Raw genomic sequence first — 109,607 nt, 5'->3', positions numbered from 1 at the left:
AATAGAGTGACAATCAACTTCTATGTGCTTGGTGCTCGCGAACACTGGGTTAGCTGTAATTTGGATAGCACTAGTATTATCTGCATGAAGCGGAGGTAGGTTTCATTTGAGGAAACCCAAGCTCACCCAGCAACCCTCGAAGCCAAACAATCTCAGAACATGCAGAGGACATAGCACGATATTCTGACTCAGTGGAGGATTTCGACACCCGATCTTGTTTCTTGCTTTTCCAAGAGACAAGAGAGTTGCCAATGAACATGCACCATCCCGTAATTGAACGTCGAGTATCAGAACAACCAGCCCAGTCAGCATCACTATATGCAACCAAGTGAATAGGAGAATTCATAGGGAAGAAAAGACCTCTGGTAGAAGTGCCTTGCAAATAGCGAATAATGCGACGAACAGCAGCCAAGTGAAGGTGCCGAGGGGCCTGCATAAATTGACTAACTTGTTGGACAGCAAAAGAGATGTCAGGCCGAGTAATAGTTAGATAATTCAAGCTCCCCACTAAACGTCTATATAAGGAGGGATCAGTAAGAAAATCACCCTCATCACGACGATATTTAACATTCACTTCTAAAGGAGTATCAACAGATCGACCATCTCGAAGACCTGCCAATGTAATTATCTCCTGAATGTATTTATGCTGATTTAAGAAAATACCGGTTGTTGTAGAGTTCACTTCAAGGCCTAAAAAATAACGTAAAGGACCCAGGTCCTTCATATGAAAAGAGCTTTGAAGGTGCCGTTGAAGTTGAGAAATCAAATCAGAATCAGTCCCTGTAATAATAATATCATCAACATATACTAGGAGCAAAACAATTCCCTTAGCAGTCTTGCAAAGAAACAAAGATGAATCATATTGACTCTGGACAAAAGAGAAGTGAATAAGAGTGGATCGAAACTTATCAAACCAAGCACGGGGAGCCTGTTTTAAACCATAGAGTGATTTTTTTAGTTTACAAACATCAGAAGAGGGTGTAGAAAATAATCCTGGTGGTGGAGTCATATAAATTGCTTCTTTAAGATCCCCATGTAAAAAGGCATTCTTAACATCCATCTGTCGTAATGACCAGCCTTTAGAAGCAGCAATAGCTAGAACAAGTCGGACTGTTGTCATTTTCGCTACTGGTGCAAATGTCTCATCATAATTAACTCCATACTCTTGTCGATTTCCGAGTGCCACCAACCTTGCTTTGTATCGATCAAGTGAGCCATCAGATCTCAGTTTAATAGCATATACCCATTTACACCCAATGGGTTTGATACCAGTAGGACAGGGAACAATATCCCAAGTATGGTTCTCTTGAAGAGCTTGAAGTTCCTCTTGCATAGCTTTCTCCCAACATACATGTTTAGTGGCTTGAGAATAAGAGGTAGGAACCATAATATCAGCTAAACTAGCAGAAAAACCATACCAATCAGGAGGACGACTGATACGATTAGATCTTCGAGGAGCCACTGAAGTAGGTACTGGATCAGGGTCAGGAAGGTTTTGCGATGAAGGGGTTTGTCGTCGCTGATAGACAAAATCAGGTTTAAAACGCTCAATGGAGGGAGATATATCATCAAAGCTAGGAAGAAGAACGCCATTTGAAGGGAGATCTTGCTGCCGAAAATAGTACTCATGATCAAAGAAAACCACATTTCTAGAAACCCGCAGTCGATTAGTGGCAGCATCATAACACAAAAATCCTTTATGAGTAGTGCTATATCCCATAAATGCACACCTTACTGATTGAGCTGTAAGCTTGTGGCGTTCATGTGGAGGTAAGTGAACAAAACAAACACATCCAAAAGTGTGAAGCATATGATAATCAGGTTGAATACCAAAAAGACGAAAGTAAGGAGAATTAAAATCCAATTGTTGAGATGGTAACCGATTAATCAGATAAACTGCAGTCGACAGAGCTTCCACCCAAAATCTAGGCGGAACTGATGTCTCTAGAAGTAAAGTGCGAACCATATCTAGCAAGTGACGGTTCTTCCGTTCAGCCACCCCATTCTGTTGAGGGGTATAAGGGCATGATCGTTGAGATATAATGCCTTTCTGTTGTAGGAAAGCTTGGAAATCATGTGACATATACTCACCACCATTATCAGATCGTAAAACCTTAATGGAGGTGGAAAATTGAGTCTCAATATAAGCCACAAAAGTTCTAAAAACAGCTAACACTTCAGCTTTGGTACGCAAAAAATATATCCATGTGAAACGACTATAGTCATCAATGAATGTCACGAAATATTTATACTGCGCATGTGAAATGATAGGAGTAACACCCCAAACATCACTATGTATAATCTCAAAACATGTATTAGCCCGAGTACCATAAGTAGGAAAAGGTAATATTTTACTCTTTCCTAGTTTACAAACAGAACAATCAAAAGAGAAATTATTAGAAGAACACTGATTTTTGTTGCCAAGAAAACCATGCTTCATCAAATGAGACAATATAACATTATTTGGATGGCCCAATCGTTTATGCCAAACGTCAGCCTTATTTTCAGTAACAATAGAAGCCAAAGACAAAGTTCTAGGAATACTAAATTGCAATGGAAATAATCTGCCCACTTTAGGCCCCCTCGCGATCACCTTCCCTGACCTCTGATCCTGCACAAGACAACCACGGCGAGAGAAATTTACATCACAGTTATTATCCACCAACTGCCCAACAGAAATTAAATTAGTAGACAATCCAGGAGAGACAAATACATGACGAAAAGAAGGTCCAATATCACCAATGGCTGTAATCGGAAGATTACTACCATTAGCAATCTGAATATTTTGTCTACCAGTATACTTCTGAAGATTATGCAGCCAATCAGGTGATCCAGTCATATGATTTGATGCCCCAGAATCAACAAACCAAGGGGAAGAAACAATCTTACCCTGACCATGAAGTCCAAGAGTAGAAAATGCTGTGATGATCATCTGTTGAACCATTTCTGGAGTAGCAAAAGATTGATTTGTGTCAGCAATTATGGATGTAGAACTGATAGTGGTAGGATCTGAGATAGCAGCCTGAAAAGCTTGGCCTCGTCGATTTTCTGGGCGTGTAGGACATTGCTTGATAATGTGTCCATTCTGTTTACAATAATTGCAAAATTTCTTACCACAATTGCGAGCAATATGCCCGAACTCTTTGCAACTATAGCACTGCATTTGTCCCTTTCCTCGGTTCTTCACTTGACCCGCATAAGCAACATTAACAATCTCAGATATCTCCTTGGACGAACCTAGAACAGCTTGTGTAGCCATTCTTTGTTCTTCACGCAACAATTCTCCAAGACATATATCCAACGAAGGGACAGGATTTCGATTCAGTAATCCGGCCCGGGCAACTTCAAATTCTGGTCTCAGTTTCATCAGAAATTGATCGCGTCTACTTTCTTCATGAATTGCTTGAAGGCTGGCTAAAGCCTCTTTAGGTACCTTTGAATAGATAAGACCAGAATATTCGCTCCACAGATTAATAAATCCAGAATAATACTGCTCAATAGGGAGATTACCTTGACTAAAGTTACCAATCTCAAGTTCTAGTTGAAATCGTCTTGCAGTGTTATCTTGATGATATATGCGTTGCAGATAATCCCACATCTCCTTAGCCGTACTAAAGGAACGTAAATTGTTCACCATATGAGGTTCAATAGAACCTAAAATCCAAGAGATGATTTGAGCATCCTTTGCCTCCCATTGACTAAGTTCTATACCTTCTTTAGGAGCAGGAGCACGCCCGTCAATGTGATTCCAAAGTTCCTTTCCCTTCAGAAACATTCTGAACTGAAATTCCCAAGCTGCATAATTCTTTCCTGTGAATTTGAGCGCCAAAGTCTCTGTAGACATTCTTCCAAGAAAATTCTCAGCAGACATTCTTCCAAAATAAAATCGCAAAGCCAAAGTTGTTGATCAAAAAAAATTAATCAACCCAAAAAATGACAGCAAACCAGAAAACTTCGTTAACACAGAAGCAAAAGAAACTGACAAAGATTCGAAGATTCAGTTATGAATTTTAGAACCTGAGCTCTGATACCATGACAAGATTTGATAAAATGGCTTCGTGCCCCTTTCTTTGACAATCTTCATTAAATAAGAATTACAGTACAACCTATTTTAGATAATAAATTATTTACAGCAATTACATTAATTACCGCTAATCTACTTTAAGTAAGAATATATATAGTCATTACTCCTAATCTATTTTAGTTAAGAATATATACAGCTAATAGGTAAGAATAAATGCTGCTGATATTATGCCATAATCTTAGCCATTGATTGTCATTGATAATACGACAAACGATCATCATTGATACATTATGTATGGCAGGGATGAACTCAAAATCGTAGTATATTTTTCCATTCAATATGAAATACATTGTAAATATATATAAAGGATGAACGATCCGACAGTTAGACATGTGCTGAGAGGGTATTCAGGAGTGTGCACTGATATATGTCTGCCCACCTATCAGGCATCTATTTGGACAACATTGTCGTGGTAGTAGGGTGCTTTTTGCATTTGACCTTGTCAATTGATACATTAAATGGAGGGCTCTCTTTTTTTACATTTTGGATACATGATATATCACTTTTACTTATTTATCCAAAAAGTACATTTTGGTCCTTTTTGAGAAAAGGGGTCCTGGAGCCAATGTTTCATTATAAGTAATAAATTTTATTTTATTAATTCAATACAAACCGTCACACAATTCTTTTAGAGTGTGGAGCTAAAGCTTTACATTGCACGTAGTCACGTAACTCTTTCAGAGGGCAGAGCTAAAGCTCTACACTACAAGTAGTCACAAAACAAAGCTCTATCTTATAAGTAGTTCATTCAATGTTATTATATTTTAATTTGTTTATATCTCAATTTTTCAGTGATCATAAAGTGATTCATATTCTTTTAAAGCACTTTCCTAGCATTTTTTTTGTAAGAATGGTACAAAATTATAAAGAAGCAAGATCATAAAAGGGCAAGCAATTCAAAAGATAGGTAACAAAGGCAAGAGTGTAGAATGGTTTTTAAAAATAATTTAAATATTTCCCCTTTAAAATAACACATTCGATTAGTTTCATAATTATAATTTTTCAATTTTAATCATGCACAAGGAAAATGGTAAATAGATTCAAACATGAAAAACCCACCTCAATTGAAGAAATCCACATCTCAACCATGGTTTATAATTTTGAGCCGTATCGGAGTTTCGGTCTATGATCGAAACGATACAGTTTTGGTACTGTATTGTGCCGTGCTGATATGGTTTTGGTATTTTTAAAAATATAAAATCTATTTATTAAAAATAAAATATTTAGAAAATAAAAAATATAAAAAATAATTTTAAAAAAAGAAAAAATAAGGATAAGTAAATAAAAAAACATTATATATTTGAAGAATTATAATAAATAAAATATATAATTATTGAGATAATTTTATTAAGTTTAATTAAGTCTATTAAACTTATCCTCTTCCCTCTTCTCTCTTCTCTGGCGATCTCCCACGTGTCGCGCGACATCCACCGCGGTCGGGCTCGCGTGACGCCAACCATGACCTCCCTCGTGTTGGGTAGGCGGAACACAATCTCCCTTGCGTCGGGCTCGCATGACGTCGATCGTGACCACCCTTGCTTTGCACAGGCTGATCGCGACTTCCCTCACGTCTCGCAGGTGGATCACAACCTCCCCTGCATCACGTAGGCGGATTGCAATCTACCCCATGGCGGGTAGGCGGATCGTGACCACCCCCACCCTCCCCTCTCCCCTTGTGCGACGCCTTCGCGATGGCCGCGGAGCGCTTGTGCCAAGTGTGCCTGTGCCGGTTGGAGGGCCAAATGAAAGTTTTGCCCAGTATGACACTATGTTTTTATCCATGCCCACAACAATCACGCCAAAGCACCTTCATGCTCTCTCAACAATTAGATCCACAAGTTATAAATCAATATAAGCTTGAATTCAACTCTACAGTGTTAAAAAAAAAGGCAAGGACCATGATAAAGGGCTTACCTTATAACCGCGCATCTAGAGAAGGTAATCACAAGAAAGGGAGGGAGGGGAGTCAACACAAAGAAAACATCTTATAATAAACCCTAATCCTAAACTCCTTATATATATAAATACTTTGAAAATCCTAAACCATGTGAACCAAAATTATAATTGAACCAAACCCATATCTTCTAATTGGGCTTTGGAAACCCTAAACCATATAAACTAACCAAACCCAAATTATCTAACTTGGTTCAACCCTAACTTATCCAAACCAGCCCAAATCAATTAATTTGGTTCAACTCCAACTTATCTAATTTAATTTGAATTCAAGTCCGGCTTGATTACAAACAAGATTTAATCACTTCATAATGTTTTTTTTTGAGATACAACACATATGGGTAATAGGTCTATGACATAACACCTTTAACTAGACTATTAGTTCTAGTACAATGTATAACACTCCCACTCTCCCTCAAGTTGGAGGATATATTAAGTTGTCATTTATTTTGTTACACAGAATAGAAAAGAAAATAAAACTCAGACACTTAAGACAGAGGTCTTTGGAAGAGGGAATAAGATATCTTTTTAAGCTACAGTTTTTGGAGAGGGATGAAAGTGTTGTAGATGTTTGAGGTATTTGTATTAGGATGGTTATTAATGTAGCAGGCTTAGCTCCGTAATAGTATTTTAAAATTATGGTTATATGCAGAATCCAATAAATACCCATTACCTATGTAATGGATATCCCATTAACATGAACAATATAATATTGTTCCACTTTTCCTCCTTTTTAAATGGTATTAAAGCTCCCTTTCTAAGATTAAGATTTTCCAAGTGGTAACCTCCCCTCATCTCCCATTCTCTCTCCTTTCTTTGTCTGGTTCCCAGTGTCCACTGTCTGCACTCTTAGTAGGGAAGTCTTAGTTGCACCATCAGAAACTGCTACCTCATGATTGTCGCATGCCTACCACATCCACTTGTGCTCTTGAGTAGCCATCTAATGAGTGGTGAATAGTGCTTCCACATTTGCTACAGGCACCGTCCTACAAAAGCTTGATTTTTTGATCACCAGCATTGTGAAGGCTATCCCGTGTGTCACCTTCCATGGAATATGTTCTACATGGAGATGACTGATAGATGAGTGGAGCACTACTATCTCACTACATTGAATGAGGTGCCAATGTTGCCTGCTCCACTGCCTAATGATATAAATTCCATTTTCTCTTTATAGGCTGACCATTTCTTCTGTTCTTTGCATCCTCTTGCAAGCCACGCTACTCGGTTTTCCTTTGCATGCAACTTGTTGTTCTCTATTGTGAGTTCTCAATCCATGAGACCACTCATGAGTTTTCTTCCATGGGCCTCCCTTGTCTCAGCCTCTAGAGCACCACAAGAATTTTGGAGGCACTAACAAAGAGTTCTCTAAGGGAAGGGTGAGCAGAAAAGGAGGTGAGAATGGTGGGAGAGGGGAGACTAATCATGCCACATTAAATCAATGGTCTCATCTTAGGGATTATATGAGAATAAAATGCTAGCTAGAGTTTTAACTGCTTCAGTATCCTGGATGAAGGGTATAATTATATTATCTTATTTAAAGAAAATGATGAGACTCATATATATAGTAAATACTACCTAGACTGATTGCTGATGGATTAAATTATTAACTCTAATATGAAAAATAGCCAATATGGGGACTAAATTATAAACTCTAATGCCCATATATAGCTATTAACTGTTAAATTTACAAAATCAGTTAGAGAGCCAAGTTCCACTACAAAGCTTCTCTTTCCAATTTTATTTTCAACTGTAAGGTTTGAACATTACTGGATTATGCTCTTCACTCCCATTGAATGTCATCCCTTCTTTGACACTTTCCTGTTACTAGATTAATATAACTCAGTTGTCATGAGTTGTTCATGTTTGACATTGCTATTGATTAGAAGCCTAGTTCCTATATATATATATATTACTTTGATTGGTCATATATTAACAATTGTTGCTATTCTTCACAATTTGTTAATGCAGTACTCAAAATTTGTCAAACCAGCTTTTGATGACTTCATACTCCCAACAAAGAAATATACTGACATCATCATTCCCCGTGGAGGAGACAATCATGTTGCGATTGACTTGATTGTGCAACATATCCATACAAAACTTGGTCAGCATAATCTCTGTAAAATATATCCAAATCTTTCTGTGATCCAGTCAACTTTCCAGGTAATGATTATGAAAACTACTGTTTCTTTTAGGCAGTTGATCATTAAACTGAAACTCACTTTCTAGGATTTCAACATGTCTAATTTTCAAATGTAGCTCTTCTGTAAACAGCTAGCCACAAACATTTTGCAGATCCGTGGAATGCATACACTCATACGAGATGCGAAAACAACAACACATGACTTCATATTTTATTCAGATCGACTGATTCGCTTGGTAATTAAACTATTTTCCAACGGTAGTGATGTTCTTAGTGATAACTTAATTTTCTTTGCATATTTTGTCGTTATGATAGGTTGTTGAGCATGGTCTAGGTCATCTTCCATTTAAAGAAAAGCAAGTTATAACACCAACAGGTGCTGCTTTCTTCCACTGTCCTGTGTTAGTAAAGCAAATCTGCTAGTTTGAATCTCAATGTTCTCATTAATTCATGTAGAATACCAGAGTTTTTAATAATATATTGTATGGACACTTTTTGACCTTGTTGCCTCAGTTTTTGTCATACAAGTATATTCAGAAACTTGTACTGAAAAAACAGCACCCTAAAATGCAAGTTCAATTTATCTCTTCACTCATTTGTTGTATTCTTAAGCGAATGAGATCTTCATGCCTAGCTTTGTTGCCAAATCACTCAGTCTTATTGTAAGTCAACCAATCAACGAAAAAATTGCAGAAGTTATTTGATGTTTCTTTCAAGCAATCAACTCTATATATTGCAAATCAAAACACATAGTGAGGTGGTTAAATAGGAAAGAGCAACAAGAGAACACTATCCAAAATTGGTCATTGGATATATACTTAGAATGTTTGTGTTAATCCCCATAACATAATAATATATATAAATAGAAACTTCCCAGATAATCAACCTAATCTTCCTTTGGTACATGCTTTTAGAGCACAAATCTTAATAAACAATCTTTCCTCCATTTGGAATCCTTTTTATTGCTGCATGAACAAGGGCAATGTGCATGAGAGCTTGATTATTACAATCTAACTTCAATGGCTTAGTAGGTGTACCTTACCACTTAGTCATCAATCATTTAAGCTGGATTAGCTTACATATCACATTAGTAGGACCCCGAGATCTCATATTGACGGGAGCTTCGTACACCGGACTGCCCTTTTAGCTTGCATATCACATTAGTCATATCTTTTTTTTTTGTGTCTCGACGCTAAACTTAGTCACTATTGTTTTCTTCTTGCTCTTCCAAGATATCAAATTGTTCCTTAAAGGACACAATAATTTGATATGAATTGCTTATGGGAGAACATGCCTAGACAATATCTATATATCCTATAATTTGAAGATGGCCATAGTCATAATATAACTCTTTTTTGGAGCATTCTTTATGCATTGCATAATTAAAACTATCTTCTAATGATCATGACATTGATTCTAAGGATTTTGACTGATCACACTTATAGAAAATGAGATATGTGATCTGGTGATAGTAAGATTGTTTAATTTTTAAATCATTCTCATATATTTTTTTAGATTATAGATAATAACTTGTTTAAAAGGGGAGCCTTGGCGCAACGGTAAGGTTGCTGCCGTGTGGCCTAAAGGTCACGGGTTCAAATCCTGGAAACAGCCTCTTGCCAAAGGCAGGGTAAGGCTGCGTACATTGGATTCCCTCCCTGGACCCCGCAAGGCGGGAGCCTCGTGCACCGGGCTGCCCTTTAGATAATAACTTGTTTGTCTTAGAATTAATTTGAGATTTGGATCCATGAATATTAACATACTTAGCCTTATACTTTTAGGATTCTTGCTTCCTAAGCATATGAAACACATATTTTTGTTGATATGAATCATGGTTTAAAATTTTGACCCATGTCGGAATTACAATCTTGGACTGGAACAATACGATTTTGATACCGTATCATGCCGTGCCAATACAATTTTAGTACTTTTTAAAAATTTTTAAATATAAGTATATATTAATTTTATTAATATTTGATTATTAAATATGCTTACTATTGATGTTATATTTTGACGTGTTTGAGTTCATATTTCCATAATGTCTATTAAATTTTTATAAAAATTATCTTAAAAAATAAATAATTCTCCAAATTAAAAACTACATCTAAAATTATAAAATTATTTGAAAGGCTCAAAGATAATTATAAAATTATTTGAAGGTTTTAAATTATTTTTTGAATGTATTTTTAAAAATTTATTTGAAATATTTAAGAATTATATTTTGAATTTTTTAAGATTATTTTAAATTCACATTCAATTTTCAATATATATTAAAAATTTTAAATTATTTTATAAAATTTTAAAATTATTTAAAAAATTTAAAATAATTCTTAATATTTTATAACTATTATTAATAATATATTATGTTTATAACTATTATATATAATTAATAACAATTAATAGTTTATTTATAATAAAAAATACCTATTTAAAAAATAAACTTAAAAAAAAAATCATGGCAATAGTCGCAAATGTTGCGACCCCGCGAGGGCCACGACACCCTCTGTGTCCTCATGGACCGCCGCAGGTTCTTGACGCCCTCCGCAACCTCGCGACTTCACCGTGAGGTCGCGATGGCTTCATTGTCACGTATCGTTCTCGTGTTAGAATGGTAAATGCAGTCTATTTTGGGCAATATGGGTCGGCATTTCAAACCATGATATGAATGTCTCTACTTGATCGTTATGCCTAGGAAATACTTTAGATTACCCACCCTTTATTGCAGAAGTGTTATAAAGGTATGCTATCAAGTTTATGCTTCCTAATAAAACATTTATAATCTTGTGCACTTTTGATCATTCTAAATTGAGAAAGTTGAATTTATAATCCTAGGAGATTGTTTACTTTACAAAAAAAATGTGCTGGGGATTGCTTTCAGAAGGTTGCTCTTTGTATAGTTAATTTGTAAGCTTACAATGATAAAGACATTCTTGACATTCAGTTGATAAAATGACCATTGGAGAGTTGCTACAAAGGTGAGGAAAAGTTAAGTTGAAGCAATCCTAGGCCTAGTAACACTATTTAAGCCTTGATCCATGATTTCTTTAAGGGATATCTCCTTGATAAACACCCACTTACAACCTATTTGAGATTTAACCCAAAACATCTTGGCCTTTTGTTGTAGGCTTGCTGTAGCTGAGGCTATAGTGCTAATTTCTTTGTAAGGGAAGATGATAAAACATATAGTATCTCTACTACAAATAAAGTAGACTCAAAAAAGTTCACACCTACAATGCTAGACATTATGACTCAATAAAGGTTCTCTACTCTTCTCAGTCAAATTGCTTTTTTGTATATTCTCTTACACCATGGCTTTTTGGATGCACTTCCTTTATTCACCTACTATCTTCTGGTCATTGTAAACTATTTTCATGGTTCATCAAGTGTATTTTTCTTAGTTGTTATGGTCTCTAAAAACATTACCATTATTCCTCTCATGAGATATATGGTGTCTTTTTTACTACACATTTTTCCCCTTCTAAACCATTTAGGAAGCTCTTCCTGTTGCTACTCTATTGCTAACCACATTGGTGGACCTTCCCCCACCCTCTACTACTCTAACCCACCACTTAAGGCACCTTCTCGAGTATATAATCAACGATGCATCATGTAGATTTCAGCACTTCCCCAAGACTCTTGATTGCTAATTTCTATTCACTGTCCTGGATCTCCTATCTGTTTTGGACATTTTTTATTGCTTTCATGAATATACTTGGAAGTGTTTTTAATTTCATTTTGTCATTTTATCTTTGTCGCCTAAATACTCTACCTCTACCTTTATGTCTTCTTTATTCTCACCCAAATACTCTCTACCTTTGTCTCTTCTTTATCAGTTGCTAAAAATACTTCAAAGTCACTCTCAGAACTAGGGTGATGGAAAGTTATGATTGATGAGATAGATGCTCTATATTCTAATGACACTCGATAACTAATTTCTTTTCTTTTAGAAAAGTCCATCATGGGTTGCAAATAAATTTTCTTAGTTATGTGTTCACTAATTACTACTATGATCGACTTAAAGCTTACATGGTGGTCAATGGTTATACTTAAATTTATGGTATTAACTATATCTTCTATCTAGGGGCAAGTTTCTTTTAGTCCACCTTTTTCTTTCTCTCTAGTTGCAATTTTTTAGTGCCTCTTTTATCATCTTGACATTAAAAATATCTTCCTTCATAATACTCTTTTGGAGGAATTCTATATGAAGCACCCCTTGAAATTTGTTGCTTAAATGATGATTGGTTTGGTGCGTAAAGTGAAGAAGTTTTTGTACGAATTAAAATAATATCCAAGAGCTCATTTTGATAAATTCATCTACTCTTCTATAGTGCTGCGGAATAGGAGAATTATAGTTCACTTAGTGTTCTGCCTCAATAGTTTCAGAATAAGGACTTGGTTAACCTCAAATACTTTATTGGTATAAAAGTTTCGTACTGGAAGAGTGTCTTTTTATCCCTTAGTATAAGTAGGTACATACTGGATACCTCAAGCAGGCTCATATGCTAGTGATTAAGCTTATACATACTTCCATAGATCCTACTATAACAGGTGAGCCCACAAACTAATCCAAAGAAATATTCAAGGCTAGTAGAAAAACTGAATTATGCCATAGTCATGTGACATCTCGTTTGTTTAATGTGATCAACCATTTTTTAGAGAATTTGTGTCATGACTATTGGATAACAATTATGAGTATCCTATGTTTGCTGATGGTGCTTCAGGAAAGATATCTTCCGTTATGATGGAGGTCATCTCCAGATCGGTGGGATACTATGATTGAGCTGTTCCCCTATATATAATCTGCATTTAGCTATTGCGTTCTCTTAGGAGGTAACCTTATTTCTCATAAGGGTAGGAAGAAACTAGTGGTGGCAAAGTCAAGTGCAGAGGTAGAATATAGGGCTATGACTCTAATTTACATGTAAGCTCATTTGCCCTAAGAATTTGATGGCTCAGATAGAATGCATGCTTATAGAACCATTGAATCTTTATTGTGACAAACTGTAATACATAGACTTGAATCCCATTTTTTTTTATGACAGGATAAATATATAGAGATCAGTTGCCACTTCATCAGAGAGAGTTGAATTTCATGAGATTATCACCTTTTCAGTTAGCTCTAATAATCATTTAGTTGATTTACTGACCAAATAATAGATTTATGTTAAGCTAAAATTTTATAATATATTTGAAGCAACTTAAGGGAGAGTTGAGGGAGAGTGTTATATATTAATTAGGACCATGCATAAATATATAAGATCTAGGGGTCATTTGTAATATTCTACTTCCATAATTAAATCTCTATATGCATATGAAGAGGGAGACTCTGTAGGCTTCTACTAGAATTAATTTCCTCTTGTAAATTAAGAAAAGCCACGTCATTTTATCAAGGCATCAATTAAGAAAAAAGTGCAAAAGCATTTTTGAGGATCCTTCAAGGAATGAGGATCAAACATATTTCCGTAATTGACATGATTCACAAGATTTGAAGAATATTCAAACAATGGATTATCTTTTGAACTTGAATGACCTAAGTGACTATATATTTGAGTGGAGATGATTTGACCATACTATAGGCGCATAGTTTGCTGGCAAAATCTTCAAACTCACGCCCTACGTAATCACCTTTCATCCCTGAATCCTATATCCTGAATGGAAATAACATTGCTAGAAAATGTTATTGGTTATAAAAAATGTTAGTGAACAATTTAATAATTGGTGAGATGATTACATTAATAAATTGAAAGGAAGGTTCAGTATGTAAAACATGGAGAAAAATGTAACAAAAACCTACTCGATGCCTTTTACTACTAGGAGACATCTATTGACAAGTATGATATTGGCAACATATGATATTGATTCAATGTTAGGAAAGGAAGTGATGCTACTTGAATCTAAGATCCAAGAAGATGATTCAGAGGTATGTGTCTAGCAGTAGAATCATCACCATAAGTCACAAAAGCAAGGTTTAAAATATCGAGCCATGCCGGAGTTTCGGTTCCGGATCGGAATGATACAGTTTCGGTATCGTATCGTACCGTGCCGGTATAGTTTCAGTATTTTTAAAATATAAAATATATTAATTAAAATAAAAAATTTAATCTAAATATTTAAAAACAAAAAATAAATTTTTTTTGATAATTTTATAGATTTTAATAAAGCCTATTTAAATTATCCCGAATTATAACTTTGAACTATAGCTAGGAATTGATTATTAAAATCTAATTAAAACTTCAGTTAAAAAAAAAAAATCATCACGCGCGGCTTGCGCGGAGTGTCGCGCGGCCCTAGTGGCATCGCCGACCCCGGGTGGCACCTTCGGCGGTGTCGCCGGTCGCAGGCGGAGCCTCCGGCGGTGTTGCCAGCCCCGGGCGGAGCCTCCGGCGGCGTCGTCAGCCCCGGGCGGAGCCTCCGGCGGCGTCACCGAGGCCTCGCGACACCTCAGGAGGCGTTCCCCGGCCGAAACTCTTGTGTCGGCGCTGTGCTGATGCCGGTTCCGCGGTGGAACGAAATTTTTCATGTGTATCAGGCGATACAGTACGAGATTTCAATCTTGCACAAATGTAATAAGTTTATAGGAGGCATTTGTTGGAACCTTGAAGTTGATGAAAGTAGGAGTACTTAATAGACAATAAAGGTGGAGCTAGAACTGGATTTCTTACTGGCAAGTGGTCCATCTTGTGAAGGTGGTTTATATTAAGTCATATGAGCAATATTTTGGTGAGGGGCAATGAAAATCCATCTAACTCATTGACATATGTAAAAGTTTTCCACAATAGGGGTACTTGGGTGTTCCTTGTCCCTCTCCACAATCTCCATGTTCTCTGTAACGACCGCCTTTCTTACCCCAAGGCAATTCGTTACTTACTACTTGCTAAAATCTACTATTAATTTAAATTTTCTTGCTATGTGATAGTTGAGTAAACACATGCTCTCAAATAAGTAACATAAGGTCTAACCATAATAGCAACAATGGCCTAAACAATCATTACAATCGAAAAGCATGGAGAAGGGAGTGAAAATTCTGGTTACACTGGTCTCAGTCGACTGAAACACTGTTCCAGTCGACTGGCACACTGGTCCCAGTCGACTGGAACTATAGCCCAGTCGACTGCTACCCGACCCATGGCTTTTGTTCGAATCCAGTCGACTGACTAGTCAAGTCAGTCGACTGTAACTCGACGGGACGCCTTCTGTTCGCTCTCAGTCGACTGACCAATCGACTGGTCGAGCTCCCAGTCGACTGAAATATGTCTCAGTCGACTGGGGTTTCTGAAATCTGAATTTTCAGATTTCAGAAACGTGCCAAGTCTGTTCTACTTCATATCAAAATCACAATAAACCTATAGTTAAGTCTTACGACAGGTATTAAATAATTCTAGATTATTAAACATATGTTTGCATGACAATTAGGCATTCTTTAGCAACTTCTAAGCATGGATCTAGAAACCTGGACATTGTATCAACGTGGCACTAAAACTAAGCAATGCTATCAACTGGTTTCATCATAAACAGCATGTTAACATCCGAAATGGTTTCCTAACTTTAAACTTTGCATTTCACTCCTAATTAGCATGCACTTGTAATGTATCAACTATCAAGTAAAGCATAGAACTACTAGACAGGCTATGACTATCATAATTTATGTTGTTAACATTCTAAAAGTGCGGAAATAAGCAACATACAGAAAACTAATTTTTTTAGCATTCTTAATGATGCAAGTTCCCAAGGCTCTTTATTCTAAGATCCACCACATCACACACTTCGCATCGTCTCTGCCGCCTCCGCTACTCGAATTTTTCTTTTCCCTTATCTGCAGTACAAGGAAAATGAAACTATAAGCATAAAGCTTAGCAAGTACCATCCTACTCACAAAACGATACATATTTTAAAATCATGCTTTTGAAATTATGAAAAGAAACATCTTCATGCATGTCATTTATTCCTACTGAAACATATAAGCTAGATAAATATCATGGCATACTCATCATAACAAGCACATGAACTAAAATCATAAATTGAACTAAGCTGAATCTTAAAAATCACTTCAAGTTAGTAATGAGTTTTTGAAAACTTATACATATAGTAAGTAAAAATAGTAATCATCCTTTTGTGGGTCCGGCATTGTGCTACTTATGCGTGCATCCCTAAATAGATCCGAGGTAGCTAATCCCGAATCCATTAGTGTACTACTAGGCGATCTCGGGCCTAGGGGGGATCTCGGAGCCCACCCATGGACGAACTCGGGTCCAAGCACATGCCATAAAAAGTAAAATACTTTCTTTAATACTTCTTTTCTTTAACCTTGCATATACTAGGCGATCTCGGGCCTAGGGGCGATCTCGGAGCCCACTCATAGACGAACTCGAGTCCATAATTACTGAGGCAAGGTAAACTATTTTCATAAACATGTTATACATGCTAAAACTTATACTTGAGCTTCTTGATATTTTCTCAAGCACTTTACGTGTCTATAATTCTCTTTTTGCTTTAAGGACACACCCTAGGCACCTAACATGTGTCTAAATCCCAAACTAGAGGGGGAAGCACATCCAAGCCCATCTAGAGGTGCCCTTAAATTCTGTAAGAGAAACTAATCTCCACATACATACATAAATTTCTGAATAACTAAAACTATGGATTTATGCATACGAACGAAGCTACTTATACTGCAGGTGAGAGGCACTTACCTCCTGCGCTAATTTCCTTACAATTCTTCCGTTAGAGTCTCGGAGAAGAAGATCTTCTCGGCAATCTCCCTATGTCTACGCGTTCTTCTCGCGGAGAGGAGCATCCTTGTAGAAGTTCTCCGGAAGCCTTCTTTGTGATCCTAGGGGACGGAATCCTCGTTCTTCGGGTTTGGGGCACCGAGAGGGAGGAGAAAAGAGGGGCGACGACGTTCTGGGCGAGAGGTGAGGAAAGGGTTTTCGAAATAATCAAAATTCTCTCTTAAGTCTCCTATTTATATTAAGTGATTCCTAGACCTAACTTGCCGATAAATAAAATTCGGTTCCTATTTTTTTTGAACATCCCTACTGGGTCCCCATGGTCATTGGAAATATTTTAAGAGTTGCAGATTCCTATAGGTCGTGGGTTTAAATCTCACCTCAGACATTATACTCCCTATTTATTTTTACTACTTCCGCTAATCCAAAAATTCCAGAAAAATATTCTAAAATTCCAGAAAATCCATAGAATATTTTTAAAATTATTTTTGAGAATTTTCGGGCGTTACATTCTCATTGATGAACTTCTCCACCTCCATGAAACCCTTTGACTATTGTTGAACCATAAGAGCAGAGTGATCCAATTTAGAGAGTACAGGTAAAAGCGTGTAACAAATTCATGTAATTTTCAGAATGAAGGTGATGAATGCTCCTCAAAGATTTAAATCTTCACTAATTCAAGTTGAGGGCACACACTTTGAAGAAATATGATGGTGAATAGCTTGTCAATGCAATAACACATAACTCGAATGTTTGATGAGACCTAAAGCAAGTCTTTTAATTCTGTAGCAAATGTCTGAAATTCTTCAATGGAAGTAGTTCTTTGTGTTAAATAGGTGCAACTACATATATCCAATCACTTCATAAACATTAGAGATATGACTGGTGTAGAGATCTTCTGCTTGCAACCATGTATTGCAGCATGAGAAGGAACGTTGAATGATGTTCATAAGATTAGGATCAATAGCATATCAAACGAGGGCAAAAAATTGAGCATCAACCCTTTCTTGAAGTGGCTCCATCTCATTTATTCTAAATATGGTTGGAAATCTCGTACCATCCTAGGTGATATGGTTGAAATATTGTTTCGATAAATTCCTAAAATTTAATACTACTCAACATATGAATCTATCATTTGTTGTTGTGTTAATCATGTGAATGAATATCAATAAGTAGCATATTATGCTGACATTCAACAACCTTGACATGCTACAACACGTTTAAAGTTGAATTGAACTAATATTTGTTTTTTTTAATCTTATGTCTGTATGACACATTGCCAAAATTATAGCATTTTAAACAAGATGTGAAGTCCGAAGTTAGGCATGTAGCTATCTTTTCTTCTTCTTCTTTTTCTTTATCTCCTTCCTCCTTGTACTTCCAATTCGCCACCAACGCCATATGCCGAAATGTTAGCATGGTATCAAAACATCATATTTGAGTCAAATATTGAAAAGCTGACGTAGCTTGAATTTTGAACCATATTCTAAGTGTTCTAGTTTCCCTTGGAGAGGCTCTATCTCACTTATGCTTAAGTATTCTAGTTGCCCTTGATTTATAACCATTCTTAAATTTATAGCTGTTCAAGTTCTTCCCATTCAATTTTTTGTGGTGATAATCATGAAATTTGAAAGAGTTGGAGCTTTTGTAAGATTGTTAAGATATTAGGCCAATGAAGTTGTTGAAGAATGTGGCATCTGAATTGAAGGCAACTCTTCACTACTAAGCAAAGAAGACTTGATGTTGTGAGACTTCCTTGATAAAAAAAAAACAATTGTGTTGGAATCTGTCGAAAGAACCAAAAATGGAATTTGGTGGTTGATGAAATGAGGACTTAGGATCTAAAGGAAGGATAGAATCAGTTGAAGAAAGCTCTTTCTTCAAATATAGATCTATAGGACATGTATGTTCAAGACCTGAATCAAAGGAGTAAGAGTACAAGTGTTTGGCAAACTAATAGATGAGCATGAGATGTAGTGTGAGCACCTGTTACATCTTACATAAGGTTGATTTGCCAAACTGAAGACTTCCCTGGTTAATGTGATCTCGAACAATGTGAGAGCCGGAAATTTACCTCCGTTGAGAAGCAACGTTTGATCATGAGAATCTAGCATAACCCACTAGATAAACAACTTGAAGATGGAGGCAACATAAGGAAAATGAGCATAAAATGTGCAAAATAGACATAAAGGACAACATGAATATAGGTATAAAATTAAGGCTTAACAATAACAAAAGTGTACCAATAATACATCATGATCATCAATGTCAATGATTAAGAGAAACTAGGTAAACTTGCAACAATCATCTGTCATGAATACCATACATCACCATACATCAATTGCAACATAATTTGTTTTAAAATCACACTGCACAAAATGCCCAGTGCAACAACCCAACTCCAAGAGTTCCATATCTGCTAAAGCAATTACACCACTCAGTGTAATGCCCACTAGCTATTAATCACAAATTGACGTACGTTGTTTGATCTATCCGTAAGTTCGAATTCTTACACTCATTCTGCCATTGAGAGTGGTGCCTTTATACCTCCAATAGGTGCATGAGTATATAAGGTAGCTCGATTGTGTTGTAACTCATACTTGTTGTCATGCCAACAAATAGTCAAGGTCATAAAAATCACTATAACTATTAACATGGTCTACAAATTATCCCATTGGCCATAGGTTTGATTCACAATAGCATTATCATCTACTAAAAGCATCATCTCTAATAGCCATCACCTACCAAAATGCATTATATAGTAATGATTCATCATTTGCAAGATCTACTGTTGTTGGTTATGTTCTATAATCACTATGCCCTAAATTCCTAACCTACAATAATGATGCTAACTATATGCCCTATACACACTAAAAAAAAAAAAAAAGAATTCCCATTTTTTTCTTTGCTTTGCCATTTCTTTAATTTCTTTCTTTTGCTATAAATTGCATGATGCATTTCTACAGCTTTGCAATCTGCAGGGTCTGTTTATACAGGTGTAGAGTTCTGTAAAAGATTATGTGGCATTTCCATCATCAGAAGGTATTGCTTCTCTTTCTAAAATAAATTGTATGAGAAATGAACAAAATGACAAACTTCTGAAGAATTTGTGATGAAGATATCAAATTTTGTCTTATTGAAAAAATTAGAAAAAGATTGCCTAAACAAACATGATTTGTTTTTATTTATACATACAGATTCTTCTATTTTCTTTGTGTTAATAGAACTAGGAACAATCTTTAGCTCCTTACTCTATAAGGAAAATTCAGTGAACCAAACTGGTGAAGATTTTATGATGAAGATATCAAATTGTCATTTTCTGAACAAGTAATTGAAAAAAGATTGCCTATGCCAAACTTGATTTTTTAAAATCACATACTGATTCTTCTACTATTTTGTATGTTCATAGTTCTAGGCAGAAATTGTCACACTCCAAGAGGGTCTCCATGACCAAAGACATGACATGAAGCTCATGACGATGATGAACGAAAACATCCATACAACTAAAATATATAGCTTGCAAGATTTAAACAAATAAATACTACCATAATTATGAAACCACAAAACAAAAAGTCATGATGCAAACTTTAACTGCAAATCACATATGAAAGTTTTTTCATGTACTCCAAAACACAAGTTAAATGAAACCATAACTCCCACAAAGTATAAGCATCAAGTTCTATGACACAGCGAAAAAAGATGAAAGAACTGCAAGCAAAATCCCAAATGTCACAAAAGCAAAGTCTGCCCATAATAGTCCTAGTGAATCTAACTCCAACTAACCAAGGGACTAGGTACCCTTTGCTCGTTGTCCTAGAATAGCAAGAGAACGGGGTCAGCAGGAAGATTAAGTAGTGCAAGCATAAATGAATGCGTAAGGCAACATAATACAATAAAATAATAAACTCCACATGAAAATATTGTATTGTTTTGCATTAGTATTGCTTTGCAATAAATCATCCAACTGATATTTGCTAAAATAGTGCATCCAATTGACCATAGTTTGGATCCACTAATGAGTGTTACTCCTTGCACTCTGCTATACTGCGATAAGGTGTATTGCGATAAGGAGTAGCATCACATGCACTCTCTACATGGATGTGACAACCAAAAGTATCTTAAAGTCAATGAATGGTTGAGAAGAGAAATCAATATACATAACTACTAATGCTCCACATTATCTATTAAGCCAAAAATCTTAACTGTTATACAAGTCATAATCTGCCATGTAACACTTGCAAGCAATACATTTACAACAAGTGATTTAACACCCAATGTAACCTGCTAGTGTTATGCTATATTATGTGTTATGTTCATTGAATCCTTATATAGGGTAAAGGATCTACCTAATTTTGTTGTCTTCAGTGAACATTAAAACCAATTATAATATAAAACTAATGGTGTATAATAAAATAATCAAACTATCATGTGTACATATGACCATCACAACGAAAATATAACATGTAAAACATTAAGTCAACCAACACATATATTAGCATAAACATTCCACATTTATATCAACTAATATGATGTATGTACAAGGAATTCACTAAACGTCAACTAGGTAATTCGAGCAAAACAAGCAAAGAGTTAGCAAGATAATATTGAACATTTCTTATAAGAATCAACACATTGAATTCGCCCTAACCTCACGTATCTTATAACCAACTCAATCCACCCTCACAGTTTAACACCCATGCTACAACCTTCACACTAGAAAAATCTCACAACCTCATACAACACCTAGCCTCGATCTCAACTCTTCACTCTTGGTACCCACTACTTATCACTCTATTCTCAACTCTCCACTCTCAACATCTGCTACATATCACAAGTTGTCTTCTTTTTAGCCTGAGTAACATCCTCTCAAAAACCACCATCAGTACACTATCATACCTCTTATCCAAACTTATACATCAAGTATCTTTCTAGTTGATAATCTACACATGAAATTTTATGATAGCTTGCTTGTCCAATCCACCACTATTATTTCAAGAATATGTTATGAACTGAAACTCACTTAATATCTTAAACAACCACCTCCTACAGTTTCACATGATTCAAAGGAGAGGGAAGGAGTATCTACATTGTGATTCATCAATAAAACACTAAATACATCTCCGCAGAGGAAGAACTTCTTGCTGCTACAAATGGTCCACAAGAAAATGTAATACTAAGAGAAAGAATCCCCAAATTTTCAGAAGTATCTCTAATTATACAAAATGGCAGAAAGTCCCCAAAATCAACACACTAAACTTTGCTTGATCACCGCACAAGGAAATGCAAGACTGCTGTTTATGCTTCAAGAGGAGAGGACTAAGGGGCTGCTGTCATTTGATTACTGCACAAAGAGGAAAAAGGGGCTGCTTCTGTTCACTCTCTGAGTGAAGGGGGAAGCTAAAGTGCTCAAAGGAGGGGTAAAAGCAAACGGGTTCAGATGTTGCTGCATGCAAGGTAGTTGGAGTAGTTGGAGCGGCTGGCTGCAAGTGATGCGGCTACGGTGATGGCGAACATCAGAGGCACGGGTGTGTACAGCTGCAACTATGATGACGATGGCATGATTGCAATTTTGACTGCTGAACTAGAGACACAACTGCATGGTGGCTGATGACACAGGCAGTAACTAGGTGAAGGACAGCATTAGGGTGAGTCACTCTAGCCAGCCGCTGTGACTGAAGGGGACAACTAGGCTTATCTAGTTTAAACAACTTGAACTAAATCAGTTAAATTCCGGTTCAGCCAAAATTCAATCAAATCGAGCCCGAATTGAGTTTGATTTGGGCCCAAAGCATATCCAGAATAAAATCCACCTAGTAAAACCATCAAATGATCAATCTAACACCTTCCTAAATTGGATCAAATCTCTCAAAATCAGCATGAATACTAGTTGGTTAATGCATCTACCAGATAACTCTGTAATCTCCTATTAGGCATAATAAAATTTCGATACATAATAACAGTCTTCAACTCCCTTACTTAATAAGGAATATTCAGTGAATCCCTGACACTTTCATTTTGCTTAATATTCTAGAATTTGTTATCTTGGAAACCCTTTTCTCCATGTTCGTTGCATCTTTGTGACTTGTCTAAAAGTTAAGTTGATTGGATTTTGTAATAGTGGTGAAAGCATGGAGAATGCTCTGCGGGCATGTTGTAAAAGCATCAAGATTGGGAAGATCCTTATACATAGGGAAGGTGATAATGGCCAACAGGTTTGAAAAATACTTATCATGAATATGTTCAAATATGCTCTGACTATTGCTCTAACAATGTGTCATTCTCCCATTTAGTTTATCATAATCTCCCGATGGACATTGCTGATAGAAATGTATTACTTTTGGATCCTATACTAGGCACAGGTTGGTTTGACAAAAGCAAACATTTGCTTTTAGTGAATTGCAGCAGAATGTTTATTTTATGCCCCCAACTGGGAAATTTCTTGGTAAACATTGTCAATGACTTCCTGACCATTATAGTAGCTAGACACCAGTTATATCCAAAAGACTGTTAATTGAAGGCATCTGTGTTTCATCTTCTGATTAATCTTTCACTCTGATAGCTAAACTGTGTCGTTTCTTTTTCTATGAGCTGTATTGTCATCCCAAAATTTCCAGTTGTTTATGTTTATCATGTTTATTGAATTATATATGTAGTGACCTAGAAGTATCTACTTACTTTCTCTTCAGAAGGATGTTTTAATGACATATTCTTTACCATTACAGGCAACTCAGCTGTTCAAGCTATTTCCTTGCTCTTGCAAAAAGGGGTACAAGAAAGCAATATAATATTTCTCAATCTCATTTCAGCAAGTTGAATTCTTTTGTAAATGAATCACTCAAACAGAATTTGGTTGCACTGTGATCTATGATCTGAGCAAACTACCGTTTATTTACACTGACTAAACGATATTTCCTGCCTCAGCTAAATGTGTGTTACAACTTAATATCTTACCTTCTCTTTATGTGATTAGGCTCCTCAAGGAGTGCATGTTGTTTGCAAAAGATTCCCGAGAATCAAGATAGTAACATCTGAGATAGAGTTTGGTTTGAATGAAGAATTTCGCGTCATCCCTGGAATGGGCGAATTTGGAGATAGATATTTTGGAACAGATGATAATGAGGTGATCTCTTGATAAGAGGCTCCCTCTAAATTCTGTAAGTTTCCTGATACAGATGGGTAGATATGTACAAGTAGCATAAGTTATGTACTCCTAAGCTTACTCCCAGTATATAAAGATCTATTCTCTTGCCTGCAAATTATATCTTAGATGTCTACAATCATCTTCCGTTTAGTATAATATGTTTTCTAAGGAGGCTTTCTACTAGTAAATCTGTCGTTACTCTGATACTTGAACTTAGATGCAAACCATTGTGTGTTTGGATTTGAAATGATAACTTTTGCAACATTATCATCTTACTAGTCATACTGTAACATTTGTGCAAATTCATTATGATCTATAAATTAGTTTTTTCTTTTTAAAAAAGTTGTATATAATTCTCTGATCATCATCGCAGATATTTGCAATATTTTCACCGAGCGAATGCCAAGGAGACCGTCAAAGATGCCACATGATATCATCCATGATTTTTTGTTTTATTCTTTTTGGTAAATTTCTGTTCTTCTACTTGCATTTTTGCAGAGTCCCATTGATGCACTGTATTTTTTGAGAAAATGTGACATGGGTTCATAATTTCGGTTTTGAATTTCTATTTTCTGTTATCCATTCCATATCTTTATTGTGTTCAGTATTGTGTGCTATCTGATCTGAGTACAGCAATTTGTTACCAGAAGAGACTGGAGTTAAACTCCATGTGTAGGAATTCATACATGAAAGATATCCAAAATGAGTTGCGGAAGAAGAATTGTCAATACTATCACTGGTCTATGGGGAAATCCTCTTGTTCATGGGTAAGTGACGATGATTGAAGAAGGAATAGGAAGGAGAGGAATAGCCATGTCTGGTATTGTCACTCCTCAACTACCACGTAGTTATTACTATCACTCTTTATCTTGGTTGATCCATTATAGGTGAACTTGATCTTTTTTTTAACCGTTCATTTCCATGTAATGGGATCCATTCATTTTTCGGCTCCCGGAGCATAATTGAGTAAATGACGACGGAGTAGACTTGTTGAAGTGGACAAGGGTCGAATCTCAGCGAAACCGAGACAATGTCTTCCTCTGTCGTGGCTAACTACATCTTCTTGATTTATTTCCTCATAGATAGTCATGGAGTAGTCCGTGTGGGACCGTTGGATGGTGGATTTCACTTTCATGCGGAAGTGAAAAGGGATCCATTCATTTTTCAATCACTGCATAATTCATATAAATCGATCAATTAACTAATGGATTTTGAGAGGACATTATCTATATATTTGTTAGAAGTATTTAAGTTCTTTAGAGTATGTTTAGTATCTCCTGAAATATCATTCATTGAATTATTTGTATTTGATTTAAAAATATGATTGGTACACCAATGAAGACAATATATTTAGCGAGTATGATAGCCACACCATTTGGATTTTTATATATTTTATTTTATTTATTTATTATAAAATGTCCTAATAAATTGAATTTTACTTGATCATTTGATAATTTTTTAGCATTAAATAAAAGTTAAAATAAATAAATAACGGTCATAAGTGTTAGGACTCTTATCCTCGGTGTTGATTTTGATGATATTGATAAAAGATTTAAGTTAGGTTTGTGGTTATTTAATGTGTATGTTAAGTTATGCATGATCTATCAAGTATATCGGATGACTTGACAAGGTCAAGAATTATGAAGAGTTGTTGGTTTAAGATCTCTATAATCGGAGAAAGATGGTACATCCGAAGAACTATGAGATGAGGAGCATCAAATCATGGTAAGTTAGGAAGGAGATCTAAGTAAGCAACGGTTTGAAGGATAGTTATGGAGGAGTCAGACTCAGAGCATCTAAAGGACACAACTTTGATAGAAGATATTAAGATTTGAAAATACTCAAAAAAAATTGAGTGGAGTGATTTGTATATAGGGGACAAAGGATATACAAGTGATTTAGGCGAACTCGACCTTTGAATTGGTCAAAATCAAGACATTAGTTGACTAATGGATAAAATTTAATCGATTGGTGATTCAAATATTGACATACTTTGAGTTTAGATTTGTTTGAGGTATTGGGGGATCAATGCACAACTAATAATTGCCTAACAAAAAAAGTTAATGCTCCTAGAGGCAGTAGATGAGGACACTGAAAACTGTTTAGGAATGGTCAATCTCACACCCTTAGTAATGAATTTGTCACTATGAAGGACGAAGGGGTGAGACGGACATTTGAGAGGCAACATTTTCAAACTAGAACCTCTCTGATATTGAGGTCTTTAGGAAACTTAAAAGTCGTGACTCCCTGAATAATGGAGGCGAGCTTCTAGTCCTCTTCGTATTCTCTAGTCACAGTTCTCTTTGGAGACATCCCGACATCCCATAAAATCATATTCTAAAGTAGGTCAAGGGTAAGAATTAACCCTCTCTAATTGGACAACTTACCTTATCCAGAGAAGCTAAGAGCATCTCCAACCGATACCCCTTTACACCAATTTAGTGTAAAAAGGACACCAATTATTTTTCAATCGATACCTTTAATTTTGTACTAAAATGGTGCAAATAAACAGTGCAACACCAAGATGGTGCTGCAGCACTGCACTGTTCATAAATGGTGCAAGTACCCATTTGAAGTCCTTTGAATAAATTAATTTAATTTATAAATTTTATATATTATAAATTTATATTAGTTATTAACTTAAATAAGTAATATTTAAAATATTTGTTATATTACTAAGATTATAAATATTTTAAAATTTATAATATTGATAATTTCATCACAAACACACAATTAAACATTTGAAATTTTAAAATGCATGTATCATAAAATATTAATTTTAATAATAATTATGATCATAATAAAAATATTTAACAAATTAAAATGTATGTTAAAATTAATATGTATATTGAATAATAAATTATAAGATGAAAAAATAAAATATTCCTTTTAGTGTAGGAAATGGTGTGTATTGGTTGGAGTTGAAAAAAAAAATTGATGTTGAATGACATCAAATTGATGTTGACAATGCACCAAAATAGATTTTATGGTTGGAGATGATCTAAAACACCATCGCAGTGAAAATCCAATCACTTGGCAGAAAGAGCGAAAATATGAAAAAGTATTTTATAATGAAAACTATTGAAAAAGTATTTTAAATGAAAACTCCTTTACGGGTGGGAGTTAGGCAACCCTCTCCACTCAATATGAAAAGAATCACAAGTAGAGTGTATTACATTGTTTGATAAGCCATTTATGAGAACTGCTTCAGCAATGGAAAAGCAGGCCTTTAGTATCTCTACTCAAGAATTATTTTCGACAACTACCTGAAAGAATTTGTAGAATTTTAGATTTACATGTGAACAAGATAGAAGCAGATATAGAGAAACAAGAATGTTTCCTCTTTTTTTTTTTTTTTTTACCCTTGTTTGCCGCTTCATGTCGCCCCTTTAGATTGTTGGGTGGCATGCTTTATTGCATCATGTTGTATAGTAGCTCTAATAATTTCTCCACCAATACACATTGTTATTTGATCAAGTGTAATACACATTGCTATTTGATTGATGGTAAAGCAAGATTTTTGATAATATCCTTATTTAAGTAAACAAAAGATAAATTAATAAAATTTAATTAAAAAATTAATATATTAATAAATTTTACTTATCTATTTTTTATATTTAGCTTCATCTATGGTCTTACTTTTAATCATTGACAAATTGAATTGAGTCAAATAAAAAATTTATTGAATATATATATATATATATATATATAATCTATTAAAGAATCGTTCTATTTGAGAAGACTGAAGATCATACCTTACCTATCTCGAATGAAGCAAAAGTGGTAGGACAACTAAAAACATTGACTTGAGTAGGTATGATCTCCGTGAAGGAAAAAACTATACATCTAATTCAAGATACGATGAATGATCAAAAAAATTATAAAAGAATTAGATGTTAAAATACCTGGAGCGGAAGATGTCGAGGAGTTAATCTTGTTTTCCTGTAAGAAAAATCCAAAAGCAATAGAGAAAACTGCAGAGAAACTTCTCCTATCGCCCAATTCCAAAATGTCCGTGTGTGTCTCAATGGGGCGACAACCACATTTTAAGGTTAGGAGAAGGGGCCTCTGCTATGATTTAATGGGCCAAGCCTACCCATTATAGCTAAGCCCAATAACAATATGTTAATTATGCTAGTCCATATAAAATATATCCAACATTCTCCCACTTGGACAGCATAATTAATACATCAGATTAATCAACAATGTGTGACCATAATAAGATGTCAAAATAAGTCAACACATAACACGAAAAGGTCCAAAATGGAACTATAAGCATCTTAATAATACAGAAAATCACATTCGAAGGAATAATGATATCATGCATTATAAGATACTTATATCCTGTGACCCAACAACAAAATGGAATATGGATAAATGGGAAAGCCCAACAAAATGACATGCCAAAATTTGAACAAAATGCTATTTCCCAGTAAAATGACCCAAACATCTGCCCAAGATGTCATGTAATAACAACAAAATTGAGACAAACATCAATGCCCAAGATGTCATATAATAACAACAAAATTGAGACTGGATCCGAAATGTCTCCACAATATACAATATTGCCCAAGATGTTATATAATAACAACAAAATTGAGACTGGGTCCGAAATGTCTCCATAATATACAATATTGCCCAAGATGTCATATAATAACAACAAAATTGAGACTGGGTCTGAAATGTCTCCAATATATAACAAGATGTCATATAATATATATACAACAGTAGTTATTATTTGAACAATATCAACAGTAGTTATTATTTGAGCAATATCTCAATATTGTTCAATGTCTCAAATATTATAAATGTGAGGTCATAACAAAACATAAGCATAAACTCCCACTAACCCAAAATATCAAAAGGCCTTATTACACCCATACGGATTACATGATCAACAAAAGATTTAACAGTTATGCCTTTGGTTAGGGGATCAGTAATATTAAGCTCTGTAGGGATATGCTCGACACGAGTTTTAAACTCTTGAACCTTCTCTCTCACAAACATAAACTTTGTCTCAAAGTGTTTTGTCCGCTTTGAGCTCTTATTATTGAGAGAAAAACTCACCACGGCAGAGTTATCACAATATATAGTGAGAGGCCTAGAGATACTCTCCACAAAATCAAATTCAGCAATAAAGTTTTTCAACCATATTGTTTGACATGTGGCCTCATAACAAGCTATGTACTCTGCTTCCATGGTTGATGTAGTTGTAAGAGTTTGTTTAACACTTTTCCAAGAGATAGCTCCTCCAACTAACATGAATATATATCTTGATGTGGACTTATGATCATCTGGGCAACCTCCATAATCAGAATCAGATTAACCTGTTACCTCAAGATGATTTGATCTCCTATATGTGATCATATAATTTTTTGGTACGTTTCAGATACCTCAAAACACGTTTTACAGCCTGCCAATGTGCCACACCAGGTTTACTCAAGTATCTCCCGAGTACACCCACAACAAAAGCAATATCAGGACGTGTACAAACTTGAGCATACATAAGGCTGCCAACAGACTTTATTATAATGAGTCCATTTTTCATGTTTTGTTATAACAGCAGCGGAAAATTCAGTTGTGGGAACATGATCAGACTCATTCTCGATAAGGGCAGCATCAACATTAGAAATGACAAGGAATAACTTAACAGAGTCAACCTAGTCCTCATAATTGGTTCCATTCAGCTTTGGTAAAGAGTTCATACTCATAGGCAAAGCTGGAGTTTAAACATTAATGGGAGATTATTGTCGAGCATATCCAACAAAAGAAATAGAGCTTATGACCACAATAAAGTTATCTTATGCAAATGTAATCCCGCCGAAGGGTCCCGAATTACAATGCATAAATTAATTCTCACATCACATAAAATAATTATATTTTAAAGCTAATATCGAAAGGATACTGAAAACTTTAAAATATAATTACCAATCATTAGAACTATATTAATAAAGACAAACCGATAGGGTAAGTGCATTATTAAAATAATTCCTAATGCCACATTAATAATAATTTTTCAACAATAATATTTTATCATAATCCGTCTCGCGAAGGCAAGCTCACAATTATGAAAAAATATCAACAATAATATTTTATAAAGCAAGTGGTCTCGAGAGAGGCAATGGAGAAAGCAGGAGTGGTATATATATATATATATATATATATATATATATATATATATATATATATATATATATATATATATATATATATACCTTCTTTTTCCAATTTCCTACAGTTCGCGTCTCCTCCTTTAATTCTGGTCGTCTTCATCTCAAAAGCAGATTTAGGGAAGCAAGAAAGGAGCGGATTCCTGTGGCTTATAGTCACAAACTTATGTAGCCTCTGAGTCCCCACAAATCAGAAGAGTGAATAGCCAGCCAAACTGTGGGCTTGGTTCCATCCCTATCAGAACGGACAAACTTGCGCAAAAACTAACTACGAGGCAGAGGTGGGCTACCTCCCCTCCTGTACTTAGTCCTGTTCTCTAAAACCCATGACATCCCAACAATATTAAATTACTCAAGCTGACAAAAGAAAAAGAATGGAGGAGATAATGGATTAAGGGGATCGATGCATTATTTTTACTCAGCCAACCTCCTTGAGTTAGCCGCCGGCGAGGACGCCGACTTTGTCGCCTCCAAGAACAGAACGTATGAAGCGCGCTGCTTCTTTCCATTGCTGAGTTTGTTGATGCATCTCTCATTAAGAACATTAACCTTTCCGTAAAGTTTGCTGCCTTGCTCAACTGATACAATCTATAAACCTCAAAGATTATTGGCAACGTAGGCCAACAAGAAGAATTGCGGTCAGCGAGTCATATCTCAAATGCATATTGTGCAGCACATCCCAATAGAAACGGAGTAACTTTTTTTTTTTTTTTCACGCAGATTTTTTTTTATTATTTTAAAAAAAAACACTGTGCATGTTTTTTTTTAAAAAAAATAAAAGTACTCATTTTAAAAAAAACACCGAGCACGTTTTTTTTTTTTTATTCGTTTCTTCCTCACACGAAGCCCAAATCCACACTTTTCAAAACCCACGACGCCGACTTCGACGCCGCACTTCACAACCCCACGACGCCAACTTCCCTCTTCTTCCGCCCAAATCGCCCATCGGCTTCGTCGGCGCCAGCCTCGCCGGCGTTTCTGTCCAAAATACCATGCCCTTAACCCATCTGCCGCCGGCATCAGCCTTCGCCGGCCTCGCCGACGCCAGAGCCTGCACCAGCCTCACCGACAACACGGAACTTTCGAACACGACGGTGGCTCGCTGGCGGCAGCAGCGCACAGTGTTGTTCTTGCGCTGGAGCGGAAGATTTAGGGATCCAAATTTAGGGATTTGTAACAGCGTAACAGAACTTATGTTATGAGAAATTTAGGGATGTTAGCAGCGTCAACATTAAAAAAGGGTGGTGGAGCGTCAACAGAACCTATGTTGTCTTCGTTTGGTAAACAAGGATTTGCAAGGAAGTATCATTTGCAAGAAAAAAAAAAAATAGGGCAGAGTATTAAACAGGGCATTCAGCCATTTGCAACAGAACCTTCGTTCTTCAAACATAATTTGCAAGGAAAAAACAAAAAATGCAAAACAAGAGTATTCGGCCAAGAATCAAAATCAGGGCAGAGTTATTAAAACTTGGCTCTGATACCATTTGAAGGAAAAAACTATACATCTAATTCAAGATACGATGAATGATCAAAAAAATTATAAAAGAATTAGATGTTAAAATACCTGGAGCGGAAGATGTCGAGGAGTTAATCTTGTTTTCCTGTAAGAAAAATCCAAAAGCAATAGAGAAAACTGCAGAGAAACTTCTCCTATCGCCCAATTCCAAAATGTCCGTGTGTGTCTCAATGGGGCAACAACCACATTTTAAGGTTAGGAGAAGGGGCCTCTGCTATGATTTAATGGGTCAAGCCTACCCATTATAGCTAAGCCCAATAACAATATATTAATTATGCTAGTACATATAAAAAAATTTATTGAATATATATATATATATATATATATAATCTATTAAAGAATCGTTCTATTTGAGAAGACTGAAGATCATACCTTACCTATCTCGAATGAAGCAAAAGTGGTAGGACAACTAAAAACATTGACTTGAGTAGGTATGATCTCCGATCTTCTAAAATAGAACGGTTCTTTAATAGATTATATATATACATATATAATAAATACTTTATTTGACTCGATGTACCTTACCAATGGATTAAAGGCAAGATTACGTATAAAAAAATAGATAAGTAAATCCATTAAGATATCAATTAAATTTTACTAATTTATTTTTTGCTTCCTTAAATAGAGATATTATCAAGTACCTCATTTTACCACAAATCAAATACTGATATGTGTTGGTGGAAGAAATTTTCAGAGCTACTATACAGGATTATACAAGAAAGCATGCCACCCAACAATTTGAAAAGACCTCAGCATTAGCTACATTCTTTGATTTTGGTGGATCATCAGCTAAACCTAAGGAACAAAACATTTAGTATCTCACAAGCATGAAAAGAGAAAGGTAAGACACTCAAGACGGAGTAAGAAAAAGCATTTTGTGCTAAAAACATTTCTAAACATGAAATGATTGTTTTGAAAGCATTTGAAAATTCCTCTTTATTGGTTTAGACCAGACATGCAATTTTATGTAGGAAATGCCTTGTTAAAAAGAAAGTGGTGACATGTGACTGGCGAGTTATGAAATGGAATTTGTAGTGAATGCAAACACTTGAAAATGCATTAGGTGTAGAAAATCGCCTACATACAAAGTATAGATTGTACTGTTCTATTTTAGAAGATCATAACACACCAAAACTACAACAATAAATAAATTGCTGCAAGAAAATATGCAATTTGATGTTATATTCAATGCATAAAACTGCCCAGGCCTAAGGAGCCCAGATGGAGGACATTGTAAAATTGTTTCAACTCAGTGAGAAATAAGAAATCCATGTATAGACGCCCAAATTGTTGGATGATGATATTATTCAAGCCTTTCATTACCCGTCTAATACCAGTTCTGACAACTGATCAAACCAACGTATTACTAGAGGTGTCAATTCGGATGGATCGGATGGGTTCAAGTCGAATTGAAACAAAAATAATCCTAAATTCGAACCCATATAATCCGAAATTTTTTTATATATATTTTTCAATAAATTTTCACTTTTGTCTCAATATTTTATCATTGACATATTAATATTATATAAAATATCTTGATTTTTAAAATAAAATTTGATTTAACCCCTAAAAAAAATCTTCAAAACCCTAAATCCTAATCAACCTGAATAAATCCAAATCCGACCCGAATTCGAATCAAATTTAAACCAATCCAAAATCTCCAATCTGAATTCGATCCAAATCTGAAAAATCACAACCCTAACTTGATTTTTTTTTCAGATTGGATCGGATTGACGTTGACGGATTGACGGAACAGATCAATTTTTGACATCCTTATAGATTACCAACCTCACAATCAGCGCTCCATTTCATAGATATTTCAAGCCAAGAACACGAGGAAGCATTTGCAGTCCCAATAGTGTATGGAGTCTACAACTAGAATCCAGAATCAGCAAGTAACTTCCTGGACTTATTTTCCTCTTGGTTTTTTTTTTTTGTTATGTATCAGCTAAAATCACACTAGGACCAAACACATGCCTCAAACTCCACCCTGATGTTTTAGAACATTTTAACTCTTAATGGCTTGGACACTTTCAATACGAGGGGAAATTCAAGATCTGATCAAAAAGAAACCTAGCGAACAAACTCCAAACGATCGCGGCCATGCGAACAACATGCTAATCCCAAAAACTACTCATCCATTGTTTCCAGAAGGAACAAGATAGAATGCACACATTCCTCCTCAAACGAGATTGAAACGACCAGCCAATTTGGAAAAACTAATTAGATTCTACGAATGAATCGAAAATGCCAATAACCTCAAAACCTAACAGAAAAAGGAAAACGAAAATGTTGATCCAAAACAAACGAGGATCGCCAATAAAGACTTGAATAGATCATCGGAGATCTTAGAGCGAGAATAACTGAGATCGAATGAAGAGAAGAGGAGGAGAAGCAGCTGCAATAGCGAGGATCACTTGGATTAGGGATCGGGAAAGAGAAAACGTACCAGCGATGGCGTATGTAGAGTGATCGCGACGAAGGAGGAGGAGGAGGAGGAGCCGCTGCAATCGATCGCCAATGTCTCCGCTCATCTGTCCGTTTCGCCCACCGCCTTAAGCTTAAGCTGGCTTGCGATGGCAACCCTGCTTCCCAACTTTTCAAAATATATATTAAGTTTCAATTTTCTGCCGCAGAGAACGAACGTACGGCAGCATCCACCATCATGCTTTTTAGACCTTTCTATGCCCACAGTTCGCCCACGCCTCCCGATCATTTCCAGATTTTCATGCTTTTTAGACCTTTCAATGCCCACAGTCCGCCCACGCCTCCCGATCATTTCCAGATTTTTTTAAAAAAAAATAAAATGAGCAATTGAATATATATATATATATATGAAAAAAAAACTTGACACATTAAATTATTTATTTAATTAAAGAAAATCAAGCAAAGAGCAGACGAGGAAATCCAGAATGACATCTTAAAACAGTTACAGATGAAGCACCATTTTTTTTTTAGGACTCAAGAGTAGTCTTGCTTCCAGAGATTCACGTTGTTCATATTTAGAGAGAGAATTGAAACTCACTAATCAATGCGATGATATATGAAACTGTTCGAGTGTTACCGTGACGTAGGTTTTTAAAAATTAGTATCGTAATTTAAATACTAACATCATAGTTTAAACATCAGTATTATTAATTGTGATATTGATTTTTAAATATCAATACCATAATTTAAACACCTAATTTTTAAAAAATAGTCAAAAAGGACATATTTTGACTCGGTAGTATTGCAAAAATTTATACGAGTTGAAATACGTTCAATCGAAACTCTCTTGATTTATCAATGAATTTTAATCAAAAATTATTAATGGATCTAGAGGATTTGAATTTTTAAAAAATTAGCATGTAATAGAAGAGGATAATGCAACAAAGGTATTTATGGTGTTCATGTTTGATTTTGACATCTCTATGATAAGTAATGTGTATGTGTTAATTATCTTAAAGTTAAAAATTTTGAAACTTTTTTATCACTATAGTTAGTGATTTCAAGTTGATATCTCTGAAAACATAGACTTCGGGACATTTTAGAAACGCATAACATTTGGAATGAGTCTGATTGGAGTTCTCTAGTACAGTAAAGGTATTTATAGTGTCTATGATTGGTTTTGACATCCCTACGATAAGTTATGAGTAAAAAATAATAATAAAAAGATAAAATTTCTTTTGAAACCTTTTCAAAGACCTTAAACGATATTTGTTGGACTCGAAATTGGCTTGTTACGGGGTTCCACCGAAGTAACAAATGTAGATCTTTGAATGAGCTTTGATTTGATGTATAAAACGTCTAGTTCTGATATCCAAGTCAAAAGTTTAATATTCGAAAATAGACATTTACACAAAGATGTTAGAACCAAATATACCTAATTAAAAATAAATCACATCTTCCATCTCATGATAAAATTTCATCTATTGGTTTATTAGGTGAACCTGAGTAAAAAATAAATCCTTATTTACTGTTTTAAAGATCTCTCAGTAATGCTCATAATGATTTAAATTTTTTAGAATACTGTGATATTGATTTTCGAAGACCAGCACCATAGTAGTGTGCATCTTTGAAAACCAACATCATAGTATGTGAGAAGAACCAATACTGTGCTACTAATTTTTGAAGTCCAACACTACTATGGTAATGGCCTTTAGAAACCAACACCATAGTATGTATGTGTTAGGTGTCATGTGATCATAACTTCGCCTACTTATCTTAGGACTAAGATTGGATATCATATATACCTTCTACGTACTAACCTCTCCTATCTCATTGCATGTTTTTAGAAATTTAATTCTCTTAGAATGAGTTTCGATCAAAATCTATTGATGGACTTAGAGAGTCTTGATCAGACTCATTCTAACTCACGTAGATTTTTATAGTGCTCGAGAGTCCAAATGTATCCTTTGTTATCATCGTAAAGAATTCCCAACATTGCTTAAAAAGTTAAGAAAGTTTTAGACTTTGTGCCAATTAGCACGGACTTGTAATTTTGTGTAGAAAATTTAGGACTATGATTTCTCACCATATCTACCTTCTACACACTTCACATTTCTATCTCATTACAAAATTTTAAAAATCTAAGTTGTTTAGGTCCATCATTAATGGGTTTCGGTTAAAATCCATTGATCGACCTCAAGAGTTCCGATAAGACTCATTCAAACTCTTATAAGTTTATAGATGAACCTAAGTTCAAATAAGTCTTTGTTTACTATTTTAAAGTCCTCCTAACAATATTCAAAATAATTTAAAATTTTCAGAACACTATAATACTAATTTCTAAAGACTAGCACTATAGTAATATTGATTTCGAAAACTAGCATCACAATGTGTGAGAAGAACTAATACTGTGGTGCTAATTATTCAAAAATCAACACTATATTGTTGTTGATATTTAAGCTGTGATGCTAGTTTTAAAAAATCAATATCAAAATAATTTTTTATTAATAAAATTAGCTCTCATTATTAGTTTTATTTTATTTATTTTATTCTTTTATAATTAGATATTAAAAAATAAAAAATATTTTAAAGATTTTATTAATTTTTTTATATTTTTAAAATTTTTATTAAAAATTTAAAATAAAAAATAATTAAAATTTTAATTTAAGAAGAAAGAAAAGAGAGAAATTGATGCAATTGATGCAACACTACTATTTGAGTACCAACTCCACATAAAAATGAAAAAATTAATTATTTGTGGATGGGTAAAATCATCTTTTGAGAGTTTTAAAATTTTGATGCATTTTTTGAGAATTTTGAAATTGAGTGTGTTCTTTGAAAATTTACTATTAATTTGGATTAGGTTCACCGAGTTAGCCCGCCCCGCTAAGTAATTTAGACGGATTGGATTGAAATTTTATCAACTCATTTTAAAATGGCTTCAGATGGATTTACCCACCTAGGCCCGCGACCCGCGTTTTTGAGAATTTCAAAAGTTTATTTATTTATTTTAAATTTTAAAATTAAAATAGAAAACTTAATGAATTAGTGGGTTTGATCCATTGAAATTACAATTTAAGTTTAAAAATTATAATTCAAATATAAAAATTTCAACTTAATCAATTTAAATTATAATTCAAACTTAAAATTTTTAATATTTTTTTATTTTTTAATCCTGGGTTTATGATTTTCTATCTAAATATTTCCATGTGTTCCACCTTGAGTTGGATTGGAGATTTCCTAATCTGCCAAGTTGGTGGCGCTACGCCTTACCATATGATAGGCCCGCCATGGATTGACCCACCCAAACTTAATTGTTTCATAGAGTTATTTTGATCCGTTTGACAACTCTAGTTCCACCTTAAAGTCGTCATTTTATCAAAATTGCACCATCTTAAAGTTGTTTTGACTAAAACTATTCCATCTTGAAGCTACTTCAACCAATGTTGCTATAAACTTGGAATTACTTTTGTCAATATTGCTCCATCCAAACTTGTTTCCATCTTAGAGTTATTTTGATCAAAGTTGCTCAATTTAAATGTGTCGTGATGTCAATGAGAAATTGATTTGTTTAGTCGGTAAGCTAGTTAAAATCCTGGTTTTGATTTTGAGCTAATCTGTTTTCTTTCTTGCTATTCATACATGAGACAACAATATACCCTCACGATATGCAGTGGTAAATTACTCCAAATAGAACATAAATTTTAAAAATCAATTTCTAAATGTGCATAAATTGTGCTCAAGTAAGCATTGTATATCTTCGTAATTAGTCAAGTGTGCTGTTTTCTTTTCTCCTCGAGCCACCTAATCAAGTGAAGCACATCAACTTTACTATTGCACTAAGACTCCCGTACTACATTCAATATCAATACGATATACACCTCAAGTGGTGAGCTTGCGATAACATCATTTTAAAAGATCAATGTCTCATGTCCAATCTAAAAGCTCCCATTAGCATTTGTGAAGACAGGAAAGAAAACTTTATCTACTATGCAGTCTCAGTCTTCTGATTAGAACCAGTCTTAACGTTACTAAATGAAAAGTGATATTCATGTTAAATAACTAATCTATACTTTGAGTAGATCCAAACACAAAGTAACAACTAACAAGATTTAAGGATCATACATAACACAGAATCTACCCAAAAAAAACAGTAAGCATCTTTTTGGATGTTCTCCAGTATCAGAAAAAATGCATGAAACATAGATATGCTCCTCTCCAGGGTGGAGATGGTGATAGGTACCACAAAGCCCTCTACAAAAGGGCAACAATACTTAACAAAACTCTTACAACGCAAGTTCACACATCCCAAACAAATGGAGGCAACTCATCAGCGCAGAGGTCTGGAAGGAAAACTTCCTATGTCTTTCTACAGATCAACAAAGCCTCCTTTCCAATTTAGCAGCAAAAGGAAGATCACTTCCTCACCAACTACCTCAATGAGTTTTGTCGTAAAGAATGAAGAGTTACATAAGCTTACAATCAAGCTAACAAAAGCTTCAGTCAAAGAGAGGAGATACTTCTGGTGAAGATAGCATATAGATAAGAAAGCTACAGACTATATATATTTCCACTGTTCAGGAGGGTTTCAAGCAAGCAGATAATGCATGAAAGACAAGTTGGTCCATACTTATTTCTGTATCAGCTTGGCGTCTTCGTTTCTTCTTATGACTGTACCCCTTGTGTAAAAATCTACTACTATATCAGAAGCACATATTTATGGATCATATGTATCTATTTCTTTAGGTGGTATCTTTTATTACTCTTCTAGGAAGGAATTAAAATCGACAGAGAAACGAAGTTCATTTCAATAGACAAGAAGATGTCAAAGAGAGCTGAGTATGTTCCAATATCAACTTATAAAAGTAAGATACTAATGAATAATCGATATTTTGAGAATGCAGCAGAGAAAGAAACTGACAATGTGTTGCGAACAAACAATAACATTGGGGCTCCAACATCTACTCTTAAGCAGAGATATGACAGGAGATAAGAGTTTCCCATCATTGTACTCCTAGAGATAACGACATTAGAAAAGAAACTGATTTCAAGGGAAGACAGATGTTAAAATTGGTACATAATAACCTTATCTTAAATCATGCATTTAGGACAAATTAAAAACAATGAAATAAAGAAGGTAGCAATGTTTCAGCATGAGGCAAAAAGGAGAGAGCAAAATAAAGAATAACAATGATAAGTGATTCAAACATCTCTTTATTTTATACTAACACTTTTTAACCATATCTAACATTTAGAAAGGAAAATTCAGTGCTGTTTTTTTTGTGTGTGTGTAGAATGTGGGCCCTGAATCAGAAGCAATGGTGAACAATTTCTAGTTAAGGATAATCATTCTTACACTGTATGATGTCCCCAAGCTTTGAGGTGTTCTTCACTGCATAATCTCTGTAGAAAGCAATTTGTAATCATAGATCACCTTTTCAGTCACGGTTCAGAAGCAGATTACAATTGCCAAACAACCTTTGCTAAAAATTAGCACCGTTGACTGGTGGAGATCAGATGCATCCAACAACACACCAATGACCTGTGGAGTTGGTTGTCATTGGCACCTGAGGGACAATAGCAAGAAGGGATAGGAAGTGGCCAAGAAGAGCAGCTCAATTCCTTGTCTTAGCACACTGTGCTGACTAGAAGAGTCATTGTTGGTGGGACAATGCACCAAGGGGAAGACACTTCAAAGTAACTTTGGAATGTGATTGGAGTATTGCAAGGAAGGTTGTTCATAGGAGGTGTTTACTATGGTGACAGCGTAGGGACAATGAGCCGGTGCTAATTTCTCAATTCTTACCCAATACAATGACACAAATCTTAAGAGTGAGAGATACCAACCAAATTATACTCATGAAAACGATGAGCTTAATTTCCAGAGAATTAGAATAAAATGTCCAAGTACTCATTTTTGCACTTATAATTCCATAAATATCATGCAAACTTTTACTCAATCAAACTATCCCTAACAAGAGAAGACCTGGATCATTTTTTTGAAAATAATAATTTGTACATCTATGTGTGTTACAACAGATGTGCTTTTTTTAATTGTAGAATAGACCCTAATGCATTTCTTGATTAATAAAAGATATTAAAAATTATTTTAATAGATATAAAATACTCTCTACTAATTGAGTACCATTTGTCAAATTCACCCTTATTGGATCCATTAAAAATTATTGGGAATATGTACACACCATTAATAATCAAGACAAGCATGACATTATATGAAAAGCTACATTCCACCAAACATTAAAAGATTTTCTAAAAATATGTAAACACAATGTAATCTCCCCTTAACTAAACAAAATTCAACAATTGCACCTCAAGACCTTAGTTAAATTACAATTCATGAATTTTAACTAAAATAAAAGAGTTGTACTCAAATAAGTCTCATAATATCTCAACGTTAGACAAGTCCTCAAATGACATTTTAAAAGAATTCCCTAATAACAGTATAGATAAATCCCTAGAAGATGCAATCTTGGAAAACCTCTCTAACAACATTTTAGAAGAGCTTGCTAATGACACGTAGATGAATCCCTTGATGTTGCACCTTAGAACAACTCTCTAATAACATATTAGAAGAATTTACACTTTTTCCTATTGACTTAACCCCCTTTAGAAAGTAATCAACTTGATCAAGATAGAAGTTGTTTATGTTATCCAAAGAAGTAAGAAACTAATCAAAATACATAATGAACTAGTGATACAAGATTCCTACTTAAAAATCCATTCCTTCTAGAGTCAATTATAACTACTTGACAATTTTGTAGCTGAAAGAGGAGGCAGGTAGACCAAGGAAGGATGAATGACAAACAAATGAAATAAAAGGGGATAGAGAGTTACCTTTCCACTGCAACTCCCTATTCACTCACTATTCTAATTCAATAATGCTCATCAAAACCTTCAAACAAGATAAAAAGTCAAACATTCTGTCCAATATAAGATTAGTTTTGAAGAGCAAGTATAAAAATATCGGTAAGTCACAAAAGATACCCTGTACAGTACAAATTATAACAAATTTATTCCAGTCTTTGAATTACAATGTCAAAGTAATATCAACTTGTTTGATTCGATATATATCTATCATAACCAAAACCTATTTGAGTTTATAACAAATCAACCATCATTTTCTCTGACAAACTATGGATAGATGGATGAAATGGCTTCCTACATAACACAACTAAAATGCCATCTCATCATTGTACTTTTTATCATCTAGTAGTACACTGGTTAATTTTATATTTATCATTAGGGTTTAATTTGCTTTGAACATGTTAAATTTTGTGATGACAGGCCAATTGTTCGATTTGAAATGAATATTTGGGGGGCTAAGTGATTTATTTAACAGCAACTGGATAGGAAAAGAATTGTATAGATTTGTTCACTAAGGGTTTTTTTTTGGTAATTTATCCTTGAAAATATTTAACACCGCATATCTAGTTGATTGTATGGACTATATATATATATATATATAAACAGACCAAAACTGAGAGATTCTGTACACATACAAGTCCATTGAATATGCAAGCTGAACTTAGCAAGCTTCTGATAACAGTGTAGCATAATCAACAAAATAATTGTCAAAGGAAAAAAGGAACTTGAATGAAATATTACAATGGAGTAAGCGACACGTGCAATATGAAATTAAAGCTCACCACTGTACAGAATCCACTAAGGCAAGCTAAGCTTTCTCCTAAAATTACTTGATGGCACAGGTAGCCCTTCAAAGAAATCCTCCAAGCACCTCTCCAAATCCTCCACTGTGTATTTGACGTACCTTCCTGAATTCCATCCACCTTGTAAAAATTGCCCATACCTCCCAAGAAATGCACGGTAAGCTGGAAGGACTTGTTCCGATATTGAGATTCTCAATTCCTGTCGTAGCTGAGGATCTGAAACTTTCCATACTGATTGAATCTTATATACTTCTTCAAAAGCCAGATTAAAACTCCTAAATTTTTCTCTGAGAACTGTCTTGGAGAACCCATGGGAGCTCCCATACAACCCTTCTTCCTTCAAACAAGATAAGACTTTAGTCCAAGAAGCTCTTAAGTATTGTGTAGAGTATCGTCGGATCTGCCCCCTCCGCCTACGAACCCAATTATCACCTAAAAGGGACATCAGATCAGATTCCTTAACCTTATTAACAATGTAAAGCACATTGTTCATCAGAAACACATTTTGCATTCCAGCATCCTCATAAAGTTTGGATTTCTCCTCCAGATTTGCTTCCAGGTAAGATATAAGCAAGAGCACTCGGTGAGCCAATGGAGTCATGCTCTCACCCCCTTCTGAGCTATCTTGTCCATTGAAGCTACCATCCTCAAGAAGTTGATTGAGCAAGGTGCTATATTCTGCAAGCAATCTGACGTAATTCATAACATACCTGTTGAGTGGATGGATCTCGCCGCCTGGTAATGCTTTCTTTGAAGTTTCTCCCTGAATCATATTGCCAAACTCTGCCAGGGTGTTCTTAATTGTTTCCCCTAATCGACTAAGAACGCTTTGAATCTCCTCACAGATATAATCCTTAGAATCACCCAAGAAAAGGGCCTGGATATCCGGAAACACTCCAGCTAGAGCCTCAAACATGTCGAGTGTACGGAAAAGCCTCTCTGTGGACCTCTGCCCTTCAGCTATTGCATCCCCAAATTTGAGCAACTGCATGACACAGAACTTTGCAAGCTCATCAAAGCACTCTTCCCTCAGGTCATCTGAGGCAGCAATGATCTGCTGGCACAGCTGCCTCTCAGCTGACATGAACCCAACTGATAGTTTCACGGCTTGGATCCACATCTTCATCTTGTGATCGAGAGCCGTCCACTCCATGCTCCGCACCTCTTTGTTGCTGACCGCGCCAGCTCCAAGAAGGGAAAGGCAATCGCCCAGGATATTACAGCGGACGCTGGTATAAACCCGACAGAGGTCATTCCGGTACCCAGCCTTGATCATCCGGTCCGCGATATCTTTAAGGTCGGAGATGGCTTCAGGGCAGATCAAGTTGGAGATCTGCTCGTCCGAGAGGCACATCGTGTTGACCTGGGTCGCCAAGGGCTGATCCGGCAGAGGAGACTCTCCTACGTCCTCTGGAGCAGCGTTAGCGGGAGCGGATCTGAAGGAAATGGAAAGCCTTTTGATGGACTCCTGGAGGTTCTCTGAGTCGAGGACATCCGCGTTCTGGATCATCAGGTTACGGAACTCGTCGCCCAGGCGAGCAATTGCGATCTGGAGAGTTTCCTCGGCGCCATCCAAAGAATTACCCTCCGCGAGGGCGATGACCTCGTCAACGGCGGCGAGGTAATCTGCGGCGGTTTCAGGTGAGTCCCAGAGAAGGGAGTCCGGCCTCGAGGGGTCCCAATGGAGAATGACCCTCTCAGCGGCCTTAAGTCGGGCCTCCGTCTCGGAAGGCTCAGCGCAGGACGAGGGCGGCTCCACCTCGTCGACGGGCGAGCCAGATGCGTCCTCCTCGTCCCCGGAGGGGAAGGACGAGAAGAGGCTAGGCACGGTGGAGAGACGGTGGTCGAAGGCAGAGAGGATGCGCATCATGTCGTCAGCAGCCTCGGAGGTGGTGGCGAGGCTCCTGACGATGTGGCGCGCCGCGGCGATGACATTGTCCGATCCGTCGGCCTTCGGCGTCGACGCCATCGAGGCTCGCCGGAACTGCGGCGGCGGACGGAGGATTAGGTCAGGGCGGTGAAGGAATAATGCGGCGGCGGTGCCGATGCGTCCACGGCGATGGATCGAACCTTCGCTGCGCTGCGCTGCTCTACCGTTTGGTCTTCCTCTTCCCCAATTTTCCCTTCTTCTATCGCCTACTATTATTATTAAAATAATATTTTATTAATTGTTCTAATTATTTCCTCGATGCTTCCATTGAATTTCAGTGTTTGGAGTACACAAATTTCTTTCCACAAATTAACAATTTAGTCCAAAAATATACAACAATTATTACAAATTGCCTCAAGTAAACTTGTCGAATGTTTATGGACTTAACTCTTAAATTGGTAACCATTTGTCATTCACGTAGTTCATAGTTTTTCTTCTTAGACAAAGATTAAAAAAATTAAAAGGTAAATTATTAAAATGATGAAAGAGACATTTCTAAGAAAATTTTCCTTTTTTTAAATTTACCCTTCATCTACCCACCCAAGTAAAGACCTATGTCAGTGTAACCTACAAGGGATATCCTTTCATCTCCCTAGTCATTTTCTCTTTTGGCTTCATCTCCAAATAGACGTTGTTTCATCTCTCAATTGTTGATAAACTTCTTCTCTTTCTTCTCATATCTATACTATTTATTGTTCTTCTCTAAGTATTTTTTATTTTAGTTTCTTCTTTTTTCATGTATTTATATTTTTATTGTCTGTCATTCAAATATAACTAGTTTTGGATCCACCTAAACTTTTAGAAATCTCCAAATAAGTGATAGTTTTGGACTCTTCTATACTCACTCTTCTCTTTCTCTTTCTCTTTCTCTTTCTTCCTTTTTTTTAATTCTTTGACCTAAATAATAAATATATTATTCAAATATTAAAATATTGGTACAAGTAGCACCACATCAAATTTATATTTTTATGTATGGTAAATTTAAAATTCTTCTCTTTCTCTTTCTCTTTCTCTTTCTTCCTTTTTTTTTAATTCTTTGACCTAAATAATAAATATATTATTCAAATATTAAAATATTGGTACAAGTAGCACCACATCAAATTTATATTTTTATGTATGATAAATTTAAAATTAGATTATTCGTGGATTTGATGTATGTGTTAAGTGTACAAGCGCAAGTAATTTGACATAGGAAAGAAGTTTTGATAGGTCAAGTGATCAAATATCAAGCTATATAAAGGTCCTAGATGACCAGACACTAGACAGCGAAAGACCCGATAAGTACCAAATTGTAGAAAAATCTTGTTCCGGCTCGATGCCGACGACAGTCAAGTCACCAGTCAATAAAATGTCACGTCAACCTTAGGTTACTCGTCGATGAAAAGGACCCGAAGATGCAAGCATTGAATGCACGGATTAGCAAGGCGCCAGGGATTCCCAGCGTGGCCACTCCGACGCTCAAGTCAGAAATATAGAAAAGTGAAGTAGAAATATGTATAGAGAATTCAAGCTGGTTAGTTGTCATACCTGCGGGGTTTATATAGAGGTAGCGGGAGCGGTATCCTCGGATCTCATTATTTGTGATTGGCTGTGAAAGCATGATTAGCGGACCGATATCTGACAAGTTCCTAACATCCAACGGCTTAGCAACACTATTTATCCTCTTTTGACGGGTAGGATTGTACGGGATCAAGTAGGGGCACTTGGTCCCTATCCTGCTCCTTGTAGATAAGTTGCGAAGCCTGATGAAAAAGTCAGCGTGATGGCTCATTGATATCTATCCATCTACCTGAGGTCGGTAATGACTGATTTGTAGGAGTGACCGGGATGTGCAGGTATGCCGTGAACTTATAGGGGTTGATGAGCTGAATTAGGTATGTGTCCGAGCTTTCCTATGTGCGTCCGATCTGATTGAAGTGTATGAATGAGATTATTGTATGATATTAAGGCCAAACAACCCTGGATGTGCATCTGAGCCTATCGGTGTGGCCCTATGGCTTAACTATGAGGCTGGGACCATGCCATGAGGTAAGCTTGTGAGGTCGGGGCCTAATCATGAGGTCGACATCTGATGCCTGTGCTTTGTTAAACTTGTTGTAAGAGTAGGGTCCACCTACTATTGTTCTAAGTATCACTACCCGTGTTGATCCCCTAACGAGGTCAGCAGATGATGTCCGTATTTTGCTGAGCACGGTGAAAGATCGAGGTTCATGGGCCAAAGCTAAGCAGAGATCGGTTTGGGTATCAAAGTACGCGCTGACCTCATAATGAAGTAGGTATATGAAGTCCGTTTGTTACTAAGATAATTGTAGGAGATTGGGTTATATAGACCGAGGCTAGTGAGAGGTCAGCTTAGGCGTCCTATCCGGTACCAACCTCATAATGGGGTCGGCTGATAATGCTTGTATCCTATTAAGATTATGATAGGAATCGTAGTCTATAGACCGAAGCTACGAAGAGTTTATCCTAAGTATCAAGGCCTGTGCTGACCTCGTAATGAGGTCGGTTGTCTATTAGGAGCGAGAGTGTTGGACCCAAGAGGTCGGGATGTATCGGACGAAGGTTAGTAAGACATCGATACTTGTGCTAAAGTACCTTCTCACCTTCTGAAGAGGTTGACCCCTTCTTAAAGTCGTGTATTGCGACCTTTAAGCAAGAGATCGGGATCCCCTGAGCGGGTCTTTTTACTAGTTTGTCCCTACCCCGGATAATCTCTTCTTTCACATTCCATCCATGTCATTCTCGCCTATCTACGCCGGATCAAATCCTAATGGATCAAATGACTAGAGACATTAAGTAGTAGAATTCCCAATGGATTAGCAAAAAGTTGAACCAAACACCAGCAAAGATGAGTTTTAGAAATACCAGACAAGGTAAGTTGAGTGTCTTTCTCACATAGAAAATGGTAAAGAGAGCAATCTTTTTTTAGGGTTGAGGGTATATAGGCTATATAACTAGGTGCAAAATATGATTATTTTATAGACTACCTTATGTTTTTAAGTCAAGGTGGGTAATCAGTGTTATCCAAAAAAATAGAAAAAAATATTTTGTAAAATAACTTTGTGTTATCGGAAGTTACTCGATGTTCTAGGGGACCAGAAAGGATCCAAGTGACTTGAGGTAGATAAGTTTGACTAGATCCAATCATGAACTTTCAAGAAACCAGAACAAGGTTCAGGCAACCTTAAAAGCTTCTAGGTGACCCAAAGTCGAGAACCAACGATTTAGATGAAATGATCAAGAATAGAAGTTGACCTTGCTTCAAGCATCTGGCGGGAGTCCAGACGACCCGAATCCGCTTAGTTATCCTATAGAGTTGAAGTAAATCAAATTTATGGCCGAGTCAGTAGTGTCTGAGTGATCGAACAATTATCACATCAATAATTGACAGGACTCTATAAAAGGAGAGTCGAGGAACTTATTTTAGCACTCATATCAATCAATTCTCATATACTTGACTCCTTTATGATTTTGCTACTACGTTGCATCTAAGTGCTCTCCAAGCTCAGTCGACAACTCTATTCGTTAGTTCTATTTATATCTTATTATTGTCTAATATTATTTTATATTGCTCAACTTGATTCTCATAAGAGGTTTCTTCACCTCTAAAAGTTTTTTGGAAAGAATATCTTTTAGAAGGATTTCGAGAGCTAGTGATCTACCTAACGGATCATACGTCATAAATGTAGGAATTCTAGAGGTAAGCTGAATCACGTTAAATCTTATGTACATATTTGGTATTGCTTTTTCTTATTCTATCTTATTCTTCCAAATCATCTAATCAACTTAACTTAATATTTATTTCACTACAAATTGACTAAGTGTTTATACCATTGCATATTGATTAGTGCTTATTCCATCAAATATTTATTTAATCTTATTCCGTTGTAAATATTTATTTAATCATTATTCTGTTATAAATTCTAATCGATTGCTTTATTTATTTTATTTACTATCAATTCTTAAAAATTAATTAAACTTGTTATTCACCTTGTGCTTGCAATCCTACATAAAATACAAACTTTGGTCATCAAAATCAAGTTGGGCTTGATTGCATCCATACTTTTTTCATTTATGATATTTGACAATATGTTTAAATTAGTATCATTTTTTTAATTTTAATACTTCACTTCGTTCCTTTACATACATTAAAAAGATCACCCGAAAACTTATGCTAGTGTCAAGTCTAAGTAAAGATCCTTCACTTGAATTTCTCACTTCCCCATCAATATTCTCTTTTGCGTACATCATTTTAAATTCCATTTCTCCCCCTTTTAATATAAAAAGACTATATTTCTTCCTTTGAAATGCTATCTCAATGTTCATCCTTTGCGTCTTTCATCTCATTAAGGTACCTCCCCCTTATTCCAATCTATCTAATTTCCTTCTTCTTAGGGAAGTCCCTCCCCCCTTTACGAAACATCTCTCCCAACTTTAGGCAACTTATGTTTTTACAAGTTAGACCTCCCCTTTAAAAACACTTCTCCAAAACTAAGAGTCTCCTCCTTAGTTAATGAAGATTGCACTCATAATCATTCTCAAAATTCCTAACCACTAGGAATAACCATTTTGGTATTAAGAATCACTCATATATATCAAGATTTCATCCTTGAATTTTCTTTGATCTCATATGTTGATACTTATAGCGCTTAACTTTGAAGTTATTACCGATTATCAATGAGGAATAACTTGATACATCCCATCTAGTCAAATTTTTCTTAACTAAAAGTTTCTCTCAGTGTCTTAAATGTATCGACCTTAATATCTTTATCTCCCAATTAAGATTTCCTTTCTAATTTCATATTTCACCTTGAAAGTGATTTCTATCACCAAAAGAAGTACACATCCATCTTAAGAATTAAATTTTATAAATTTTTAGTGAAAATTCCAACTCTTCCACTTATTTCCTTCATTTTGACCATTTTCCAATAAATTTCCCAAAATAATATTGATTTACACCAATAATCACACTTTGAATTCGAACTTTCTAGTAGTCCAACTTTAGAAATTAAGAAATAGTTCTATATTATTTAAAAAATTATAAAATTTTGTATAGATATTAGTTATGTCAAAATCTAATAGGAAAAATTAGTTTTTTTTAATGGAAATACTTTTTTAAAAAAAGGTACAAAATTAGATACATCTATCAATAGATAGGTAATAGTACTAAAATTTTCAAAATTATTTTTAAATAGTATTTCAAATTAATTTTCAACCATGATCGTTTGACTATACACTCATCATTTATACATAAGCTTTCCTTTAGGATTGACCAAAGCATGATCCATGTGTGTTAATGATGCTTAGCGCATCTAAATACACTACATCAAACATCTTCATCCTAACATCTCATTTTGTTTTTATGTGTCTCAATATACAAACAAGTCAATGCTAAGTTGTTATGAGATAGTCTTAAGGTTCATCCTTGCTAATACAATCTACCCTATGTTAAGATTGATTATGGTACAGATTAAGTTTTGATTTTTGATCAATATGTTTGACTATTGAACAATATCTTTGAATGAGTTGAGTAGATTAAGGTTTCACTTCAGCACCTTATACTTGATAATAGAAAAATCTAGGTGGATCAAGATTGATTAAATACTTTATTAATTAAATTTCTAAATCGGTTGATTGGTACTTTAACTCCAACAATTTCTAAGGTTGAGTATGTACTTACGTGTAATCCTTTCATCCCTAGTGTACATATACACATACTCTTCCTCACATAATTAACTTTGTGCCAAAGACCTTCAATTCCTTTGAGACTTCATTACACAAAAGAAGCTCCTTGTCTCTGAAACCTTCATATCTAGAAGTTCTTTCCCTCTAAGGCTTCCATAATGCTTAGAAGCTCCTTTCCTCTAGAGCATCATCATGTTAATCATTCAGTCTTCTTGACCTACTGGGACTTCATGTATTACCTAGCATTCAGCTTCCCTATTCAATTGGGATTTCATGTCTTGCCTAACATCCGAGCTTTCTGATCTATTGGGACTTCATGTCTTGCCTAGCATTCGAGCTTTTCTGATCTATTGGGACTTCATACTGTCAAGTTTGGTCCCTGATCTACTTGGATTTTCCATGTGTCAAGTATTCATATCTTGTTAATCTACTTGAACTTTTGTTATTGCACCTACCACACATGTCTACTTTCCTATACTTGCACACTTAACATGCACATATGAGATCAACAATATCTTCCTAACTTAATCTTTGTCTAAACATCAAAACCTATATGTCTATTATATGCTTAGGGTATGATCGCACCAACACTTTCATCGCATTTGCAATATCTATGTTAAGTACCTTGTAGTTGCACACTTGACGCACCATATTAGTAATCACAAAACAATTTAACTTAAACCTTCACCCAAAATCAAACTACATGTATAATGTCATGATTACACCAACACTCAATCCCTTGAATGCACTAAGCTCATGGCCTACTCCACATGTCATCCTTCACTATTACCTCCGAAGGTCACTTTTTTTTTTATTACTCTTAAAGTTGTCAAACTAGTTCAATCTTCTCATTTTAAGATCCCTCTATTGTCTCATACTATTCTTCTCTATACTCTATCAAACCTCTTGAGCCTAAGTTATGCCAAATCAATTAACACAACTCGACGTTGTCAAGTTACAAGTTATGTGAGCTTTATGTGCTTGTTACCAAGTCCTCAAGAACTTCGTGCACATATTAATAACATAGGCAAAATCCAACTTAAAACTCTTTGTCAAATACATCAAAACATGATGGTTGAATATGGTTACTCAGGGCATGATAATACCAACACTCCAATCAATTAGAACTCTTATCCAATCAACTGACATGTAAAATTACAACCCATCATAAGCACTTTGTAAGATTTGGGGGCTTAAACTAGTCAACTAACATGACTTGGGTACCCCTCCCATAATTATAGTATTTCAACAACTAATTCCTAGATAACTTCTCAAGATCTAAATAATCACACATCAATACAATCTACATGCACAAAAACATCATAGTTCTTAAGTTGTCAAATCCTATCTGATATGCTAGTACACTCGCGGCCTTTAGGCCCCTCCTTGATCCATGGCTACCTATCCTCGAATCATCATCCGAGTATTTCTTTGATCAGGCTTAGAGTACATTCTCGACCCGAGCTACTCTATCCTTGAGCTCCAAGTCCATCTAGCACAACTACAAATGTTGAATAAGATCCAACTTAAATTGTATTATTAAAACAATAACAAAGAATTGTTTTTCCATCAATGAAAGCACCTACACAAGGAACATCTATTTTGCTCATCCATTTTCTCAACTAGAGGCTACCTTGGAAGGCTCCTCCACCATGAACCACCCCACGACCTTGCTTGTGTTGCCATGTGGTAGGTGATCCACTTACTTTTCTACCACCTTATCTTTCTTTCAATAAGAATAATAATGCAAGCCTTGTATACATACATCTTCCATTTAGATATATATTAAATCATTAACAAATCTAACTTGTTTACGTTGCTTAATTTGAAATCTTGTTTATCAAGCACACAACTTGGTATACAAAACTTTCAGCCAATGTAGCAAACTAAAAAATTTCCATTTTCAATCATACCGTGCTATGACTAGTGTCCGGTGTATCGTATGCTCTCTCAGTCCTCCAAAAACTTGCTGCAGTAGTGTTCATCATGTAGGTCACATTTCCATCTTATCAGACATATCTTCATTTTCACCATCTGAGTTATTCTCGCCTCCAGATATAATGCTCATCAAAGTTTTCTTTGCCTGGCCGACGACATGAGAAGTTTTCTTAGCAGCACCTGCTACCATGGGTTTCAAAGAAATGTCTGGCAAGTTTGCTCTTTCTTGTATCAAAGCTGTTTCCAAAGAGGAATGACAATCCAACTGTCAGCAATAGCAAGCTCAAACGAGTATATGAATCAGCAATTCGGAAGAAACTTACAAACTGTTTGTTGCTTAGCTATAGAACCAATCTGTCGGATTCCAGCTTCTGCAGCTTGGACAGCTTGTGCAGATTTGTTGATGCCATCTGCTATATCTTGGCTGGTCAATTAGAAACATGTAAGGTGGTCAATGACTGCAAAAGCACCAACTTTTAATCTATGTCCTAAAGAAATATCACGATCATTGTCATCAACATGAAGAAGCCACAACTCGTACTCAAAATTTTGAATTGTATAATGAAGGATTCGACTAGAATCTTCCTCCATCCCCCCTCCAGTGATAATTTAATTTAATTGTCTTATTCTAGGTGTTTGTCGATGTAACATGGATCACAAAGAGAGTAATTAGTCATAAAGAGTGTGTCTAGCAAACTTGGCAGTATAATAAGTGGCTAACACACATGTTAAGAGAACAGCAACAGAATAATTTCTATTAGTCCATTTATTGGAGTTGGAAAACTAACAATTTAACGAAAATGACATAATTGAAATCCTTTTAGCCAACAGGAACTACCACACAACCTTAGAAGTTCATATACAATAGCATCAGAAATATAATGATCTGAACAGATGATTAATATTATTTTCTGACACAAAATAAGGATGTGAAAAGGGAAAATGATCTTTCTCCATGTTGGAGTGGGAGTTTGAAGGGCAAAAAATCAAAAGGATGCCACTTTTTATTAGAATCATCAAACGGATGCCTCGTTTTTCATTTATCATAAAAAAGCCCTATCCTGCTTCAATCCATTTTTATTCTCAAAAATACACTTGTTCGGCGTATTATAGTAGCTACAAGAATAACTATGACAACATAAGCACTTCAACTCTAATTAACACTAGTAATACTATATTATAGCAGCTATAGTTCATAGCTACTACAATATAGACACTTCATCTCTAGTCAATATTATATTGTCATAACTACAAATTATATCTACTATAACTTAGATATTTTATCTCTGGTCAATACTGCTCAACATTATATTATAATAGTTACGGGATTACAATTGCTACAAGATGAGATGCTATTTTGATCATAAATGACGATTCCAATAAAAAGGGACACCCTTTTGATTTTTGCCCGACTTTGAATGATACAGGAGTTGAGCTGGTCTATGTCTCTCAAAGACACCCTTTTAATATTCTTCTGATGAATTGTAATTGAAATTTAGAATTTGTCATGTATATTAACTTACAATAAATACTACTATTATGATCATTTCACATTTTGCATCATCTCAATATCATACAAAGTGCATTATTCATGTACACAATAAATGAATAGCAAAATCTGCCATTATTTTCTACACTTACAATAATGTTTGTTATGGTATCATAAGACATCCTTGTATCCATTTCACTTTTATAAAATATATTACAAAAGAAAAGATTAAATAACCTTTTTTGTACTTGGAGGTTAAAAAATGGTTTCTCATATAACCAAAAATTGGATGATATAATATGAAAAAATTGCCACTTTTTTATTGAGTGTCAAATGTTTGAAATGGCTATATAAATGAAAGTTTATTTTATAAATCCTACTTGGGAATGATGCTGAGTGCAAACTTGATAACCATGGTCTGTCATTTTCTGGTTTACACTGATAACAAGATAATCAGAAGATTTTCTGTTCAGACACGATTACTGTCTAGAACATTCATCCCTGAGGTTCCCCAACATAATGTGGTTTTCTGCTAAATCAAGGGTGACAGTTGGAACACAAGGAACAAACATTTACATTTTTTAGTAGAAAGGGATAAACCCCAATCGTGCATAGGTGGGAATTCATCCAAAGACCTTGTGCAATAGGGCCAAAGGTTTTGCCCAAATTATCCAAACATATCTAGAAAAATCATGAAAAAACAAGTTCCCAGTTGTAACACATTTATCCAAAGGTTTCTTGATTAACATTATCTTGGGGCAAGGTCACTAATATTTATGAACTCTAATGTGAAGCTAATGTATAAAGGGAAGGATTTTAGTACCAATCAGGACAAGTAAATGGGATGATAGTACTACCCAGAATTGGTCGAAAGAAATAGTATGATACCCAAACCAGTACATACCATTTGGTAGGATAACATACCAATCCTAGTCAGATCAGACCCTCAACCCATGCATAAGGGTTGATCCTCGATCTCTCTTTCTCTTACACATTCATGTCTAATCAATTCAACCTTACAATATATGGCCAAAAGCAGAAAGCCATTAAATATTTCTAGCAATGTGTCTGGAAAAGATGTGCCTTGGTTCTATTATCAGCAATAGATGCACTTCTAGTTGGTTGTGTTTCTAGGAATATTTGGAACTAAAATCAAAAGTCATGAATCAGTACATGGAAGTCATTTGTTGAAAACAAGAAACATCGGTATCAACATGCCTCATGCTTGGAACCATAAGTACAATTATGTACCTTAAATCACTCAATTCCAAAGTAAGATCACTGATCTCCATGCCTGACAGTCTTATTGCAGCCATGGTACTAGGAAGCTCCTCTTGTGCAGTATCTGCTAGTCTTGTAAGAGATATGGCAGCTCGCTTCATTGCCTACAGAAGAAGGAACAGACATGCATCACCTCAAAACATGCAACATCAATGGTAAATTCAATATGTTCTAATGAACCAACTACTCTCGTTTGAAACATTGGTCCTCTAATAACCTTATTTGGGTCTAAACAAAACTCCACAAACTATTAGTCAGGTAAGAGTGACATTTCTGCCGCAGCAAGTCCAGGGTGTTGGTACAATTATGCCCTAAGTGGTCATGTTAAACTAAGATGTTTTGATATTTTGAGCTCATGGAGCTTGACTCGACGTGGTTCCTGTGGTTAAGTTGTTTTGGTCAACCAAATTAGTTTGATTCAAGACTCAAAGATTGCTTGAGTTTAGAGAAAGATGGTATGAAACATCCGAGAGATCATAGGGCGCGGAGAGTTGGCTGACAGTTTTGACGACAAGCACAAGAGGTGGTTTCGTAGGTGATACTGAAGGATGGGCATATCGAGCAGGTCATGGGTTTGGTGCATCCGAGGGACTGAGGACCTAATGGAAGGTGGATTCTTGGACAACATAAAGTTGTGACAACCGAAAGACAGTGAGCTGTCCGAAATAAGGTGACTTGTAATCCCTGAGTTCTTGGCCATAGTCTAAGCGTGAGCTTGATCTCAGAGTTTGTGAGGGCATACGAAATGGAAGATGAGAAAATCAGTAATCAAATCGACTTAGTCGACTATCTAATCAACTAGAATCTTATGCTCAAGCAAATAGTTGCCCTCTGTTTGAATTGAGTCGATACAAATGCCAGTTGAGTTGACTTATGAGACCGTTAGAAAGATAAAGTCGTTATATCGACTAGCTAGATCAACTAGAATAAGTATCAATCGACTAAAGATTGTTCAAATTTGCTAGATCCTTGTGGAGTCAACTACAGTTGAAAAAGTCATTGGTAGATAAGCTTGTGATCTTATCTAACTCAGTACACTGGATGCAATTGAGTTGATTGAAAGCGATTTGAGTCAATTAAATATAAACTTGGTCAATTGTATGCTCATCATTAGCCAATAATATTTTCTTATTAAGATTTCAATTGGCAGTTTGATCGTCGAGTCGACTGGTTCTAGCCAAAAGTTATCAGAATAAACAGTCTTGGACTATAAATAAGGGGCAAGGGAACCTCAAATAAAAACAATTTAATAGGAAAAAAGAAATAGTTATTTAAATAATAAAAAATTCAATCTCTAAAATTAAAATTAAAAAAAAATACAACAACAACAAAATGAAGGGGAGCCTTGGCACAACGGTAAGGTTGCTGCCATGTGACCTAGAGGTCACGGATTCAAATCCTGGAAACAGCCTCTTGCCAAAGGCAAGGTAAGGCTGCGTACAATGGATCCTTTCCCCGGACCCCGCATGGCGGGAGCTTCGTGCACCGGGCTGCCCTTTTTTTTTTTACAACAACAACAAAATCTTATTCCTTAGATGAGGTTGGCTATATGGCTATGCTGTCTGGAAACTTGGAGACGGGAAACGGGAAACGCGGAAACGGAAATGGGAAACGGTAATAGTTGAAGTTTTCAGTTTTTGGAAACGTCGAACACCTACAACGGCGAATTCAACGTTGACGGAACCTGAATAAACCAAACGTCAATAATGGGCAATTAAAGTCGGTCCATCGTTGACGGAACCTGAATAAACCAAACGGCGTTATGTTTCCTGGTCAAATCCAATCAAAATGACAAGAACCTTTCTGTTCCTCCTCTTTAATGCTCTGCTTGCTTTCCTCTCCGAGCGAAACCCTAGGATCTCCGGAGGAGGTGGTTCCGATGGCGGAGGAGGCGGATGTGCCGGCGGTTAAGGAGGAGGAGAAGCCAGGCAGAGACGGGGCTGACTTTCTGTTCCTCCTCTTTAATGCTCTGCTTGCTTTCCGCTCCGAGCGAAACCCTAGGATCTCCGGAGGAGGTGGTTCTGATGGCGGAGGATGCGGATGTGCCGGCGGTTAAGGAGGAGAAGCCAGGCAGCGACGGGGCTGACGGCGGAGTTTCGGATGCTGAGAAACCTGCGAGCGCTGATCTCGCGCAGGCGGAGGTTGAAGTTTCCATCAGTTTCCACGGATGGAAACGTTTCCCCGCGTTTCGGAAACGGGGACGTCCGTCGTTTACACGTTTCCAGACAACGCAGCTATATAGATCCTTCTACGTCATTAGGCTCTATCCCCATTTTATCATCATTTATATTTAAGTAAATTTTATCCTATTTTATTGTTGCTAACAAGTCTTTTTGATTTTGCTCTTCCTTATTTGATGTGCACATTTGTCATAATTTATAGTCTAACTGAAGCATTTATTGGTAATTTAAGTATATATCCCTACCATCTTAAACATGTCCCAGAGTTTTCTCTCAACAGATGCAACCCCAACTTTCTTTCTAATATTTTCATTTCTTATCATGTTCATTCTTATATGTCTGCATGCTCATCACTACAACTCTTATCTTCTATTCATGTGCTCGAGTTATAGTCCAACATTCAACTCCATATAACATAGTAGGTTTAACCGCCGTTTTATAAAATTTTTCTTTAAATTTGTAAGGTACTTTACAATAACACAAAACACCTGACATTCTCCTCTATTTCAACCATCCCACTTGTATTCTATCTAAGACATCTATCTCAATCCCTCTGTCCCTTTTGTAAAAATGATTCTAAATATTTAAAACTCTCAATTACAAATAATTCGTCGTCTGTTATCTTAATAATTATATCATTACGTCTAATATTACTAAACTTAAATTTCATATATTTTGTCTTTACTCTACTAAGCCTAAAACCTTTCACTTTAGCGTTTCTTACCAAGATTCGAGTTTAACATTTACTCCTTCACGTGTTTCATCTACCAAAATAATATTCTGTAAATAACATGTACCGCGATACCGTATCTTGAATGTGTTTAGTGAGTTTGTCCATGATTAGTGTACAGAGATAGAGACTTAACACTAATCCTTGATGTAATCCTATCTTTATAGAAAACGTTTCGATTAATCCGTCTAAAATCTTCACTCTTGTCATTACATCCTCATACATGTCCTTAATTAGTTCAATATATGTTATACTAACACCTCCCTTTTCTAAAATTCTTTATGTAATTTCTTTTGAGACTCTATCATAAATTTTTCTAAGTCGACAAATACTATATATAAATCTTGCTTCTGTTCCCAATACTTTTTAATTAATTGTCTGAGAAGATATATAGCTTCTATTGTTGACTTTCCATGCATAAATCTAAATTGATTTTCGATTACTGTTGTCTCCTTCCTTATTCTTTTTTCTATTACTCTTTTTCAAAATTTCATGGTATGACTTAAAGGGAACTAAAGTACTTACCCTCCACTGATCGGATATTTTTTCAATTTTCAATATTAGGTTGGATAACTTTGTAAGACATTCAATACCTTATTTCCCTAGATACGTCTATACTTCTGTTGGAATATCATCTGGTCCAACTACTTTTCCATTTTGCATCTCATTTAAAGCTTGTTCTACTTCTAAAATTTGAATTCTACAATAACAATTTAGATTTCTATACTCATTTGATCTACTTAAATTATCTAAGTTAAATTGATCACTTAAACCTTTATTAAAAAGTTGATGAAACTATCTTTTCCATCAGTCTTTTATTTCCTCCTCATTTACTAGTATTTTATTGCATTCATCTTTAATACATCTTATTTGAATAAAATCTCTTGTCTACCTTTCTTTCGCTTTAGCTATTCTGTAAATGTCTGTTTCCTCTTATTTTGTATCCAATTTCGATATAAATACTCAAAAGTTTTATTTTTAGCTTCATTCATTGCTTTTTTGGCCTCTTTCTTAGCTATTGTATATTTTTTAAAATTTTCATAGTTCTTACAAGTATATAATATCTTATAGGTTATTCGTTTTTCTTTTACTTTCTCTTGTACTTTTTCATTCCACCATCAAGATTCTTTAGTTAGTAGTGCACGTCCCTTTGACTTACCAAGTACACTCTTGACTACTATTTTTAACTTTAATATTATCTTATCCTATGCCGTATTCGAATCGTCATATATTTCTCCTAATACTTATACTCGTACTCTCTTTCTTAGTTTCTTTCTTGGCTACTGTATATTTTTAAAAGTTTTCATTGTTCTTACAAGTATATAATATCTTATAGATTGTTTGTTTTTCCTTTACTTTCTCTTGTACTTTCTCATTCCACCATCAAATTAATGTCATATATTTTGTTGTGTTATGTGTTTTCTTCGTTACTATCTAAACAATGCTTTTTATCGTTGTTATGCGTTTACTTACAATTATGACATCATTATAAATTTACTTTGATTGATTAATGCACTTTCTTAAATATATGATTTAGTCCTTTTTGATATTAACATCAATCTTTCCATTTTAATATTATTTTAATTTTTACAGCCTAATCATTGTACAATTGGTTGATCACCAACCGCCTAAAAGAACCTTTCAAAATATTCACATTCTCTTACTAGGAGCCTACCTACAAAAGGCTAGCAACATAGCAATAACAAGTGTATATATAAGTCTTCTAAGGGTGTAACTAGAGGTGGTCATTCACGTTAGCTTGGTTATAGACTGGTTGTGTGTCATTGACTTGCAACCCGTTTAGTCCTAACTTATACCAGACCTGTTTAATATCTTGATTAAAATCTATAACCTCAAAACAACTAATTTATAAATAGAGTTACCCGCTTATGACTTGTTTATAATGCGTTTATGACTCATTTAATTCAACGGGTTAGATAGGTCATGTGACACACCCCGTATAATTAAACAAATAATAAATGAGTTGAATAACACAAGTTGTTTAACAACTAAAATTAACTTTAAATATAAACATCATAATGATTATTTTTAATTATACAAAAACTTCAAATATAACAAATATAATATATTATAACATATATGTTATTATATTATATATTCATAATTTATTTATTAGATCATATATTAATGACATATAAATTACTACTAAATAATTAATTAAATATCTATATATTAATAAATGAGTCATATGTAGCTTAATTTGTTTATAACATGCAAAATTGCAGGCTAAGTTGTGTCATGTAAATGGGTCATGACAACTTTTGTCTCCCTTAGTTCCAACCCACACATATCAAAGTATGTAATCTCCAAATGAGATGATTGTAACTCTATGGACCACTGGCACCCATTCTATATAAGACCCCATAGGCACTATAGTAAATGTTAAATGAGTTCTTATTGTCCTCTAACAATCTGCATACCACCTGGCTAGCTCTTTGATACTTGGTTGGGCCACCAATGCAACTTTGATAACTCTAATCAAGTCCTACTAATAGCACAAGTTGAAGAGGAAAGGTCATACAAGAAATGGCATGATAAAAGTTTACTAAGACATAAAAGCATGACTCCAGATATCATACAGCATGCATTGTCTTTCATATTAAACTACCTTGGACAGTAACTTAAATACTTACAACAAGAGTTGGGATGGCTGCAATTACAAAGCTAGCAAATGCTACCGAGGTCTGCACCAAAAGATAAAGAATAAAATAAAATAAAATCTTCAGTACAACTGAATTATACAATGATCAGTAAAGCAGCATAATATCAGTTTCTAAGTTAACCTGTTTAACAATTCATTTGCTCTTTCAACACTGGATTCAAAAGGAGGCACAATCAGTAAATCAGAGCATGCAAATGAAACAGAAAACGAGCAGTAAGAAAAGTAAACTGACAGAAATTGTGGCTTTGTTTATGTATCATACACTTCTACAAATAGGTTAGTTATATAGCTTTCCAAAAAATTTTAGTTGAATAGCTGGACGTCAGCACAACAAGAATTTCATCTCTCCCGGAAACCCACATTAAAAGAAGTAAACTAGAAGCTCTTGTAGAATAGAAGGTCAACTTTAAAAATTATATTATCATATTTATAATAGAGAAATATAGCATCAGTTTTATTTCTTGTTTCCTGAATTCTAGTTTGAGACAATTACTATCTATATGCTATAAGCAAAGGAGTTTCACCATATACCATCAAATTGAAATTTAGCAAGCACATGGAGCACATATGAATCTATTAAAGCGGAAGGTGTAAGGGGTAGAGAAAAATCAAAGAATACACTAATAAATGTAATTAAAAAAATGATAATTTAAATATTACTAGTGATATAGTATTGCATAGAACTCAACAAGGGCATAAGATTCAAATAACCGACCAAAAATAGTTACGACAAGTACAACTGATGATGATGAAACACATGAAGGACATAAGAAGCCATGTTAATCTATTGTTATAACTATCATTGACATGAACATACAATTGGGTATGGCGATACACAAATCTTGCAAAAGCATGAGAAAATTAATAATCTAAAATATTGCAATACCACATCTAGCCATCCTTCCCAATAGAATTTTCATCATAAACAAAGGAAACCAATCGGATTGATAATAACATATCGACGGATGATCTAGTCGCTACTGCACTCTATCTTCTAATTTTACTAGTGTTTCCAGTCCCCAAATATGATCACACAGTAGCAGAGTCTCGAAGCAAATAAAGTATTACCGTGCAAGCAATGAAGGCCAAGAGGAAGAAGGCCTGATCCCCTAAGCTCATCCGATGCGATCTCAGTTTGCCAAGGATAGCAGGCACGCCGATCCCGACACTGAATCCAGCCGGTTCCCATCCCTCTTCCTGGCGGTTGTCCGCTACCCCTCCCGCCACATCGTGCTCCGCCTTCCGCATCCGCCGCATCGGTCGGCTTGAGCGAGCAGCGACAAGTCAGGGGGCGAGGGAGGCGGGCGCTGAGAGACAAACGGCGGGGAGCAGCATGTCCTCTAGAGAGAAGGATAAGGGGAAGAAGATTAGGGCTTCGAGGGCTTTGGGTGAGGGCAGCGGGAGAAATAAGAGGCGACCGCCGGAGGGGCATCTGGAATTGCCGCTCAGAGGTAGGGCGGCGTGTTTTCCCCACCGCTTCGGAGGAAACTATAACGATTATCCGTTATTTAATCGACTACTTATGGATATTCTCAAAAACTTAAATCATCAAAAGTTATTCCAAGTTTTAAACTATTTAAGATGCGTTGACTTAAATTAATAGAACTCAAGTTTGAATTATTATTTTTTCAATTATTGATATTAATTGGATTTTTTTAAAAAAAATAAATGATAAAGAAATTATAGTTAGAAAATTTAGACATAGTCCAATCATTTAATCAGGTTCAATGATTGAATTAGGATAAAACTTTCACATATGTGACTCGTTTAGAATTCATTTATCTCCATGGTATAGTTGAGTTGGTTACGATGAAACAAAATTATTGAAGTGGGTAAGAGTCAAGGGCTGAAGCAATGTCCTCCTCCGTCGTGACCAACTACAGCTTCTTGATTTACCTCCTCATAGATGATCATGGGACCGATCGTATAAGATCGATAGGGTAGCGATTTTCATTTTTTTACTGAAGTTTAGAATTCATTTGAATACTACTAACTTATATTTCTCATGAAAATTTTAAATTATTTTAAATGAATATAAAATTAATATTCTTAAATGAGTTTGTTAGGGAAGAAATCTACCTAGAGTAATCATCCGAGTTGGAAAATATTGATTTTTCAAATCATGTATAGTAGGAGCATAGTTGAGTTGGTTACAACAGAACAAACTTGCTAAAGTGGATCTAATTAAAAAACAAAACTTAGAGCACTTGGAGAGCAATTTAGCTTTTGATGTTTCTCCCCCATCATGGTTGAGTTGGTTACAATGGGACAAACTCAAAATGGGTAAGGATCAATGTCGAAGCAATGCCCCCCATCATGGTTAACTGCAGCTTCTTGATTTACCTCCTCACATATGATAGTGGGGCCGACTGTGTAATCATTGGGGTGGTAGATTTCATCTTATGTTGAAATCGAGAAAATATTGTATGGTTAAAACAAGCTCCTTAGTCTTGGTAAAGTAAAGATAGAGAAAACCTTTTGCACTCTCTTACAAAGATGAAAAATGAAGCATAAGGGATTTCTACAACAGCATTTTTACAAAGAAAATTAAAATACAAAACTTAGAGCACTTGGAGAGCAAGAGATTTAGCTTTTGATGTTTCTCCTTTGCATTTTCGAAGCCATCAAATTTATTCTCTCTCATTGAAATCAACCTTTTCAAGTGATAAGTCTACTAATTAATCATCAACACGCATAGTTGAGTTAATTACAATGGGATAGACTTACTAAAGTGAGCAAAGGTCAAATCTCAATCGAAGCCGAGACAATGCCCTCCCTCATCGTGGTCAACTGCAGCTTCCCGATTTACCTCTTCACATATGGTCATGGGACCGACTGTGTGAAGTCATTGGGGTGGCAAATTTCATCTTTTACTGAAGTTTACTAATTAATCATCAATAGTCAACTATCGACTTGATTTGATGGTTGTTTGATTCAATCTCTAACTTTAACAATATTTTATTCTCTAGTGTTGAACCATCAATCAATTTTTAAGATTGTGAGGTGAACAATGTACTTATAATTTAAAATGATCTATTTCTAATTAATTATTATTCCCCCTAGGATTTGTTGCTCTAAGGCCTATGCACGTCCCCGGGGCAATGGTGCCGTGACAGGATATTCAGGTTGTCACCCAGACACCTACGATTTGACCCCCAGCTACGGCGTATTTACAAGAATTTTCCTCCAAATGGGGAGCGCAATCAAAAGATGTTGGGCGTCTGGGCTGGCTGCTGCATGCATTTCCCGATTTACCCTGGTGGCCGATGAAAAACTTCCGTGGGACCGGGCCGATCATCCCTAGAGATAGTCGATGGGGCTAACTGGGATTTATCATTTTTTTCTAAAGCCTATGCACGTGCATCGTCTACTAACTTTCTCCTCTTTAGTAAAATGTCAAATGTAAAGAACCCTCTTATATAAGAGATGATTGACACTACAAGTAGAGTAATACTTTTGCAATAAGAAGAGTAATATTAAGCAGATACTTCATGTGTGGTTGTTTGTCTTTGAGCTTCAGGGCTCTTTATATAGCCTTTACTTCGATTTGGTCATTATGCTAACATGGCACTAATTCAGTCGATTAAAACACTTTCAAATGCCTAAACCTTGTTGAATCAATCATCGAACTCATCCATAAATAAGTCTCTTTTTATTCGATTTGGTTAACATAGCACCCTTCCAATCACTCGACCCATCTCAAGTCGCCGCAAACACACGGTCAATCTGGATCTCTAACTGTTTGACTCTGCCCTATGCTCCACGTGTACTTTCAATCTTCCAAAGGTCCTCCCAATCGCCTAGACCACCCGAACTACTCGGATCTCAACCTATTTAAAGGATAAGTATACAATGCATAGGGTCACCCCAATCTAATCTAGTCGCCAAGGGGTTCAGGTTGCCCAGAACTCAGTTTTGATCGCTCGAAATTCTAACTCAAGTCGACTACAATTGAGATTGTCTACGTTGAGTCTCTATGCATTGGCTTGAGTACAGTTCATTCAACTCATCTCAGTAGCTACCTTGGACAGACTTCCTCCCGATTTCTCATCTCTTGGATGCACCGAGTCCTTTCAATTTACTCCTCTTGCATCCTTCTCACTCCATCAACGTACTCTTTCACCTATACCATTTTTCTCACTCACTTACATCTTTTGCTCTAGGTCTAACTATCTCTGATACTCTTTGTCCTTTTTGATCTCTCGGATGTCTCATACCACCGTTCACCATACTCCATCAAATCTTGAATTATCAGGTACCTATGTGTTCTTTTAAATTCTTACACAGTCAGACACATATATCAAAAACATAATAGGGTCTAACTTAAACTACTTGATCAAACATCAAAACTATGGTACACACTACTTGGGGTCCAATAATCTTCCCCTCAATCATTTGGGGTACTAACAAAGATCTCATTAGTTGACTAATAACTATTAGTCAATTGGTGAGTCAACTATTTCTTCAAGCTGAAACTCGTAGAAAGTTTTCTAGTTGGCTAGATCACTCAGCTAAACTCTAGTCGACTGATAAATCATCTCGAGTCACTTCAAGTCTATGTTCATGCTTGCTTTTCTAGTTCCTTTGTTCCCCAAGGTACAAACCATTATTGTTGAGTTAAGCTTAGTGTCAAGAGGCTTTCTAAACCTCCTCTGGAAATTCCTCCATGCCAAGAAGCTCCTCATCTTTAGGACTTACTTTCTATGTCTAACGTTTGATGTTTGTTGACCCATTAGGACTTTTTGCATTGCCTAACATCTAGTTGATCTTAACATACTAGAACTTCCTTGACGTGTCTAATATTTAGTCTTCGTCGACCTATTGAGACTTCCTTATGCAAGTGGTCACTTGGACTTTTCCATGCTAAGTATTTACTTGGACTTCCATTTTGCCAAATATTTTCTTGGACTTTCATTATTGCACTTGCGACTTATGTCAAGCTTCTCTACACCTGCACACTTGACGCATATATGTGATAAATCATATTATCTAACTTAAATATTATCGTGACATCTAAATCACATGTAAACATATAATAGGGCATGATTGTACTAATAATCTCATTCTTTTTATTTTAGCAACCGATTTAAGAAGGGGCTTTATAAAAATATTTATGAAGCAATACGATCATAACAAGATAAATACTATAAAGCAACATGATCATAAACAAGGGCAAATAACACTCACTACAAAAAATCACCATTTTATGATGAATTTTGCAATGAATTTTATGAAAAAAATCATTGAAAAAAAATTTTGCAACAAAGTTTGCAATGAAAATTTGTTGCAAAAAAAAAAATTTACAACGAAATTTGTAAATTTTTTCATCGCAAATATATTATCATACAATTTTGCAACGAAAAATTAGAAATCCATCGCAAATTAGCGACGTTGTAAATTTGTGATGAAAATTATTTTTGTCGATGAATTTTCATCGCAAATCAATGACGAAAATAATTTTCATCACTAATTTACAACAAAAATAATTTTCGTCGCAAATTGTCAAATTGCACAACTAGCAATGAGTTTATTTTCGTTGCAAAATTTGTTGTAAACTATTGAAATTTTCAATCAACCAAATTTCAATACATTAAACAAATTCCTATACATTTCAATGTTGATGCAGGGAGCATCAGTCTGTCTTTAAATTTTAAAAACCTATAACATATTATTTAAGTTGTGGAATTAATGTTTGAAGATATACTAAGATTTAAGAGGTTCCTAAGAGTGTATTGATCTTAGTTTGAATTGATTTTGACATGACTAAAATTTGAATTTCAACTAAAATTCATTGATGTCATAAGATTTATCATATTCGATCTAAATTAAATTCATTATATTTTTGAGATTCTTTAATCATATTCTTCCATCTTGATTCTAGGGGTGTAAATGAGTCAAGTTAGCTGCTCGCGAGCTATTCGAGTCTCGATTCGAAAAAAAAATCGTTTGAATTCGTTCGATTAAGTTAACAAGCCGAGCTCAAGCCTGATTTTAAGCTCGAAAATATTATCGAGTCAAGCTCGAGCTTAATAGTATTTGATTCGTGAGCTTGTGAACATGTTCGTTTAAAGGCTCACGAACGTGTTCATTAAGAGGTTCGTGAACGTGTATGTGCATATATATATACTATATGAAGTATAAATATTATATATTAACAAATCAAGTTCGAACTAAACATGTTTAACTTTTAAACTAACTATTTTTGAACCAATCTCGAACTAAACTTGTTAATTTTAAAACGAGTCTATTTTTGAACTATTTAATTTCGAGCTCGAGCCGTTCGTGAACTATTTAATTTCATTACGAGCTAAACTCGAGCTTAAGAATTAAAGTTCGAATCAAACTCGAGCCGAACTTGAGCTTAGGAAAAATAAACCGAGCTCAAGCTCGAGTCTATTATTGTTCATTTCGATTTGTAATCGGAACCAATTTGGTTCGATTACACCCCCTACTTGACTCCTTGTATTTAGTCCGTTGCAAGTTTTAAAATTGTCTATTTTTTCTTTTAAAAGAGAGAGAAATAATATTTTTAAATTTTATTATAATGTGATTTATTTTTTTAAAAAAAAATTTAAAAAATTTTAACGACTTAAGTGTGTTAGATAAACGCGTCAAATATTGAGAAAAAAAATTATGAATTTTTTTTTTAATGTAGAATTGGCTTAAGGATCCAGTCTTGAAGTTAAGCTGGCATATCGACCACGCCCAGGGGAAGCCATCTTCTACCTCTAACCGATTTGAGCTCTCTCATTGAAGGCATCGCCGGAGATTCTACGAGTTAGCCCTTGCTAGGATTGTGGACGGCGAATTTCCCGACGAGGACTATTCATGGCGCAAGATGCTGTGTGTTGAAGTTGAGGGAGAAGAAGCATCACTGTAGTTACATGCACGAGGAGGTGATCCATCATCATCGTCATCACCATCATCATCCGATTTGATGCTTTTCAATTAAAAAACAACGGCGATAGAACTTGATCGGCCGTATTCAAAGTTCAAAGTTCAACCATGGTAGACTTGGAATGTTGAAGTTTGACGCCGTTTCCGAATGTTCCAAGAAACCGTGGCAAAAGTCTCACCGGCCATCCCAAAAAACCTACAAAATCAATCCCCTTCTTCCCACAATGCGCAAATCCATCCAAGAATTAACCCTAAAGGCATGATCTTGGAACCCGCAGCGGTGCTGGAGGAGCAACGGCGATCGCCGCAGTGTTTGCGAACACTAGCGAGGACCGCCGTGGAGGATGCGATGCTGCTTCCGCCTCCCAATTTCGGGGTCGTAGACAGGGGCATCTACCGCTCGGGGTTCCCTGCCGCCGATTGCCTCCCCTTCTTGGAGGCTCTCAAGCTGCGATCCATCGTGTGAGAGAGACTTCCCCTTTTTTTGATGCCTTCTGCTCTCGTTCAGAGTATGAACTTGGTTTTCGATCATTGAGCATGGATTTTCTGCAGGTACTTGTGCCCGGATCCATACTCAGAGGAGAATGCTGAGTTCGTCAGATCACACGGGATTCGGCTCTTCCAGTTTGGGATCGAAGGGAGCAGGGTACTTCTGTTTCTTCCTTTTTCTTTCATTTCCTTCCCATGTTACAGTATCAGTACAAACCCAATTTCAAATAGTAGAGATTTAGCTTACAATTGCTTCTATGCTATGAAGCAACTCTACAAGGATGATTATGAGATTCATAGCTGTGTGAGAACCAAGAATGTACCAAACAGCATTAGAGCTTTAGTAGCATCTTCTTGTCTGTGTTTAGTCTATCAACTAATTATCCATATCGTCAAAAGGGTGCTCCTCTATCAAAAATTATCAAAGTAATGCCATTGTAATTTGATACTAGAAATACCCCTTTATGCTCCAACTTTGATCAAAGCTACTCCAAGGTGGAGTATAAAGGGTATCAAATTATGGGTAGGGTGTTGTTTTGGTCATTTTTAAAAGAGAGACGGTCTTTTGACGATCGTTCTTTAAGACAAGGTAGATATGCTCAGGATTTCTATATATGATTGATGGAGAGATCTCCATTTGCATCTCCCGAACTATCTGCTTAATTTTACATGTATACCTGCTTCAATGATCATTTTAGTTGCTAAACCTATTCTTTGATCCTATAACCTTCTCTACTTTCTTAAGCTGGCACACCTTTGCTTTGTTTTGTATTTTAACCTTATGCAACTGTTGCCCTTTGCCTAGAAGCAGTTAGTTCTTTAAGTTGACAGTCAACAACCTAATAAGCAAGTGAGATATGTCCTGCAACTCCCTAAACAGATCAAACCCTAACAAACTGAATGAAGGGCATATGGACTATATCATGTCTGTATTCATTCTCGGTCTGTGTTTGGTATCAGCATTCAATGACTCTTTTGTACAACCATCAAGAAATTTTGAGTTCATTTCATCCGTTGGAGAAATATAAGCTTGGTAGTGAAATACATTTTCATCTATCTTAATAAAAATGTGTTAATCACACACAAGTGAAGCGAGTTCTATAGCTAGAAAGAACAGTTTGTTTGCAGTTTATAAAACATTAAACATTTGCAATGTAAGCAGCGGTACGAAAAATCAGTTGATCTTCAGTGCAAATCCCATCTTTGGTTTTCTATGCTTGGAATGAAATTTAATGCATTTCTTTTCAATTGGTTCAGTAAGTTCTCATATCATGTATGTGTGTGTGTTTCTATCTTCATGCATATGTATCTTTGTCGATGAATACGAAAATTCACCTGAATGACCCATTTTTTCTGCACATGCAGGAGTCCTTAAGTGATTCTAGTCATACCATCATGGAGGCTCTCAGAGTCTTGCTCGGTGATGATTTCACCTTAGCTCAGTTTATCGTTAGGTCTTCCTACTATTCGTAAATTTTGCAATTAGCTAAACGATGCATGCGCTGGCTGTGTTTGTTTCAGATGCAAGGAATCATCCAATTCTGATACACTGCAAAAGAGGAAAGGTATCAAAATAGGTCTCCTCTCTATATGCTTCTCACATGTAGTTCAAGAATCTTAACACTCACTGTTAATTGTTTTCAGCACCGGACTGGTTGCGTTGTAGGCTGCTTCAGGAGGTTACAAAACTGGTGCATGACCTCTGTGCGCGAAGAATATGTAAAATTTGCATCCACCAAGGCCCGGCTATCAGACATGGTCTTTATCGAGAAATTTGATATTTCACAGATGATGGAGTGTGTTTTCGGGATAATATACCAGTACCATTTTTCTGGCCACCAGGCTCGGCGCCTTGTCTACCAAAAGATATCTTGAATTTGCAAGGTAGTAGCATACCTCAAGTGTGCAGAGAGATTGCGAGGTGTAACTTAGAATTCGATGTTGATTTATCTTGTCTTGACTAGAAGGAGCATGCACAAAGAGTCTGCTCGAACTTCTTACTGTTAGACATTTTTCTTTTTGTTCTTTTTGTATTTGTCCTTGGCAATTGATATAAGAAGCCCTTGGTGGGAAGTTTTGTAGGTTTAAGTACTCCATTTCATGAGGCAGAGTTGTGGTCTTTGTCTAACAAGTTAGACATTTTGATAGATTTACTTCTTTGTTTCTTGAGGATCTTGTGGAATGAATCTTGAAATCATTTGAACTTCAAAGGTAGGGGATACCAATTTGACTTATCCTTAAGAAAATCGACATCAACCCATTTCAATAGGAACTAATCGATGACACAACATCTATCGGTGCAGGCAGTATCAAATAATTGAACTCGTGTTTGATGTCTCACAAAAGGATTTAAAGTTAAATATTATATCTCATACAACATCTCTTATTGGTTTTGGATCCAATTCAAAACCATATCCTTAGTTTGATACCCAAAACTCAAATGCCGATTAACTTAAGTTTGGTTTAAAACCAAATTAAGTTAGTTTAATTTGATTCAAAAATAAATCGTTTGATTAATAACCAAAACACCTCCAATTTAAACCAAATTAATTTTGTTTATTTTGTCTTCATAAGACGAAGCCCATCATCGCTTCCGATTTGTCAAAATATCTTCCATCAGGAATCAAACCAATTTGGTTCATTTCTTCTTCCTAAGACGAAGTCCATCATTTTTGTTTTTATCTGGTCTAATCAGATTTTATTTCTCTCGCTCTGAGAATTCAAAATCCTTCAGAGAAACTTGTAGTGCGTGTGACCTAATAGGTTTCCGGTTATGTTAATCATCTGTAATTAACCATTAATTATGAAACGATAATGAGTGAGCACCTAGTAGTGCATATGAATCCTAATTAATCAAAAAATTAATGATTAATTCCAAAATATTTCTAAACCCTTCAGCAGCTATAATCAAACGTGTCACATTCCTTTCACCGTCTTATATCCGTTTAGTTTAGAACATGGTCTATATGTGTCAATCTCCACTAGGCTGACTACGTCACACTTAGCCCAAGCTTACTTTTTTGTCCTGTGAATTCAAGTTACTCGTACATGTGATGTTTTGGCTAAAGACTTTAACAATCCTAACAAACGGCCACAAGATATACATTTCCTTTTCAAGAAGCGATAAACCCTCTATGGGCTATCCAAACATCGTCGAACACTTCGACTTATATCCAATCATTCTGGTATTTTATTTTCCCATAATATGATGTTTTCTCTATTAATAAGTAATTAATATGGTATTTTTCATTAATTATGAAATATTTTTTCATAACTATACTTAAATATTTAGAGATTAATCTACCATAATTTTCTATTTGTGAAAGATCCATCTACATATCTCACTTCTCTTTGAGTGTGCACACTCTAAGGATGTGTTTGGTTGATAGAAAATTCTATTGGCCATACATTCTCATGAAATAGGTCCAATACATTTGGTTTCAAAAATAAGTTTGAAATAACAGTTCTCCTAAAATTTGCTATTTCTAAATTATCCATCTTTGTTCTAAGTGGTAAACTTAGAATTTCAAAATTAAAAAAGGTTTTGAATGATAAAAGACAATTACCAATAATTCAAAAGCAACAAACAATTTAGCAATAGACCAAGTGAATTGGATGAACCACATAGACATAGAGTAAACAAGCCAATAGAGAGATTTATTTCTTATCTATTTATACTATTCCAACAAACCAAACATAGATATGAAAATGATTCTACTTTATTCAATGAGCCAAATAAATAAATATATATTTTTATTTTACTTTCGATCAATTTCATTTGTAGCATTACGAGTATAGCCAATTTCTGAAGATATGACCACCAAACAACATATAAAGTAACACACAACCAGGCAAGGTAGCATTGCTATTGTACACATTTCAGTGTTGTCTGTTCGCGACATACAAAATTGGAGTTAGCTCTCTCGTCGATACAGTGGACAGGCAGCATGGAATCACAACGATACGATCAACTTCGCGGAGTATCATCCTAAATCAGAGAAAGTAAATCACTGTCATTAGGTGTGCTACTTGTCTAAACAAAGTTGAAAGTGAAAAGATGATCAAAGGTGAAAGGAACCAAATATTATACTGAATGATGGTAGATGTATGGATAAGATTTTGACTTGCCGACCTCAAATAGCGAGGCTAACATCACCTTGACAATGATAATGAAGAAATAGGAAAAAACATACTGAAATTTGTTGATATAGTTACCATTGTAATCATCAAGCATTTGGAGTTTGCACTAATGCTGATGGTCGAGGAGCTGATTTATTACCAAGAGCAGAGAGTGCTTTAGCAACAATGCTCATATTAGGCCGGAAGTCAGCTTCGTATTGCACACACAGAGCTGCCACTGCAGCAAGCTGCAGAAATGGAAAAATGCTTCACTAGGATCCCGTATTATATACCATGTCCTGAAACAACTCAATCGAGCATGCAAATCAAGGAAAAATCATTAGCAGACAGGAGACCTTTGCAGCTGCCTTTGGTGGATACTCTCCCTTCAATCTTGGATCTACACATTCTAGCACCTTTTCCTCGCTTAATCTAGGAGTTGCCTACATTAATACAAGAAGATGCATAATGGCACATTATTGCTGAGGAGCATGATTAAATGTGAAATATTAGCATGACTTTATACAACTTCATTACAAAGTTGGAACCGACAAACAACAGTTCACGGAACAAAAAGTAACTGTCTATGGGAAGGGATAAACCTTACCCAAGTAACTAGACTCTGCTGCCCTCTAGGCATTGTGTGATCAACTGGCTTCCTGCCAGTCAACAACTCCAAAAGTACAACGCCAAAGCTATACACATCACTTTTCTGTGTTAATTGGCCTGTCATAGCATACCTGAGGAAGATCTGGAGGCATTAACTCAAAGAATACATGCAACTGCAAGTATATCTACATAAAAGATACTTTTGTAAAGGTATCTCACTATAAGATTTTACTTATTAGTTTGAAAAGGAACAAACTCTCTACCTGTCTGTAAATAGCATAAAAGAACAGAATTGATGAAGGTGAAGAACATGCAGTCTATTTTTACATCAGAATTGGATCCAATCGTTCTTGCTAACTTCAATTGCTTTGGTTTAAGAAAACAAGGTTCCAATTCATTTTTGTAGGATCGATATCACTGCTAAAGGGGACAGCTAATTTTGATTTTCTTTGTTAGTGTTTGTAGATTTTGTATCTACAAGAGGCTAATGCACAACGGAAACAGTAAAACAACAAAAGAGACAAACACAGACAAACCAGTTTTGGTTCACAGTCCCTCTAGGAACCGCTACATCCACGGTGTATAATCCATCAATCGATCACTCTGAAAACCTCTACCTTCTCCTTTTCAGCACCACCGAGGGAAAGAAACCCCTTCCATTTACAAATTTGAAGTAACTAACGAGGAAGAAAATAAGAACAAGATTTTCAAGATTACAAGCCTGTTGGAGGTTTTTTAGCACTGGAATTTAAGGCTTATGATTTCTGTTGCTAGAGTTTTGAGGAAGACAAAGCCTAACTCGTGCTTTTATGTGAAGTAGCAGATCCAACAAGTTCCCTATGATTCGATCATCATCAATCAACTACTCCGCTTGATTTAGTTAGAATATGAATGTTGTCGTACATCATATGTTTGAGATCCTCATTAATAATTTCCTATAATAAGTCGACTCTTTGGCAAGGATCAATCAATTGTTTAGCATATAGTCAACTTCCACAGTATACTCACAAAGATTCTATTTGCTTGAAATATTTTGTTTGCTATACAATAATATGAGTCCACTGCACTTGTCAATGGCAAACTTTCTATTTGCTCTCATGTTGAACCACAAAATCTAAATGACCATGGTTTCATCAATCGATTGATCTATATGCCATGAAGTCGACTAAGTCAAAAACCACAAACCTTGTCATCACCTTCAATTGATTGTTCAATCTCTATTAGTGGATTGTTATCAAACAAACCCAAAACAAACATGGAATCATGTGAATTCGGGGTTTTCACTTCTCCATGTACATCGGTTGATTGTTGCCTTGTATCAGTTGGTTTTCACTTCTCCATATACACCAATCAATTGTTATCTCGTATCAGTCGACTGTTGCACTATGACTCAATCATCCTAATGATCGAGTTTCACCCATCTTTGAATCCTACCCACGTTTTAAGGGTTACAATCACATAAGGACTCTCATTCTCACCATATCTCAAGCCTCCTGGACTTTTGTGCCTAGAGTCTTCTCATCTTTAGGTCATCGTTGCCCAACATTTGGTCACCTCTAACACTCTAACACACTAAGACTTCCTCTTGGTCAAGAATCTGATCTTTAACCTTCTTGAACTTCCGTGCCTAGCATCCAGTCTACCTTACCTACTCAGACTTCACCTCTACCAAGAATTCAATCCTCTACCTTCTTGAACTTTCTTGCCTAACATTTAATATTGTCCTCAACTTTCTTAGACTTCCTTGCCTAGCATCTAATATTTGCACATGCACTCTTGACACACCATATAGATCACAAAGAATACCTAACTTAAACATGGTCCAAACATTGAAATTACATGCAATGCCACATGCTTAGAGCAAAATTACACCAATAATTTTTCAACTTTATCAAATATCAGTAGGTGTCACATTTTGTTCAAGCTAGCCATATTTAATATGGTAAAATGATATTTCCTGATAGAAAACAAAGTGTAATCCATCATCATAGTTAATCTATGATACTTAGACTCTTCACGGAGTTGAAACTGCTCTCCCACCATTAGGAATAAGATTTGTTTACCTTTAAACCACAGACTTGTAGATCTAAATCTAATGTCTATAAAATATGGAATCCACCATAAAGCTATGTGTTGATAGGAGTACATATGTTTTAGTTATAATTTCCTATTTAGTTGTATAGTAGGGGTACTTCTGTAACTTTTTGTATCTTAAGTTTATTATAAATAAGAGTTAACTGGAGTAGGGAATAGTGTTCTATTTTCTTTCATATCTGTATATGCTATACAAAAAACCCTAGTTGTATCTCCTGTCGCAACCATTAAAGGACTGCTAACCTTAGCCTCCTTCTCTCCATCATCTTTCAAGTATTGACTCCAGCGGCTAGAGAGGTGTGATTGGGTCAGTAAAGTCTTGATTAAACCGAGTAGTGGTGTCTCGTATCAAAGGCAACGACGGCTTTCACTGATCCTATCTTCCAATAGCAATGGTGAAATCCGTCTTCCTTTTTGGTTGTATGGATGAAGAGTAGACCTCGTTTCTCTTCCTGCTTGGGCTTTAGTGAGCAGTTCAATTTGCCTTCCTCATAAGAGACCCGGAGGTGTCTGACGAAAAGGAGAGGTCTTCTACTACCATAGAGGAACAAGGTGACAAACAAAATTACAACTCCTCGTGACAATACTTCTCTCCAAATTAGTCCAGTTAAACTACAAGCTACGAGATTACAAGGCTACATCAATAATAGGAAAAAAAAGCATATATTATTACTAATCTTGGACTTAGCAAATGGGAGCCAGAGAATTCTCTCACCATGTCATGGTTGATTAAATCAATGCAACCACAGTTTGCATGAGGTTATCTTTGCCTAGCTACAGCTCAGAAGATTTGGAATACAACTGCTTATACTTACTCCCAATCAGGTAATAATGCTCACATATAACTTAGTGGCTTATGGCAAGATGACTAAAGATTTTCAAGCATCCTGTATAGCCAATATACTAAAGTTTATAAATTAATTAAAAGAGTGTGTGTATAATGTTTTGTCATAACTGAATAATGTATTAGCAAGAATATTAATTTCTGGGCATGATCCTTTTCCTTCCTCACGGCAAGCATATAGCTATGTGCAGTAGGAAGAGAGTAGACATAATGTTACTATGTTGTAATTATCTCTGTTGGCCAATCAAGGAAGCTTGTTGACTCATCTACCATAACTATAAAAAGTAATGCAGCTAGAGGTGAGTCTATAAAGGAAGGATAACAAAATAACAGAAAGTATGAAAGTACGAGTATTATGGAAAACTAACATATACCAAGAACAATGCTGAAATTTCATGGTTGTCTGATATGCGGTAAAGGTGGAAAAAAAAATTTGGTGGTCAATGGCCTCAAGTTCACGTCTGAGACTCTTGATACTGAGCTTACAAGAGAAACAAATCCTTCTGATAGATTGTCCAATGAGGAATTGCAAACTCTCAAGCTCCTTATGGAAACACTTGAGTCTCCTTCCACCATAGCTATGCTTTCTCATCTTGTACATTTAGGTATAGCATCTTCATCCTTTAATACTAGTCATTATATCCAAAATATCCATGTTATTTCTGATAACTTGTGGATTTTAGATTTTGGAGCATCTAACGATATACCAATGCTCATAAAAAATTTCTCTCCTATTCTTCTTGTTCAGGCCAAGATAAAGTCCATATAGTCTTTATTCTAATTGTCTGAAACAGTTGTATAAACTACACTTTTCCATTAACTTGCCTCTTGCCTTGCATATTCCTTGTTTTTACATATTCTTCTATCTATTAATCCTCTTACAAGGGATCTAAATTGTAAAATTGAAGTTCTCCCTTCTTGAGCAGTGAACAAATGATTGGCTATGGTAGAGTACATAATGACCTATATCGATTGGTTGAAGTGCCTCTTTTCAAATATCACTCTTTTTTAGGTGAATCCCATCTTGCCCATCACCAAATTATTTTGTGGCATAGGAGATTAGGGCATTCTTCTTTCCTTATATTGAAAAAACTTTTGTGTTGCTTATTTAAACAGTGTAATGTGGAAAATCTTAGTTTGTGATGCTTGTAAACTTGCAAAACATACTAGAAGTTCATATCCTCTATCAATAATAAAAGTTATGTTGCCGTCATTCCCTTCATGATCATGATGATTCATTCTAATGTGTGCGCCCCCAACCTGAGAGCCTCCTTATCTAGTTATAAATGATTTGTGACTTTTATTGATTATTATAGGAAGATCTAGGTATATCTAATGCATGCAAAAAATGTTCCTCCGTTTTTAGTCTTAACATAGAATGATTAGTATACACTTTGGTGCTGAAGTGAGAAATTTATAAACTAATAACAGTATTGAATATATAGAGATCTTTCATACTTATTTAGACACTCACGGGATTATACACCACACCAATTGAGTTGATACTGCATCCTAACATGGTATTATTAAGGCTCTTATGTTGAATGGAAATCTTCTAGATGTTGTTAAGTCTCTTATGTTCACAATGAATGTCCCTAAAGTCTATTAGGAGATGCAGTAGTTACTGTTGCCTACCTCATCAATATGCCTTTCAAACCTTGGATTTCAGATGTTTGGTCGAACTTATTCAAGACAGTAAGACTTACATTATCCTCCAAAAATATTTGTGCGCATTTGTTTTGTGCATAAACATGCTAGAGGAAAATTTAATTCTAGAGCCTTGAAATGTGTTTTTGTTAGGTATTTTGTAACTAAAATTATCATCCACCCACCAACGATTTTATATGAGTCTAGTCATTACTTTTTGTGTCACCTCTTCGGTGGAAGGGGTGACTCAACCTATTCTTGAGTTGCTTATATATAGTGGTCAAGAAGAGCATGAAATAATGATAAAATTCTGGATGGAGATCAGGTTCAAAGATGTGGCAATAAGGAGACTAGACAGGCCTCAATCTCCTATGGTATGATGATGCTATCATGGATAACCCTCTACATGGCCAAACATTATACCCGAACTCAACTCATGTGGAATTAGATTCCACTTCTTTCTGCTCATGATTTATCTACTGAAACACTTTTCCATTATTCTTGTAATAATGACCTTGATCTTCCAATAGCTGTCAGGAAAGATATTAGATCATGTACTCAACATCCTATCTCTAATTATGTTTCTTATGACTCATTCTCTCCTTATTTTTGTCTTCCTTGCATTCTATCTCTATGCCATAGGGGTTGAAGGAAGCTGCTAATGATCCCGTGGTGGAAGAGATGAAAGCTTTAGTTAAAAATGGAACTTGGAACTTGTTAACCTACCTCTGGGCAAAAAGCCAGTAGGATGTAAGTGGGTATTTATAATGAAGCATAGGGCAGATGGTTCTGTTGAGAGGCTAAAGGCTCAATTGGTGGCAAAGGGTTTCACCTAGACCTGCGGAATTGCTTAACAAGAAACTTTTACACCTGTTGCTAAGACTAAATGTTCTCTTATCTTATCTTGTGCTGCTAATCTTGGATGGGACCTTCAGTAATTTGATGCCAAAAATGTCTTCCTACATGATAAGTTAGAAGAGAAAGTTATATGGAAATCCTACCTGGTTTTTCTTGTAAATTTTGAAGGGAAGGTAGGGTCTGTCACTTAAATAAGGCTATATATGATTTGAGATAGTCACCTCAGGCTTATTTTGACAAATCCAGTAAAGCAATGATCACTTTTGGCTATGAGCAAAGAAATGCATACCACATTATGTTCACCAAATATCTCAATAGTAAGATTACTATTTATATTGTATATGCTGACAATATAGTGATGACAAGTGACAATAAAAAAGAGATAACTAGGATGACTAGACTAAAAGAAACATTTGACTACTACGTTTAAGATTAAAGATTTGATCAACTAAGATATTTTTTTTATAGAAGTTGCTGGATAAAAAAAAAACATATTTATTCCTTAAAAAAGTTGTTCTCAACTTACTACATGAAACACGAATGCTAGGCTATAAAGTTGCAGATACTCTCATTGAAGCCAATTATAGTCTATAGACCAAAAAAATATATAGTATTGGTCAATATTAATCAATATCAAAAATTGGTCGGGGCACTCATTTATCTTTCTTATACACGATCTGATATTGCCTATGCAGTAAGTATATTAAGTTAATGTATCCATAGAAGTATATTAAGTTAATGTATGCATAGCCCTAGGCTATACATCTTCATGCATTTTTTGGATTCTATGATATCTCAACAACAGTCATTTGGGAATTGAAGCATAAACTGATGCTGATTGGGCAGGAACCCCTAATAATAAAGGATCTACTTCTGGATATTGTGTCTTCATTGGTGAAAATCTAGTAGCAGGGTGTGGTTACTAGGTCAAGCGCTAAGTAGAACATAAAGCTATGGCACAAGGAGTTTGTAAACTTATATGGCTTAATAGGTTTATGGAAGATATTCATCTTCTCCAAAAGGAAAGGAATCTTTGTTGCTACATTGTCGCAATAAAGTACTTATTAACATTGTTCATAATCCAGCCCAACATAATTGTACCAAGTATATTGAAATTGAATCATTCTTTATCAAAGAAAAAAATAGATGATCATAGCCTAAAAATTAGCTATAAGATTCAAGGAGTCAACTAGATGCATTTACTAAGGGCTTATGTAGCAAACTCTTCAATTCCTTTATATACAAGATGGGTACAATAAATATAGTTTGAGACGGAGTGTGTTAACAGAGGTTCACATGTTTTAGCTATTATTTTCTATTTAGTTGTCTAGTAGAAATATTTCTATAATTTTTTATATCTCGTTTACATAATAAGAGGTAACAATAGGGAATAGTGCCCTATTTTATTTCACAAAATCCTCTATGCCTAATTTTACACCTCGTGATGATATCTTTGTCTATGTGGAACATAAACACATAAAGAAATACAAGAGCAACTTAACATGGTGCATATGTCCTCATTTTACATATTGTCCTTAATCTATCTATTTAGACTACTCTACACAAATAGAGAAAAGTGGAAAACTTTACCTCCAATGCTCCTGTGACGTGAAAAAAATTCTGTAAGAAGAAAAAAGTTCTTTGTACAAGCAATATTGTATCCTAAAGCCTCCAAACATACCCCAAGGCATCTCCTAGTCTCCAAAACACTACCTTTAAGAAAAGCACACAATCATTATAACCATTTTCATTTTAAAACCATCAAACTAGAATTTTCCAGCATTATGGACTTCAGATAGGCTAAATTTGGGCCAAGTGCCTACTGCTTCTATAAGCTAAATGAGCTAATTACCAATGTCATGTGTGTATATCAAAACGGTTTGGGCTTTTCCAGCACCAGTCAGTAAAATTTTGTTGGTTTTGTTGTCTCTCTATTCAAGTCAACATACTGAGTCTTAAATCCTCTAAGAAGAATAATTATATTTAAGAGAAATGGCATAGCTTTCCATCTCTCTTTCCCATGTTTAAATCACAACCTTTGGCCATTTGGCCATTGTTTATTTAACTATTATTTAATTTGCAGGAGTAAGAATCTACAGTGGACGAGAAATAAGATTCTAGGTCCAGTTTAACTGAACTCACTGCAGAAACTTCTTAAATAACTAAGCACATATGAATTGTTAAGATAGCAACTAACATCAGCAACATACAGCCAAGTTTAACACCCATTTTCATTGTGTTTCATAGTAAAGTTCAGGCAATTGCATCATTGATGGCATACAGCAGTTAAACACTCGTTTCTCTGTAATGTTATTTTTGTCACTTATATAGGCCTGCTGCTAACAACAGTCCCTTTTGTAGATATTCTGCAGGTTTTCTATAGCCATATATGCACTCCCCTTCAATGAAGCTGGTAAACTCATGTTCAATATTCAATTTTTCAATATTTTTTAATTTATTTAAAAAAACAACTTTATGGTTCATCTCCTTACCAAAGAAACAAAGTAAATCATGCTAAACATAAATTAATTCGAAATTGAAACAACTAAGAGAGTCTGAGTTGTGCAATTACTCTGGGGCATAATAACCAAAAGTTCCAAGGACGCGCGTTGAATGGAGACGAGAAGCCATATCAGGTGACTGATTTAAAAGGTTAAAATCTGCAATTTTGGCTTTAAAGTCCTCAAACAGAAGTACATTGCTTGATCTAATGTCCCGATGTATTATAGGAGGCTGAACCTTCTCATGAAGATACTCCAACCCTTTTGCAGCATCAATTGCTATCATCACACGCTGCATCCAGTCAAGTGGTGGAGCAGGGTGTGCATCTTCCAGTCCCTTTCTACCTATAAATCAGAGAAGATTGAAATCTTTGTTTCTTGAAGTTCAATGGACATATAAAAATTGTCGATAAAATCAGAAATATTATTTTAAAAAAGAAAAAGGCAAAATGTATGCCATACCATGTAAGATGTCATGAAAAAAGATGCAAAATGTTTGGCATACCATGCAAGATATCATGCAAAGTACCCATTGCTGCAAATTCATAGGCCAGCAAGCGGAAATTTCCTTCAACACAATAACCCAGCAATTCCACAAAGTTTTCATGCTTCAACCTTGAAGCCATAGATACCTAATTTTTTTTTAGAAAGAAAGTGGAGTAATTGCCTAAGCCAAAGTGACAAAACGGCAATATATATAAAAATTAGACTTGCTTGCCAACCTGCAAAGTTCACCATCTGCAAAAACAGATGAGGGTAAAAGGATTCTTATCAGTATTAGCATGCACACCTGAAACAGAAAAGGAGTATTGGTCTTGGGCTCTGCTGCAGAATCAAGTTTCTTTAAGGCTATTTGCTTTCCATCATCCAGAACTGCAAAATACACTCTTCCATATGATCCTTGACCTATCAAAGCCTCTGAATTAAAATTATAAGTCTTCTCCTTTAATTCTTGCAATGTGAATACAGAAACTTCAATTGGAGGTGGTGGCTCTAGGGGATCACTTTTGGGAACGGCAGAGTACTCTGAACTTTTTGGCATTCCTGAGTAAGAAAAGAGGAAATCATCAGCTGATCTAATAGCAAAAACACAGACACAGCAGAGTTAAAATGAGTTGCACACAAATGTAAGTAATTGTCAAATCAAATTAGAAAATATCAAATGGATTTTGGATATGAATGCTCCAAAAGCTATATAAAGTCGTGCTTATAGCAAATTATGGTCACTATACTCCTTACATCTCTAATATAATCATCAAGGGTATACAAACAGTTTGATGCATCTCTATATCCTTATTGGTGAATCTACAACAGGCAACAAAACATTTGATATTGTGGTTTTGGTATCCATGATAAAAATTATGGCATAAAAAAGTGCTTATAAAAAAAAGGTGTGAAATTAAGCGACAGAAAAAGAAAGCATGCATTCAGCCTCTTTGCAATTCACATTACACGTAGAGGCTAAATCAAATTCAAGTATGACATTTATGAGAAACTTCATATATCTTATAAACATGAACGTTCTCCCACCAATGATATTCACAATTTAAAAGAAAATTATGGAAAGTTTTAGGGAACAAGAACTTATCCTTGAAAAAGTAATCGCCTTTAAACTATGCTAATAATTCCACATGCTCATCACAAGTTATATTGTTTCATTACAAATGATAACACAAGGGTGCTATATTGATGAATCCAGAACTGTCTTGTACACTCTTCTCATGATGCATATGGTCAAGTTTCTATAGTTTATTAAGATCAGCTTGACAATATCTAGTTAGACTTGGGGTAACCAAGTAAGACCACAATAGTAAGAACAAGCAAAATCTAGAGCTTCATGACTAACAAAAAAACTAGTTTACTTCAAATAAAAACGAGTTATGTGAATCATTTCAACAGGTTAAAGAACATACCATACAAGTCATCTGTTTCAGTTGGCAAGAGATCCCTTTCATAACCACGGAAAGAACCAGCAAAGCGACTAGAGCAGCATAGCCAGCGCCGCATCTTACGTTTTCTTTTGTTTATTCCTCTTTTATAAGCTAAATATGCATTGTGGAATGAGTAGCAAAATAAACCATGTTAAGATTAAGATGTTAAGAACCATTATGACTACAATAACCTGCCAATATGCATTAAACAGACTAAGTGGGAATTAAGCTTGAGGTACTTAATTCATCCTAGCAAACTTTGCAGAAAACTAGTAATATGAAAGGAGAGTGATCGGTTCAAGTACATATTGGATCAATTAGGCTCAACTATGACCCAGGTGCCAAGAAAACTTTATCTTAGAGTTTTTCCCGGTAGCTTTCAACATGATTTTTTGCATGGTGATGGCTAGGGCTGCCAATTTTTTTTATCAAAGGAGCAATTTAAAACCTAGAAGATATTGTGGGGTTCGTTTGAAGACTAGGGAGACTATATTGCTTGTAGAAAGATAAAATTTTCATCTTGAGAAGTGATTTTGATACCCAAGAAGTGGAGCACTAGAGGTACAATTTTCCATTGTTTCTCTATCAATGTTGAGAGAGAGAGAAATAATTTTCCTTGGGCATCAATGTTTCTCTATCAATGTACAAGGTTTCGACATTGATATATCTGCTGTCCATTATATTTTTTCTTATATTATTATAAATTAGGATTCTCCCCATAATACACTTACACTGAATCATGTTAAATTTCTTTAGATCTTCTTGGGTGTTTTGCTATTCTATTAAGATGATTCCCTGACTAACCTATGGTGGAGGTTATACCATTCAAGAGGTTTCAGATTTGACCTATAAGAGTGTAATTTGGCACAACAGATTCTCATAATTGGTGCTAGAGTGGTCTTCAACCTCTTTTCGTAGTATGAGAGGCACTTATGATCCCAACAAGTGGGATTATAGGTACAATTGTTAGATTTTGGAGTGATGCCTATTATCTGATTATATTAGTTAATATATATTCTTAATTAGGTAGTTGTCAATTAGCCTAATTAAAGTTTCCTTAGTTAGATTCTTTCCTTAGAAAGATTCCTAGTTTGTATATAAATAGACCTCTTATGTAAAGGGTGGTGTATTAAGAGGAATAAGAATTATTTCCGGATATTTTGTTCAACATAGTATTAGAGCGTTAGGTTTTCCTCTTTCTATTTTTTTTCCTCCTTTTCTTCTCTCCGGCATCCTTTGGCTTTGCATCGTGTCCTTCGGCTTTTCCTCGGTCACAATTTGGGAGGAGATCAGCAGATCGAGGTTGGCTTCACATCGCGTCCTTCAGTTTTTCCTCGGTCGCGATTTGATAGCAGATCAGCAAATCATAAGTTTTATGATAAATAGATATTTGAGAACTTTAAAATCAAAATGGCCAAAGTATGGATGCACAATAATGTGCGATGGTTGGAGCACATGCAACAAGCATCCAATCATAAGTTTTATGATATATTGTGACCGCAACATGGTATTTCATAGTTCTGTTAATTACACCAACAAAGCAAAGAAAGTTGATTTTATTTTATCTTTGTTAAATAAAATTGACAAAATCAAGGAGGAACATGTTGTGCATGTGGTCACAGACAATGAAGGTGCAAATAAGACCGTTGATGCCAAATTAATGATAGAAAAACTGCATTTGTTTTGGTTTCTTTGTGCAGCACATTGTATTGATCTCATGCTAGAAGATATTAGCAAGATGGTGAAAGTAAAAAAAAAAGTGTGTTGAGAAAGCCAAGCAAATAACGAGCTTCATATATAATAGCAATAAAGTTGTGAATTTGATGAAAACATTTACAAATGACTATGAATTATTGAAACCGGGAATAACTCGATTTACAACAAAATTTATTTTAATTGAAAGTCTTGTTTGACATTCTTTATATTTAAAAAGAATGTGCACTTTTGGTGATTGGGAAGCATGCAATAACACAAGAAAAAGAAGGAAAGCAAAAAAATTGCAAACATCATAATGGATGGAAGATTTTAGAAGAGGGCTCGTGATATTTATGCTACAATTGAATCATTAGTAAAAGTTTTGAAATTAGTTGACCAAGATAAAAAACCAACAATGTCAATTATCTACGAAGCAATGAATAGAGCGAAAATGACAATAAAAGATAATATCGGAGATTGACAATCATATTGAGATATTATTGATAAGTGATGGTACAATCAATTACACCAACATCTACATGCTACAGGTAACCATATAATTTATTTATTTAAATTTTAGAGTACAAAATATGTCATTAAAATCATTTACAAATTCCTCATTTCTAATTTCTTATTATCTTATTGATAAAAAAAAAAAAAAAAGGGCAGCCCGGTCTTATTATCTTATTGATATTTCAGCATATTTCCTAAACTTGTTACTCCAATATTTTGAAACTTGTGTTTATAATGATGAAGTTAAATGAGGATTAAAGGTTGTAATCAAGAGATTGGAGCCAAATTTAAATGCACGAGCTTCAACAATCAGTGAGGTAATTTTTTTATGAGCAATGATATGTAGCATGAAAAAGTCCAATATGAAACCAACATGACACACTCAACTGCATGCCTGTGGGTCCCACTGCATGTATGTGGGACCCACTGCATGCAGTGTGTCATGTTGGTTTCATGTTGGACTTTTTCATGCTACATATCATTTCTCTTTTTTTATATTCCTATATTTTTTTCCAAACATAAACAATAATTATTTGTTTTTTCTTCTGTTTTTCAGATTAAATTATTCACAGATTAGATAGCTGAATTTGGGCATCCACTAGCAAAAATGGTAGTTAAAAAAAATCTCCCAGGTTTCGAATTTAAATTTTACAAATATTAATAATTACAAAAATACATACAATATTGATTTGTTTGTATCAGCTGAATGGTGGAGCGATTATGGTGAAGATGCCCCACACCTTCGAAAAATTGCAATAAAAGTTCTAAGTCAAATATGCTTGTCTTCAGGATGTGAAATGAATTGGAATTCATGGTCTCTTATACACACAAAGCTTTGTAATCGCTTGGCTATCAAAAAAGTTGCACAAATTAGTTTATGTTCACTAGAATATGTGGCTTAGGGTACAAAACATCATGTGTCGAAAAGAAGATAATGATTTTTACAGCCTGATAGACCTTAATCACATTTTTCATGATGATGACATCTTAAATAAATGGACAAGAAATAATGAACCACAAGTTTTAGAAGATGATGATTTGACATGGTTAGACTAAGCACTTCAAGCATCAGATGCTGAAGAACACAACACAATTACAAGCGCTCAAAGTCATTCAAGAAAGAAGAATAATGTAGAAAAATTAACACAATTGAAAGGAAAAGGAGTTTTATCAAGCAATGATAGTGACGATAGCAATGAAAGTCACATAGTGATGATTCAAATGATGGAAATAATCAACAAAGTCATGGTGAACATCATGGTAATCAAAGTCATCAAGATGATTAGCATGACACGAGTATGATATGGGCACAAGATCATGAAAATTATTATGCAATACGAGATATTAATCATGGGTATCGGCCTAGGATTGAGGAACAATGTCACTTTTGGTAAGTTTATTAGAATCTCCTAATGCCGATGATAAAGAACATTCGATTGGATCTTTGCGATAGTATATGAGTGTTGAAGAACATATGAAATATCTGATTTTGAGAGGGAACCAAAGAATTCCAATAAAAGATGATTATGGATCAAGAAGTTATAATTGGGAGTCTCAAGATATTAGGCATGGTTCAATTGGATATCAATCATGCTGATATTTATACTATGGTAGCGATCAACCTAGATACGATTCATTTGATAGATCATCCAATTATTCACCATCCTGTACAAGTGGAATTAGACATCATGGATTTAAGGGTTGTTTTGATAATGTGCAGAATGTAATTCCTGATTATTCGACATCATGGTCATGATCATGAATCGTCAAGTGCTACTGGTAGTTCTATTGGGTATCAAAGTTTTAGATATTGCAATCATAATGATGAAACATTATTACAAAGTCAATCATCTAATTTTGAGCATCTTTCATTAACTCAATCAAATGAATATCCATATAGATAATTTAATGCTAATTTATATCAACCATGATATGTTGGAGATCAATTTAATCAACATGATATTCAACAAGAATATAATGAAGATTTAGTTCCTCCCCGTCACTCTTTAGGTATTAGCTCTGATAAGATATAATTTTTATTATATTTTTCTCATTATGTTATTATTATATGATAATTATGTACTGATGTATTGATTTTTTATGGCTTCATGTATTTTTTATTACTAATGTAATTTATACATTTATTTAAAAAAATTTACTAATTCTCTATTTTTTATTTTTTTATAAATTCGCGTCAAGACCATTCCATGAAATAATATTGGAACTGGAACGGTAGAGTCCACGACGACCACCGTGACCGTTCTTGCAAACCCTGCTTGAGATAGATTTTTGTCTCTACTTGCTCATAATTGAAAAATCCTCCAAATAATAGATCTTTGACTTCTCCCAACAATACAGGCACAGAACGAAAAAGTAAATACCTCGACAGCAAACACCTTTTTTTTTGTTTGTTTGAAGAGAATAAGATGCATAACAAAACAGTAATGAATCAGGAATAAAAGCTCAATCATTGAAAGCAAACCTGTAAAGGAAAAAAAATGGGGAAAATCATTCTTGACAAGAACCATAGGATAGTACCAGGAATCTATAAAAATCTATCTATTCCGAACTATGATAGAAATGCCCTAGGTATCAAGAATGACCAAGATTTCAAACATCTAAACGACGATCAGAATAAGTTTTCAAAAAACAAAAAGAAAAAGGAAACAAGAAGAAGAAGAAGAAAAATGAGTATGAGTACCTGGTTAACGGAACAGGAGGCGACCTGGACAAGTAGGTTTAGGACTTCCAGGAGGCAAGGAAGGAGGGGAAAAGGAAAGATTGCCATCGAGACCACGGCGACCCCTCGCCGCTTGCGACGCCATCGGAGCTCTTCCCGGAACCAACAAAACTTGTCCGCCCTCCGTTCTTCACGGTCTCTATCTTCAGCGTGCTTTACGCCACGCGGTACCAGCGGGCTTTGCCTTTGAAAGTAAATTTTTCATTTTGCCTCGGTATACTTTCCAATTTTACTATCATACCCTTAAATTTTGATTTTATCGTCGACATGGCTCTATGGTCATCTATTATCCTAACGTCTCTTGGTTACTCCTAACTTGTACATGTGACCTCAATAACTCTTTAGTAAAAGATAAAATCCGTTATTTCAGTAAGTTTATACGGTCAACTTCATATCATATGTGAGAAGATAAATCAAGAAGTTACAGTTTATCATGATAAAAGGACTTTAAAAACTCACCAAATACTTTTTAATTGACATTTGACATCCAATTTACATCGATTAATCTCTTAACTTATACACATGACCTTAAAATCTCATCAAATATTTTTTAATTGGCATTTGACATCCAACTTACGATGATTAATATTGGAGGTGACCGATCCAGTCCCATAAAAATTTTTCATTGGCCATTATGATAAAAAAAATTAAGATTTGATCTTTGGATGCTTAAGAAATTGAGAAGATATTTTATCGTTACACCATTACCTCAGGACTTAATGTCAGGATTATTAACTCTTCAAGATATAGCTATTTATAAAAAATCAAAATGTCATTGATGCGGATGGTCAAGATAAACGACGTGGCTCTCTTGCAAGTCTTTTAATGGTCAAAGTTCCAACTAAGGTGTCAGTGCGAGTCCGCATGACTTTTACCCTATCTTTGATTTGTCTCGATCAGCAGTCACTCTTGTCCTGCCCGTTAGCTACTCTCGTTTCTGCTGGAAGTGGTTACTCTCGTCTCGACAGTAGTGACTATCGTCTGGTCAGCAATTGCTCTCCTCTCGGCCGATCCCGTCTCGACTAGCAGCCCCTCGTGGCCAACTCCATCTCGGATAGCTTTGTCTCGGCTGTCCTCATCTCCACCAACATCACTTCTGCATACCATCCTAGCCACTCCACCTCACTCAGGCTAGACCCCAACCCTAGCTATGCGTCTCTGACACACTAGCCCTAGGCGCCTCCGCTTGAAGAGGAACTTGTCTGCAAATAGCACAAGTTTGTTTCCTTCTAACACCCCTCCTTTCTGCACTACCACATAAAAGGCGTATGTTATACATGGTCTCTTCCTCTAACCTCGTGGCACGCACATATCACCAAAAGGAAGATATTGGTGTCAGACCCAATCTTCGCCTATGCGTCTTCCCTACACATACTGCCAGAAGCTGAGGGGGCAAAAGGAAGTTGCTTTTGATAGCGTGTGGCGATCCAAGGCATACATCAGTCGACCCTACAGAAGAAGCACTAATGCAGGTTATAAAAAGAGCAACTCACCATCATGCAAAGAGTCCAATCTCTGAAACTCTTACTACTCTCACTACTTGCTCTTCGTTTCATTTGGTCCTCATCGGAACTCTAACTTGAGCGTCGGAGTGGTTTGCCAAGACTCCCCCGCGCCAGTCCAACCTCTCTCTTGGAGTCTGTTTCAAGTGATGTTTTGGTTCGACGCTCCCTCTCGGTCTCGCCTCTGCGTTAGGTCCCAGTATCATCTTTGTCAGGTAGTTCGTTGACTGGTGGCTTGACCATCCGCGGTATTAACCGAAACAGTCATTCTTTATCATTCAATATTTTTTTATAATTTAATTATTTTAATCTCGAGATAGATCGTCTTCCTCCTACTTTGCTTCTTCTATAGGATAAATCTAAAATATAATTTATATATATATTCAAAAATTAACTTTATCTCATTTAAAATTTAAATTTTAATTCTCTTTATTATTCTTCTGAATTTTTTACAGCTTCAATACATTCAGGGGGACACTCATACTTGAAATATCTCCTTTTTTTTAATTTTATCTTGGAGCGACTTACCAAACAATGATAGAATTGGACAAGGTGCTGCGCCGGCGGACGCAAATCAAATAAAGAGTGCAGTGCAGTGCCAAATGGAAACCCACAAACCTCCACCTACATGTGTACAACCATTGGAATCGCCGGCAAATATATATATATATACACACACTGTCTTCTTCTTCAGATTCGTTCGTATTGAGATCAGCTAGCCCATTGATGATGCCTCCTGTTCCTGTTTTTACTAGGTTGAAACCTGAGAGCAGGAGGAAGATGGAGGAAGAAGAAGAGCAGAAAGATTTGGTTCTGTTTGGGGAGATTTTGAAGCGCGATAAAGAGAGGGCCATCAGCCTCCTCCAACCAGAATCCATAGAATTCGAGCCTGCTCAAGGTATATTTGTGGTGTTTTTCTTTTAAAAATTATTAAAATGATAATTTTCTATCTAAAATTATTTTTTTATAAAATAGTACCATTTTAAAATTATTTTGTACCAAACAACTCTAAGATGACTGCTTTAATTTGCTTTATCAAAAGTATTCTAAACTAAGTCAAAATAAATCTAAATTTAGCTGTTTTGATTAAAACAGTTCTAAATTGAGTTAAAACAACATAAGATAGAGTTGGTTTGGTTAAAATAATTTATAGATAAAGTAGTATTTTAATATTTTTTTTTAAAAAAACAAGTGCCTTTTTAATTTGATAATGAGAGGCTTTTTTTACTTATAATTTTTATGTTTTATTATTATAATTTGGTGAATTTAACTGTTTACTATTATAATTAAATTTTCTCTATAATAAAATACATTGGGATATCATTTAGTGAATTTAACGTATTAGTATTTTTTTCATATATATATATATATATATATAAAATTATGATCTGCCGCGCGACAAATCCCTGCGCACCCGTCCGTGACTCCGGCTTCTCCTCCGACGTTCGCCGCTTCTCCGCCACTATTCACCGTCGTCCGGCCACCAACGGCCGTCGGACCGGATGCGTTGGAAGGCCAACTCGCCGGCGCTCCGGTCGGGCCCGGATTCCAACCGGATTGTGGCCGGAATCCGACCGAAATCCGGCCAGAAACGCGACAGAGCGTCTGTTGGGCGATTCCGGCCGAAATCGGCCGGATTCCGGCCGAATCACAGCCGGAGACCGGCCGCGATCGACGCTCCCGGCGCCAGCGCGTCGACCGCGGCCGGTCTCCGGCTGTGATTCGGCCGGAATCGCCCAACAGACGCTGTTGGCCGATTCCGGCCAAATCGCGGCCGGTCTCGCCCGGCGCTGGCGCGCCGGCGCATCGACCGCGGCCGGTCTCCGGCCGTGATTCGGCCGGATTTTGGCCGATTTCCACTGAAAGCGCCGAACAGATCCTCTGTCGCGTTTCTGGCCGGATTCCGGCCACAATCCGGCCGGAATCCGATGCCAATGTGTGCACCGTCGAGTTGCGCTTCCAACGAGTCCGAAATTGCGGCCAACGGTGATCGGACGGCGACGAACGGCAACGATGAACGAAGGGAGGTCGTTTGTTGCGCGGCAGATCACTTCTCTCTCTCTCTCTATATATATATATACATATATATGGTGTTACATGGTTCAATCTGAATTAAAAATTATTACCTCTCAAAATTTAAAATTTAATATTGACAGTGTAACCATTACGAAATTATAACTACTACAACTGTATAGTAACTATAAAATCGTAGCTGTTATAATTGTGTGACATATCAGTTGTAATAGTTATGGTTTCATAGCGTTACAATATAAATATTAAATCTTAAATTTTGAGAGACTATAACTTTTGATTTAGGTTCAACCATGAGATACACAATATATTAAATCGAAGATCTCTGAATGAGCTTCGATTTGATATATTGTGTGTCTCATAATTCAACTCGAGTCAAAAATTAAGGTATTTCAAAATTTAAAATTTAATATTTATGTTGTAACATATATGAAACAGTACTATCACAACTAAACTGCCACCTAATTCCTTTTTATAATAAGTTCATTGTAAATGATATTGAAAGTTCATTGTAAATAGTAAGACGATGATATTTACTATTCGACATTATAAATGAGTTCATGAGAATCTCCTATATCATATAAAATTCAATTTCTAATTTTAGAATAATCTATGTCCATCAGTCGATTTTGTCCCAAAAGTGACTAACGGATCTAGAGATGTTCAAATCATTCCAAACAAACTCCTATGTATTCAACTCAGTTTCCTTATTACACTTATGCCGTCAAACATTATCATGATACACTATATTGAACCCAATTTTTTTTAAATTCATTCTCTAAAATAAAATACATTGAGATATTATTATTTAGTGAATTTAACTTCTTAGTATTTGGTTTTCACATATATGATGTTGGCGCAGATCTCTATCGATTGCACCAGATCTCCTTGGGCAGAAGAGATTTCCTCAATGCGGAGAGCAGCAAACATGATTACGATTGGTTCCCGAAACCCTAACTTATTTCATGCTTTCCTTTCCTTTCCTTTTTTAGCAAAAATTTGAGCTCGTGAAATTTGGTCAATGAAGTATTTATAGAATGACAATATATGACTAATGTATGTTGTTGTAGGCTAAAGACACCCCCAGCGACGCCCTTATTTCCCTCTATTGAGATGGAAGCGACGAGCCGAGCCAAGCCGGTTTTGCACAAAGACATCGCTCTGCTCCATCCTTTCGTTCCTTCCAGAGTACGTACAAAACTAACCGATTTCCTTCATTTTTTTATCTTTGATATATTTTTTTATTTTAAAAATATTTTTGATTAAGTTGATAAATTTTTTATATAAAAATATTTTATCTATAATATTTTTGATAAAATTAAATTATTTTTTAATTTTTAATATTTAACATGTTGTAGCAGTTATATTAAACTAATACTAAAATAAAGATATTTAAAATGAAAGTTAGGGTGGATGTTATTTTGAAAATGCCTCTTGGACTAAATGAATGATAATTAAGGTCCTCCTAATTTCATTTGTTGTTATATTAGTTTTAAATTGATTTTAATCCTATTGAAATGATTTTGTTTAAATTTTAGTAATTTTAATAAAAATGATATATATATATATATATATTCACTTTAAGGTTTAGTATAGTATTAAGCACAAAAATAATTTTAAAATAAAAAAATTTAATTGCTCGCAGAGTATGCTAAATAAGAAATGCAGGATAACAATCTGACACATTCCATAAGCAATTCAATTTTTTTTATTTTAAATTTTTTTATGCTTATTATTATAACCCAACCCCTCAATCTTAAAGGAAAAATTTTTAAATGGTTTAATTGCAAACCAAAAAATAAACAAAAAATTGCATTGTAAACTGTTTCGGGTTTCGAGTGGGCGGACGATGTTCTATCATGGACAGTCGTGCATAAGAAGACGCGTAGGGTATCAATCTCGTATATATATACATGAATCTGATATTTTGCATGCTTGTCTGTGCACACAACGTGCTCGATAAAAGCATCTAGGCGACCAAATCACTTTCAGATGCCCCAAAAAGGAATAGTATTGTATTATTATTATTATTTTATAATTAAATCATTTAAGATTTTTTTTTTAAGATTTAGAGGTTGAGTTATAGTATTAAGCACACAAAAATTTCAAAATAAAAAAATTTAGATGCTCATGAGTTATGTTATATAAAGAAAGGAAATTGATCTCATATGTGATGCATGATATGCAACTGTACATTGATAATATTATTTATTTAGTTTAACTTGTGGTTAAGTCAATTAAATTTTTATCTTTAGAATTTAGGAATTGAGTTACAGTGTTAATAAGTATAAAAAATTATTTATAATAAAAAAAATTTATATACTCATCAGATGTGTACAGTGAAGTGCAAGATAAATATTATATAAATATATATATATATATATATATATATATATATATATGAAATTTGATCACCTGCGCTCCGTTATCCTGCGCTCCCCGTGCGCGACGCAATCAACACCGTCCGTTTCTCCGATCGACGCACAGTGTTTCTCCTCGGACGTTTGCTCCTTCACCGCAGCTGTTCACCGGCGTCCGGCCATCTCCGGCCACCGGACCGGCACCGATGGATGCGCAACTCACCGGCGCCGGGTCCGGTGGTCGGATTCCGGCCAAATTCGGCCTGAATCCGGCCGAATTTCGGCCGGAATCGGCCAACAGCTACTGTTGGCCGATTCCGGCCGAATCGGCCGGATTCCGACCGAATCACGGCCGGAGACCGGCCGCGGTCGACGCGCCCGGCGCCGGCGCGTCGACCGCGGCCGGTCTCCGGCCGTGATTCGGTCGGAATCCGGTCGATTTCCGCTGAAATCGGCCAACAGCCGTTCTGTCGCGTTTCTGGCCGGATTCCGGCCGGATTCCGGCCACAATCCGGCCGGAATCCGGCCCCGGCCGGAGCGCCAGCGAGATGGCTTTCCAACGCATCCGGTCCGGCGGCCGTCGGTGACCGGACGGCGGCGCGACGGCGGTGGAAACGGCGGTGGGTCGGAGCGGTGCGCAGGTGTCGCGTACGGTGGTTCGCGCAGGAGATCAGGACTCATATATATATATATATATATATATAGAGAAGTGATCTACTGCGCGAATCCCCGTCCGCGAACCGTGCGCGACACCCGACCCACGCTCACTGCCGCCGCTGCCGTTCCGCCGTCCGGCCACCTCCGGCGACCGGACCGGGCCCGATCGACGCACCACTCGCCGGCGCATCGACCGGCGTCGGTCCGGCGGCCTCCGGTGACCGGACGGCCGCGAATTCGGCCGGAATCCGCAGCTCTGCCACCCACAGCCACTGCCGCCGCGATTTCATCGCCGTCCGGCCATCTCCGGCCGCCGGACCAGGCCCGATCGACGCGCCACTCGTCGGCGCGTCGACCGGCGTCGGTCCGGCGGCCGGAGATGGCCGGCGGCGGTCCTTCCGCCGGCCGGTCTCCGGCCGGAGACCGGCCGGGGAAGGACCGCCCGGCGCCGGCGGTTTGGCCGGATTCCGGCCGCGATTTGGCCGGAAACGGCGCCAGTCACTGTGGTCTCGGTTTCCGGCCAAATTCGCCGCCGTCCGGCCATCTCCGGCCGCCGGACCGACGCCGGTCAACGCGCCGGCCAGTGGCGCGTCGATCGGGTCCGGTCCGGCGGCCGGAGATGGCCGGACGGCGATGAAATCGCGGCGGCAGTGGGCGTGGGTAGGAGAAGGTGCGGACGGGATCGCGTAGGGAAGGTGCGCGGCTGATCAATTTCCTATATATATATATATATTTATTTATTTTAATACGAATTGTAGTACAATAACACCCTAATTTCATTTGTTGTTAATTACAAACCTACTCATCTCGAGCAGTTCAAAGGAAAAGCAGAGGAAGCCAAGGCCCAGCCGCCCAAATCCCCAGGTGCCCAATCTACTTCCTCTTCCAAGTCGGCGACGCCCACGGCGACGTGCAAACCGTCCAACTCCGGCAGCAATGTCTGTAAGAGACCAACAAACACACATGCTTTATCTCTAGCGAAGTCGAGAACTCCGCCGCCGATCTCGGGATTCTCCGACAAACCTCCGGCGAATCTGGTAGCGGCTACCTGCAAAGTGTTCTCGATCACTAGGAGCTCAAAGTCGGAGAGTCCAGGGAAGCTGAGAAAGCAGCAGCCTTGCTCGCGAAGTGGAAGGGACGTTGAGAAGAATCCCAAGGCAAAGAATGAGAGCAGCGGATGGAGGACAAATGTAGGGTTTGGCAAGTTCAGATCAAGAGGTTCAAATGACAACGACGAAAACAAACACAAGGTGTGGTTCTTCTACTCTGGAATCTCTTTTCTTTTTTTTATAAAATTTTTCTACGATTTTTATTATCATGAAATTTCAAGCAATAAAATTGATCATAATTTTTGTTATCAAGTTTGAATTTCAAATGGAATGAATATGTTTATTTTTAAATGTGCATAAGTTGTACTCCAAATAAGTTCACATGTGTTTTAGCACCCACTTAGAGTTTGAATCTCAAATAGAATAAATATTGAAAAACTTAGACTTTTGAATGGGTATAAGCTGTATTCTGGAATTATCCGATAAAAAAGAAGATCATATACTTCTAGAATTAATTAGGCGAAATTCAAACACTTGAATTATTAAAAATATTTGTTCCAATGGAATCCATGTATATCTTTAAAATGGTATGATATTATTTATTTTGGACCCAAACTCTCATGGTTTTATTTGTGGACTTTACTCAAAATGTCTCATACCAATATAGATATCTCCATCTTATAACTTCAGAATCTTTTCCATATATTTTTCATGTGAGACTTTGATTGTATCCCAACAATTAACGATCCCAACGGACCCCTTATTGGTCTAGATCCAAATGGACTCCTTATTAGGAGCCCCAATCATTCTTTTATGAGGGTTTCCACATGGTACCATATAGATCTGCTCTAATACCACTGTTAGATCCGATGGAATCCACATATATCTTCAAAACGGTATGATATTGTCCACTTTGGGCTTACACCCTCATGGTTTTGTTTTTGTGTTTTACCCAAAAGACCTTAAACTAATATAGATATCTCCATCTTATAACCCCAAGATCTTTTCTATGTATTTTCAATGTGAGACTTTGATTATATTCCAACAAAAAAAATCATAATTTTAACATTTTAGGTGTGTATGATTTTTTTTAAAAAATCTTGGCAACTCATAAACAAACATTTCAAAAAGATTTGTGCTTGTGTTTTCTTCTTTGGCAATTTTTTTTGTTCTCGTTTTGTGATTATTGGATTGTTTGTTTGCATGGTTTCCCCCCTTCAGTAACAAATGTCTTTTGTTTCAGGATGTGAAGAACACTGAAACAAATCATCTAAACTCAAGGCAAGTGAAGAACTCACACCCTGTTTGCATTCTTCCCCGAAAAGATTCAAGCCATCTAGCTCCTAATAAACAAGTTCAAAACTCTGGACGAGAAAAGTTCAACCCTAAAGCAGGGAAGAAGGGCTAAAACAATCAATTGTGTATGTAATGGTTGCAACTAAATAATCCATGTTGTCTTCAGATCCTCCAATATGTCTTGAGTAGCCATCTTTTATACACTTAAACACAATGAGGAGACATTTCACTCCAAAGTTTGATTCAAGCTAGATTTTGAGTTCCTTGAATTGCCGTGGTTGAATCGCCATCACAAGACTATCAAACATTTTGATGAACAAACAGAAATTTTGATCACATGAATTCATGGATGATAAACCATTTTGTAAGCTGAATACATTCCTCAAGTGTCAGAAACATACACTCTACAGCTTCTTGGATCAAGGGGCTTCCAACCGATGGCTTAGAAACCCCCAAAAGTGGACTGCAGGTGCTTCAATGAGGAGACATTTCACTCCAAAGTATGATTCAAGCTACATTTTGAGTTCCTTGAATTGCCGTGGTTGAATCGCCATCAAAAGACTATCAAACATTTTGATGAACAAACAGAAATTTTGATCACATGAATTCATGGATGATAAACCATTTTGTAAGCTGAATACATTTTTCAGGTGTCAGAAACATACACTCTACAGCTTCTTGGATCAAGGGGCTTCCAACTGATGGCTTAGAAACCCCAAAAGTGGACTGCAGGTGCTTGTTTACTCCCTAAACAAGGCATACCATTGTAAAAGGTATACCAATTACAAGTGCTTCTTTCTTTCTTTCTTTTTTAATTTGCCTTTCAAGTAAATCTAAAGTACAATTTATACACACTTATGCTACTTGTATCGATAAAAGGATTACTGCCTCAAATTAGTTTTAATGCTACTGCTGTTGCATGATAGCCTTGGATAGTCAGCAGCTCAATCACAGGTTAGTCCTTGGCTTATGTAGGGACCTAGAGCCCCATGCAGTTCTTCATCTAACTCGGCTAGGGACTAGGGACTAATATATATGCTACTACGTATTCAATCTTGATGAATGTTATAGGGTCTAGGGACTTTTTGATCTACTCCACTTGGTTAATAATCTATCATGTGCATTTTATTTTTGATATCTTTTTATCCCTTGATTAATTAATTTGACTGTGTATATTATTTTTCCTCTCCCGGTACACATTCATAAATTGTGTTAAATCAAGACTGTTTTATTGTTGCTTAATTAACTTGAGAATATGAAAGACAAAGAGGAGAAGTTGGGTAACTCAAGTTTAAAAAAAATCATAGAAAAAAATAATTATAAATTTTAATTATATTTTATCAGTATGATATATTCTAATTTCTTTAATTACTCTTTCTTGTGCAAGCATACACATCATTCATTTTTATAGTTCACCTTGATTCACAATTGGTTACATAGCAAGTGAAAGACACGTATGACATCAAGGGTGAAAAGCTTCAGAAGTACAGTGAAGCCTCGGAGAGGGCCAAGGAGCACTTTATAGAGGAAGTCATGAAGCACATTCCTAGGACCGAGAATAGTCGTGCTGATGAACTTGTCAGCATGGTCACCTCATTGGGGGACTAGACAATCCGGGAAGTAGTATTCCAGGTGGAGTTGTAGCTGTGGGTTGAAGTAGACTAGACGATGGAAGATAAGGATTAACGGATAGAGTTTATAAAGTATTTTCAGGAGGGGTGGTTATCACCCGACCCAGTTCAAGCCAAGCAAGTACGCAGTCGACCTAATCGGTTCATGTATTGAGATGTGCAGAAAGCTATGAAGCAGAGTATATTCTTTGAGAGATTCATAGAATTGATGAACGTGGACACCATCATTAATTTTGTTGAGACGAGCACGTTTCAAATTCCTTGGTTTGTCAAACAGTTGCTCTCACTTGTTGGAGACACTGGATGTTGAGAGTTAAATGTGAATGCTAGTTAAAGGTAACTAGTTCATTGGAGTGACCTGCCGTGAGACTGCATATGATTCTATATATATGTCAATGGAAATCTCAGTACAGCTTAAGTGTGAGTTTCCTTTGACTTGTAGTATTCAAGTCACCTTGGTCATGGAGGTTAATACTTTGACATCTTAAGCAAATATTTCCGATGAGGTGTGGACCCGGGATGATTGAGTATAAGTTGAAGTGTCCGAAGGTGTTTGAATAGCAAACATAGGATTCACCGCTTTTTGAAAAAGAGATATATACCCTACGATCGTTTGTTAAGATTGTTACTGAAAGTCTTTGGCCAAAGCATCACATGTTAAGAGTATGATACTATTGGGTACATGTACAAGTAACTTGAATCCACAGGATAAGAAAGTAAACTTGGGCTAGGTGTGACATAGTCAACCTAGTGGGGATTGATACATATAGACCATGTCTTGAACTAAACGGGTATAAGACGGTGGTATAGTCTTGGACAAACCTTCTATTGATTTGCCAAATCATAACCTATACTTACAAATCATAACTTCTTCATAATATTCTAAGAGATAGATGAAATTGAACAAAACAAAAATCATTTGACAATTAACAAATCAATTATTAAGATTTATATTGGTATATATATTTTCTTGTAGTTAGTATGACTATAGAGTTTATTAGCCTTAAGAGTTGATGTTCTTGTCTATTACATGCCATTGCAATACTGATGTTCTTGTAGCAAATTATTCTCTTGTATTTTTGTCCTCGAATTGTCGTCGTATAACTACTTAGAGGACTTCATATTCTATTAATTTAACTTCATTGTGAGGAAAACATCATTCTCACCTATGATCCATTGTTATATTTTCTTATTCATTGGAAAGAGCAACAAAAGCGGAAGAGTATAAAGCCTAAGTCTAAATCTTAGTTGTTTAAAAGTAGAAGAAAAAGTACATTAATTTCTCACTCATCCAAATGAACTTTCAAAGATGAAGATAATGAACTTGTTATGCTTCTTGAAGGCAAGGAAGTTGTAACTGTTGGATTTATCTTAGATCATCAACCTTCCTACTTTTTGTTGTTCTATCACTACAAAAATACTGCCTATTTGCGACGAAATTTAGCGACGAAGGCAAGGAAGTTGTAACTGTTCTTTGTAGGATTTATCATCACCTCCAAAAGGAGATGAAGAGAGAGGGACAGACATCGATGAGGAAGATGAAGAAGAGCATGAGAACACTTTATGTGGTGCATGCGACGACAACTATATACGTGGAAACTGTGTGAAGATCACCCTGGAACAAGCTGAACACATAAAACAGTGCTAACAAGAGGACAAGACCTTGAAGCTGCAAGCAATTCCATTGTCATTTTGTGCTTCTTCCAGTATATTGTTAATCATTAGACTTGTCATTTTACTTTAGGGCTCCTGCGTTATGTTATCTCTTTGTAGGGCTTTATTTTGTAATGGAAAACTGGATGTGTGCTTTCACTGTGGCCTTGACAAGTGTGTGTTTTCAGTAATTCATCAGACTATTCACATGTAAGTGTAATTCTGATAATTGATTAATTAATTAATTCAGCATGGGCCATCCAAACTATCTAGTTAGGAGGTTTCTTGGCACTACATGACAGCCCTAATTAATATTTTGATTTCCTTCAATATCTTTGGGTGTTTGACCAAAGGACTTATTTAAGGTTATGCAATTTTCAAGTAATTTATTTTTTAATCAAAGGTGCATCATATATAATTTGCTTTTTTTAATCAAAAGTGTACTTAATTCTAATAATATCCTTCCTACCAACAGCTTATCCCATTTCATTTTTTCAAACATTCAAGCCACTTAAATGTCACATTGAGCTTCGTGTTTATCTTACCTAGATCTATTCTACACACAATTCTTTTAGTAATAGAGTAAAAAGTTTGAAGAAAATTTTTGAAAAATTTTCTTTTTCAAAGAAGATTGATTAGGGTTTCAATATAGCTTGGTGTAGCTCATTCAACATTTTCTTATTATTCTTGTCAAAGTTTTCTCACGTATATATTCTATCGGCTATAGTCTTTTGTTTATTTATGTAAAAAATATAGTGCATACAAATGTTTTGTCAATATTTATATATACGAAAAACTGTTTTGAGGATAATTTTTAGCTATTATAATTTATATTTATTTGGAACATTTTATTTTAGGGTTTACTGTCCATTGCTGTATAGTTCAGGATTTTGGAAAGACAAATTGACAATGTGATTACAACCATTCGAATGTAAACAATTCATATATGATATGAAATATTATGTGCCCACCCAATATCATCTTCTTTTCTAGAGTTTTCTCTAATGTTTTACTAGTGATTTGGATTTTTCTAGATTGATTATTTGGTGTTGAGCTTTCAAACATGGTAGAGATACAATAGGTCTGCTTTTTTCAACCTGAAACACAGTGGTGTTAATCATTGTAACCTAATATCACTATGGTGTTGATCAACACAAACTGACACCATTATTCAGCATCATAATTTTGATTTTCAAAATCCAACACTACAGTGACACTGATGATTTCAATTCAACACTATAGTGGTACTGGACTTTCTAACCCAACATCAGATTAATCAAACAGTGGTGATGATTATTTCAACCTGACATCATAGTTCTGATTTTTCAAATCCAACACCACATTAATCAAACAGTGGTGATAATCATTCCAACCCAACCTCACAATTCTGATTTTCCAAATCCACACTATATTAGTGTTGATGATTTCAATCCAACACCATATTAGTACTAAACTTTCTAACACAACACCACATTAATCAAACAGTGGTACTGATCATTCCAACCCAATACTAAAATGATGATGAATTTTCAAATCTAGTACCATAATTAATTTGATTTCTTCAACCCAACACCATGTTATTGCTGATCATTCCAACCCAGTACCAAAGTGATGCCAAATTTTTAAATCTAGTACCATAATTGATTTGATTTCTTCAACCCAACACCAAGTTATTGCTGATCATTCCAACTCAGTACCAAAGTGATATTGAATTTTTAAATCCAGTACCATAATTGATTTGATTTGATTTCTTTAACCCAACACCATGTTATTGCAGATCATTCCAATCTAGCACCACATAGGTACTAAACCTTTTAACCTAGCACCACAGTCCCAAACCTTACATTATAGTGGTGTTGATAATTCGAATCCAACACTACATTGATATTGAACCTTCTAACATAACACCACTATCTCCAACCATGCACCACATTGGTACTGATCATTCCATTCTAGAACTAGAGTGGTGCTGATCATTCGATCTTAGGACCACTATCAATAATTAACTTTTGTGTCAATTGATATATACCCATAATTTCATGTAAAGGCTAAGAAGTAGGTTAACACACCATCTCTATACTTTCCTCTTCCACTCCATGTTTAGGTTTCAAAATTTCAAATAATCTAGATCTATCATTGATTTTCAATCACAATCCATTGATAGTCTTAGCTAGCTCTGATTGGACCCAATCCAAGTCTGGTAGATTTCCACCGTGCCCCTGAGTCCAACCATGTCCTAAAGTCTCAGATTAAAGGCCTTCCTAGCCGTGTGTAGTTTGTTTTCAAAAATTCAACCTATGTGCCAATCATATAGGAGACTCAGAACTAGGGTTGCACACCATTGTTACTTTCTATGCACTCCTCTCTTCCATTCCATGTTCAAGTTTTAGAATTTTAAATCTTCTAGGTCTATTAATAAGTTTCAATCAAAATTCATTGATGACCTTAGCCAGCTTTGATCGAACCTAATCTAAGTTCTGTAGGTATTTGTAGTGCTCTACAATCTAACCGTATCATAAAGTCTCACATTCAAGGCCTTCCTAACCGTGCACAATCTATTTTTAAAAAATTCAACCATGTGCCAATTGACATAGACTTATAACTTCATATAGGAGACTCATAATTAGGATTACACACCATCTCTATCTTCTCTATATCTCCACTCTTCCACTTCATGTCCAAGTTCTAGAATTTTAAATTATTTAGATTATCAATGAATTTTGACCAAAACTCGTTGATGGCCTTAGCTAGCTTTGATTAGACCCTATCTAAGTCTTGTAGGTTTCTACAGTGCTCGCTAGTCCAAGCGTGCCCTAAAGTCTCAGATTAATGGCCTTCCTAGCCATGAACAATTTGTTTTCAAAAATTTAACCTATGAGCCAATTGGTACACATGCCCATAATCTATGAGCTCAGACTTAGGGTTACACACCATCTCTACATTCTCTACACTCTCCTCTTCCACTCCATGTCCAAGTTTCAAAATTTCAAATCCTTTAGGTTCATTAATGAATTTTAATCAAAATTCATTAATAATCATAACCAACTCTTATCAGACCCAATCCAAGTCTTGTAGATTTCTACAGTGCTTCTCAGTTCAACTATGCCCTAAAGTCTTAGATTCAAAGTCTTCCTAACCGTGCACAATTTAAAAAATTCAACGTGTGTGCCACTTGCCACAAACTCATAATTTCATGTAGAAGGCTTAGAATCATGGTTTCACACCATTTTTACCTTCTCTACACTCCCCTCTTCCACTGTATATCCAAGTTTCAGAATTCTCAATCCTCTAAGTCTATCAATGAGTTTCGATCAAAATCATTGATGATCTTAGCTAACTCTGATTAGACCTAATCTAAGTCTTGTAGGTTTCTGTAGTGCTTTTCAGTTCAACTACCCTAAAGTCTTAGATTCAAGGTTTTCTTAGTTGTGCACAGTCTATTTTCAAAAATTGAACATGTGTCAATTGACTCAAACTCATAACTTCATGTAGGAGACTCAGAACCAAAGTTGCACACCATCTCTACCTTCTCTACACCCACTCTTCTACTCTATGTCCAAGTTTCAGAATTCTAAATCCTCTAGGTCCATCAATGAGTTTCAACCAAAACCCATTGATGACCTTAGCCAGCTCTGATTAGATCCAATCCAAGTCTTATAGGTTTTTACAGTGCTCTTTTGTCTCACCATATCCTAAGTTCTCAGCTTCAAGGTCTTTTTAGTCTTGTATAATCTATTTTTCATAATTCAGCCTGCATACCAATTGACAGACCCATAACTTCACCATCTCTACCTTCTCTGTACTCACCTCTTCCCATATGTGTCCAATTTTTAGAATTTCAAATCCTCTAGGACTATCAATGAGTTTTGATCAAAATTCATTGATAGCCTTAGCCAGTTGTGATTGGATATAACCCAAGTTTAGTAGATTTCTACAGTGATCCTTAGTCCAGCCATGCCCTAAAGTCTTAGATTAATGGCCTTCCTAGCTGTGCACAATTTGTTTTAAAAAAAAATCAATCTGTGTCAATTGGCACAGATTCATAACTTCTTATAGGAGACTCAGAAGCAGGCTAGCACATCATATCTGCCTTATAGTCTATGTCATTATTATGATTGTAAAAATTTTTACAGGGAGGACTCTACTCCTGATGAAGTTATCTCATTTTTAGAATCAATTGAATCAAATTTGGAGAAGAGATAGCTAGCTAATTAACAATTCATAAATGTGTCCCCAAGCAATATTCCATCTTTTTCTGGATATACTAATATGGGAAAAAATAAAGTTATTTCACATTTGATTTAAATGAAGAAGCTAGTAGTTAGAAGATGAGCTACCCAAACTAGTACGATGGTTGGAGAATACTTTGAGACAACTTGGAGAATACTTGATGATATCCAATTTGAACAAATTAATTTTAACACAGATCAGTACAATGACTTAGAGGAGGAGTTTCCAATTATTGATGATCCATATGTTATGAATTCATGATTAACATAAATGACAATTGAAGATGCAACAAAGCCAAATGAAATTTTCATTCAACAAGTTTTCCCTCCTGATAAGAGTTTAAGGATGCACTAATAAGACATGTTATATTAAAAAACTTCAGATACAATTTAATTGACACCCGACTCAATAGAATTAAAGTTATTTACTTCAATCAACCATGTATATGAAGAGTAGTTGCACGGGGAGATATGAAGTTCACTATTACAAAATATGTACAACAACATCAATGTGGCATTGTTAGGGAAACACATGATCACCATGCTTGCACATTCACATTTGTAGCTTCTCAAATTGAAGTGCAATTTGTTTCTTCTAATCATTACAAACCAAGGATGATTTAAAGAGATATGCAATCTATGTTTGGGGTTCACATATCATATAAGAAAACATACTCACCCTGGGAGAAAGCATTAAAGAAAGGGGTTGGTGATTTTGATTAGGCTTATAGAGATCTTCTAATATATTTACGTAAGTTAAGAGTCAGAGACCTTGATACTTATGTTGCACTACAGAGAAGTGATGAAAATTAGTATGTTGTTTTTGGTGCTTATGGGAGTATTGAAGTCATTTCTATGCAAATTGATTAGAATTGATGCTACACATCTTAGCGGCAAGTATTCTAGTGTATTGTTGATGGCAATAACAATCAATGGCAATGCAAGATCATCCCAATCGATTTTGGAATTGCTAAAGTTGAATTTGGCCTTGATTGGGAGTGATTTTTGGACCATTTAATGAAATTCCTTGTTGTAATTGATCCATAGTTATGAGCATTGTATCAGATAGACATCGAGGCATTATATCAGTAGTTTGTAAAGTGTACCTAACCACCCATCATGCTTCCTATTATTAACACTTATCTTGTAACATAGTAACAAATACCTAGGATATGCCTGCATTAGGTCTATTTTGGGCAGCAATAGGAGCTAATACAATAGTACAACATATGACTGAGTAATGCAATTCATACTTAAGAGACATCTAGATACTTATGAGTGGCTATAGAACTTAGATCCTAAAAGATAGACTAATATACATTTTACTGGGAGAAGGTATACAATGCTAACAACTAATTGTTTAGAAAGTTTAAATGCTTTGTTCAAAGATACACGTGAATTTTTCATTAATAGTTTAATTGATAATACTAGAAGAAAAGTTGATCAATGGTTATTTAATCATAGGGAGGAAGCTACAAAATCTTATGGTGTTCTTACACTTTATGCCACAAACAAAATTGATTTATAGAGATAAAAAAACTAGACTATATGTAGTCTTCCCATACTCCTAAATTGAAATGGAAGTACATACATCAGTTTCTTCCTACATTGTTAATTTGGAAAGACAGTTGCAACTGTGTTGAGTTTCAAATTTTAAGACTTCTTTGCTCACATGTTATTGTAGTCATCACATATCGGAACATGAATCTATGTCCCAAAATTGGAAGGTCATTTACATGGATTATATTTATCCATGTCAAAGTAAACAATTTTGGCCTAGTGGTTTATACAACATTCCAGTTCTACCTTCCTATAGTGTTATGCAACCTAGTAGGAGAAAGAAGACATACATCGAGTCTAGAAATACTGGAAAGATAAAAAACAAATGCAGTAGGTACAAACAACTTCACCATAATAGGTCTTACAAAATGCTACTAACTACTGGTTCTTGAATTACTATTCTTGTCCCCGGGGCAATGGTGCCGCGGTAGGACATCCAGGTTGTCACCTAGACACTTGCGGTTTGATCCCCAGCTACGACGTATTTGTAGAAATTTTTCTCCAAATGGGGAGCGCAATCAAAGGATGCTGGGCGTCTGTGCTGGCCGCTGCGTGCACTTCCCGATTTACCCTGGTGGCCGGTGGGAAACTTCCGTGGGGTCGGGCCGATCAACCTTAGAGATAGTCAATGAGGCTAACTGAGATTTATCATTTTTTTGAATTACTATTCTTGTATATATATGTTAAAAATTAAGAGAAAGTATAAAGGATTAATGCAAGTGTATTACAACAAACATTTGATATTGATATGAAAAAGTTAGTGACCATTTTTGCAATTCTAAAGGATTAATGCAAGTGTAATGGCTCTAAACTTTCAAAGACAGAACCATAGTGTTTTGAATTCTCGATCCCAACAACACGATAATGTTGATATTGGAAAACTAGCATCACATTGGGTTTGAACTTTTAAAAATAGAACCATAGTGTTTTGATTTCTCGTTCCCAACAATATGGTGGTGTTGATATTGGAAAATCAGCACCACATTGGTTTTGAACTTTTGAAACAACACCATGGTGTTCAACATGATGGTGCTAATATTTGAAATCAACACTACAATGGTTATGAACTTTCAAAAATAGAACCACAGTGTTCTGATTTCTCAATCCTACTGATATTGGAAAATCAATACCACATTAGTTTTGAAGTTTCAAAAATAATAGAACAGTATTCAACATGATGGTGCTAATTTTTAAAAAATAACACTATAATGGTTTTAAAATTTTAGAAATAGAACCAAGTTTTATGATTTTTCGATCCCAATTAACAATAGGGTGGTGCTAATATCAAAAAATTAGCACCTCATTGGTTATGAACTTTCAAAAATAGCACCACAGTGTTATGATTTCTCGTATCTAACACCATAGTGATGCTAATATTTGAAATATAGTACCTCATTGGTTTTGAACTTTCAAAAATAGCACCACAATGTTATGATTTTGCGAACCTAGCACTACGATGGTGTTGATATTTGAAATCTAGTACCACAATGATTCTAAACTTTTAAAAACGGCACCACAATGTTATGATTTTTTTGATCCCATCAACATAGTGGTTTTGATATTTGAAAACTAGCACCAAATTAGTTTTGAACCTTCAAAATCAACGCCATAATATTTTGATTTATTGTACCTAATACCTTAGAGTTGATTAATTCAACCCATCCAACTAGTTAACTTTAACACTCTGCCTCTCTCCTTCTTAGGTTAGAAACACTCGAAGCTCTTAGCTCTCTATCTTCCCTTTCGAGCTTTCCGTTTGATGTTCTTTGTCGCACGCGTGAGTTCTCTTTTTGCGATGAATTATTTTTGTCACAAAATTGCAACAAAGTTTGCGACGAAATTATATTTTATCTCAGATTTGCAACGAAATTAACTACGAATAATAATTTGTTGCACATTTAGCAACATAATAATTTCATCGTCAATTTCGTTGTAAAAAAAATCATTGCGAAATTCATCGCAAAATAGCGACGAAAATACTGTTCGTCGCCAATTGGCGATGAAAAATTTATTTGTTGCCAAATGGTCTTAAAATCGGCAAATGGTCTTCAAATTTGATGATGAATGTGCTGTTCATCGTGAAATTGGCGACGAACAGCGAGTTCGTTGCCAAATTAGCGACGAATAGCGAGTTCGTCGCCAATTTGGTGATGAATTTGGCGACGAAAAGCTTTCGTCACCAAATTAGCGACGAAAAGAGAGTTCGTCACCAAATTAGCGATGAATTTGGGGATGAAAAGCTTTCGTCGCCAAATTTTAACATTAAGCTCTAGATCTGATTCCTCCTCACGTTTTCCCCTTCTCTTCTTCTCGCTGTTGCCTTCTCGCCTCCGCTGTCTCCAACCGCGATCTTGACGGATCTTTCTCGATCTTGTCGGATCTTTCCCAAAGAGTGCCTCCTCGTGTGTGGTAAGGTTTCCTTTCCTCCTTCCTCGCGTGGTGGGATTTTTTTCGCCACTGGCCTGCTGCAGGGGTGAGTCGCGGCCACCGACCGACCGTTGGCAGCTGTGGGTTGCGACCGCTGTTGGCTGGCGCTGGCCGCTGGCCATGCGACCACTACTGGCCGTCGCTTATCAAAAAATTACTTTTCTCTTTTTTATCAAAAAATTGCTTTTCTTATGAATCGGTGCATTCTGTGAATCTTGCTCTCAAGAATGTGGTTTGTTAGTAGGTAAGAGAAAATAATGAGTTTATTCTTCGCTTGAGATTTGGACAAATTTCAATTTCCATTTGCTCTCACGAATCGATGCATCTATTATAAGAGAATTAACCATTTCAAGGAAGAGAAGTGTTAAATTTCTCTAAACCAATCACGGAGTTCTCTTATGGTTATTTTGGATGGTTTATCATGATCGTGCACTTAGTGGTGTGTGTGTGTCTGCTTGAGAGTAGAGGTGCCTGGGCCACCCTTCACTAGGCTTGACCTGATATGATATGGGTTCTAATCACCCTTGATTCAGTTTGACTCCATGTGATTTAGGTTGTGTCTGTAATTTGTGGGCTTAGCCCTACCGAAGTTCATGTCTGTGTCAAGTGGGTAAGAATGATTTCCCTGACCTGCCTCGAGCTGAGAAGTAACTTCATGAGTCGAGCTGGCTATGGCTTGTGACAGTGTAATTTGTGATTTGGCACTAGGAGTGTAAACGAATGAATATACAAAAATGGATAATTGAATTTGAGTTTGAAAATTATATATGATATTTGAATGTAAAATTTAAAAATATAAATAATTTTGATTGGAGTTCAATTTAAAATAAAATATTCAAATAAAATTAAATTATAATTTAAAATAATTTAAATTTGAATTTAATTTACATTATTTAAATTTTAATTTGAACAAATTAAAAATTAAAATTATATAAAAATAATTAAAATTTGATTCACAATTCATAAATAATTAAATAAATATTATAGATTCGAATTCAATTTAAAAAATTATCAAATATGTTCAAGTTGAATACGAATTCGATAATTTCAAATACAAATTAAATATTTTTTGAACATATTCAAAAAGCTTACGAACAAATTCAATTCATTTACACTCTAACTTGCCAAAATATCTGACAGCAGATCAAGTGGAAGTAATTTAGACCTTTTTATTGTCTGTTGTTTTTATAACTATATGGGTGCGTTTGGTTGGGGGTCGTCCGTGATTACCTTGGTTATGTGATTACCAAGTAATCACATAACCAAGGTTATAGGGAATAAAACATAACCTTGTTTGGTTGAATGCTGTTTGGTTTAATGCTAGGTAATGAGACAAAACCTTGTTTGGTTGAAGGTTTTAATACATTACTTACTTTTACATTTACTATATTACCCTTATTTACTTATTTGGTTTAATTCAATTATAATCATTTTTACAATTCAATTAATTTGATATTTAATTATTTTAAAAATTAAATTATTCATTATAATATTAATAATATAATATATATTATAAATTTTAAAATAATGAATTATATGCTCATCATGCGATCGAGTTGGAAACCAAGCCGATGAATTAGATGCCCCTCTTGCGATCGAGTTGAAAACCAAAAATCCGTTCAGTTTGGGTATCGACCACAATTTCGATGACATATCACTGCAATTCTGAATTGGATCGGCGATGACTACGATAATCCACTCTAGACACTCCACAACAACATAAAAAAAGATGAAATCAGCTCAATTTCCACATAGCACGCTTTAAGTAGATAATATTAACTCTACAGTAATAATAATTCAAAGATAACAAAATAAATATTTTTCAAACTCAAATGGAAGTTTCAAGCTCCCAAAGACAATGGAACAGCAACAACAAATACAGAGAAAGAACTTTAGCTTCATACAAAGCAATGGAACAGCAACAACAAATACAGAAGAAACGATCACAAAGAGCTTCCAACTTTAGCTTCATACAAACTGGTAGATCAATCATAAGCAAACAAACAAACAAAAGACATGCAGCTTCCCAGAAGAAGTTCTGTGGCAATCAGCATAAAGGGATCCTTGCATGCACCAACAAACTATCAACAAAAGGTCCCTATAGGTTTATCTACCTTTGTAATGAACTCCTTTGTGCCCACAATGACGGATCCAACTGGAGCACCCAATCCTTTTGACATACAAACCTGAAGCAATCATAGTTAAGAATTCAAATTATATTTGGACAGAGGAACAAATGATGGTGAAAATGATTTTTACAGCATATATGTATTCAAAATATCTTTTATCTGTAAGCAACCTGCCCAAAGCTTATGACAGAATAGAAAGATAAAAAAAAAAATCCTAAACGATGCATTACTGAAGAACAAGGATTTTTTTATGGTATATGTGTGAAGCATGTAGTATTTGCATATTGACAACTGCAGCATTTAGAATGCAATTCGGAATTATTTCAACTTTCTTTTCATGCACAGTGAATTTTGAAATGCACAATTAAGATAGGTACTAGCA

The 109,607-nt window shown here is 35.7% G+C and overlaps 6 protein-coding genes and 2 pseudogenes across 6 annotated transcripts; 4 read left to right on the top strand and 4 right to left on the bottom strand.

The window, feature by feature from the left end:
- Positions 1-2,586: 2,586 nt before the first annotated feature.
- Positions 2,587-3,804, bottom strand: LOC141822514 (uncharacterized). Its single transcript, XM_074709978.1, has 2 exons — positions 2,890-3,804; positions 2,587-2,665 (listed from the first exon to the last, which is right to left on the bottom strand). Exons 1-2 carry the CDS (start codon positions 3,773-3,775, stop codon positions 2,655-2,657), a joined length of 897 nt encoding a protein of 298 aa, XP_074566079.1. The 5' UTR covers positions 3,776-3,804; the 3' UTR covers positions 2,587-2,654.
- Positions 3,805-8,134: 4,330 nt separating this feature from the next.
- LOC141834269 (uridine kinase-like protein 3) lies at positions 8,135-24,465 on the top strand. Its single transcript, XM_074721670.1, has 9 exons — positions 8,135-8,200; positions 8,333-8,416; positions 8,496-8,556; positions 19,888-19,948; positions 23,025-23,118; positions 23,193-23,265; positions 23,629-23,711; positions 23,877-24,060; positions 24,421-24,465. Exons 2-8 carry the CDS (start codon positions 8,342-8,344, stop codon positions 24,036-24,038), a joined length of 609 nt encoding a protein of 202 aa, XP_074577771.1. The 5' UTR covers positions 8,135-8,200; positions 8,333-8,341; the 3' UTR covers positions 24,039-24,060; positions 24,421-24,465.
- Positions 24,466-41,642: 17,177 nt separating this feature from the next.
- Positions 41,643-43,943, bottom strand: LOC141840141 (exocyst complex component EXO70B1-like). The gene has a single exon (XM_074728046.1). The coding sequence runs from the start codon at positions 43,815-43,817 to the stop codon at positions 41,844-41,846; it is 1,974 nt and encodes a 657-aa protein (XP_074584147.1). The 5' UTR covers positions 43,818-43,943; the 3' UTR covers positions 41,643-41,843.
- Positions 43,944-51,248: 7,305 nt separating this feature from the next.
- On the bottom strand, positions 51,249-61,241 carry LOC141844722 (uncharacterized; annotated as a pseudogene).
- A 5,273-nt stretch (positions 61,242-66,514) lies between these two features.
- Positions 66,515-69,231, top strand: LOC141830504 (inositol diphosphatase DSP5-like). Its single transcript, XM_074717930.1, has 5 exons — positions 66,515-67,123; positions 67,214-67,307; positions 68,516-68,570; positions 68,672-68,715; positions 68,795-69,231. Exons 1-5 carry the CDS (start codon positions 66,810-66,812, stop codon positions 69,023-69,025), a joined length of 738 nt encoding a protein of 245 aa, XP_074574031.1. The 5' UTR covers positions 66,515-66,809; the 3' UTR covers positions 69,026-69,231.
- A 1,708-nt stretch (positions 69,232-70,939) lies between these two features.
- Positions 70,940-86,776, bottom strand: LOC141821136 (PTI1-like tyrosine-protein kinase 3). Its single transcript, XM_074708517.1, has 9 exons — positions 86,663-86,776; positions 81,736-81,864; positions 80,613-80,866; positions 80,328-80,454; positions 79,894-80,167; positions 71,877-72,009; positions 71,626-71,712; positions 71,366-71,517; positions 70,940-71,138 (listed from the first exon to the last, which is right to left on the bottom strand). The coding sequence occupies exons 2-8, from the start codon at positions 81,827-81,829 to the stop codon at positions 71,377-71,379; spliced, it is 1,110 nt and encodes a 369-aa protein (XP_074564618.1). The 5' UTR covers positions 81,830-81,864; positions 86,663-86,776; the 3' UTR covers positions 70,940-71,138; positions 71,366-71,376.
- Positions 83,129-85,994, top strand: LOC141826993 (uncharacterized; annotated as a pseudogene).
- Positions 86,777-88,932: 2,156 nt separating the features above from the next.
- LOC141826982 (uncharacterized) lies at positions 88,933-95,838 on the top strand. Its single transcript, XM_074714285.1, has 5 exons — positions 88,933-89,101; positions 91,097-91,175; positions 91,305-91,422; positions 94,067-94,501; positions 95,544-95,838. The coding sequence occupies exons 1-5, from the start codon at positions 88,933-88,935 to the stop codon at positions 95,706-95,708; spliced, it is 966 nt and encodes a 321-aa protein (XP_074570386.1). The 3' UTR covers positions 95,709-95,838.
- Positions 95,839-109,607: the final 13,769 nt, after the last annotated feature.

The sequence above is a fragment of the Curcuma longa genome, chromosome 1, assembly GCF_044706935.1.
Source record: "Curcuma longa cultivar G26 ecotype Majalengka, Jawa Barat chromosome 1, ITB_CL_G26_1.1, whole genome shotgun sequence".
Lineage (NCBI taxonomy): Eukaryota > Viridiplantae > Streptophyta > Magnoliopsida > Zingiberales > Zingiberaceae > Curcuma > Curcuma longa.
The sequence above is the reverse complement of the archived record's forward strand: the minus strand, read 5'-3'. Positions and strand labels throughout refer to the sequence as shown.

Bases quoted from the DNA above. Each gene is read 5' to 3' on its own strand.
- LOC141830504 (XM_074717930.1), top strand. From the start codon at position 66,810: ATGTTCCAAGAAACCGTGGCAAAAGTCTCACCGGCCATCCCAAAAAAC. The intron at 67,124-67,213 runs GTGAGAGAGACT...GATTTTCTGCAG, and splicing joins CTCAAGCTGCGATCCATCGT to GTACTTGTGCCCGGATCCAT. The intron at 68,571-68,671 runs GTGATGATTTCA...TGTTTGTTTCAG, and splicing joins GGCTCTCAGAGTCTTGCTCG to ATGCAAGGAATCATCCAATT.
- LOC141826982 (XM_074714285.1), top strand. From the start codon at position 88,933: ATGCCTCCTGTTCCTGTTTTTACTAGGTTGAAACCTGAGAGCAGGAGG. The intron at 89,102-91,096 runs GTATATTTGTGG...ATGTTGGCGCAG, and splicing joins AGAATTCGAGCCTGCTCAAG to ATCTCTATCGATTGCACCAG. The intron at 91,423-94,066 runs GTACGTACAAAA...CATCTCGAGCAG, and splicing joins ATCCTTTCGTTCCTTCCAGA to TTCAAAGGAAAAGCAGAGGA.
- LOC141840141 (XM_074728046.1), bottom strand. From the start codon at position 43,817: ATGGCGTCGACGCCGAAGGCCGACGGATCGGACAATGTCATCGCCGCG.
- LOC141821136 (XM_074708517.1), bottom strand. From the start codon at position 81,829: ATGCGGCGCTGGCTATGCTGCTCTAGTCGCTTTGCTGGTTCTTTCCGT. The intron at 80,867-81,735 runs GTATGTTCTTTA...TTTCTTACTCAG, and splicing joins TGAAACAGATGACTTGTATG to GAATGCCAAAAAGTTCAGAG. The intron at 71,713-71,876 runs GTAAGGTTTATC...GTATTAATGTAG, and splicing joins AGCAGAGTCTAGTTACTTGG to GCAACTCCTAGATTAAGCGA.
- LOC141822514 (XM_074709978.1), bottom strand. From the start codon at position 3,775: ATGTTTCTGAAGGGAAAGGAACTTTGGAATCACATTGACGGGCGTGCT.
- LOC141834269 (XM_074721670.1), top strand. From the start codon at position 8,342: ATGCATACACTCATACGAGATGCGAAAACAACAACACATGACTTCATA. The intron at 19,949-23,024 runs GTATTGCTTCTC...ATTTTGTAATAG, and splicing joins GGCATTTCCATCATCAGAAG to TGGTGAAAGCATGGAGAATG. The intron at 23,119-23,192 runs GTTTGAAAAATA...TCATTCTCCCAT, and splicing joins AAGGTGATAATGGCCAACAG to TTAGTTTATCATAATCTCCC.